This window comes from Oncorhynchus mykiss, chromosome 18 (genome assembly GCF_013265735.2).
Source record: "Oncorhynchus mykiss isolate Arlee chromosome 18, USDA_OmykA_1.1, whole genome shotgun sequence".
NCBI lineage: Eukaryota > Metazoa > Chordata > Actinopteri > Salmoniformes > Salmonidae > Oncorhynchus > Oncorhynchus mykiss.
This window is the reverse complement of record NC_048582.1, coordinates 69,519,020-69,663,198: the sequence shown is the minus strand read 5'-3', so window position 1 is coordinate 69,663,198 and position 144,179 is coordinate 69,519,020. Positions and strand designations below refer to the sequence as shown.

Genomic DNA, 144,179 nt, shown 5'->3' with positions numbered 1-144,179 from the left:
ACCATTAGTGCCATTAGAGGCATTAATACCATCAGAACAATTAGTAGCATTAGAACCATTAGAACCATTCTTACCATTAGAACCATATGAACCATTCGTACCGTTGGTACCATTAGAACCATTATAGCCATTAGAACCACTAGAACCATTAGAACCAGTAGTACCATTAGAAAAATTTGTACCATTAGATCTATTAGTGCCATTAGAGCCATTAGTACCATCAGCAACATTAGAACCGTCAGTACCATTAGTACAATTAGAACTATTAGTACCATTCGAACCATTCAAACCATTAGAACCATTAGTACCATTAGAACCAGAAATACCATTAGAACCACTAGAATCACTAGAACCATTCATACCATCAGTGCCATTAGAACCATTAATATCATTAGAACCATTCGTACCATTAGAACCATTACAACCATTATTACCATTAGAACCACTCGATCCAGTAATACAATTAGAACCATTAGTGCCATTAGAGCCATCAGCAACATTAGAATCATCAGTACCATTAGAACCATTAGATCCAGTAGAACCACGAGAACCATTAGAATCATTAGAGCTATTCGAACTCCTGGTACCATTAGAACCACTAGAACCATTAGAGCCATAAGAGCCATTAGAACCATTAAATCAAAATCAAATCAAATCAAAATCAAATCAAATTCATTAGAACCATTAGAGCCACTAGAACCATTAGAGCAATTAGAACCATTAGAGACATTAGAGCCACTAGAACCATTAGAGCAATTAGAACAATTAGAGCCATTAGAGCCACTAGAACCACCAGAACCATTAGAACCACTAAAACTATTAGAACCACTAATACTATTAGAACCACTAGAACCATTAGAATCACTGGTACCATCAGTACAATTAGAACCCTTAGAACCAGTAGTACCATTAGAACCATTAGTATCATTAGAACCATTAGAACCATTAGAACCATTAGTACCACTAGAACCCCTAGAACCGGTAGTACCATTAGAGCTATTAGTGCCATTAGTACCATCAGTACCAATAGAACTATCAGTACCATTAGAACAATTAGTAGCATTAGAACCATTAGAGCCATTAGAGCAATTAGAACAATCAATACCATTAGTACCATTCTTACCATTTGTACCATCAGTACCATTAGAACCATTCATACCATTCTTACCATTGGAACCATATGTACCATTAGAACCATTCATACCATTCGTACCACCTCCCATCAGAATAAACACCAGATACTGAGAATTAACCTCCCATGAGAATATACACCAGATACTGGGAATTAACCTCCCATCAGAATATACACCAGATACTGAGAATTAACCTCCCATCAGAATATACACCAGATACTGAGAATTAACCTCCTATCAGAATATACACCAGATACTGAGAATTAACCTCCCATCAGAATATACACCAGATACTGGGAATTAACCTCCCAGAATAAACACCAGATACTGAGAATTAACCTCCCATCAGAATATACACCAGATACTGGGAATTAACCTCCCATCAGAATATACACCAGATACTGGGAATTAACCTCCCAGAATAAACACCAGATACTGAGAATTAACCTCCCTTCAGAATATGCACCAGATACTGGGAATTAACCTCCCAGAATAAACACCAGATACTGAGAATTAACCTCCCATCAGAATATATACCAGATACTGGGAATTAACCTCCCATCAGAATATACACCAGATACTGAGAATTAACCTCCCAGAATAAACACCAGATACTGAGAATTAACCTCCCATCAGAATATACACCAGATACTGAGAATTAACCTCCCAGAATATACACCAGATACTGAGAATTAACCTCCCAGAGAAACAAAATATATAAGCCTTTATCTCCTTCCTCTGGCTAAGGAGAGCTTGTTAGATATTTTTTCTCTAACCTCCCACAGACTCATCCCAGCAGAGATCTAGAGCTTCTAACTAACCTCCCACAGACTCAGCCAAGCAGAGATCTAGAGCCTCTAACTAACCTCCCATCACAATATACACCAGATACTGAGAAATAACCTCCCAGAATAAACACCAGGTACTGAGAATTAACCTCCCATCAGAATATACACCAGATACTGGGAATTAACCTCCCATCAGAATATACACCAGATACTGAGAATTAACCTCCCATCAGAATATACACCAGATACTGATAATTAACCTCCCATCAGAATATACACCAGATACTGGGAATTAACCTCCTATCAGAATATACACCAGATACTGAGAATTAACCTCCCATCAGAATATACACCAGATACTGAGAATTAACCTCCCATCAGAATATACACCAGTTACTGATAATTAACCTCCCATCAGAATATACACTAGATACTGATAATTAACGTCCCATCAGAATATATACACCAGATACTGAGAATTAACCTCCCATCCGAATACACACTAGATACTGAGAAGTAACCTCCCAGAGACACACCAGATACTGAGAATTAACCTCCCAGAGAAACAAAAGATATAAGCCTTTATCTCCTTCCTCTGGCTAAGGAGAGCTTGCTAGATATTCTTTCTCTAACCTCCCACAGACTCATCCCAGCAAAGATCTAGAGCTTCTAACTAACCTCCCACAGACTCAGCCCAGCAGAGATCTAGAGCCGTTAACTAACCTCCCACAGACTCAGCCCAGCAGAGATCTAGAGCTTCTAACCTCCCACAGACTCAGCCCAGCAGAGATCAAGAGCTTCTAACCTCCCACAGACTCAGCCCAGCAGAGATCTAGAGCCGCTAACCTCCCACAGACTCAGCCCAGCAGAGATCTAGAGCCTCTAACCTCCCACAGACTCAGCCCAGCAGAGATCTAGAGCCTCTAACCTCCCACAGACTCAGCCCAGCAGAGATCCAGAGCTTCTTCAATAACTCTGGAAATGAAGATGACACATAGTATCTCTCATCCTGGTCCCTTGTTCTCTGAGCAGATGGCAAGAGGCCGTCAGATTCTACATTCACACACACACAGAGAGAGAGACAGCTGTCGATGGAGCTTGACTTAGCAGGGAGCTGGGTGGGCTGTCTGCCTACTGCTAGTTAGGTTAGTTAGATGCTTCCACCACATCAAAATTACATGACCAACATGTTCACATTGCTCACACTTTGATGAGTTCTGCCAAATATACACCCTTAGGGGCTATTTCCATCATGTGTCTGTTCAGGTCAAATTAAGAGACTAACATTTAGACAATGAACATCAGAGATATTGTAAATGCAGGCCGGGCTACTGTACATCTAACAAGCTCCCCTTAGCCAGAGTAATGAGATATATTCCGCATCCCAAATGGCTCCCTATTCCCTATGTTGTGCACTAACTTGGACCAGGGCCCTTTGGGACACATCCATACTTGACAATTAGAGAGTAGACTATGAGTAGTGTCTGAGTAATGGTTATTCAAGGGAGCAGTCTGACTGACAACTACAGTATCATGGAGCATGGGACTACAGCTGCTACAGCAACCGCTGGTCTACACCCAGACACTACATATGTGACCGACGGGGGTTCAAACCCAGGTCTCCTGAGCTCCACAAAACTGGGTTAGTCTACTGAGCTAAAGACTAGATATTCAGGTCTCAGGCAAGGTTACAATTAGAATGTGAGTGATTCAGCAAACCACCTCTGTCACACAGATACCACTCTGAAAGCAGCTCACTGAAGAAAAAACGATCTACCGTTCTGCCTTTGAGCAAGGCAGTTAACGCCCAACATCAACTGTTCCCCGGGGCGGAGATGACATGGATGTGGATTAAGGCAGTCCCCCGTACCTCTCTGATTCAGAGGGTTAAATGAGGCAGACACATTTCAGTTGAATGCATTCAGTTGTATAACTGACTAGGTTTCCCCCCTTTCCTTTCCCTGAATATTATTCAGTTTAGAGACAAAAACATATTTCAACCACAATGATTATTTACGGCGAGTGAGTTGCCACTCCTGCCTCACACTCCATCCACATTGAATATGAAAATTGACATTCACACGGTTATGAATCACTCGCTTTCAGAGAGTCATGCTTTAAACAAATAATTACTCACTCAGCCTGGTTGCATCCCAAGTGGAACACTGCTTTGGACCAAGGCCAATAAGAGGTTGAACATACAGTACCAGCCAAAAGTTTGGACACACATACTCATTCAAGGGTTTTTCTTTATTTTTACTACTTTCTACATTGTAGAATAATAGTGACAACATCAAAAATATTAAATAACACATATGGAATCATGTAGTAACCAAGAAAGTGTTAAGAAAATCTAAATATATTTTAGATTCTTCAAAGTAACCACCCTTTGCCATGATGACAGCTTTGCACAAACTTGGCATTCTCTCAACCAAGAACAGCTCAAATAAACAAAGAGAAACGACAGTCCATAATTACTTTATGACATGAAGGTCAGTCAATCCGGAAAATGTCAAGAACCTTGGAGGTTTCATCAAGGTCAGTCGCAAAAACTATCAAGTGCTATGATGAATCTGACTCTCATGAGGACCGCAACAGGAAAGGAAGACCCAGGAGCTCTGCTGCAGAGGATAAGTTAGAGTTAACTGCACCTCAGATTTCAGCACAAATATATGCTTCACAGAGTTCAAGTAACAGACGCATCTCAACATCAACTTTTCAGATGAGACTGCATGAATCAGGCCTTCATGGTCGAATTGCTGCAAAGAGCCCACTACTAAAGGACACCAATAATAAGAAGAGACTTGCTTGGGCCAAAAAAACATGAGCAATGGACATTAGACCGGTGGAAATCTGTCCTTTAGTCTGGAGTCCAATATTTTAGTTATTTGGTTACAACCGTGAGACGCAGAGTAGGTGAACGGATGATCTCTGCATTCAAGGCACACTTAACCAGCATGGCTACCACATCATTCTGCAGCAATACGCCATCCCATCTGGTTTCTGCTTAGTGGAACTATCATTTGTTTTTCAACAGGACAATGACCCAACACACCTCCAGGCTGTGTAAGGGCTATTTGACTAAGGAGAGTAATGGAGTGCTGCATCAGATAACTTGGCCTCCACAATCACCCGACCACAACCCAATTGAGATGGTTTGGGATGAGTTGGACCGCAGAGGGAAGGAAAAGCAGCCAACAAGTGCTCAGCATCTGTGGGAACTCCTTCAAGACTGTTAGAAAGCATTCCTCATGAAGCTGGTTGAGAGAATGTGAAGAGTGTGCAAAGCTGTCAAAGCAAAGGCTGGCTACTTTGACGAATCTAAAATCTAAAATAAATGTTGATTTGTTTAACACTTTTTTGGTTACTACAGTGCCTTGCAAGTGTATTCATCCCCTCTGCATTTTTCCTACTCTGTTCCATTACAACCTGTAATTTAAATTCATTTTTATTTGGATTTCATGTAATGGACATACACAAAATAGTCCAAATAAAAACAGAAAAGTGTTGTGTACATATGTATGTATATATGTATACTGTATGTTTTCACCCCCTTTACTATGAAGCCCCTAAATAAGATATGGTGTAACCAACTACCTTCAGAAGTCACACAATTAGTTAAATAAAGTCCACCTGTGTCACATTATCTGTCACATGATGTCAGTATATTTGCACCTGTTCTGAAAGGCCCCAGAGTCTGCAACACCACTAAGCAAGGGGTACCAACAAGCAAGCAGCACCATGAACACCAAGGAGCTCTCCAAACAGGTCAGGGACAAACTTGTGGAGAAGTACAGATCAGGGTTGGATTATAAAAAAATATCTGAAACTTTGAACATCCCACGGAGCACCATTAAATCCATTATTTAAAAAATGAAAGAATATGGCACCACAACAAACCTGCCAAGAGAGGGCCACACACCAAAACTCACAGACCAGGCAAGGATGTTATTAATCAGAGAGGCAACAAAGAGATCAAAGATAACCCTGAAGGAGCTGCAAAGCTCCACAGTGGAGATTGGAGTATCTGTCCATAGGACCACTTTAACCTGTACACTTCACAGAGCTGGGCTTTACGGAGGAGTGGCCAGAAAAAAAGCCATTGCGTAAAGAAAAAAATAAGCAAACATGTTTGGTGTTCACCAAAATGGCATGTGGGAGACTCCCCAAACATATGGAATTATTGTACTCTGGTCAGATGAGACTAAAATCGAGCTTTTTGGCCATCAAGGAAAACTCTATTTCTAGCACAAACCCAACACCTCCTATCACCCCAAGAACACCATATGCACAGTGAAGCATGGTTGTGGCAGCATCATGCTGTGGGGATGTTTTTCATCGGCAGGGACTGGGAAACTGGTCAGAATGGAAGGAATGATGGATGGCGCTAAATACATGGAAATTCTTGAGAGAAATTCTTGAGAGAAAGCTGTTTCAATCTTCCAGAGATTTGAGACTAGGACGGAGGTTCACCTTCCAGCAGGACAATGACCCTAAACATACTGCTAAAGCAACACTTGAGTGGTTTAAGGGGAAACATGTAAAGGTCTTGGAATGGCCTAGTCAAAGCCCAGACCTCAATCCAACTGAGAATCTCTGGTATGACTAAAGATAGCTGTACACCAGCGGAACCCATCCAACTTGAAGGAGCTGGAGCAGTTTTGCCTTGAAGAATGGACAAACATCCCAGTGGTTAGATGTGCCAAGCTTATAGAGACATACCCCACGAGACTTGCAGCTGTAATTTCTGCAAAAGGTGGCTCTACAAAGTATTGACTTTGGGGGGGATGAATAGTTCTGCACGCTCAAGTTTTCTGTTTTTTTTTGTCTCATATCTTGTTTGTTTCACAATAAAAAATATTTTGCATCTTCAAAGTGTTAGGCATGTTGTGTAAATCAAATGATACAACCCCCCAAAAAATCCATCCAGGCAACAAAATAGGAAAAATGTCAAGGGGGTAAATACTTTTGCAAGCCACTGTAGATTCAATAGTTGTAAAGATTGGGTCTGTACGCAATAAATTGCTATTTTGACACCACACTCCAAAAGCAAGTCCTGCAGGCTCTAGTTTGTCTAATCTTGATTATTGTCCAGTTGTGTGGTCAAGTGCTGCAAGGAAAGACCTAGTTAATCTGCAGCCGGCCCAGAACAACACGTCTTGCTCTTCATTTTAATTAAAGGGCTGATATAAATACTTTGCAGTATTGTTTCACAATAAAATATTTTGCATCTTCAAAGTGGTAGGCATGTTGTGTAAATCAAATTATACTATCTCCCCCAAAAATCTGTTTCTATTCCAGGTTGTAAGGCAACAAAATAAGAAAACTTCCAATGGGGTGAATACTTTCACAAGCCACTGTACAACATAATTCCATGTGTGTTATTTCATAGTTGTGATGTCTTCACTATTATTCTACATTGCAGAAAATAGTTTAAAAAACATATATATATATTTATACATTTTTTTATATACACTGCTAAAAAAAAAGGGAACACTAAAATAACACATCCTAGATCTGAATGAATGCAATATTCTTATTAAATACTTTTTTCTTTACATAGTTGAATGTGCTGACAACAAAATCACACAAAAATGATCAATGGAAATCAAATTTATCAACCCATGGAGGTCTGGATTTGGAGTCACACTCAAAATTAAAGTGGAAAACCACACTACAGGCTGATCCAACTTTGATGTAATGTCCTTAAAACGAGTCAAAATGAGGCTCAGTAGTGTGTGTGGCCTCCACGTGCCTGTATGACCTCCCTACAACGCCTGGGCATGCTCCTGATGAGGTGGTGGATGGTCTCCTGAGGGATCTCCTCCCAGACCTGGACTAAAGCATCCGCCAACTCCCGGACAGTCTGTGTGCAACATGGCGTTGGTGGATGAAGCGAGACATGATGTCCCAGATGTGCTCAATTGGATTCAGGTCTGGGGAACGGGCGGGCATCAATGCCTTCCTCTTGCAGGAACTGCTGACACACTCCAGCCACATGAGGTCTAGCATTGTCTTGCATTAGGAGGAACCCAGGGCCAACCGCACCAGCATATGGTCTCACAAGGGGTCTGAGGATCTCATCTCGGTACCTAATGGCAGTCTGGCTACCTCTGGCGAGCACATGGAGGGCTGTGCGGCCCCCACACCATGACTGACCCACCGCCAAACCGGTCATGCTGGAGGATGTTGCAGGCAACAGAACGTTCTCCACGGCGTCTCCAGACTGTCACATGTGCTCAGTGTGAACCTGCTTTCATCTGTGAATAGCACAGGGCGTCAGTGGCGAATTTGCCAATCTTGGTGTTCTCTGACAAATGCCAAACGTCCTGCACGGTGTTGGGCTGTAAGCACAACCCCCACCTGTGGACGTCGGGCCCTCATACCACCCTCATGGAGTCTGTTTCTGACCGTTTGAGCAGACACATGCACATTTGTGGCCTGCTGGAGGTCATTTTGCAGGGCTCTGGCAGTGCTCCTCCTGATCCTCCTTGCACAAAGGCGGAGGTAGTGGTCCTGCTGCTGGGTTGTTGCCCTCCTACGGCCTCCTCCATGTCTCCTGATGTACTGGCCTGTCTCCTGGTAGCACCTCCATGCTCTGGACACTACGCTGACAGACACAGCAAACCTTCTTGCCACAGCTCGCATTGATGTGCCATCCTGGATGAGCTGCACTACCTGAGCTAATTGTGTGGGTTGTAGACTCCGTCTCATGCTACCACTAGAGTGAAAGCACCGCCAGCATTCAAAAGTGACCAAAACATCAGCCAGGAAGCATAGGAAATGAGAAGTGGTCTGTGGTTATCACCTGCAGAACCACTCCTTTATTGGGGGTGTCTTGTTAATTGCCTATAATTTCCACCTGTTGTCTATTCCATTTGCACAACAGCATGTGAAATGTATTGTCAATCAGTGTTGCTTCCTAAGTGGACAGTTTGATTTCACAGAAGTGTGATTAACTTGGAGTTACATTGTGTTGTTTAAGTGTTCCCTTTATTTTTTTGAGCAGTGTATATATAAAATGTCTTACCGAGCATTTCAAAAAGTCCACTCAAGTTTCTCCAACTGTCTTCTGACTGTGATTAGAGCGATATTGATGTTGTGCCGGGATGCCAGCAGATTATAGATTGCCTTCGCTAACCAACCGCACATCATCTTCATGGGGCGGCAGGTAGCCTAGTGGTTAGAGTGTTGAGCCAGTAACCAGCAGGTAGCCTAGTGGTTAGGGTGTTGGGCCAGTAACCAGCAGGTAGCCTAGTGGTTAGAGTGTTGGGCCAGTAACCAGCAGGTAGCCTAGTGGTTAGAGCGTTGGGCCAGTAACCAGCAAGTAGCCTAGTGGTTAGGGTGTTTGGCCAGTAACCAGCAGGTAGCCTAGTGGTTAGAGCGTTGGGCCAGTAACCAGCAGGTAGCCTAGTGGTTAGGGTGTTTGGCCAGTAACCAGCAGGTAGCCTAGTGGTTAGAGTGTTGGGCCAGTAACCAGCAGGTAGCCTAGTGGTTAGAGCGTTGGGCCAGTAACCAGCAGGTGGCCTAGTGGTTAGAGCGTTGGGCCAGTAACCAGCAGGTGGCCTAGTGGTTAGAGTGTTGGGCCAGTAACCAGCAGGTAGCCTAGTGGTTAGAGCGTTGGGCCAGTAACCAGCAGGTAGCCTAGTGGTTAGGGTGTTGGGCCAGTAACCAGCAGGTAGCCTAGTGGTTAGAGCGTTGGGCCAGTAACCGAAAGGTTGCTAGATCGAATCCCTGAGCTGACAAGGTAAAAATATGTGGTTCTGCCCCTGAACAAGGCAGTTAACCCACTGTTCCTAGGCTGTCATTGAAAATATGAAAGTTCTTAGCTGACTTGCCTAGTTAAATAAAGGTAGCGTTTTTAAAAAGTCATCAATCAGTGAGTTGATGGATTGAATAGTCTGTAAATGGAATACAATGTAAAATTGTGCAACAGAGAGTAAAGACCAACAGTAGATTTATCTAAGCGTTATTTGTATCATTACTAGCCTATTGTACCCTACTGTACATGTTCAAAAGAAGCCATCCACTGGCTATCAACAGGACAATATACTCTTGATGGGCTATCAGCAGGACAATATACTCTTGATGGGCTATCAACAGGACAATATACTCTTGATGGGCTATCAGCAGGACAATAGACTATTGATGGGCTATCAGCAGGACAATATACTCTTGATTGGCTATCAGCAGCACAATAGACAATTGATGGGCTATCAGCAGGACAATAGACTATTGAGGGGATATCAGCAGGACAATAGACTCTTGAAAGGATATCAGCAGGACTCTTGATGGGATTTCAGCAGGACTCTTGATGGGATATCAGCAGGACAATAGACTCTTGATGGGCTATCAGCTGGACAATAGACTCTTGATGGGATATCAGCAGGACAATAGACTCTTGCCAGGTTTAGGGGCTTTAAATGTATTAATACATGTTTACGAGGCATGTCACTTCACCCATGTCTTTGCATAGCCCACTACATGCACTGGTTTCTAACCACATCTGGATGGATCCATATTGAATTACTATGGGAATAAATATCACTGAATGACAGAAATATTGGAATAAAGTAGGCTAATTACAATGGGAATAAATATCACTGAATGACAGAAATATTGGAATAAATATCACTGAATGACAGAAATATTGGAATAAAGTAGGCTAATTACTATGGGAATAAATATCACTGAATGACAGAAATATTGGAATAAATATCACTGAATGACAGAAATATTGGAATAAAGTAGGCTAATTACAATGGGAATAAATATCACTGAATGACAGAAATATTGGAATAAATATCACTGAATGACAGAAATAGTGGAATAAAGCAGGCTAATTACTACTGGAATAAATATCACTGAATGACAGAAATAGTGGAATAAATATCACTGAATGACAGAAATAGTGGAATAAAGCAGGCTAATGAAGGCAACACATTGTTGCGTACTGGAACATCCACAGTCATCCAATTGTTATAATAGGATTTGAAGCAATAGCCTACAACTATTTCAGCACCGTTTCACGCTGCTCTGAGACCAGCATGGGGACTGGTCTTGATAAATCAATCAGATTTTTATTTTCACTGAATCTCCGTTTGGGTATCGGTTAGACTAGAATTATGCTGTGGAAATGTTAGGATTACTTTGCTCTTCACTCAGTCACTTAGGTCTCCTCCCGACTGGTCACGTTGTACAGCGCCATATTGTCCTAACGGAAACCCTACATAGGCTACTGCAAAATGCATTTTCGTTTTTTCTTGGAATAGAAACACCGTAATATTACCAACCCATGGAGGTCTGGATTTGGAGTCACACATATCACTTACATTAAACTACATTTAGAACAGTATATGTTGTAAAGTCTAGTACAACCAATATTAAAAACAGTCAAATGCATTTGTGAATTATAACGCTTTACACTATTCCCTTTCACTTCCACCCAACACAGACACAGCACAGAAATGATCCAAAACATAAGCTACACTGTTCCCTTTCACCTCTACCCAACACAAACATTAGTTAACATTACATTAATGACTTGAAGTTGAGCGTTTTGATTCAAGTACGCAGCGGTTACATCAGAGTTCATGCTAAATTTACCTACCTAATCTTTGTCATGCAATATTTGCATAATTTTATACATGGCTTAACAGAATGAAGGAGACACTGCTGTGTCACCCTGGGGGAAAAACTACTAAAGACAGGGGACACTGTGACCAATGACAATGAGTTGGAAGGAGCGAAGGCACAGCTCAGGTAAAAGCAGAACATAAGAAAAGAAAAACAACAAATGCTTAAAGCAACTCTCCTCCCCCCTCTCTCTGTCCCTCAGTGTGTCAGCTGTAATCACTAGACTCTCCCTGTCTCTCTCTCTGTTCTCTCTCTCTCTGTCCCTCAGTGTGTCAGCTGTAATCACTAGACTCTCCCTGTCTCTCTCTCTGTTCTCTCTCTCTCTGTCCCTCAGTGTGTCAGCTGTAATCACTAGACTCTCCCTGTCTCTCTCTCTGTTCTCTCTCTCTCTGTCCCTCAGTGTGTCAGCTGTAATCACTAGACTCTCCCTGTCTCTCTCTCTGTTCTCTCTCTCTGTCCCTCAGTGTGTCACCTGTAATCACTAGACTCTCCCTGTCTCTCTCTCTGTTCTCTCTCTCTCTGTCCCTCAGTGTGTCAGCTGTAATCACTAGACTCTCCCTGTATCTCTCTCTGTTCTCTCTCTCTCTGTTCTCTCTCTATCTGTTCTCTCTCTCCGTTGATCTATTTCTCTCTCTCTATCTCTCTCTCTGTCTCTCTCTCTGTCTCTCTCTCTCTCTCTCTTTCTACCTCTTTCTACCTCTGTCTCTCTCGCTCTGTCTCTCTCTCTCTCTCTCTCTGCCTCTAAATTCAATTCAAGGGGCTTTATTGGCATGGGAAACATGTTAACATTTCCAAAGCAAGTGAAGTAGATAATAAATAGAAGTGAAAAAAACAATTATACTGTACAGTAAACATTACACTCACAGAAGTTCCAAAAGAATAAAGACATTTTAACGATGTGCAAATAGTTAAAGTACAAAAGGTAAAATAAATAAACATAAATATGGGTTGTATTTATAATGGTGTTTGTTCTTCACTGGTTGCCCTTTTCTTGTGGCAACAGGTCACATCTTGCTGCTGTGATGGCACACTGTGGTATTTCACCCAGTAGATAAATTCTTTGAGAATCTGTGTGAATCTCTCTCTCTCTGTCTGTCTCGCAGTGTCAGCTGTAATCATTTTGCCTCTCGCTATCTGTTCTCTCGCTCTGTCTCTCTACATCTCGCAGTGTGTCAGCTAAAATTACTGGCTTCTCTCCATCTCCCAGTGTGTCAGCTACAATTACTAGCTTCTCTCCATCTCCCAGTGTGTCAGAAGTAATTACTAGTTTCTGTCCATTTCTGTGTGTCAACTGTAATCAATGGCCTCTCTCTGTCTCCCAGTGTCAGATGTAATCAATAGCCTCTCTCTGTCTCCCAGTGTGTCAGATGTAATCAATAGCCAGTCTCTGTCTCCTAGTGTGTAAACTGTAATCACTAGTCTCTCCCCCTCTCTCTCTGTGTGTGTCAGATGTAATCAATAGCCTCTCTCTGTCTCTGCCTCTCAGTGTGTCAGATGTAATCAATAGCCTCTCTGTGTCTCTCAGTGTGTCAGATGTAATCAATAGCCTCTCTCTGTCTTTGTCTCTCAGTGTGTCAGATGTAATCAATAGTCTGTCTTTGTCTCTCAGTGTGTCAGATGTAATCAATAGCCTCTCTCTGTCTCTCAGTGTGTCAGATGTAATCACTAGTCTCTCCCCCTCTCTCTCTGTGTGTGTCAGATGTAATCAATAGCCTCTCTCTGTCTCTGCCTCTCAGTGTGTCAGATGTAATCACTAGTCTGTCTCTGGCTCCCAGTGTGTCAGATGTAATCACTAGTCTGTCTCTGTCTCTCAGTGTGTCAGATGTAATCAATAGCCTCTCTCTGTCTTTGTCTCTCAGTGTGTCAGATGTAATCACTAGTCTGTCTCTGTCTCTCAGTGTGTCAGATGTAATCAATAGTCTCTCTCTGTCTCTGTCTCTCAGTGTGTCAGATGTAATCAATAGCCTCTCTCTGTCTTTGTCTCTCAGTGTGTCAGATGTAATCAATAGCCTCTCTCTGTCTCTCAGTGTGTCAGATGTAATCACTAGTCTCTCCCCCTCTCTCTCTGTGTGTGTCAGATGTAATCAATAGCCTCTCTCTGTCTCTGCCTCTCAGTGTGTCAGATGTAATCACTAGTCTGTCTCTGGCTCCCAGTGTGTCAGATGTAATCACTAGTCTGTCTCTGTCTCTCAGTGTGTCAGATGTAATCAATAGCCTCTCTCTGTCTCTGCCTCTCAGTGTGTCAGATGTAATCACTAGTCTGTCTCTGGCTCCCAGTGTGTCAGATGTAATCACTAGTCTGTCTCTGTCTCTCAGTGTGTCAGATGTAATCAATAGCCTCTCTCTGTCTTTGTCTCTCAGTGTGTCAGATGTAATCACTAGTCTGTCTCTGGCTCCCAGTGTGTCAGATGTAATCATATAGTCTCTCTCCGTCTCTCAGTGTGTCAGATGTAATCACTAGTCTCTCCCCCTCTCTCTCTGTGTGTGTCAGATGTAATCAATAGCCTCTCTCTGTCTCTGCCTCTCAGTGTGTCAGACGTAATCACTAGTCTGTCTCTGGCTCCCAGTGTGTCAGATGTAATCACTAGTCTGTCTCTGTCTCTCAGTGTGTCAGATGTAATCAATAGCCTCTCTCTGTCTCTGCCTCTCAGTGTGTCAGATGTAATCACTAGTCTGTCTCTGGCTCCCAGTGTGTCAGATGTAATCACTAGTCTGTCTCTGTCTCTCAGTGTGTCAGATGTAATCAATAGCCTCTCTCTGTCTTTGTCTCTCAGTGTGTCAGATGTAATCACTAGTCTGTCTCTGTCTCTCAGTGTGTCAGATGTAATCAATAGTCTCTCTCTGTCTCTGTCTCTCAGTGTGTCAGATGTAATCAATAGCCTCTCTCTGTCTTTGTCTCTCAGTGTGTCAGATGTAATCAATAGCCTCTCTCTGTCTCTCAGTGTGTCAGATGTAATCACTAGTCTCTCCCCCTCTCTCTCTGTGTGTGTCAGATGTAATCAATAGCCTCTCTCTGTCTCTGCCTCTCAGTGTGTCAGATGTAATCACTAGTCTGTCTCTGGCTCCCAGTGTGTCAGATGTAATCACTAGTCTGTCTCTGTCTCTCAGTGTGTCAGATGTAATCAATAGCCTCTCTCTGTCTCTGCCTCTCAGTGTGTCAGATGTAATCACTAGTCTGTCTCTGGCTCCCAGTGTGTCAGATGTAATCACTAGTCTGTCTCTGTCTCTCAGTGTGTCAGATGTAATCAATAGCCTCTCTCTGTCTTTGTCTCTCAGTGTGTCAGATGTAATCACTAGTCTGTCTCTGGCTCCCAGTGTGTCAGATGTAATCATATAGTCTCTCTCCGTCTCTCAGTGTGTCAGATGTAATCACTGGTCTCTCTCTGTCTCTGTGTGTCAGATGTAATCAATTGTCTCTCTCTCTGTCTCCCAGTGTGTCAGATGTAATCACTAGTCTCTCTCTGCCTCTGTCTCTCAGTGTCAGATGTAATCACTGGTCTCTCTATGTTTCTCAGATGTAATCACTAGTCTCTCTCTGTCTGTCTCTCTCTCTCTCTGTCTCTCAGTGTGTCAGAAGTAATCACTATTCTCTCTCTCTCTGTCTCTCTGGCTCTCTGGCTCTCTCTCTCTCTCTGTGTCAGATGTAGTCACTAGTCTCTCAGTGTGTCAAATGTAATCACTACTCTCTCTCTCTAAGTGTGTCAGATGTAATCAATAGCCTCTCTCTGTCTCTGCCTCTCAGTGTGTCAGATGTAATCAATAGCCTCTCTGTGTCTCTCAGTGTGTCAGATGTAATCAATAGCCTCTCTCTGTCTTTGTCTCTCAGTGTGTCAGATGTAATCAATAGTCTGTCTCTGTCTCTGAGTGTGTCAGATGTAATCAATAGTCTCTCTCTGTCTCTGTCTCTCAGTGTGTCAGATGTAATCAATAGCCTCTCTCTGTCTTTGTCTCTCAGTGTGTCAGATGTAATCAATAGCCTCTCTCTGTCTCTCAGTGTGTCAGATGTAATCACTAGTCTCTCCCCCTCTCTCTCTGTGTGTGTCAGATGTAATCAATAGCCTCTCTCTGTCTCTGCCTCTCAGTGTGTCAGATGTAATCACTAGTCTGTCTCTGGCTCCCAGTGTGTCAGATGTAATCACTAGTCTGTCTCTGTCTCTCAGTGTGTCAGATGTAATCAATAGCCTCTCTCTGTCTCTGCCTCTCAGTGTGTCAGATGTAATCACTAATCTGTCTCTGGCTCCCAGTGTGTCAGATGTAATCACTAGTCTGTCTCTGTCTCTCAGTGTGTCAGATGTAATCAATAGCCTCTCTCTGTCTTTGTCTCTCAGTGTGTCAGATGTAATCACTAGTCTGTCTCTGGCTCCCAGTGTGTCAGATGTAATCACAAGTCTGTCTCTGTCTCTCAGTGTGTCAGATGTAATCATATAGTCTCTCTCCGTCTCTCAGTGTGTCAGATGTAATCACTGGTCTCTCTCTGTCTCTGTGTGTCAGATGTAATCAACTGTCTCTCTCTGTCTCCCAGTGTGTCAGATGTAATCACTAGTCTCTCTCTGCCTCTGTCTCTCAGTGTCAGATGTAATCACTGGTCTCTCTATGTCTCTCAGTGTCAGATGTAATCACTAGTCTCTCTCACTCTGTCTCTCTGTCTCTCTCTCTCTCTCTGTGTCAGATGTAGTCACTAGTCTCTCAGTGTGTCAAATGTAATCACTAGTCTCTCTCTCTAAGTGTGTCAGATGTAATCACTATTCTCTCTCTCTCTCTGTCTCTCAGTGTGTCAGATGTAATCACTATTCTCTCTCTCTCTCTGTCTCTGTCTCTCTCTGTGTCAGATGTAGTCACTAGTCTCTCTCTGTCTCTCAATGTGTCAGATGTAATCACTAATCTCTCTCTGTCTCTCAGTGTGTCAGATGTAATCACTAGACTCTGTCTATCCCTCTCTGTCTCTAAATTCAATTCAGTAGACTTTATTGACATGGCAAGTTAAATGTCTTACATTGTCAAAGTACACATAAAACAGCAATGGTGGGCCCAGCATCAGTAAGCCATCAATAATAGTAGTAGTGGAAATGGTTTCACTATTAACAGGAGCAACACCAACAACATTAATGAGAGTAATAACACATTACAGCAATATTAGTAGACCAGTCTCAACCTGACTGAGAAGACACATGACCTGGTATGAAAGACAAAACAAAACTAAATGGAAATATTATCGACATTACATTACACTTATCACTAGCTATCCCTCAGGTTGTTTCAGAAGGACACATATTTGGCCTCCAAAACTGCACATTGAGGCTTTCCACCCAATAAATATTAGATTTTTTATTAGTCTTTTATAGTTTCAGATTCTTTGTACTGAATGATAATTTTGGGGAAGGAAGATTCTCTTCAGTCTAAGTATTTGTCACAGTGTTAAAGGAAATGCAGCTCTGTCGCTACCTCTCCCCTGGAGCAGAGTGAGCACAGCCTGTCCTCTCTGGGCAGCCAAATTTGTTTGTGATGACCGGTCTCTATAGCCAGCCTGTCCTCTCTGGGCAGCCAGGTTTGTCTGTGATGACCCGTCTCAGACTGTGTTCACTGAGTCAAATCAAATATGATTTGTCACATGAGCCTAATACAAACAGGTATAGACCTTACAAGCCCTTAACCAACAATGCAGTTAAGAAAAATTAGTGTTAAGTAAAAAATAGATGAGTAAAAAATGTAATTAAAATAAATTGTTAAAGAGCAGCATCAAAATAACAATAGCGAGGCTATATCCAGGGGGTACAGGGAACAGAGTCAATGTGCGGGGCACCAGTTAGTCGAGGTTATTGAGGTAGTATACATGTAGGTAGAGTTAAAGTGACTATGCATAGATAATAACCAGAGAGTAGCAGCAGCGTAAAGGGGTGGGGGGGGGGGGACAATGTAAATGGTCTGGGGAGACATTTTATTAGCTGTTTAGGAGTCTTATGGCTTGGGGGTAGAAGCTGTTAAGAAGCCTTTTGGACCCAGACTTGGCGCTCCGGTTGCCCTGCGGTAGCAGAGAAAACAGTCTATGACGAGGGTGGCTGGGGTCTTTGACCATTTTTAGGGCCTTCCTCTGACTTCGCCTGGTACAGAGGTCCTGGATGGCAGGAAGCTTGGCCCCAGTGATGTACTGGACCATACGCACTACCCTCTGAAGAGACTTATGTTCAGATGCCCGGGCAGTTGCCATGCCAAGCGGTGATGCAACCCGTCAGGATGCTCTCGATGGTGCAGCTGTAAAACCTTTTGAGGATCTGAGGACCCATGCCAAATCTTTTCAGTCTCCTGAGGGGGAATAGGTTTTGTCGTGCCCTTTTTACTACTGTCTTGGTGTGTTTGGACTATGATAGACCATAATAGTTTGTTGGTGATGCAAGGAACTTGAAGCTCTCAACATGCTCCACTACAGCCCTGTCAATGAGAATGTGTGCGTGCTCGGTCCTGTAGTCCACAATCATCTCTTTTGTCTTGATCACGTTGAGAGAGAGGTGGCACCACACGGCCAGGTCTCTGACCTCCTGCCTAAAGGCTGTGTCATCATCGTCAGCAAAGTCAATGATGGTGTTGGAGTCTGTACCTCGTCAGTGTTTTCCTCAGTTTTCTATCAGTCACAGTGGTCAAATCAAATCAAAGTGTATTTGTCACATGTGCTGTGTCGTGTCTTTACTATAATTACATTGAAGACTTAGTTTTATCAAAGATTCTCTGTAATTAGTATTACACGATTAGACTGATTAATCATATAACCGTAATTAACTAGGAAGTCGGGCACCAAGGAAAATATTCAGATTACAAAGTTATCATTTCCTAAAATAACTTTTCAGAAATGTTATCTGATCAATTATTCTTCGAATTAATTAATTATTTACCTCACGTTAGTCTCATTCCAAACGTGGTAAATTGTTGGTTATCTGCACAAACCCAGTCTTCACTATGAGTCATCCATACATCAATTGTCTTAAATCATTTATTTATTACTAACTAAGTAATTCACAGAAATGCATAAACAAACAAGGTAAATGTGGTTACATGAAATGATAGGAGAATGTGCCCTAGTAGGCTAAACCGGCATGGCGGCTTGTTAGACAAAAGGGGAAGTGGGGGTCGACTAAGAAGTCACTACAGAGTTAATAATTATAACAATTGAAATGCTAATCCTTTACACATGAACGCTCACTCATTCGGGAACAATTGCAATCAATATATATATTTACGCTCAGTGTGTCGTCTTGATCGCTGGTGAAAAGTTTGTTTCTTTTGTAGAATTGTCCGTCTCTCTCCCTCTCTCTCTCTCCGTCTTGGTTAGAGGGGATAGTTCAGAGTGACATTCATTCATTTATTATAGAATGGGCGTTTCAGCGGTTGTCGTTCTTCGCGTTCAATGATACCGAATTCCTACCTGCAGACTAGTAATTAATATCAAAGACTTGTTCTCATTCTGTCGGTATCGATAGTCTAAGAGTTTAATCACGTGGTATGGTTAAAAGATTCAGCAGTCTGGTCTGCAACCTTTGTCCCCTCCTAATGGAGAAAAGCATGGTCTGGTGATAATTTCTCAAAGTTGGGTTTTATTCGGAATTGCAGAAAAGGGCTGTCCCAGGACACCTGACCCTAACTGGGCTCAGGGGCGGTCCTCTGATTTAGTTAACTCCAATTCCCTTTTTGAGTTTTCCTTCATTAAACAGTCCAAAATCACATTGTAAAATTGTGTAAACAGTATCATACTCACTCATTCATTTTATACAACAATTAGATGTAAACCTCATATTGGAGGCTATTATATAAACAGCGTTATGGTAATGTGGCAACACCCTCTCCCATGAGCTTCCCCAAGTTGTAACAAACGGACCCGTTCCAAAATCACAGTTCCTTGCATCACCAACAAACATTAGCTGGATTCTTCACCGATCTTCTATACTTTCTCAGGTTGGATGGGGACTTTCTACATGAAATTTGTTCGTACTTCAAGTTCTGTGAGGTGGAAGAAATTCCCCTGTTGTCTATGAAAATGTACTCTCTCTATATTGTGTGTCCATGAGGAGATCCTCAGGAATTTACGACCTCTGACCACAGCAGCCTAGTTGAAGGAGGCAATGGGGAGGCAGCGAGAAGGGGATGGGGCTTGCTATACCCAAAGAGGGCAACGTCATGACAGCTGACTACAACAGTAAAATTCTGAATACAACAGGTGTAGACCTCACAGGCTCTAACCAATAGTGCAAAAAAGGTGTCAGATAGTCTGACACCATTTACTGTCTGTTTAGAGACAAATAGCATTGAAGCTTACTTAGATTTTTTTGTGGTGTCTTTCCAATTGGTGATATATTTTTATTTTTGTTTTGTGATGATTTGGTTGGGCCAGATTTTCTGAGTGCTGTCCTGAGGCTCTATGGGGTTGGTTTGGGTTAGTGAACTGAGCCTCAGAACCAGCTGGCTGAGTCCTGTCCTGAGGCTCTATGGGGTTGGTTTGGGTTGGTGAACTGAACCTCAGAACCAGCTGGCTGTCCTGTCCTGAGGCTCTATGGGGTTGGTTTGGGTTAGTGAACTGAGCCTCAGAACCAGTTGGCTGACTGCTGTCCTGAGGCTCTATGGGGTTGGTTTGAGTTGGTGAACTGAGCCTCAGAACCAGCTGGCTGACTGCTGTCCTGAGGCTCTATGGGGTTGGTTTGAGTTGGTGAACTGAGCCTCAGAACCAGCTGGCTGAGTGCTGTCCTGAGGCTCTATGGGGTTGGTTTGGGTTAGTGAACTGAGCCTCAGAACCAGCTGGCTGTCCTGTCCTGAGGCTCTATGGGGTTGGTTTGGGTTGGTGAACTGAGCCTCAGAACCAGCTGGCTGAGTGCTGTCCTGAGGCTCTATGGGGTTGGTTTGGGTTGGTGAACTGAGCCTCAGAACCAGCTGGCTGAGTGCTGTCCTGAGGCTCTATGGGGTTGGTTTGGGTTAGTGAACTGAGCCTCAGAACCAGCTGGCTGAGTCCTGTCCTGAGGCTCTATGGGGTTGGTTTGGGTTGGTGAACTGAACCTCAGAACCAGCTGGCTGTCCTGTCCTGAGGCTCTATGGGGTTGGTTTGGGTTAGTGAACTGAGCCTCAGAACCAGTTGGCTGACTGCTGTCCTGAGGCTCTATGGGGTTGGTTTGAGTTGGTGAACTGAGCCTCAGAACCAGCTGGCTGACTGCTGTCCTGAGGCTCTATGGGGTTGGTTTGAGTTGGTGAACTGAGCCTCAGAACCAGCTGGCTGAGTGCTGTCCTGAGGCTCTATGGGGTTGGTTTGGGTTAGTGAACTGAGCCTCAGAACCAGCTGGCTGTCCTGTCCTGAGGCTCTATGGGGTTGGTTTGGGTTGGTGAACTGAGCCTCAGAACCAGCTGGCTGAGTGCTGTCCTGAGGCTCTATGGGGTTGGTTTGGGTTGGTGAACTGAGCCTCAGAACCAGCTGGCTGAGTGCTGTCCTGAGGCTCTATGGGGTTGGTTTGGGTTGGTGAACTGAGCCTCAGAACCAGCTGGCTGTCCTGTCCCGAGGCTCTTTGGGGTTGGTTTGGGTTAGTGAACTGAGCCTCAGAACCAGCTGGCTGACTGCTGTCCTGAGGCTCTATGGGGTTGGTTTGGGTTAGTGAACTGAGCCTCAGAACCAGCTGGCTGTCCTGTCCTGAGGCTCTATGGGGTTGGTTTGGGTTAGTGAACTGAGCCTCAGAACCAGCTGGCTGTCCTGTCCTGAGGCTCTATGGGGTTGGTTTGGGTTGGTGAACTGAGCCTCAGAACCAGCTGGCTGAGTGCTGTCCTGAGGCTCTATGGGGTTGGTTTGGGTTGGTGAACTGAGCCTCAGAACCAGCTGGCTGAGTGCTGTCCTGAGGCTCTATGGGGTTGGTTTGGGTTGGTGAATTGAGCCTCAGAACCAGTTGGCTGACTGCTGTCCTGAGGCTCTTTGGGGTTGGTTTGGGTTAGTGAATTGAGCCTCAGAACCAGTTGGCTGACTGCTGTCCTGAGGCTCTATGGGGTTGGTTTGGGTTAGTGAACTGAGCCTCAGAACCAGTTGGCTGACTGCTGTCCTGAGGCTCTATGGGGTTGGTTTGGGTTAGTGAATTGAGCCTCAGAACCAGTTGGCTGACTGCTGTCCTGAGGCTCTATGGGGTTGGTTTGGGTTAGTGAACTGAGCCTCAGAACCAGTTGGCTGACTGCTGTCCTGAGGCTCTATGGGGTTGGTTTGGGTTAGTGAACTGAGCCTCAGAACCAGCTAGCTGACTGCTGTCCTGAGGCTCTATAGGGTTGGTTTGGGTTAGTGAACTGAGCCTCAGAACCAGCTGGCTGAGGGGACTGGTCTCTTGTTTCATCTCTTGACATTGTAGAGCTGTGTGATGGAATGTTTTGAGGTCACTTGTTTTTATGGTTGTAAAATGTGATGGCTCTTTTTTCATTTGAATGAGGAGGGGGTTTTGGCCCCATTCTGCTCTACATGCCTTATTTGGAGTTTTTCTTTGGCACATGCATTTCAGTCTTGCAAAACTCTTTGAGCGAGATTGTAATTAAAATGTTGATTTAAATGTTCCTCTCTGCCCGCACCTGCCCGCCCATCTAGCATCACTACTCTGGACGGTTCTGACTTAGAATATGTGGACAACTACAAATACCTAGGTGTCTGGTTAGACTGTAAATTCTCCTTCCAGACCCATATCAAACATCTCCAATCCAAAATAAAATCGGCTTCCTATTTCGCAACAAATCCTCCATTACTCACGTCGCCAAACATACCCTCGTAAAACTGACTGTCCTACCGATCCTCGACTTCGGTGATGTCATTTACAAAATAGCCTCCAAAACTCAGCAAATACTCAGCAAATTGGATGCAGTCCGTTTTCAGTTCTTTCCACAGATTCTCGATTGGATTCATTTCTTAAAGTGACACAACTCTGGGGGCCCACAAGACGGGGGGCCCACGAGCTCTGGGGGCCCACGAGCTCTGGGGGCCCACGAGCCTGTCATTGCTTATCTCTGGTAAATCTTGTCATGCATCATTCAAGACTAAGTTTAAATTGTGTGCAGCAAAATGGACATAGGTCTCAGGAAAGACCCAGTTGGCAATACTCAGTATAAAAAAAACTGTCTGGCCAGCAACCTGGACCTGTAGGCCGTGGCGAGAACATTTACACAGAGAAAAGGAGGGATTCAGGACACCAGGGGAGTCTCTCCAGTTGGATATCATTTCATTTAAATGGAATATTGAAGCCCATTTGTAAAGGCTATTAGTTAGACAAACCCCACTGAGTTCAACAATAAATAGTGGCTGAATTTAAGCCTACTGCTGTTTTCCTCTAATTAGGCTATTTCATGTGTAATTTGTACAAGTTTATAAATAGCAGCTTATTACTGTATATAGATATAGATAGTACACCACATAATGATCCCTAGATAACTAGTGTTGAGGGTGGACTGATAGTACTCTGCATAATGATCCCTAGTTAACTAGTGTTGAGGGTGGTCTGATAGTACTCTGCATAATGATCCCTAGTTAACTAGTGTTGAGGGTGGACTGATAGTACTCTGCATAATGATCCCTAGTTAACTAGTGTTGAGGGTGGACTGATAGTACTCTGCATAATGATCCCTAGTTAACTAGTGTTGAGGGTGGACTGATAGTACACCACATAATGATCCCTAGTAAACTAGTGTTGAGGGTGGACTGATAGTACTCTGCATAATGATCCCTAGTTAACTAGTGTTGAGGGTGGACTGATAGTACTCTGCATAATGATCCCTAGTTAACTAGTGTTGAGGGTGGACTGATAGTACTCTGCATAATGATCCCTAGTTAACTAGTGTTGAGGGTGGACTGATAGTACTCTGCATAATGATCCCTAGTTAACTAGTGTTGAGGTTGGACTGATAGTACTCTGCATAATGATCCCTAGATAACTAGTGTTGAGGGTGGTCTGATAGTACACCACATAATGATCCCTAGTGAACTAGTGTTGAGGGTGGACTGATAGTACTCTGCATAATGATCCCTAGTTAACTAGTGTTGAGGGTGGACTGATAGTACTCTGCATAATGATCCCTAGTTAACTAGTGTTGAGGGTGGTCTGATAGTACACCACATAATGATCCCTAGTTAACTAGTGTTGAGGTTGGACTGATAGTACTCTGCATAATGATCCCTAGTTAACTAGTGTTGAGGGTGGACTGATAGTACTCTGCATAATGATCCCTAGTTAACTAGTGTTGAGGGTGGACTGATAGTACACCACATAATGATCCCTAGTTAACTAGTGTTGAGGGTGGTCTGATAGTACACCACATAATGATCCCTAGTTAACTAGTGTTGAGGGTGGACTGATAGTACTCTGCATAATGATCCCTAGTTAACTAGTGTTGAGGGTGGTCTGATAGTACTCTGCATAATGATCCCTAGTTAACTAGTGTTGAGGGTGGTCTGATAGTACTCTGCATAATGATCCCTAGTTAACTAGTGTTGAGGTTGGACTGATAGTACTCTGCATAATGATCCCTAGTTAACTAGTGTTGAGGGTGGACTGATAGTACTCTGCATAATGATCCCTAGTTAACTAGTGTTGAGGGTGGACTGATAGTACACCACATAATGATCCCTAGTTAACTAGTGTTGAGGGTGGTCTGATAGTACACCACATAATGATCCCTAGTTAACTAGTGTTGAGGGTGGACTGATAGTACTCTGCATAATGATCCCTAGTTAACTAGTGTTGAGGGTGGTCTGATAGTACTCTGCATAATGATCCCTAGTTAACTAGTGTTGAGGGTGGACTGATAGTACTCTGCATAATGATCCCTAGTTAACTAGTGTTGAGGGTGGACTGATAGTACACCACATAATGATCCCTAGTTAACTAGTGTTGAGGGTGGACTGATAGTACTCTGCATAATGATCCCTAGTTAACTAGTGTTGAGGGTGGTCTGATAGTACACCACATAATGATCCCTAGTTAACTAGTGTTGAGGGTGGACTGATAGTACTCTGCATAATGATCCCTAGATAACTAGTGTTGAGGGTGGACTGATAGTACACCACATAATGATCCCTAGTTAACTAGTGTTGAGGGTGGTCTGATAGTACTCTGCATAATGAGACAATCCCTAGTTAACTAGTGTTGAGGGTGGACTGATAGTACTCTGCATAATGAGACAATCCCTAGTTAACTAGTGTTGAGGGTGGACTGATAGTACTCTGCATAATGAGACAATCCCTAGTTAACTAGTGTTGAGGGTGGACTGATAGTACTCTGCATAATGATCCCTAGTTAACTAGTGTTGAGGGTGGACTGATAGTACTCTGCATAATGATCCCTAGTTAACTAGTGTTGAGGGTGGACTGATAGTACTCTGCATAATGATCCCTAGTTAACTAGTGTTGAGGGTGGACTGATAGTACTCTGCATAATGATCCCTAGTTAACTAGTGTTGAGGGTGGTCTGATAGTACACCACATAATGATCCCTAGTTAACTAGTGTTGAGGGTGGACTGATAGTACACCACATAATGATCCCTAGTTAACTAGTGTTGAGGGTGGACTGATAGTACTCTGCATAATGATCCCTAGTTAACTAGTGTTGAGGGTGGACTGATAGTACTCTGCATAATGATCCCTAGTTAACTAGTGTTGAGGGTGGTCTGATAGTACTCTGCATAATGATCCCTAGTTAACTAGTGTTGAGGGTGGACTGATAGTACTCTGCATAATGATCCCTAGTTAACTAGTGTTGAGGGTGGTCTGATAGTACACCACATAATGATCCCTAGTTAACTAGTGTTGAGGGTGGACTGATAGTACTCTGCATAATGATCCCTAGTTAACTAGTGTTGAGGGTGGTCTGATAGTACACCACATAATGATCCCTAGTTAACTAGTGTTGAGGGTGGACTGATAGTACTCTGCATAATGATCCCTAGTTAACTAGTGTTGAGGGTGGACTGATAGTACACCACATAATGATCCCTAGTTAACTAGTGTTGAGGGTGGACTGATAGTACTCTGCATAATGATCCCTAGTTAACTAGTGTTGAGGGTGGACTGATAGTACTCTGCATAATGATCCCTAGTTAACTAGTGTTGAGGGTGGTCTGATAGTACACCACATAATGATCCCTAGTTAACTAGTGTTGAGGGTGGACTGATAGTACTCTGCATAATGATCCCTAGATAACTAGTGTTGAGGGTGGACTGATAGTACACCACATAATGATCCCTAGTTAACTAGTGTTGAGGGTGGTCTGATAGTACTCTGCATAATGAGACAATCCCTAGTTAACTAGTGTTGAGGGTGGACTGATAGTACTCTGCATAATGATCCCTAGTTAACTAGTGTTGAGGGTGGACTGATAGTACTCTGCATAATGATCCCTAGTTAACTAGTGTTGAGGGTGGACTGATAGTACTCTGCATAATGATCCCTAGTTAACTAGTGTTGAGGGTGGACTGATAGTACTCTGCATAATGATCCCTAGTTAACTAGTGTTGAGGGTGGACTGATAGTACTCTGCATAATGATCCCTAGTTAACTAGTGTTGAGGGTGGTCTGATAGTACTCTGCATAATGATCCCTAGTTAACTAGTGTTGAGGGTGGTCTGATAGTACTCTGCATAATGATCCCTAGTTAACTAGTGTTGAGGTTGGACTGATAGTACTCTGCATAATGATCCCTAGTTAACTAGTGTTGAGGGTGGACTGATAGTACTCTGCATAATGATCCCTAGTTAACTAGTGTTGAGGGTGGACTGATAGTACACCACATAATGATCCCTAGTTAACTAGTGTTGAGGGTGGTCTGATAGTACACCACATAATGATCCCTAGTTAACTAGTGTTGAGGGTGGACTGATAGTACTCTGCATAATGATCCCTAGTTAACTAGTGTTGAGGGTGGTCTGATAGTACTCTGCATAATGATCCCTAGTTAACTAGTGTTGAGGGTGGACTGATAGTACTCTGCATAATGATCCCTAGTTAACTAGTGTTGAGGGTGGACTGATAGTACACCACATAATGATCCCTAGTTAACTAGTGTTGAGGGTGGACTGATAGTACTCTGCATAATGATCCCTAGTTAACTAGTGTTGAGGGTGGTCTGATAGTACACCACATAATGATCCCTAGTTAACTAGTGTTGAGGGTGGACTGATAGTACTCTGCATAATGATCCCTAGATAACTAGTGTTGAGGGTGGACTGATAGTACACCACATAATGATCCCTAGTTAACTAGTGTTGAGGGTGGTCTGATAGTACTCTGCATAATGAGACAATCCCTAGTTAACTAGTGTTGAGGGTGGACTGATAGTACTCTGCATAATGAGACAATCCCTAGTTAACTAGTGTTGAGGGTGGACTGATAGTACTCTGCATAATGAGACAATCCCTAGTTAACTAGTGTTGAGGGTGGACTGATAGTACTCTGCATAATGATCCCTAGTTAACTAGTGTTGAGGGTGGACTGATAGTACTCTGCATAATGATCCCTAGTTAACTAGTGTTGAGGGTGGACTGATAGTACTCTGCATAATGATCCCTAGTTAACTAGTGTTGAGGGTGGACTGATAGTACTCTGCATAATGATCCCTAGTTAACTAGTGTTGAGGGTGGTCTGATAGTACACCACATAATGATCCCTAGTTAACTAGTGTTGAGGGTGGACTGATAGTACACCACATAATGATCCCTAGTTAACTAGTGTTGAGGGTGGACTGATAGTACTCTGCATAATGATCCCTAGTTAACTAGTGTTGAGGGTGGACTGATAGTACTCTGCATAATGATCCCTAGTTAACTAGTGTTGAGGGTGGTCTGATAGTACTCTGCATAATGATCCCTAGTTAACTAGTGTTGAGGGTGGACTGATAGTACTCTGCATAATGATCCCTAGTTAACTAGTGTTGAGGGTGGTCTGATAGTACACCACATAATGATCCCTAGTTAACTAGTGTTGAGGGTGGACTGATAGTACTCTGCATAATGATCCCTAGTTAACTAGTGTTGAGGGTGGTCTGATAGTACTCTGCATAATGATCCCTAGTTAACTAGTGTTGAGGGTGGTCTGATAGTACACCACATAATGATCCCTAGTTAACTAGTGTTGAGGGTGGACTGATAGTACTCTGCATAATGATCCCTAGTTAACTAGTGTTGAGGGTGGACTGATAGTACACCACATAATGATCCCTAGTTAACTAGTGTTGAGGGTGGACTGATAGTACTCTGCATAATGATCCCTAGTTAACTAGTGTTGAGGGTGGACTGATAGTACTCTGCATAATGATCCCTAGTTAACTAGTGTTGAGGGTGGACTGATAGTACTCTGCATAATGATCCCTAGTTAACTAGTGTTGAGGGTGGACTGATAGTACTCTGCATAATGATCCCTAGTTAACTAGTGTTGAGGGTGGACTGATAGTACTCTGCATAATGATCCCTAGTTAACTAGTGTTGAGGGTGGTCTGATAGTACTCTGCATAATGATCCCTAGATAACTAGTGTTGAGGGTGGACTGATAGTACTCTGCATAATGATCCCTAGTTAACTAGTGTTGAGGGTGGACTGATAGTACTCTGCATAATGATCCCTAGTTAACTAGTGTTGAGGGTGGTCTGATAGTACTCTGCATAATGATCCCTAGTTAACTAGTGTTGAGGTTGGACTGATAGTACTCTGCATAATGATCCCTAGTCAACTAGTGTTGAGGTTGGACTGATAGTACTCTGCATAATGATCCCTAGTTAACTAGTGTTGAGGGTGGTCTGATAGTACTCTGCATAATGATCCCTAGTTAACTAGTGTTGAGGGTGGACTGATAGTACTCTGCATAATGATCCCTAGTTAACTAGTGTTGAGGGTGGACTGATAGTACTCTGCATAATGATCCCTAGTTAACTAGTGTTGAGGGTGGACTGACTATTATTTGACATTAATAGACAGGTTTTATTCAAATTTCTATCCAAGCTGGGAGAGAGTGTGAGGACATCTCATGTCATACAGGTTCGGGTAGCCTGTACTCAGGTAAACTGTACTTGGGTAGCCTGTACTCGGGTAAGCTGTACTCGGGTAGCCTGTACTCGGGTAGCCTGTACTCGGGTAAACTGTACTCGGGTAGCCTGTACTCGGGTAAGCTGTACTTGGGTAGCCTGTACTCGGGTAGCCTGTACTCGGGTAAACTGTACTTGGGTAGCCTGTACTCGGGTAGCCTGTACTCGGGTAAGCTGTACTCGGGTAGCCTTGACTCGGGTAAACTGTACTTGGGTAGCCTGTACTCGGGTAGCCTGTACTCGGGTAAGCTGTACTCGGGTAGCCTTGACTCGGGTAAACTGTACTCGGGTAGCCTGTACTCGGGTAGCCTGTACTCGGGTAAGCTGTACTCGGGTAGCCTTGACTCGGGTAGCCTGTAAGCTGTACAAGACAGTTGTATATATTTGTTTAAATGAATTGGTAGCTGATTAGTATGCTGTTGCATCAAACAAGTAATTACATTACTGCCAGCAGCATGCGTTGTAACTCTGACCTTGGGGAAGGGGAAACTGTGCTAAGTCAGTGTATAGCCCCTATGTTAGGCTACTGGAATTCACTTCTAAATCACCTGACTAATGAGGCAACCACAGAGAAAGCACAACTTGGCCAGATGCCAAAATTCAATAAATAGTTTTGTCTTTCAATTAACAATAGGGATGAAAGATGTGTTTCAGGTTAGGCATACTGAATCCTTTGCCGTTTTTGTATTGTTTTTATTACCTGGGCAACCTCGGAGCAGGCTCAACTATCCGACTGCTCAATTCACCTGCCCCAGGCAATAGGTCAACCCTTAAGGTCAATCCCTGAGATAGAGCGAAGGCTCCACAGTACAACACTGACTGACTGACATACTGACTGACTGGCTGACTGACTGACTGACTGACTGGCTGACTGTTTAGCAGCTGAAAGTAAACCCAATGATATAGACAAACAGAACCTTCATATAACACTGACTGACTGGCTGACTGACTGGCTGTTTAGCAGCTGAAAGTGAACCCAATGATATAGACAAACAGAACCTTCATATAACACTCACTGGCTGGCTGACTGACTGGCTGGCTGACTGGCTGACTGGCTGACTGACTGGCTGGCTGGCTGGCTGGCTGGCTGACTGACTGACTGGCTGACTGGCTGACTGTTTAGCAGCTGAAAGTAAACCCAATGATATAGACAAACAGAACCTTCATATAACACTGACTGGCTGGCTGACTGACTGACTGGCTGACTGGCTGACTGGCTGACTGACTGACTGGCTGGCTGGCTGACTGGCTGACTGACTGACTGGCTGACTGGCTAGCAGCTGAAAGTAAACCCAATGATATAGACAAACAGAACCTTCATATAACACTGACTGGCTGGCTGACTGGCTGACTGACTGGCTGGCTGACTGGCTGGCTGACTGGCTGACTGACTGGCTGACTGGCTGGCTGTCTGGCTGACTGGCTGGCTGACTGGCTGGCTGTCTGGCTGGCTGACTAAGTGCTCAGTGCACCAGCTGAAAATAAATACTAATTCCTGCTATTTGCTACACATAACATGCTCTCTCCCCCAACTACAGAAATCCTGAATAACCACCACAACACTCTCTCAACATTATCCACTCTACTAACATACCCACATCAGTGGTCACTAGAGAGACATCTGTGTCGAGTGAAGTTGCCTCTAGACGCTGATCTTGGATCAGTTTTGCTATTTCCCCCACTAATGATTAAGGTTAGGATTGGGTGAGGGGAAGCTGATCCTAGATCTGTACCTAAGGGAAACTTCACCCCGGAGCTGCTACTAACATACCCTGGTCACAAGAAAAGGACCAGGGCCGTCTTGGTATGAAGAACTCCCTATTTTACTTCCTTTACCACCTTCACCACCTTTAATGTGACATTGTATCTATAAAGAAGTGCCTTAATAGATAGGCTGACAAGTCTGACAGTCAACTATTCAGGTACACTGATAGATATATTTATTTCACCTTTATTTAACCAGATAGGCTAGTTGAGAACAAGTTCTCATTTACAACTGCGACCTGGCCAAGATAGAGCAAATCAGTTCGACACATACAACAACACAGAGTTACACATGGAGTAAAACAAACATACAGTCAATAATACAGTAGAAAAATAAGTCTATATACGATGTGAGCAAATGAGGTGAGATAAGGGAGGTAAAGGCAAAAAAAAGGCCATGGTGGCGAAGTAAATACAATATAACAAGTAAAACACTGGAATGGTAGATTTGCAGTGGAAGAATGTGCAAAGTAGAAATAGAAATAATGGGGTGCAAAGAAGCAAAATAAATAAATAAATACAGTAGGGAAAGAGGTAGTTGTTTGGGCTAAATTATAGATGGGCTATATATAGGTGCAGTAATCTGTGAGCTGCTCTGACAGCTGGTGCTTAAAGCTAGTGAGGGAGATAAGTGTTTCTAGTTTCAGAGATTTTTGTAGTTCGTTCCAGTCATTGGCAGCAGAGAACTGGAAGGAGAGACAGCCAAATGAAGAATTGGTTTTGGGGGTGACCAGAGAGATATACCTGCTGGAGCGCGTGCTACAGGTGGGTGCTGCTATGGTGACCAGCGAGCTGAGATAAGGGGGGACTTTACCTAGCAGGGTCTTGTAGATGACCTGGAGCCAGTGGGTTGGGCGACGAGTATGAAGCGAGGGCCAGCCAATGAGAGCGTACAAGTCGCAGTGGTGGGTAGTATATGCAGCTTTGGTGACAAAATGGATGGCACTGTGATATACTGCATCCAATGTATTGAGTAGGGTACCGGAGGCTATTTTGTAAATGATATCGCCGAAGTTGAGGATCGGTAGGATGGTCAGTTTTACGAGGGTATGTTTGGCAGCATGAGTGAAGGATGCTTTGTTTCGAAATAGGAAGCCAGTTCTAGATTTCTTTGGATTGGAGATGTTTGATGTAAGTCTGGAAGGAGAGTTTACCGTCTAACCAGACACCTAGGTATTTGTAGTTGTCCACATATTCTAAGTCAGAACCGTCCAGCGTAGTGATGCTGAACGGGCGGGCAGGTGCAGGCAGCGATCGGTTGAAGAGCATGCATTTAGTTTTACTTGTATTTAAGAGCAGTTGGAGGCCACGAATGGAGAGTTGTGTGGCATTGAAGCTCGCCTGGAGGGTTGTTAACACAGTGTCCAAAGAAGGGCCAGAAGTATACAGAATGGTGTCGTCTGCGTAGAGGTGGATCAGAGACTCACCAGCAGCAAGAGCGACATCATTGATGTATACAGAGAAGAGTCGGCCCAAGAATTGAACTCTGTGGCACCCCCATAGAGACTGCCAGAGGCCCAGACAACAGGCCCTCCGATTTGACACACTGAACTCTATCAGTGAAGTAGTTGGTGAACCAGGCGAGGCAATTATTTGAGAAACCAAGGCTAACGAGACTGCCGATGAGGATGTGGTGATTGACAGAGTTGAAAGCCTTGGCCAGGTCAATGAATATGGCTGCACAGTATTGTTTCTTATTGATGGCAGTTAAGATATCGTTTAGGACCTTGAGCGTGGCTGAGGTGCACCCATGACCAGCTCTGAAACCAGATTGCATAGCGGAGAAGGTGCGGTGGGATTCGAAATGGTCGGTAATCTGTTTGTTGACTTGGCTTTCGAAGACCTTAGAAAGGCAGGGTTGGATAGATATAGGTCTGTAGCAGTTTGGGTCAAGAGTGCCTCCCCCTTTGAAGAGGGGGATGACCGCAGCTGCTTTCCAATCTTTGGGAATCTCAGATGACACGAAAGAGAGGTTGAACAGGCTAGTAATAGGGGTTGCAACAATTTCGGCAGATAATTTTAGAAAGAAAGGGTCCAGATTGTCTAGCCCGGCTGATTTGTAGGGGTCCAGATTTTGCAGCTCTTTCAGAACATCAGCTGACTGGATTTGGGAGAAGGAGAAATGGGGAAGGCTTGGGCGAGTTTCTGTGGGGGGTGCAGTGCTAATGACCAGAGTAGGTGTAGCCAGGTGAAAAGCATGGTCAGCCGTAGGAAAATGCTTATTGAAATTCTCAATTATAGTAGATTTATCGGTGGTGACAGAGTTTCCTATCCTCAGTGCAGTGGGCAGCTGGGAGGAGGTGTTCTTATTCTCCATGGACTTTACAGTGTCCCAAACGTTTTAGAGTTTGTGTTGCAGAAAGCAAATTTCTGCTTGAAAAACCTAGCCTTGGCTTCTCTAACTGCCTGAGTATATTGGTTTCTAACTTCCCTGAAAAGTTGCATATCAAGGGGGCTGTTTGATGCTAATGCAGAACGCCATAGTATGTTTTTGTGTTGGTTAAGGTCAGCCAGGTCTGGAGAGAACCAAGGGTTATATATGTTCCTGGTTCTAAATTTCTTGAATGGGGCATGCTTATTTAAGATCCTCTACTGACGGGATGAGGTCAATATCCTTCCAGAATACCCGGGCCAGGTCGATTAGAAAGGCCTGCTCGCTGAAGTGTTTCAGGGAGCGTTTGACAGTGATAAGTGGAGGTAATTTGACCACTGACCCATTACGGATGCAGGCAATGAGGTAGTGATCGCTGAGATCTTGGATGAAAACAGCAGAGGTGTATTTAGAGGGCAAGTTGGTTAGGATGATATCTATGAGGGTGCACATGTTTACGGCTTTGGGGTGGTACCTGGTAGGTTCATTCATAATTTGTGTGAGTTTGAGGGCGTTAGATTAGATTGGCTGGGGTGTTGAGCATGTTCCAGTTTAGGTCACCTAGCAGCACGAGCTCTGAAGATAGATGGGGGGCAATCAGTTCACATATGGTGTCCAGAGCACAGCTGGGGGCAGAGGGTGGTCTATAGCAGGCGGCAACGGTGAAAGGCTTGTTTTTAGAGAGGTGGATTTTTAAGAGTAGAAGTTCAAATTGTTTGGGTACAGACCTGGATACTAGGACAGAACTCCGCAGGCTATCTCTACAGTAGATTGCAACACAGCCCCCTTTGGCCGTTCTATCTTGCCTGAAAATGTTGTAGTTAGGGATGGAGATTTCAGAGTTTTTGGTGGTCTTCCTAAGCCAGGATTCAGACACGGCTAGGACATCTGGGTTGGCAGAGTGTGCTAAAGCAGTGAATAAAACAAACTTAGGGAGGAGGATTCTAATTTTAACATGCATGAAACCAAGGCTATTACGGTTACAGAAGTCATCAAAAGAGAGCGCCTGGGGAATAGGAGTGGAGCTAGGCACTGCAGGGCCTGGATTCACCTCTACATCACCAGAGGAACAGAGGAGGAGTAGGATAAGGGTATGGCTAAAAGCTTTGAGAATTGGTTGTCTAGGACGTTCGGAACAGAGAGTAAAAGGAGGTTTCTGGTGGCGATAAAATAGCTTCAAGGTATAATTTACAGACAAAGGTATGGTAGGATGTGAATACAGTGGGGGTAAACCCTAGGCATTGACTGATGATGAGAGATATATTGTCTCAAGAAACATCATTGAAATCAGGTGATGTCACCGCATGTGTGGGTGGTGGAACTGAAAGGTTGGATAAGGTATAATGAGCAGGGCTAGAGGCTCTGCAGTGAAATAAGCCAAAAAACATTAACCAGAACAGCAATGGACAAGGCATATTGACATTAAGGAGAGGCATGCTTAGTCGAGTGATCATAAGGGTCCAGTGAGTAGTGAGGTTGGTTGGGGTCACGGCGATTCAGACAGCTAGCAGGGCCATCAGTAGCAAGCTGGTAGAGGATGGAGGTCTGTTTTTAGCCACCTCGTGCATTTCCGTCGGTAGATTAGTGGGGTTCCGTGTGGTAGAGGGGACCAATCCAATTGGCAAAATAGATATAGTGACCCAAGAAAATTGTCCGATAGACCTATTCAGATAGCAGCCGATAAGACAGCTAACGATTAGCGGGCAGCAGATGGGCGTTCAGGTAACGTCGCGACGGAGGGGCCTGTTGGATAACTCCATCGGGCAGATAACGTCGGTAGTCCAGTCGTGAAGGCCTGGTGGGGCTCCGCATCGGCAGTAAAACGGGTCCGGATAGGTGATTGTAGCCCAGGAGTGGCTGATGGAACTCTTCAGCTGGCTAGCTCCGGAATAATTGACGTTTGCTCCGGGATCGACGTAAGCCAATAGTCACATGGATAGCAGCTAGCTAGCTGCGAGATCCAGGTGTAAATGTCCAGAGCTTGCAGTAGAAATCCGGAGATATGGAGAGAAAATAGGTCCGGTATGCTCTGGTTCTACAGAACTGGCGATAGCTTTTCAAACTAAAGGATAGCTGATGACCACCAACCGTGGTTAGCTGAATATTACCGTTAGCCAGTGAACTGGCTAGCTTCTGTGGATTTCAGATTATTATTATTTTTTATTTGTGAGGCGGGTTGCAGGAGAGTGTTTTGAAGTTGAGTTTTTAGAAACAAAACATATAAAAAGATATGCGAAGAAAATATGTAAATAAATACACTGCTCAAAAAAATAAAGGGAACACTTAAACAACATAATGTAACTCCAAGTCAATCACACTTCTGTGAAATCAAACTGTCCACTTAGGAAGCAACACTGATTGACAATACATTTCACACATGCTGTTGTGCAAATGGAATAGACAACAGGTGGAAATTATAGGCAATTAGCAAGACACCCCCAATAAAGGAGTGGTTCTGCAGGTGGTGACCACAGACCACTTCTCAGTTCCTATGCTTCTTGGCTGATGTTTTGGTCACTTTTGAATGCTGGCGGTACTTTAACTCTAGTGGTAGCATGAGACGGAGTCTAGAACCCACACAAGTGGCTCAGGTAGTGCAGCTCATCCAGGATGGCACATCAATGCGAGCTGTGGCAAGAAGGTTTGCTGTGTCTGTCAGCGTAGTGTCCAGAGCATGGAGGCGCTACCAGGAGACATGCCAGTACATCAGGAGACGTGGAGGAGGCCGTAGGAGGGCAACAACCTAGCAGCAGGACCGCTACCTCCGCCTTTGTGCAAGGAGGAGCAGGAGGAGCACTGCCAGAGCCCTGCAAAATGACCTCCAGCAGGCCACAAATGTGCATGTGTCTGCTCAAACGGTCAGAAAACACACTCCATGAGGGTGGTATGAGGGCCCGAAGTCCACAGGTGGGGGTTGTGCTTACAGCCCAACACCGTGCAGGACGTTTGGCATTTGCCAGAGAACACCAAGATTGGCAAATTCACCACTGGCGCCCTGTGCTCTTCACAGATGAAAGCAGGTTCACACTGAGCACATGTGACAGACGTGACAGTCTGGAGACGCCGTGGAGAACGTTCTGCTGCCTGCAACATCCGCCAGCATGACCGGTTTGGCGGTGGGTCAGTCATGGTGTGGGGTGGCATTTCTTCGGGGGGCCGCACAGCCCTCCATGTGCTCGCCAGAGGTAGCCTGACTGCCATTAGGTACCGAGATGAGATCCTCAGACCCCTTGCGAGACCATATGCTGGTGCGGTTGGCCCTGGGTTCCTCCTAAATGCAAGACAATGACAATTGTCATTGTCAATGACATGATAGACCTCATGTCTATCATGTCAATCATCCATTGATGAGGCTGACTGACTTGTATCAGTCTATCATCTAATAAAAGCAGCATGGGGGTTGTGTTCAATACAATGGGACCAACATGTATAGAACGAGAGCAGGGTGTGTCCCAAAGGGAACGCTATTTCCTGTATTGTACACTTCTTTTGACCGGAGCACTATGGGGAAACAGGCTAGTACTCTGGTATGAGGCGAACTCCAGCAGGTAGAAACAGGCTAGTACTCTGATATGAGGCTGACTGTATGTAAAGCAGGTGGAAACAGGTTAGTACTCTGGTATGAGGCTGACTGTAAAGCAGGTAGAAACAGGCTAGTACTCTGATATGAGGCTGACTGTATGTAAAGCAGGTAGAAACAGGCTAGTACTCTGGTATGAGGCTGACTACAAGCAGGTAGAAACAGGCTGGTACTCTGGTATGAGGCTGACTGTAAACAGGTAGAAACAGGCTAGTACTCTGGTATGAGGCTGACTGTATGTAAAGCAGGTAGAAACAGGCTAGTACTCTGGTATGAGGCTGACTGTAAAGCATGTAGAAACAGGCTAGTACTCTGGTATGAGGCTGACTGTATGTAAAGCAGGTAGAAACAGGCTAGTACTCTGGTATGAGGCTGACTGTAAAGCAGGTAGAAACAGGCTAGTACTCTGGTATGAGGCTGACTATGTAAAGCAGGTAGAAACAGGCTAGTACTCTGGTATGAGGCTGACTGTAAAGCAGGTGGAAACAGGCTAGTACTCTGGTATGAGGCTGACTGTAAAGCATGTAGTAACAGGCTAGTACTCTGGTATGAGGCTGACTGTAAAGCAGGTGGAAACAGGCTAGTACTCTGGTATGAGGCTGACTGTATGTAAAGCAGTTGGAAACAGGCTAGTACTCTGGTATGAGGCTGACTGTAAACAGGTAGAAACAGGCTAGTACTCTGGTATGAGGCTGACTGTAAAACAGGTGGAAACAGGCTAGTACTCTGGTATGAGGCGGACTACAGCAGGTGGAAACAGGCTAGTACTCTGGTATGAGGCTGACTGTATGTAAAGCAGGTAGAAACAGGCTAGTACTCTGGTATGAGGCTGACTGTAAAGCATGTAGAAACAGGCTAGTACTCTGGTATGAGGCTGACTGTAAAGCAGGTGGAAACAGGCTAGTACTCTGGTATGAGGCTGACTGTAAAGCAGGTAGAAACAGGCTAGTACTCTGGTATGAGGCTGACTGTAAAGCATGTAGAAACAGGCTAGTACTCTGGTATGAGGCTGACTGTAAAGCAGGTAGAAACAGGCTAGTACTCTGGTATGAGGCTGACTGTAAAGCAGGTAGAAACAGGCTAGTACTCTGGTATGAGGCTGACTGTAAAGCAGGTGGAAACAGGCTAGTACTCTGGTATGAGGCTGACTGTATGTAAAGCAGGTAGAAACAGGCTAGTACTCTGGTATGAGGCTGACTGTAAAGCATGTAGTAACAGGCTAGTACTCTGGTATGAGGCTGACTGTAAAGCAGGTGGAAACAGGCTAGTACTCTGGTATGAGGCTGGCTGTATGTAAAGCAGTTGGAAACAGGCTAGTACTCTGGTATGAGGCTGACTGTAAAGCAGGTGGAAACAGGCTAGTACTCTGGTATGAGGCTGACTGTATGTAAAGCAGTTGGAAACAGGCTAGTACTCTGGTATGAGGCTGACTGTAAACAGGTAGATACAGGCTAGTACTCTGGTATGAGGCTGACTGTAAAACAGGTGGAAACAGGCTAGTACTCTGGTATGAGGCGGACTACAGCAGGTGGAAACAGGCTAGTACTCTGGTATGAGGCGGACTAAAGCAGGTGGAAACAGGAAGTAAATGATTAAAAGACTATGGTTGTGTTCCAAACGTCACCCTATCCCCTTCATAGTACACTACTTTGGAGGCCTGGGCAGAAGTAGTGCACTGCTTTGGAGCCCTGGGCAGAAGTAGTGCACTATAGGGAATAGGGGTCCACTTGGAAAGCATCCATTTTGGCCTAGAGAGAGTGTCTGAAGAAACACACCTGTAGACAGCCAGGAATAAAAGCCAGTTCGATTGCAAAGATGTAATGATAATTTACTTGACTCAGATGATTGGTACGGTACAATAAGCGAGATGATTGATCAACCTATGCTCTACAACATGTTTTCATCAGAATGAGATAACCTTACCCTATAGGTATGTTTGTATGATAGTTTCCTGTTAGAGACATGAAAACATGCAAAGTATATTATCATGTCAATCATTATGATTCATAAACAAATCATATTCTGCACCTTTGAGACAATTTTCTCCATCAATCAAAAAACAGAATGTGCCATTTGATTCTATTCATCAAAAACAGAATGTGCCATTTGATTATTTTCATCAAAAACAGAATGTGCCATTTGATTCTATTCATCAAAAACAGAATGTGCCATTTGATTCTATTCATCAAAAACAGAATGTGCCATTTGATTCTATTCATCAAAAACAGAATGTGCCATTTGATTCTATTCATCAAAAACAGAATGTGCCATTTGATTCAATTCATCAAAATCAGAATGTGCCATTTGATTCTATTCATCAAAAACAGAATGTGCCATTTGATTCAATTCATCAAAAACAGAATGTGCCATTTGATTCTATTCATCAAAAACAGAATGTGCCATTTGATTCTATTCATCAAAAACAGAATGTGCCATTTGATTCTATTCATCAAAAAACAGAATGTGCCATTTGATTCAATTCATCAACATGTATTATAAAATGTGTGTTTGGTACTCCACTTAGTGGTCTGTGATTAGATAGGAAAGGGACATCATCATCTTAAATCCATCAGATCACTGAGCAATCTGTGCAGTTATTGGATCACTGAGTGGATTCCTTTTGATCTCTTCCACACTGTTCAAATGATTGGCCAGCTCCTGGACCACTGATGTCCTTCCCACCTGGTCGTGTCTCCTCTTCTCCATGACCAAGTCCTCTAAACACTGGAACTCCAGCATGTGAGACTGTATTTCTGACATCAGGATCTTTAACCTGTATGGCTGTTTTCCTATCCGGATCTCCCCGCCCATTTTGAACTCCCGTTTGCCAAACCTGCACCAAGCGGCAAAGCACTCTGAATTTCTCCAGCTCAACTCTCCGTCTTTAGCTCCTACCTGTTCCATAGCGTTCTGAACCACCATCTCGGCGCTGAGGGCTTTGAATTTATACAGCTCGTTGACTATCCTACATCTCCTTCCCTGGCTGGCGTCTGTCAGGAAGCTGTTCTTTATCTCTGCTCTGTGCAGGTGCACCACCTGGAAGTCACCGACATACACCGCCCAGTGGGGGTACTGCCCCGTGGTTACAAACTCCACCAGGTCACCTGCCTTGCATTTGTGTAGTTGATTCTCGGGGGAGTATATTTCCATGCCCGCGGTCATGACGCTCCTCTCATAAATACATTCCTCCCGGTGGTAAACAGCGCAATCCACCTCGTTGCGCCTGTCGTAGTGTTTCTGTTCCGTACCAGTGTGGTGCTCCTTATCCGCTCCGTCTACGTTACTGTTTTCACCCTCCTGTTCCTCGTCATCTGTTGAGAAAATATATGACACTCCGATCCGAGGACCCTCCTCAGTGTCCAGCCCGTTGGGGTCCACTGTGGGAACTTCTGCGTAACTTAGATGTGACAGTTTCATTTTATCCACCTGGTTGCCCATGCCCCCTCCCTCGGTAGCTGATAGTGAGGATGTTGACGTTCCTGAAGGACGCTGCCGGGCTGTCCACCTCTTAAAAGCCGAGGATCATCGCCATCTGTAGCCGCCTCTGTAACACACAACCTGGGTAAACTAATGACAACCTCCCAATGGACTCAGATCCATCTGTAGCCGCAGGTCACCCCCCCCAAAAAACTAAGTAGTACTCCCAAGCAGCGGACGGCTGTGAGGAAGCCTATTCAAATCAACAAGTGCCTTGATGTGGATTGATGTTGCCTGGTCTATTCTACGTGCGTAAAGTTAGAACATTTATCTATCATGCACAATACGATTAGATCGATTAATAGGCTACAGACTCTTCGTGCCCGATGACTAAATGTATGTTATGTCCGTGCTCGCTGACAAAGTAGGCTGCATGAATACTTTCCGTCAACACCACAGAGGCGATAGCGAAGCCTGCGGAGTAACTGGATTCGATGGCAGGCAGATCTCGACTTGGCACAGCTACAGCAACAAACAATCTCATTTAAAGCTGTAGTGCGCATTTTCTTGTCATGATCTTTTCCCAACTCCCATAAAGCATGGGCTAAAAAGTTAGTGATGGCATGAAATATACAACCCATTCTGCTCATAGGCCTACATTACATTCTACTCCTTGGGAATGAATAAGATTGAATCAATGTGTAAGACTTGACATAACTTATTCAGCAACATTTATTTACTCTATAACATTGTACATAGCACACTGATATTACAAAGATATTACTAGCAAAGTTGAGCCTGTTTGTGGAAGAGGGATTGGTTTTGTTATAGCTTACACATATGACATTTTCCCCCTGCTGTTTTCTTCCTTCTAACCGTAACAGCATGGCCCTCACATCTTCTAGCCTACTAAACTGTTCCTTAGTGTCTCACATCGTCTAGCCTACTAAACTGTTCCTTACTGTCTCACATCGTCCAGCCTACTAAACTGTTCCTTACTGTCTCACATCATCTAGCCTACTAAACTGTTCCTTACTGTCTCACATTGTCTAGCCTACTAAACTGTTCCTTACTGTCTCACATCGTCCAGCCTACTAAACTGTTCCTTACTGTCTCACATTGTCTAGCCTACTAAACTGTTCCTTACTGTCTCACATCGTCTAGCCTACTAAACTGTTCCTTACTGTCTCACATCGTCTAGCCTACTAAACTGTTCCTTACTGTCTCACATCGTCTAGCCTACTAAACTGTTCCCTACTGTCTCACATAGTCTAGCCTACTAAACTGTTCCTTAGTGTCTCACATCGTCCAGCCTGCTAAACTGTTCCTTACTGTCTCACATAGTCTAGCCTACTAAACTGTTCCTTAGTGTCTCACATCTTCTAGTCTACTAAACTGTTCCTTACTGTCTCACTTCGTCTAGCCTACTAAACTGTTCCTTAGCGTCTCACATCATCTAGCCTACTAAACTGTTCCTTAGTGTCTCACATCGTCCAGCCTGCTAAACTGTTCCTTACTGTCTCACATAGTCTAGCCTACTAAACTGTTCCTTAGTGTCTCACATCGTCTAGCCTACTAAACTGTTCCTTAGTGTCTCACATCGTCTAGCCTACTAAACTGTTCCTTACAGTCTCACATCGTCCAGCCTACTAAACTGTTCCTTAGTGTCTCACTTCGTCTAGCCTACTAAACTGTTCCTTAGTGTCTCACATCGTCTAGTCTACTAAACTGTTCCTTACAGTCTCACATCATCTAGCCTACTAAACTGTTCCTTGCTGTCTCACATCATCTAGCCTACTAAACTGTTCCTTGCTGTCTCACATCATCTAGCCTACTAAACTGTTCCTTGCTGTCTCACATTGTCTAGCCTACACACACACACACACACACACACACACACACATATATATATATATATATATATAAATGCACTTATACATACAGTACTTATGTGATATTGGATCATGGCACTGGTGAGGAGGAGAGAGTCCTTGTTAAACTGACACAAAGTAGTCTGTGATAAATAGCACAACATGTTTCATCTGAGTATTTGTTATAGTCAAAATAATCCATACATTATGCTTTTTTTTAAACTCAAAAACGAGTTGTATGAGCTCAGGTCAATGAGACCTACAGGCCATGAATAGAAATTAAAGTTCAAAACTTGTAATGTTCACAAGAACTTAAATTGCTAAGAGTATCTAACACAACATTAGGTGATAATATATATATATTATAATGGATTTATAATCAGCTATAATGGGGCGGTCATTTTGGACGAGGACACAGAATTAATTAACATGAAATGAACACAACAGGAGGGTTAAGAGGGTGTGAACGAAAACATTCAAGGGCCATTTTCTCAAAAGTGAGTTTACAAGTTGATCAACTTTCAAAGCAGAATTACTTTCCCATTGTTCCTCAAATGCAGTGTATGAAATACCATTTTGTAGCTCTGAATCTCTACTTTTATCCAATGTGAAAAAAACCACCATTTTGAATTTTGCCGATTTGAGCTGGTCAGTCCCAAATTGACGGAAAGTGGTGGAAAAACATACAACATTCTACAATCCATGAACACAAACAACAAGTGTGTGGTTAAAATTGGCCCCCCCAAGTCTACTGTTTTTCTGTATTTGCTGATAATCTGGTACTTCTGTCCCCAACCAAGGAGGGCCTACAACAGCACCTAGATCTTTTGCACAGACTCTGTCAGACCTGGGCTCTGACAGTAAATCTCAGTATGACCAAAATAATGGTGTTCCAAAAAAGGTCCAGTCGCCAGGACCACAAATACAAATTCCATCTAGACACCGTTGCCCTAAAGCACACAAAAAAACGATACATACCTCGGCCTAAGTATCAGTGCCAGAGTTAACTTCCACAAAGCTGTGAACGAGCTGAGATACAAGGCAAGAAGGGCCTTCTATGCCATCAAAGGGAACATCAAATTCGACATACCAATTGGGATCTGGCTAAAAATACTTGAATCAGTTATAGGACCCATTGCCCTTTATGGCTGTGAGGTCTGGGGTCCGCTCACCAACCAAGAATTCACAAAATGGGACAAACATCAAATTGAGACTCTGCATGCATAATTCTGCAAAAATATCCTCAGTGTACAACGTGGAACACCAAATAATGCATGCAGAGCAGAATTAGACAAAAAACCGCTAATGATCAAAATCCAGAAAAGAGCTGTTAAATTGTACAAACACCTAAAAGGAAGTGATTCCCAAACCTTCCATAACAAACCCATCAACTACAGAGAGATGAACCAGGAGAAGAGTCCCCAAACACAAACACACCCCACAGAGCCCCAGGACAGCAACACAATTAGACCCAACCAAATCATGAGAAAACAAAAACATAATTACTTGACACATTGGAAAGAATTAACAAAAAAACAGAGCAACCTAGAATGCTATTTGGCCCTAAACAGAGAGTACACATTGGCAGAATACCTGACCACTGTGACTGACCCAAACTTATGGAAAGCTTTGACTACGTACAGACTCAGTGAGCTATTGAGTAAGGCCTCCGTAGACAGACCTGGCTCTCAAGAGAAGACAGGCTATGTCCCTCAGATTACATAGACCCCAAAATAATTAAAAAACAAATCCAATCTTGATAAACTCCCATATCTACTGGGTGAAATACCACAGTGTGCCATCACAGCAGCAAGATTTGTGACCTGTTGCCACAAGAAAAGGGCAACCAGTGAAGAACAAACACCATTGTAAATTCAACCCATATTTATGTTTATTTATTTTCCCTTTTGTACTTTAACTATTTGTACATTGTTACAACACTGTATATATACATAATATGACATTTGAAATGTTTACTGTTAATTTGTATCGTTTATTTCACTTTTGTTTTTTACCTATTTCACTTTGGCAATGTCAACATATGTTTCCCATGCCAATAAATCCCTTTGAATTGAAACGTGTACCACCATCAGGGCTACAGTACCATCAGGGCTACCAGCAAGGCTACAGTACCAGCAGGGCTACAGTACCAGCAGTGTGATGGAGGATACGCTGGCATGCCCCGGGGTGACAAGCTATTTCAGGATGATTGGTAGACGTGCCTGTCTCTCCTCCTCTGACGACACAGCCTGCCTGTCTAACGTCCTCATCCACAGCCTGTCTCCCCTCCTCTGATTACCCAGCCTGCCTGTTTATCGTTCTTAGGTGACATGACCCACTTCCTGCCCTCTCTGCCCCCTGGTGTATTGTGTTTCCTGGTAATTACTGTGGCTGGGAGAGCTAGTGGCCAATCAGACGGCCTAATGGAGGGAGGATAGGGCACAGGCTGGTGGAGGACTGAATGCATTCAACCAGACAGCACAGGTTACAATAAATTACACCAGAAACCATTTGTGGTAGCTGGGACAGGGGTGGTGAATCAGGCAGCCTGGTGGAGGGAGACAGCCTGGTGGAGGGAGACAGCCTGGTGGAGGGAGACAGTCTGGTGGAGGGAGACAGCCTGGTGGAGGGAGACAGCCTGGTGGAGGGAGACAGCCTGGTGGAGGGAGACAGCCTGGTGGAGGGAGACAGTCTGGTGGAGGGAGACAGTCTGGTGGAGGGAGACAGCCTGGGGTGAAAACCTATTTACCATAGACACCACACAAGCACTGGAACAGCAAATGACAACACACCAGAAACCATTTGTGGGATGGCAGGAGGCACCAAGCAGTGCAGGATACAATGACACAACACCACAGCAACTAGCACAGCTACAACTAAAGCGATTACCCATCTTACACATGGCAGATGAAGAATATATGAAGGCATACCAGAAAAAAGACAAAGGAGATGGACTGTATATGACAGAGTTTAGTTACAGTTGAAGTCAGAAGTTTACATACACTTAGGTTGGAGTCATTAAAACTTGTTTTTCAACCACTCAACACATTTCTTGTGAACTAACTATAGTTTTGGCAAGTCGGTTAGGACATCTACTTTGTGAATGACAAGTAATTTTTCCAACAATTGTTTACAGACAGATTATTTCATTGTATCACAATTCCAGTGGGTTTTACATAGACTAAGTCGACTGTGCCTTTAAACAGCTTGGAAAATACCAGAAAATGTCATGGCTTTAGGAGCTTCTGATAGCCTAATTGACATCATTTGAGTCAATTGGAGGTGTACCTGTGGATGTATTTCAAGGCCTACCTTAAAACTCTGTGCCTTTCTCATGTCAAGCCATCATGAGAAAATCAAAAGAAATCAGCCAAGACCTCAGAAAAAAAATGGTAGACCTCCACAAGTCTGGTTCATCATTTGGAGCAATTTCCAAATGCCATGTTCATCTGTACAAACAATATTACGCAAGTATAAACACCATGGGACCACGCAGCCGTCATACCGCTCAGGAAGGAGACACGTTCTGTCTCCTAGAGATGAACGCACTGTTGTGCGAAAATTGCAAATCAATGCCAGAACAACAGCAAAGGACCTTGTGAAGATGCTGGAGGAAACAGGTACAAAAGTATCTATATCCACAGTAAAACGAGTCCTATATCGACATAATCTGAAAGGCCGCTCAGCAAGGAAGAAGCCACTGCTCCAAAACCGCCATAAAAAAGCCAACTGCACATTGGGACAAAGATCGTACTTTTTGGAGAAATGTCCTCTGGTCTGATGAAACAAAAATATAATTGTTTGGCCATAATGACCATCGTTATGTTTGGAGGAAAAAGGGGGAGGCTTGCAAGCCGAAAAACACCATCCCAACCGTGAACCACGGGGGTTGCAGAATCATGTTGTGGGGGTGCTTTGCTGCAGGAGGGACAGGTGCACTTCACAAAATAGATGGCTTCATGAGGGAGGAAAAGTATGTGGATATATTGAAGTAACATCTCAAGACATCAGTCAGGAAGTTGAAGCTTGGTCGCAAATGGGTCTTCCAAATGGTCAATAACCCCAAGCATACTTCCAAATTTGTGACAAAATGGCTTAAGCACAACAATGTCAAGGTATTGGAGTGGCCATCACAAAGCCCTGACCTCAATCCCCTCGGAAATGTGTTGGCAGAACTGAAAAAGCATGTGCGAGCAAGAAAGCCTACAAACCTGACTCAGTTACACCAGCTTTGCCAGGAGGAATGGGCCAAAATTCACTGAACTTATTGTGGGAAGCTTGTGGAAGGCAACCTGAAACATTTGACCCAAGTTAAACAATTTAAAGGCAATGCTACCAAATACTAATTGAGTGTATGTAAACCTCTGACCCACTGGGAATATGATGAAAGAAATAAAAGCTGAAAGAAATCATTCTCTCTACTATTATTCTGACATTTCACATTCTTAAAATAAAGTGGGGATCCTTCCTGACCTAAAACAGGGAATGTTTACTAGGATTAAATGTCAGGAATTGTGAGAAACTGAGTTTAAATGTATTTGGCTAAGGTGTATGTAAACTTCTGACTTCAAGTGTTTATAGACAGATACACATACATACCACAAACACATTAGTTGGGGGGGTATTATTTTATTGTAACATACAGTATTGATATTTACATTGAATAATAACATCTCAGGCGGTGAACAAGATGTCAGGAGGAATGCCACATTTTGTTCCCACTTCATTACACACATTCTTTGTATATCGTTTAATTTTACATTTTTGTGACTGTCCCATCGAACAAGCTACAACAAAGATTCCTAAAATGCAAGGTTGGCATTATATAAAACAATTGGTAAATAATGGTAACTATTGGTAACTCTAACACTGTGGTGGAGGTTAGGAGGGTGGATGTTCTGGTAAGGGTCTACCCAGGGATGGCTCTAGCATTTTGAAGACCCTAAACAAGATTTGGTTGCAGGCAAAACATTTTGGTGCCTCCCCCCTCCTCCGCTCCCGACGGCGGAGAGAATTTTGTGTGTAGAATTTTCTTCAATTCTACACATTTTGCCATGACTTACAATTCCGGGTATTTCAAGGGTTTTTCTTTATTCTTACTATTTTCTACATTGTAGAATAACAATGAAAACATCAAAACCATGAAATAACACATTTGGAATCATTAGTAACCAAAAAAGTGTCAAACAAATCAAATAGTCACCTTTTGCCTTCATGACAGCTTTGCACATGCTTGGCATTCTTGGCATTTGTTTCCTTCTTAATGCATTTGAGCCAATCAGTGTGTTGTGACAAGGTAGGGGGAGTATACAGAAGATAGCCTTATTTGGTAAAAGACCAAGTCCATATTATGGCAAGAACAGCTCAAATAAGCAAAGAGAAATTACAGTCCATCATTACTTTAAGACATGAAGGTCAGTCAATCAGGAACATTTCAAGAACTTTGAATGTTTCTTCAAGTGCAGTCGCAAAAACCATCAAGCGCAATGATTACATTGGCGCTCATGAGAACCGCCACAGGAAAGGAAGACCCATAGTTACCTCTGCTGCAGAGGATAAGTTCATTAGAGTTACCAGCCTCAGAAACTGATTGAATCAGGCCTTCATGATCGAATTGCTGCAAAGAAACCACTACTAAAGGACACCAATAATAAGAAGAGACTTGCTTGGGCCAAGAAACATGAGAAATGGACATTAGACCATTGGAAATCTGTCCTTTGGTCTGATGAGTCCAAATTGGAGATTTTTGGTTCCAACCGCCGTGTCTTTGTGAGACGAGGTGTGGCTGAACGGATGATCTCCGCATGTGTATTTCCCACCGTGAAGCATGGAGGAGGTGGTGTTATGGTGTGGGGGTGCTTTGCTGGTGACACTGTCAGTGATTTATTTAGAATTCAAGGCACATAACCAGCATGGCTACCACAGCATTCTGCAGCAACACGCCATCCCATCTGGTTTGGGCTTAGTGAGACTATCATTTGTTTTTCAACAGGACAATGACCCAACACACCTCCAGGCTGTGTAATAGCTATTTGACCAAGAAGCGTGATCAAGTGCTGCATCAGATGACCTGACCTCCACAATCCCACGACCTCAACCAAATTGAGATGGTTTGGGATGAATCAGACTGCAGAGTGAAGGAAAAGCAGCCAACAAGTGCTCAACATATGTGGGAACTCCTATGTGGAAAAGCATTCCAGGTGAAGCTGGTTGTGAGAATGCCAAGAGTGTGCAAAGCTGTCATCAAGGCAAAGGGTGGATATTTGAAGAATCTCAAATATAAAATATATTTTGATTTGTTTAACACTTTTTTGGTTACTACATGATTCCATATGTGTTATTTCACAGTTTTGATGTCTTCACTATTATTCTACAATGTTGAAAATAGTACAAATAAAGACACTCTTGAATGAGTAGGTGTTCTAAAACTTTGGACCGGTAGTGTATGCCATGTTAATGATATCTGAGTGAGAGTGACTTACAAAATCAATGGGGCGGGGGCCCTGGAAGTCAGGGCCTCTGGACATGTGCCCTGCGTGCCTGGTTGATATTTGACCATGATTACTACAAGCTGGCTAGACTAACTTACCAATCTAACAGTTGTTAGCGGACAAAGCTAATTGAGTGACTGTCAGTGACTGACATAAGAGAAAAACTGCTGATGCACAACCACATGTCCAACTTGCACCTGGTGTTACTATTCTAACTCTCCGTGAGTTGAGACCCCGACTGAACTAATGTCACTTATGCCTGGAGCCGGCCCTGGGTCTACCAGACAGATAGGGGTCTGATAGATCAATCCATCGATAGGAGACTAGTTATGAAGGGTAGGGGTCAATAATAGATCAATCTATCGATAGGAGACTAGTTATGAAGGGTAGGGGTCAATAATAGATCAATCTATCGATAGGAGACTAGTTATGAAGGGTAGGGGTCTGATAGATCAATCCATCGATAGGAGATTAGTCATGAAGGGTAGGGGTCAATAACAGATCAATCCATCGATAGGAGACTAGTTATGAAGGGTAGGGGTCAATAATAGATCAATCTATCGATAGGAGACTAGTTATGAAGGGTAGGGGTCTGATAGATCAATCCATCGATAGGAGATTAGTTATGAAGGGTAGGGGTCAATAATAGATCAATCCATCGATAGGAGACTAGTTATGAAGGGTATAGGTTAGGTTAGGTTAGGTATTGGGTAGGTTGATGAGGTGATGGTGTAACCCACACAATGGTCTCTACACACTCATCATCGTCATCAACAACGATAAACAACCACTATGGGGTGGAAATGGGAGACTGAACTCTTCCATGCAAATAAAACAACCACTATGGGGTGGAAATGGGAGACTGAACTCTTCCATGCAAATAAAACAACCACTATGGGGTGGAAATGGGAGACTGAACTCTTCCATGCAAATAAAACAACCACTATGGGGTGGAAATGGGAGACTGAACTCTTCCATGCAAATAAAAAGGAAAAGAGAGCACGGATGGATCACTGAGTGTACTGCTGAGTGTACTACTGAGTGTACTGCTGAGTGTACTGCTGAGTGTACTGCTGAGTGTACTGCTGAGTGTACTACTACTGAGTGTACTGCTGAGTGTACTACTGAGTGTACAACTACTGAGTGTACTGCTGAGTGTACTGCTGAGTGTACTACTGAGTGTACTACTGAGTGTACAACTACTGAGTGTACAACTGCTGAGTGAACTACTACTGAGTGTACTGCTGAGTGTACTACTGAGTGTACTACTGAGTGTACAACTACTGAGTGTACTGCTGAGTGAACTACTACTGAGTGTACAACTACTGAGTGTACTGCTGAGTGAACTACTACTGAGTGTACTACTACTGAGTGTACTGCTGAGTGTACTGCTGAGTGTACAACTACTGAGTGTACAACTGCTGAGTGAACTACTACTGAGTGTACTGCTGAGTGTACTACTGAGTGTACAACTACTGAGTGTACTGCTGAGTGAACTACTACTGAGTGTACTGCTGAGTGAACTACTACTGAGTGCACTACTACTGAGTGTACTACTACTGAGTGTACTGCTGAGTGTACTGCTGAGTGTACTGCTGAGTGTACAACTACTGAGTGTACAACTGCTGAGTGAACTACTACTGAGTGTACTGCTGAGTGTACTACTGAGTGTACAACTACTGAGTGTACTGCTGAGTGAACTACTACTGAGTGTACAACTACTGAGTGTACTGCTGAGTGAACTACTACTGAGTGTACTACTACTGAGTGTACTACTACTGAGTGTACTGCTGAGTGTAATACTGAGTGTAATACTGTACTCCTATTCCCGAAGTGGCATTACAGATTCTGACAGGGAAAAACTCCCACTATGAATAAACAGAATCATAGATAGATTAGATTGTAATATGGTTCTTCTCTGTGAGGGATTAGGTCCAGGCTTTGGTGCTGTCTGGATAACCCAAGCAGACCTGGGTTCAAATAGTATTTGTTTTCTTTAAAAAAAAAGACAAGCTCAGGTCAAGCTTTCTTCTGATCCAAGGATGACCTAAAGCCAACTGCTCCTCCGGGAGTCATCACGAGCAACAACAATACCAGCATGGGTGAAAGTAAACTAGGATGAAAAGGGAACAGGGTTTTGAGTCAACATGCTGTATGATGGATCTATCTATAGGCTATAGAAGAGAAGAGCACCACACTAGTCTCACGGTGACATTTAAAGTCCCCACATTTTATCATGAAAGCAACAACACGTTAATGACAAAGAATTTTCTGAAATATTTAGTGCAGTGGTATCATGCAGGGTTTGATTGGTTCTGATCTTAGGACAACTACGAGGAGGAGGAGGGGTTGGATTGGGTTGGTTCTGATCATAGGACAATATGAGGAGGAGGAGGAGGGGTTGGGTTGGTTCTGATCATAGGACAATACAAGGAGGAGGAAGAGAGGATGGTTTGGTTCTGATCATAGGACAATAAAAGGAGGAGGAAGAGAGGATGGTTTGGTTCTGATCATAGGACAATACAAGGAGGAGGAAGAGGGGATGGTATGGTTCTGATCATAGGACAATACAAGGAGGAGGAAGAGGGGATGGTATGGTTCTGATCATAGGACAATATGAGGAGGAGGAAGAAAGGATGGTTTGGTTCTGATCATAGGACAATATGAGGAAGAGGAAATGGGTTGGTTCTGATCATAGGACAATATGAGGAAGAGGGGTTGGTTCTGATCATAGGACAATGAGGAAGAGGGGTTGGTTCTGATCCTAGGACAATATGAGGAAGAGGAGGGGTTGGTTGGTTCTGATCATAGGACAATATGAGGAAGAGGAGGGGTTGGTTCTGATCATAGGACAATATGAGGAAGAGGAGGGGTTGGTTCTGATCATAGGACAATACGAGGAAGAGGGGGAGTGGTTGGTTCTGATCATAGGACGATACGAGGAGGAGGAAGAAGGGATGGGTTGGTTCTGATCATAGGACAATACTAGGAGGAGGAAGAGGGGATGGTTTGGTTCTGATCAGAGGACAATATGAGGAAGAGTGGTTGGTTCTTATCATAGGACAATATGAGGAAGAGGAGGAGGGGTTGGTTCTGATCATAGGACAATATGAGGAAGAGGAGGAGGATTTGGGTTGGTTCTGATCATAGGACAATACGACGAGGAGGGGTTTCGGTTGGTTCTGATCATAGGACAATACGAGGAAGAGGAGGAGGGGTTGGTTCTGATCATTGGACAAAACGAGGAAGAGGAGGGGGGGTTGGGTTGGTTCTGATCATAGGACAATACGACGAGGAGGGTGAGGGGTTTCGGTTGGTTCTGATCATAGGACAATACAAGGAAGAGGAGGAGGGGTTGGTTCTGATCATTGGACAAAACGAGGAAGAGGAGGGAGGTTGGGTTGGTTCTGATCATAGGACAATATGAGGAGGAGGGAAAGTCCATCAGAAACACGTACTTAAGGTGGCAAAACACTTTGGTCTTTCTGCAGGGCTGAGATGTGGAGGGGTCTATAAGGTCTGGTCTTTCTGCAGGGCTGAGATGTGGAGGGGTCTATAAGGTCTGGTCTTTCTGCAGGGCTGAGATGTGGAGAGGTCTATAAGGTCTGGTCTTTCTGCAGGGCTGAGATGTGGAGGGGTCTATAAGGTCTGGTCTTTCTGCAGGGCTGAGATGTGGAGGGGTCTATAAGGTCTGGTCTTTCTGCAGGGCTGAGATGTGGAGGGGTCTATAAGGTCTGGTCTTTCTGCAGGGCTGAGATGTGGAGGGGTCTATAAGGTCTGGTCTTTCTGCAGGGCTGAGATGTGGAGGGGTCTATAAGGTCTGGTCTTTCTGCAGGGCTGAGATGTGGAGGGGTCTATAAGGTCTGGTCTTTCTGCAGGGCTGAGATGTGGAGGGGTCTATAAGGTCTGGTCTTTCTGCAGGGCTGAGATGTGGAGGGGTCTATAAGGTCTGGTCTTTCTGCAGGGCTGAGATGTGGAGGGGTCTATAAGGTCTGGTCTTTCTGCAGGGCTGATATGTGGAGGGGTCTATAAGGTCTGGTCTTTCTGCAGGGCTGAGATGTGGAGGGGTCTATAAGGTCTGGTCTTTCTGCAGGGCTGAGATGTGGAGGGGTCTATAAGGTCTGGTCTTTCTGCAGGGCTGAGATGTGGAGGGGTCTATAAGGTCTGGTCTTTCTGCAGGGCTGAGATGTGGAGGGGTCTATAAGGTCTGGTCTTTCTGCAGGGCTGATATGTGGAGGGGTCTATAAGGTCTGGTCTTTCTGCAGGGCTGAGATGTGGAGGGGTCTATAAGGTCTGGTCTTTCTGCAGGGCTGAGATGTGGAGGGGTCTATAAGGTCTGGTCTTTCTGCAGGGCTGAGATGTGGAGGGGTCTATAAGGTCTGGTCTTTCTGCAGGGCTGAGATGTGGAGGGGTGGAGGTGCTCGTCCACTCCACTCCCTCAGCTGTCCATCCTTGAAGATGAGGTTTAGAGCGGGCAGCGGAACACCAGACTCGGCCGGGGGCTGGCTGAGAGGACCGGACACTCCACTGTCAGGGTCGGGCTGACCCTGGCTGCCATCCTATAGGACACACAGGTCAGGGGTCAAAGGTCAGTTGTGTATAATACAGTACAGGGTCGTGTTCATTAGGCACCAAGCGGAAGAAAATGGATTGAAAGGGCAGGAATTGTCCAATAACAAATACCTGGAATTGTGCAATATGAAATTCAAATGTAAATGTACAGTTGGAAAACATTTAATAACATTTCCTGTTGTGTACCCAGGTCCTTTCATGTTTATTTTTGTATTGTTTTATTTAACTAGGCAAGTCAGTCAAGAACAAATTCTTCTTTACATTGACGGTCTACCAAACGGCAAAAGGCCTCAAAGCGGGGAAGGGATTAAAAATATTAGGACAACACACACATCACGACAAGAGAGACACCACAACACTACATAAAGAGAGACCTAAGACAACATAGCACTGCAGAAACACATGACAACACAGCATGGTAGCAACACAACATGACAACAACATGGTAGCAACACAACATAACAACAACATGGTAGCAACACAACATAACAACAACATGGTAGCAACACAACATGACAACAACATGGTAGCAACACAACATGACAACAACATGGTAGCAACACAACATGACAACATGGTAGCAATACAACATGACAACAACACAACATAACAACAACATGGTAGCAACACAACATGACAACATGGTAGCAATACAACATGACAACAACATGGTAGCAACACAACATAACAACAACATGGTAGCAACACAACATAACAACAACATGGCAGCAACACATGACAACACAGCATGGTAGCAACACAACATGACAACAACATGGTAGCAACACAACATAACAACAACATGGTAGCAACACAACATACCAACAACATGGTAGCAACACAACATAACAACATGGTAGCAACACAACATGACAACAACATGGTAGCAACACAACATGACAACACAGTAGCAACACAACATGACAACAACATGGTAGCAACACAACATGACAACAACATGGAAGCAACACAACATGACAACAACGTGGTAGCAACACAACATGGTAGCAACACAAAACATGGTACACAGACAACAGCACAAAGGGTAAGAAGGTAGAGACAACAATACATCACCCAAAGCAGCCACAACTGTCAGTAAGAGTGTCCACGACTGAGTCTTTGAATGAAGAGGTTGAAATAAAACTGTCCAGTTTGAGTGTTTTTTTCAGCCGCCAGTCGCTAGTTGCAGCGAACTGAAAAGAGGAACGACCCAGGGATGTTTCTGCTTTGGGGACCTTTAACAGAATGTGACTGGCAGAACAGGTGTTGTATGTGGAGGATGAGGGCTGCAGTAGGTTATCTCAGATAGAGGGGAGTGAACGGGTGTTGTATGTGGAGGATGAGGGCTGCAGTAGGTATCTCAGATAGGGGGGAGTGAGGCCTAAGAGGGTTTTATAAATAAGCATCAACCAGTGGCTCTTGCGACTGGTATACAGAGATGACCAGTTTACAGAGGAGTAGAGAGTACAGTGATGATGAAAATTACAGGCCTCTCATCTTTTTATTTGCGAGAACTTGAACAATTGGTGGCTGACTAAATACTTTTTTTGCCATTAAATGTAATATCAAGGTAGTATCCCTAATGGAACCCTATTCCTTAAATAGTGCACTACCCTAATGGCACCCTATTCCTTAAATAGTGCACTACCCTAATGGCACCCTATTCCTTAAATAGTGCACTACCTTGACCAGGCACCCTATTCCTTAAATAGTGCACTACCTTGACCAGGCACCCTATTCCCTATATAGTGCACTACCTTGACCAGGCACCCTGTTCGCTATATAGTGCTCTACCTTGACCAGGCACCCTATTCCCTATATAGTGCACTACCATTGAGCAGGGCCTATAGGGTGCCATTAGCACAGCAGCCTATCAGAGCCCATAGGGTGCCATTAGGACAGCAGCCTATCAGAGCCCATAGGGTGCCATTAGGACAGTAGCCTATCAGAGCCCATAGGGTGCCATTAGGACAGAAGCCTATCAGAGCCCATAGGGTGCCATTAGGACAGCAACCTATCAGAGCCCATAGGGTTCAATTAGGGCAGCAGCCTATCAGAGCCCATAGGGTGCCAATACAGACCAGTCATATCATTACAGATCACTCTGATGGCCAGGACCTAATACAGACCAGTCATATCATTACAGATCACTCTGATGACCAGGACCTAATACAGACCAGTCATATAATTACAGATCACTCTGATGGCCAGGACCTAATACAGACCAGTCATATCATTACAGATCACTCTGATGACCAGGACCTAATACAGACCAGTCATATCATTACAGATCACTCTGATGACCAGGACCTAATACAGACCAGTCATATCATTACAGATCACTCTGATGACCAGGACCTAATACAGACCAGTCATATCATTACAGATCACTCTGATGACCAGGACCTAATACAGACCAGTCATATAATTACAGATCACTCTGATGGCCAGGACCTAATACAGACCAGTCATATCATTACAGATCACTCTGATGACCAGGACCTAATACAGACCAGTCATATCATTACAGATCACTCTGATGGCCAGGACCTAATACAGACCAGTCATATCATTACATATCACTCTGATGGCCAGGACCTAATACAGACCAGTCATATCAGGGTTATTGGCTGGGTGAGGTACAGAACATGGAAGTAATGAAACTAGCAATACTTATTTTTATGTGGGGGATGTCTGTCTAGACTTGAGTGTTATTTCAAAGGGAAACAAAGTGTTCTGATTGTCATTATGCGACTGGCTGGTTTGATAGGAGCGCTCTTCAAGTGGCAATGAGGCAGAATAGAACAGAACACACAGAGAGACCTTTTACCTGGAACGACTGAACAAAACTCAGGACCTTCAATGATAGTGTTCGGCTGGAATGAAGTAAGTCTTGAAGGCTGAAACAACAAAGAATTACACCGTCAACTTACGCTCTTAAAAAATAACAATAGTAGTAAATAATAATAAAATATATGCCATTTAGCAGACGGTTTAATCCTGAGCGACTTACAGTCATGCATTTATTTTACATATGAGTGGTCCAGGGAAACAAACCCACTAGCCTGGAGTTAACATCGCCATACTATACCAACTGAGCTACAAAGGACCGCTTAGAAATGAACACTTCTCCCATTTCCCACCCAAGACAACAACGAAACCTCATTCTTTTCCTCCAGTACCTGTCTTTGCTACAGAGGCCGTGCGAGGCGATCTTTCGGCATATTTTGCGGTTGAGCTCGGAGCTGAAGAGAGGCATCCCAAAGCACAGCTCTAGAGGGACCCAGTCATCTTCTGTCAATGGCACTGCAGGGGGGTACAAAACATTACATCCTCAAACGGGCAAGGGGGAGCATGATGACGTCATCAAACGGAGACACAGAGGAGAGAGAAGTCATATAGAATGGAAAGCGAGAGTATAATAATACATTCAAATATAACTTTATGATCTATGCCAATGATGGACATTCCCATTTGACATAACCTCACAGTAACACAGACAAGTGTGCAGTCGTACTCGCCCCTATTTAAAAGAAATGGAATGGTGTCAGGAATAGGTTAGAAAGTCCCTCCAGCCATACTTGCATTAATCCAATGCTTTTGGAAAGCACGAGTGTACAATTCTGGAGAAGGGCAGAGAATCAGAACACTTCCAAAGAGACTAATATCCACACTACCGAACTACTCAGAATGGGGTATCCACACTATCGAACTACTCAGAATGGGGTATCCACACTATCATACTACTCAGAATGGGGTATCCACACTATCATACTACTCAGAATGGGGTATCCACACTATCATACTACTCAGAATGGGGTATCCACACTATCATACTACTCAGAATGGGGTATCCACACTATCATACTACTCAGAATGGGGTATCCACACTATCATACTACTCAGAATGGGGTATCCACACTATCGAACTACTCAGAATGGGGTATCCACACTATCATACTACTCAGAATGGGGTATCCACACTACCGAACTACTCAGAATGGGGTATCCACACTATCGAACTACTCAGAATGGGGTATCCACACTATCGAACTACTCAGAATGGGGTATCCACACTATCATACTACTCAGAATGGGGTATCCACACTATCATACTACTCAGAATGGGGTATCCACACTATCATACTACTCAGAATGGGGTATCCACACTATCATACTACTCAGAATGGGGTATCCACACTATCATACTACTCAGAATGGGGTATCCACACTATCGAACTACTCAGAATGGGGTATCCACACTATCGAACTACTCAGAATGGGGTATCCACACTATCGAACTACTCAGAATGGGGTATCCACACTATCATACTACTCAGAATGGGGTATCCACACTATCGAACTACTCAGAATGGGGTATCCACACTATCGAACTACTCAGAATGGGGTATCCACACTATCATACTACTCAGAATGGGGTATCCACACTATCATACTACTCAGAATGGGGTATCCACACTATCATACTACTCAGAATGGAGTATCCACACTATCGAACTACTCAGAATGGGGTATCCACACTATCGAACTACTCAGAATGGGGTATCCACACTATCATACTACTCAGAATGGGGTATCCACACTATCATACTACTCAGAATGGGGTATCCACACTATCATACTACTCAGAATGGGGTATCCACACTACCGAACTACTCAGAATGGGGTATCCACACTATCGAACTACTCAGAATGGGGTATCCACACTATCACACTACTCAGAATGGGGTATCCACACTACCGAACTACTCAGAATGGGGTACCCACACTATCATACTACTCAGAATGGGGTATCCACACTATCACTATCATACTACTCAGAATGGGGTATCCACACTATCATACTACTCAGAATGGGGTATCCACACTATCATACTACTCAGAATGGGGTATCCACACTACTGAACTACTCAGAATGGGGTATCCACACTATCGAACTACTCAGAATGGGGTATCCACACTATCACACTACTCAGAATGGGGTATCCACACTACCGAACTACTCAGAATGGGGTACCCACACTATCATACTACTCAGAATGGGGTATCCACACTATCACTATCATACTACTCAGAATGGGGTATCCACACTATCATACTACTCAGAATGGGGTATCCACACTATCATACTACTCAGAATGGGGTATCCACACTATCGAACTACTCAGAATGGGGTATCCACACTATCGAACTACTCAGAAAGGGGTATCCACACTATCACTATCATACTACTCAGAATGGGGTATCCACACTATCACACTACTCAGAATGGGGTATCCACACTATCGAACTACTCAGAATGGGGTATCCACACTATCGAACTACTCAGAATGGGGTATCCACACTATCGAACTACTCAGAATGGGGTATCCACACTATCGAACTACTCAGAATGGGGTATCCACACTATCAAACTACTCAGAATGGGGTATCCACACTATCTTACTACTCAGAATGGGGTATCCACACTATCGAACTACTCAGAATGGGGTATCCACACTATCGAACTACTCAGAATGGGGTATCCACACTATCATACTACTCAGAATGGGGTATCCACACTATCATACTACTCAGAATGGGGTATCCACACTATCGAACTACTCAGAATGGGGTATCCACACTATCGAACTACTCAGATTGGGGTATCAACACTATCAAACTACTCAGAATGGGGTATCCACACTATCATACTACTCAGAATGGGGTATCCACACTATCATACTACTCAGAATGGGGTATCCACACTATCATACTACTCAGAATGGGGTATCTACCTATCATACTACTCAGAATGGGGTATTCACACTATCATACTACTCAGAATGGGGTATCCACACTATCATACTACTCAGAATGGGGTATCCACACTATCATACTACTCAGAATGGGGTATCCACACTATCGAACTACTCAGAATGGGGTATCCACACTATCATACTACTCAGAATGGGGTATCCACACTATCATACTACTCAGAATGGGGTATCCACACTATCATACTACTCAGAATGGGGTATCCACACTATCATACTACTCAGAATGGGGTATCCACACTATCATACTACTCAGAATAGGGTATCCACAGTATCATACTACTCAGAATGGGGTATCTACCTATCACACTACTCAGAATAGGGTATCCACACTATCATACTACTCAGAATGGGGTATCCACACTATCATACTACTCAGAATAGGGTATCCACAGTATCATACTACTCAGAATGGGGTATCTACCTATCACACTACTCAGAATAGGGTATCCACACTATCACACTACTCAGAATGGGGTATCCACCTATCAAACTACTCAGAATGGGGTATCCACCTATCATACTACTCAGAATGGGGTATCCACCTACCATACTACTCAGAATGGGGTATCCAAACTATCATACTACTCAGAATAGGGTATCCACAATATCATACTACTCAGAATAGGGTATCCACAATATCATACTACTCAGAATGGGGTATCCACACTATCACTATCATATTACTCAGAATGGGGTATCCACACTATAATACTACTCAGAATGGGGTATCCACACTATCACTATCATACTACTCAGAATGGGGTATCCACACTACCACACTACTCAGAATGGGGTCTCCACACTATCACTATCATACTACTCAGAATGGGGTATCCACACTATCACACTACTCAGAATAGGGTATCCACACTATCACTATCATACTACTCAGAATAGGGTATCCACACTATCACTATCATACTACTCAGAATATGGTATCCACACTATCACTATCATACTACTCAGAATGGGGTATCCACACTATCATACTACTCAGAATGGGGTATCCACACTATCATACTACTCAGAATGGGGTATCCACACTATCACTATCATACTACTCAGAATGGGGTATCCACACTACCACACTACTCAGAATGGGGTATCCACACTATCACACTACTCAGAATAGGGTATCCACACTATCAGTATCATACTACTCAGAATAGGGTATCCACACTATCATACTACTCAGAATGGGGCAATGCCTGAGTCCCAGATGGAACCCTATACTGGTGTGAATAGGCCCCTAGGGGCCCTGGTCGAAGGTAGTGCCCTATGTAAGGGAATAGAGTGCCATTTGGTATACTGCCATGTATTAGACCTACATTTTAAGTGGTAAGCTAGTTGTATGAACGTTGGAACATAGTAAAGGGTTAGGACTCCCCCTACAGTATTACCTCACGCTGCACCTCCCCCTACTGTATTACCTCACGCTCAGCAGCACTCCCCCTACTGTATTACCTCACATTGCACCTCCCCCTACTGTATTCCCTCACGCTGCACCTCCCCCTACTGTATTACCTCACGCTGAGCAGCACTCCCCCTACTGTATTACCTCACGCTGAGCAGCACTCCCCCTACTGTATTACCTCACGCTGAGCAGCTCTCCCCCTACTGTATTACCTCACGCTGAGCAGCACTCCCCCTACTGTATTACCTCACGCTGAGCAGCACTCCCCCTACTGTATTACCTCACGCTGAGCAGCACTCCCCCTACTGTATTACCTCACGCTGAGCAGCACTCCCCCTACTGTATTACCTCACGCTGAGCAGCACTACCCCTACTGTATTACCTCACGCTGAGCAGCACTACCCCTACTGTATTACCTCACGCTGAGCAGCACTACCCCTACTGTATTACCTCACATTCTACCTCCCCCTACTGTATTACCTCACGCTGCACCTCCCCCTACTGTATTACCTCACGCTGAGCAGCACTCCCCCTACTGTATTACCTCACACTGAGCAGCACTACCCCTACTGTATTACCTCACGCTGAGCAGCACTCCCCCTACTGTATTACCTCACGCTGAGCAGCACTCCCCCTACTGTATTACCTCACGCCGAGCAGCACTCCCCCTACTGTATTACCTCCCGCTGAGAACTGCTCCACCTACTGTATTACCTCACGCTGAGCAGTATTCCCCCTACTGTATTACCTCTGTAGTGGCAAATCGGTTCAAATATGACACAACCAAGAACTTTGTGAAAATCAATATAGACTTTTAATACAACAGTATCATAAGCCGGAGCGGTCCGCGGAACACACACACTTTTTCAGAGCCCTCACTCTGAGTTATACACCTACCATATAAGTCCCTCCCATATGCAAATTAAGTTACATCCCAATCCGTGCTTCCTGCTTGTTCAGCCCAATAACGCCCCCATCTGCTTTCCATTAGATCCTAATGGTGACAAGACCCTTGCTTTGACCCTTCACTCAGCTTAATGCGTTCTCCTGTTTGTGTGTTATCTAGGGTCAGCAGACTATGTGTCTCTTCTGTTTTTAGCATGCTCAGCTATACTAAAAATACTATACATTCCCCTTTCCTGTGGCCTGTGTTCATACCCTGTAATTAACTCCATGTGTCCCTTTTGGTGTCTTTCATCTCCTTTAGCTTTAGGGTGCCTAGCTGTTCTGGTCGCCTTCTCTTCATATGGTTGTCTAAGATCAAACAGACTTGTCTCCTGTGATGTGATTGATGTCTGTAATCCATCAATTGGTCCTTTGGCTGACCCCCTCCTTAGACAACCTCTGACCTTTGTATGTCCAGCTGCCCTAGGCGTCTATGTGTTGCCCTCTCCCATGGCCCCACTCTGGCTTCCTGTCCTATACAATAGACAATGTACCTTACCAGAATGGCAAATGCATCCCTCTTTTATATAGGACAGTATATTTATCCATATATGTACCTAATTTCTCCCACACCTCACGCTGAGCAGCATTCCCCCTACTGTATTACCTCACGCTGAGCAGCACTCCCCCTACTGTATTACCTCACGCTGAGCAGCACTCCCTCTACTGTATTAACTCACGCTGAGCAGCACTCCCCCTACTGTATTACCTCACATTGTACCTCCCCCTACTGTATTACCTCACACTGAGAACTGCTCCCCCTACTGTATTACCTCACGCTGAGCAGCACTCCCCCTACTGTATTACCTCACGCTGAGCAGCATTCCCCCTACTGTATTACCTCACGCTGAGCAGCACTCCCCCTACTGTATTACCTCACGCTGAGCAGCATTCCCCCTACTGTATTACCTCACACTGAGTAGCACTCCCCCTACTGTATTACCTCACGCTGAGCAGCACTCCCTCTACTGTATTAACTCACGCTGAGCAGCACTCCCCCTACTGTATTACCTCACATTCTACCTCCCCCTACTGTATTACCTCACGCTGCACCTCCCCCTACTGTATTACCTCACGCTGAGCAGCATTCCCCCTACTGTATTACCTCACACTGAGTAGCACTCCCCCTACTGTATTACCTCACACTGAGCAGCACTCCCCCTACTGTATTATCTCACGCTGAGCAGCACTCCCCCTACTGTAATACCTCACATTGCACCTCCCCCTACTGTATTACCTCATGCTGAGCAGCACTCCCCCTACTGTATTACCTCACGCTGTGCAGCACTCCCCCTACTGTATTACCTCACGCTGAGCAGCACTCCCCCTACTGTATTACCTCACGCTGAGCAGCACTCCCTCTACTGTATTACCTCATGCTGAGCAGCACTCCCCCTACTGTATTACCTCACGCTGAGCAGCACTCCCTCTACTGTATTACCTCACGCTGAGCAGCACTCCCCCTACTGTATTACCTCACGCTGAGCAGCACTTCCCCTACTGTATTACCTCACGCTGAGCAGCACTCCCCCTACTGTATTACCTCACGCCGAGCAGCACTCCCCCTACTGTATTACCTCACGCTGAGCAGCTCTCCCCCTACTGTATTACCTCACACTGAGCAGCTCTCCCCCTACTGTATTACCTCCCACTCCCCCTACTGTATTACCTCACGCTGAGCAGCACTCCCCCTACTGTATTACCTCACGCTGAGCAGCACTCCCCCTACTGTATTACCTCACGCTGAGCAGCAGTCCCCCTACTGTATTACCTCACGCTGAGCAGCACTCCCCCTACTGTATTACCTCCCGCTGAGCAGCACTCCCCCTACTGTATTACCTCACGCTGAGCAGCACTCCCCCTACTGTATTACCTCACGCTGAGCAGCACTCCCCCTACTGTATTACCTCACGCTGAGCAGCACTCCCCCTACTGTATTACCTCACGCTGAGCAGCAGTCCCCCTACTGTATTACCTCACGCTGAGCAGCACTCCCCCTACTGTATTACCTCACGCTGAGCAGCACTCCCCCTACTGTATTACCTCACACTGAGCAGCACTCCCCCTACTGTATTACTTCACGCTGAGCAGCACTCCCCCTACTGTATTACCTCACGCTGAGCAGCACTCCGTCTACTGTATAACCTCACACTGGACCTCTCCATTCACTAAACCTACACAGCCTGTATTTATTAACGTATCATGTTACAATATTGAAGTCAGACAACATACGTGATGTGAAAGGGAAAAATCTCTGAAGTTGGAGTTGCTTCAGCCCAAATAATGGCGGACATTTTGATTTCAATACATTTTGCATCGTTTTTTTTACATGGTTGTGCCATATTTCTGTGCATACTTTCCGTTGAAGCTTTTCAATGATGCTTAAAAATATGTACAAACGGAGTACGCATCTGTGTAACACACTCCAACCCTCCGGTGCTCCACTTCGCATGCTCGGAGAACAGTAGCGCGCATTTTGAGAAACAGCCCTACTGTCATGTCCCTTCTGCTGCTTGCTTTCCTTCTCCTTCTCCAAAAAGTAGTGCACTACATAGGGAATAGGGTGCTATTTCAGATCGCCCCCTAGTTTGAGTAGACTGTACTATACCTTCTGCCGCTTGCTTTCCTCCATTGTTGTCCTCTGTGACCAGCTCAAAGGACTCCGTGCTGCTGTTGGCCTCCAACCCACCTCCCAGATGACTGTCTCCTGTATAGACAATATCAAATCATTATACACTGAGTGTACAAAACATTAGGAACACCTGCTCTTTCCATGACAGACTGACCAGGTGAAAGCTATGATCCCTTATTGATGTCTCCTGTTAAATCCACTTCAATCAGTGTAGATGAAGGGGAGGAGTCAGGTTAAAGGTTACTAAACCTTGACACATGGATTGTATCTGTGTCATTCAGAGGGTGAATGGGAAAGACACAATATTTAAGTGTCTTTGAATGATGGTAGTAGTGCTGCTGGGTTTTTCATGCTCAACAGTTTCCGGTGTGTATTAACAATGGTCCAACGCCCTGGTCAGTCCCTAGACATTGTCACTTCCTGGTTTGAGTGGCTATAGGAAGTGGGTCTAAGGAGGGGCATTTTGACAGGAGAGAGGTGGGAAAATAAAACATATGTTAGTTGGAAAGCCTAGTTTTCTTTGATGCTGGACAGGTGAGACTTGAGTTGGAGCATTACTAAAAAGAGGTTGTTCTCTCCTGTGTCTGACACCAGGAGAGAACAACGTTTTGGAAGGCTATTTCCACGGCCTGTTGATTATTTTTGCGGTCTTTGGCTTCATGGATTTCCTTTGGATAAGACCTATCCATATTTCCTTTGGATAAGACCTATCCATATTTCCTTTGGATAAGACCTATCCATATTTCCTTTGGATAAGACCTACCCATATTTCCTTTGGATAAGACCTACCCATATTTCCTTTGGATAAGACCTATCCATATTTCCTTTGGATAAGACCTATCCATATTTCCTTTGGATAAGACCTTCCATATTTCCTTTGGATAAGACCTACCCATATTTCCTTTGTTTAAGACCTTCCATATTTCCTTTGGATAAGACCTTCCATATTTCCTTTGGATAAGACCTTCCATATTTCCTTTGGATAAGACCTATCCATATTTCCTTTGTTTAAGACCTATCCACATTTCCTTTGTTTAAGACCTATCCACATTTCCTTTGGATAAGACCTATCCATATTTCCTTTGGATAAGACCTACCCATATTTCCTTTGTTTAAGACCTATCAATGTTTATATCCCAGGACAAATTAGCTAGCAACAGCAAGCTAGCTAAATAGGACAAATTAACGTTAGCTAGCAGGTGCAAGCTAATATTATGAGCTAATACATGTTTAAGGATTTTCGACCTGTCACCAAATTAATGTAATTGGTTCAGAGTTTGTTTTGATATTTTAACCTGCGTGTCATGATCGCGTTTGGTGTGGAGGGGTAAAATACATTTATGCACGATAGCGTAACACGGAACCCAAACCGTCTGCCCGCGTGCGCCATCGTGCATAAGACACCAGTCCACCGCTTTGTGCGCAGGTTGACAGCATGTTGCATCATCCACTGTTTGCTCAAATTCTGTTGGACGTACTACTCCTGCATGTCACTGCATCATAACAACTGATGAGGTCCTCATAAAGAAGAACACTTCCTGAGTATGTTTGCCAAAGTAGGAGCTCATAGACAGGTCAAAGACACGTTGAGTAACGGCAAGGTCAGACGATCTACATCCCCCTTGGATTTCTCAACTGTAGTGCTTGTGAAGAAAAAGGATGGAGGAACAAGGTTTGCATTGATTAGAGGCTTCAATGCAAAGACCCCTCTTGACGCCTACCCCATGCCTCAAATTGAGGAAATACTAGAGTCTTTACAACATTATTCAGCACAATCAACCTCAAGAGTGGATACTGCCAGCGTCCTGAAGACACCATGTATTACTCCAGAGGCCTTATCTGAGTTCCTCATTCTTCCCTTCGGTTTGAAAATGCTGGTTCCACCCCAAAGGCTCATGGGGAATAGCCCTTGAAGATGTGAAGGGGAAGTGTTGCTTTGTGTACATTGATGATATTGTGTTGTAGTCCCGCTCAGAGCAACAACACCTGGAAAACCTGACAGCTGTGTTCAGCATGTTGCACAAAGCCGAGCTTGAACCTGAAGAAGTGTAACCAGGTGTCCACTAAATACTTTTTTGCCCCACTGTATACACTCCCACCCATATACACTCCCACTCATATACACTCCCACCCATATACACTCCCACCCATATCAAAACTTTTGGCCACAACTGTAGTGCGCACATAATATTTTTCAAATTCATCCTCTTCTCAAAGCAGGGGGCTCTCCTCCTTCAAACTGGAAAGGCTTCCTACCTCATCTTCTTCTCAGAGCAGGGGACTCTCCTCCTTCAAACTGGAAAGGTTTCCTACCTCGTCTTCTTCTCAGAGCAGGGGACTCTCCTCCTTCAAACTGGAAAGGTTTCTTGTAGCTTGATTAGAGCTTCATCGACACTTCTGAATTCCATCCTACGCATTCCCTTCCATACCCACAGCACTGCCGGGAAGCGGAGTTGAGACTTAATTCCTTTTTCCTCCATTGAATGTTTGATTGGAATGTATTATTTGTGTCCCTCTCTCAGCTTAGCAGACAGGTCCTGGACAAATCGAATGGACCGGTCGTGGATTTTGATTTCCTTTCTCCCCTGTGCACTCATATTTTGGTCTGATAGTTCCACAGTTTGAAGATTACCACGAGTGGGAATTTAGCGTTCCTCTGTTTCACCCTGATCTGATGGCATCGTTTCAGATCTTCTGGTGATATACCCACGTCAAGTTCCTCTGACATTAGTTTGACAATGTAGCTGGAAAGGTCTCCTTCTTGCTCGTCTTCCGGTAAGGACACAATTCTCATGTTTCATCTCATTCTGTTTGCTTGCTGGTCCAATTCATCTTCTAAAATTTGCAGCTTTGTTTCCAAAAGGTACATTTTGTTGTCTTGTTCATTCATGCACATGCCTTGTCTTGTTCATTCATGCACACAATAGTTTCTACTTTCTTTTTAGTGAATCTACTTTTATAATAACAGAGTCTAACAGTTTGTTTGTTTTGGTGTGCATTGAGAGCATTTTTAGCTATGTTTTCCTTGATAGTATTTAACTGTTCATTACTCTCGCTTGCATCTCCAAGTTGTTCCTCGTCTTTTCCTCTGAGGGAAGTCATGCCTTGTTAGATTTGTGTCGCCGCAACACTTTACTAACTGATTGGTTCGCTGTTGTACATAACTGATCGCTCACACTCTCCCAGCTGCATGGGGATATGTTGGTCTGGTTTCTACATAGAACCACAGTTTGTCGGTACAAAACGGAGGTACTGACACCCCATGTATCCTATCGGTACGCACATGCGCCTCTTAATTAACTCTTAACTTTTATAATACATATTTAACGCAATATTTTGTAGGTAAGAGGAAGCAGGAGGCTGGGGTGACATCATGATGATGAGAGAAACAATTAGCAACAGGAACGCGGCAATTAAACCAGACTGATGGCTATCGTTACCTCACTGGTACCTTAACACCATTAAACCAGACTGATGGCTATCGTTACCTCACTGGTACCATTAAACCAGACTGATGGCTATCGTTACCTCACTGGTACCTTAACACCATTAAACCAGACTGATGGCTATCGTTACCACACTGGCACCATTAAACCAGACTGATGGCTATCGTTACCTCACTGGTACCTTAACACCATAAAACCAGACTGATGGCTATCGTTACCTCACTGGTACCATTAAACCAGACTGATGGCTATCGTTACCTCACTGGTACCTTAACACCATTAAACCAGACTGATGGCTATCGTTACCTCACTGGTACCATTAAACCAGACTGATGGCTATCGTTACCTCACTGGTACCTTATGTTAGGAATTTTATGAACAAATGACTAAACAATCTCCCCATTTCAAAATAGAACTGTAACTAAGTAAACTTATACTCTGTTTTATTATATCTGATAAACAATATGAATGCATAAGTGAGGGATTGTGGAGCCTGAAACAGTGGGTAATTACATTAAATGAATACCATTCCAGCCAGGTTGGATAAGATTGGAAGTGTTTTTTTTTAAGTAAGCAGAAAGGGTAATTAACCTATGGTTGAACAGACGCAACTTAGCTCTGGGATGTTTAGATAAGGCAGTGAGTGCTTTCCCAGGTTTTCCATTAACTGGAACTGTCCGCTAAGTGGTGATGGATAATGGTGAGGGGTCAAGAGTTAATTCAGTTATATTGTGTGTCGTGTGTGTGCGCTAGCAGGTCGGAATGAACTTTTGAACCTGCTTGTCTTGGTCGAGAGGAGGAGATTCATTCTAGAACCAATGACGTCATATTTTGTATATAAACTGTTGTTCGTGATTACATGGCAGCGCGCTCCGAGAATAAATACTACTATCTAATTTTGACTGGTCTCTGTCTATTTTATGCAAATAGGAATCTTATAAGAGTGATTTAATTAATATATAATTAATAGTAATTCCAGTGACACCTTAACACCATTAAACCAGACTGATGGCTATCGGTACATCGCTGGTGCCACTAAACCAGACGGATGGCTATCGTTACCTCGCGGGTGCCACTAAACCAGACGGATGGCTATCGTTACCTCGCGGGTGCCACTAAACCAGACGGATGGCTATCGTTACCTCGCGGGTACCACTAAACCAGCCTGATGGCTATCGTTACCTCGCCGGTGCCACTAAACCAGCCTGATGGCTATCGTTACCTCGCCGGTGCCACTAAACCAGACGGATGGCTATCGGTGCCTTGCCGGTGCCACTAAACCAGACGGATGGCTACTGGTACCATTAAACCAGACTGATGGCTATCGTTACCTCGCTGGTACCATTAAACCAGACTGATGGCTATCGTTACCTCACTGGTACCATTAAACCAGACTGATGGCTATCATTATCTGATGGCTGTTCTTTTGCATTGGATGCGCCGCATACGCCAATGTCGCACTTCTGGTGAAAGGTGGCAGAGCTGGAGCGGTGTTTGTCAGACCACGAGACATCCCAAAAATCGGTCTTCTCACGAAAATGTCTGTAGCGAACGAACGGTTTGGCCCCTCTATGGAAAGGTGAGACTCTCGCGAACACGACGGTGTTCTCTGTTTTGCTCTATGACCCCCACAAGTGTCCTGGGACTCGTCGGAAGTCGGCACAGCCGACCTGCCAACTTCTGTCTGCAGCGTCCCAACAGTGTGGGCAACACACTAAAATGGAAAGGTGAGACTCGAACGAACATGTTGAACGTTTTGCTGTAGGACGCCCACAAGAAACACAAGACTCATCTGAAGGTCCCCCGGTACCAGATTAAAAAATGAAGTGAATTATATATTAAGAGAGTTTAGTGCCAATAATATCTGTTGTTCTATGTAGTGAATCTGTTATTCAATGCATTTGTATGGGCAAATAGATACAATTCAATTTTTCATCAAATATATATATTTTTTAATACTTCAAGGGATCTTAAAATTCATAATCAAATGGCTAAATGGGTTTGACATTCTTAAAATAATTCCATATAGCTTAGTAGAACTCCTGGTCTAAAGTAGTACACTATATATGGAACAGGGAAGTGCACTATATAGGGAATAGAGTGCCATTTGAAACCTGCCAGTGAGCCAGAGGAAGGTTGTCCACTTGTAGCCTTGTTGTCATTCTGTCTCTGCTTTGGTCAAGAAGCTCCATGTTGGCTGGAGCAGAACCCAGGATACCAACCAGACTGCCCTCCTCATTAGTTATGGGTCTCCTGCTTAGGGAGCAGAACCCAGGATGCCAACCAGACTGCCCTCCTCATTAGTTCTGGGTCTCCAGCTTAGGGAGCAGAACCCAAGATACCAACCAGACTGCTCTCCTCATTAGTTATGGGTCTCCGGTTTAGGGAGCAGAACCCAGGATGCCAACCAGACTGCCCTCCTCATTAGTTCTGGGTCTCCAGCTTAGGGAGCAGAACCCAGGATGCCAACCAGACTGCCCTCCTCATTAGTTCTGGGTCTCCTGCTTAGGGAGCAGAACCCAGGATGCCAACCAGACTACCCTCCTCATTAGTTCTGGGTCTCCAGCTTAGGGAGCAGAACCCAGGATGCCAACCAGACTGCCCTCCTCATTAGTTCTGTGTCTCCAGCTTAGGGAGCAGAACCCAGGATGCCAACCAGACTGCCCTCCTCATTAGTTCTGTGTCTCCTGCTTCTTCAGGGCCAGGAGTCTTTCCCATCCACCTGAGTTTCTCCTGGCCAGGTGCTGCTTAGCAGATAGTTAGTGCATCAATGCCTTGGTAAATGTCACTGAAAAGACACAGTAACCTTCCTCCTGTCCACCCTACCCTGTTACTGTTACCCACCTGCCATCAGACCTACTCCCACCCAGCCCCGCTACCCACCCCTGCCGTCTGATCCTACCCCCAATCCCACCCCGGTCCTCCACTCCACTCACCCCTGCCGTCTGATCCTACCCCCAACCCCACCCCGGTCCTCCACTCCACTCACCCCTGGCGTCTGATCCTACCCCCAATCCCACCCCGGTCCTCCACTCCACTCACCCCTGCCGTCTGATCCTACCCCCAATCCCACCCCGGTCCTCCACTCCACTCACCCCTGCCGTCTGATCCTACCCCCAATCCCACCCCGGTCATCCACTCCACTCACCCCTGCCGTCTGATCCTACCCCCAATCCCACCCCGGTCCTCCACTCCACTCACCCCTGCCGTCTGATCCTACCCCCAATCCCACCCCGGTCCTCCACTCCACTCACCCCTGGCGTCTGATCCTACCCCCAATCCCACCCCGGTCCTCCACTCCACTCACCCCTGCCGTCTGATCCTACCCCCAATCCCACCCCGGTCCTCCACTCCACTCACCCCTGCCGTCTGATCCTACCCCCAATCCCACCCCGGTCATCCACTCCACTCACCCCTGCCGTCTGATCCTACCCCCAATCCCACCCCGGTCCTCCACTCCACTCACCCCTGCCGTCTGATCCTACCCCCAATCCCACCCCGGTCCTCCACTCCACTCACCCCTGGCGTCTGATCCTACCCCCAATCCCACCCCGGTCCTCCACTCCACTCACCCCTGCCGTCTGATCCTACCCCCAATCCCACCCCGGTCCTCCACTCCACTCACCCCTGCCGTCTGATCCTACCCCCAATCCCACCCCGGTCCTCCACTCCACTCACCCCTGGCGTCTGATCCTACCCCCAATCCCACCCCGGTCCTCCACTCCACTCACCCCTGCCGTCTGATCCTACCCCCAATCCCACCCCGGTCCTCCACTCCACTCACCCCTGCCGTCTGATCCTACCCCGGTCCTCCACTCCACTCACCCCTGCCGTCTGATCCTACCCCCAACCCCACCCCGGTCCTCCACTCCACTCACCCCTGCCGTCTGATCCTACCCCCAACCCCACCCCGGTCCTCCACTCCACTCACCCCTGCCGTCTGATCCTACCCCCAACCCCACCCCGGTCCTCCACTCCACTCACCCCTGCCGTCTGATCCTACCCCCAACCCCACCCCGGTCCTCCACTCCACTCACCCCTGCCGTCTGATCCTACCCCCAATCCCACCCCGGTCCTCCACTCCACTCACCCCTGCCGTCTGATCCTACCCCCAATCCCACCCCGGTCCTCCACTCCACTCACCCCTGCCGTCTGATCCTACCCCGGTCCTCCACTCCACTCACCCCTGCCGTCTGATCCTACCCCCAACCCCACCCCGGTCCTCCACTCCACTCACCCCTGCCGTCTGATCCTACCCCCAACCCCACCCCGGTCCTCCACTCCACTCACCCCTGCCGTCTGATCCTACCCCCAACCCCACCCCGGTCCTCCACTCCACTCACCCCTGCCGTCTGATCCTACCCCCAACCCCACCCCGGTCCTCCACTCCACTCACCCCTGCCGTCTGATCCTACCCCCAATCCCACCCCGGTCCTCCACTCCACTCACCCCTGCCGTCTGATCCTACCCCCAATCCCACCCCGGTCCTCCACTCCACTCACCCCTGCCGTCTGATCCTACCCCGGTCCTCCACTCCACTCACCCCTGCCGTCTGATCCTACCCCCAACCCCACCCCGGTCCTCCACTCCACTCACCCCTGCCGTCTGATCCTACCCCCAACCCCACCCCGGTCCTCCACTCCACTCACCCCTGCCGTCTGATCCTACCCCCAACCCCACCCCGGTCCTCCACTCCACTCACCCCTGCCGTCTGATCCTACCCCCAACCCCACCCCGGTCCTCCACTCCACTCACCCCTGCCGTCTGATCCTACCCCCAATCCCACCCCGGTCCTCCACTCCACTCACCCCTGCCGTCTGATCCTACCCCCAATCCCACCCCGGTCCTCCACTCCACTCACCCCTGCCGTCTGATCCTACCCCGGTCCTCCACTCCACTCACCCCTGCCGTCTGATCCTACCCCCAACCCCACCCCGGTCCTCCACTCCACTCACCCCTGCCGTCTGATCCTACCCCCAACCCCACCCCGGTCCTCCACTCCACTCACCCCTGCCGTCTGATCCTACCCCCAACCCCACCCCGGTCCTCCACTCCACTCACCCCTGCCGTCTGATCCTACCCCCAATCCCACCCCGGTCCTCCACTCCACTCACCCCTGCCGTCTGATCCTACCCCCAATCCCACCCCGGTCCTCCACTCCACTCACCCCTGCCGTCTGATCCTACCCCGGTCCTCCACTCCACTCACCCCTGCCATCTGATCCTACCCCCAACCCCACCCCGGTCCTCCACTCCACTCACCCCTGCCGTCTGATCCTACCCCCAACCCCACCCCGGTCCTCCACTCCACTCACCCCTGCCGTCTGATCCTACCCCCAACCCCACCCCGGTCCTCCACTCCACTCACCCCTGCCGTCTGATCCTACCCCCAACCCCACCCCGGTCCTCCACTCCACTCACCCCTGCCGTCTGATCCTACCCCCAACCCCACCCCGGTCCTCCACTCACCCCTGCCGTCGGAGCTCTCGCTGGCCCTCCTGCGGTGCCTGTTGTTGGGGTTGAGCATGGTGATGTAACCACACTGGTGCTCCAGATCCACCTTCTCCCTCAGCAGCAGCAGGGCCTTGTGGACACACATGTTGGAGGAGGAGAACTCTGGGTGGGGGAGGGGGGGGGGCAGAAAGGGTTAAACTAGGTTTACGCAGAAAGATTTGTATATCAACTCTTACATGTGATACCTCCAACGTGTCACTTCTAACGTGTCACTTCTTGTAGTCAACCAAATTCAAAAGAAGAGAGGGCTTGAGAAAGTAACAGGTCTCTGATTATCAGATACTATCGTCAGTTCTGCAGGCTCAGATAGATAGCAGTGCATCAACTACAGCAGCTTGAGAACCAGCTACCTCCTTTGAGATCCTCCCGGTCAAACGGGAAGGGGACATGAACTGTCTCTCCATGACCCTGCAGCCCATGGCCCTGTGGACCCAGAGAGACTTCCGTTAGAGTGTGTGTGTGTGGTTAAATTATATATTTTTTTATTTAACCTTTATTTAACTAGGCAAGTCAGTGAAGAACATATTTTTATTTACAATGACTGGAATCGAACCAGGCTGTCTGTAGTGACGCCTCTAGCACTGAGATGTAGTACCTTAGACCACTGAACCAGGGTCTTTAGTGACGCCTCTAGCACTGAGATGTAGTACCTTAGACCACTGAACCAGGGTCTGTAGTGACGCCTCTAGCACTGAGATGCAGAGCCTTAGACCACTGTGATACAGCCTGGAATCGAACCAGGGTCTGTAGTTATGCCTCTAGCACTGAGATGCAAAGCCTTAGACCACTGCGCCACTCGGGTGTGTATGTGTCTCTTACCTGTATGAGTACAGCGGAGTGTGTGAGGGCGTCATTGAGCATGGTCAGCACGTTAGACGAAGGTACCACACCAGGGTCGTGACCCCAGGAAGTGATCAGCAACCTGTCATAGACCTGAAACTCATACAACATATTAATCACCAGTGATCCTCACAACCAGAGAAACTGTATTTTGATGCAATAATTAGTTTACTGGAGTTTGTCTTTCTGATGACAGGTAGAAGGCTTAACAGCAAGGACCAGCGGTCTCCCAGACAGAGACAAAGCCAAGTCCTAGACTAAGACGGAAGTTTACCATTGAATTATATTTTTAGTCCAAGATAAAGATTAATGTATGTCTGTGAAACCAGTCCACAGAATATTGGACAGTTAAAACTGACCTGGAAGCAGTCTGGTAGTTTCTATAGACTGACCTGAAAGCAGTCGTCTTTTCTATAGACTGACCTGGAAGGCAGTCATAGTTTCTATAGACTGACCTGGAAGCAGTCTGGTAGTTTCTATAGACTGACCTGGAAGGCAGTCGTAGTTTCTATAGACTGACCTGGAAGCAGTCTGGTAGTTTCTATAGACTGACCTGGAAGCAGTCTGGTAGTTTATATAGACTGACCTGGAAGCAGTCTGGTAGTTTCTATAGACTGACCTGGAAGCAGTCGTAGTTTCTATAGACTGACCTGGAAGCAGTCTGGTAGTTTCTATAGACTGACCTGGAAGCAGTCGTAGTTTCTATAGACTGACCTGGAAGCAGTCTGGTAGTTTCTATAGACTGACCTGGAAGCAGTCTGGTAGTTTCTATAGACTGACCTGGAAGATATCTGGTAGTTTCCGGAGCCGGGAGCCCTTCGACAGCAGCAGGGAGGGAGGACCCTGGCCCGTCACATGGTACAGATAGAGCTTGAACCAGATGGAGCTCACCTCGGGGATGGCTGGCCCAATGTGCTGCAAGGGGAACAACAATACCATTAATGAATGTATGGTTGAATAGGGACAGGAAAAAGCACATGCCACTTTAAGTACCAATACCTCAGTCTGATTAGCTGTATCCCAGCCAAGGATGGGGTCAGCTCAGTGTTCAATTCAATCCATCAACTAACAAAGTTTATTGAATTTACAAGAATTTACAAGCCTGATCCACCCTCCTGACTGGTACTGATCCACCCTCCTGACTGGTACTGATCCACCCTCCTGACTGGTACTGATCCACCCTCCTGACTGGTACTGATCCACCCTCCTGACTGGTACTGATCCTCCCTCCTGACTGGTACTGATCCACCCTCCTGACTGGTACTGATCCACCCTCCTGACTGGTACTGATCCTCCCTCCTGACTGGTGCTGATCCACCCTCCTGACTGGTACTGATCCACCCTCCTGACTGGTACTGATCCACCCTCCTGACTGGTACTGATCCACCCTCCTGACTGGTACTGATCCACCCTCCTGACTGGTACTGATCCACCACGGCAACATGTCCTGTTAGTCAGAGAGACAGGATTGGCAACATGTCCTGTTAGTCAGAGAGACAGGATTGGCAACATGTCCTGTTAGTCAGAGAGACAGGATTGGCAACATGTCCTGTTAGTCAGAGAGACAGGCTCGGCAACACAACACTGATGAATGAACAGAAAACAAGTTAGCCTGTGTGTGTGTCTCTATGTGTGTGTCTCTATGTGTGTGTCCCTATGTGTGTGCACGCGGGCATGCACTGGGCAGCGTGCACTGAGATTGATCCAACCCAGACTACAGGGCTGGGGAGAGAGGCACACAACACAAGTTAGCCTGTAGTTGTATAGGACACACACACATAGATCCAGACACACACACACACACACACACACACACACACACACACACACACATTACATACACACACAACAGGCTCTAGTCAGAGACAGAGGAGCAGCCAGCATTGCCCGGGGTGGTGAGAGGAGGGGCTGTGAAGAGGGACCAGTGTGTACCTGAGGCGTGCAGCTGCTGATAGGTCGTATCTCGTTGCTGAGCGGTGCCATGGAGACCAGTAGTTTGTAGTTCTTGTTGAGGACACGGCTGCAGGTGGCCTGGTCTAGACCCAGCAGACTCTCACAGCGGAGCATATCCAGGGGGAGGCCTGGGGGGGTCAATCACACACGGACCAATTACACACGGACCAATCAGATGCAGCAGACTCTCACAGTGGAGCATGTCCAGGGGGAGGCCTGGGGGGGTCAATCACACACACGGACCAATCAGATGCAGCAGACTCTCACAGCGGAGCAAGGCCTGGGGGGGATCAATTACACACGGATCAATCACACACGGACAAATCAGTTCCAGCAGACTCTCACAGCAGAGCGAGGCCTGGGGGGGGTCAATGACACACGGACCAATCAGATGCAGCAGACTCTCACAGCGGAGCGAGGCCTGGGGGGGGTCAATCACACACGGACCAATCAGATGCAGCAGACTCTCACAGCGGAGCGAGGCCTGGGGGGGGGGTCAATCACACACGGACCAATCAGATGCAGCAGACTCTCACAGCAGAGCAAGGCCTGGGGGGGGTCAATCACACACAGATCAATCACACACGGATCAATCAGATGCAGCAGACTCTCACAGCAGAGCAAGGCCTGGGGGGGGTCAATCACACACAGATCAATCACACACGGATCAATCAGATGCAGCAGACTCTCACAGCAGAGCGAGGCCTGGGGGGGTCAATTACACACGGACCAATCAGATGCAGCAGACTCTCACAGCGGAGCGAGGCCTGGGGGGGGTCAATGACACACGGACCAATCAGTTCCAGCAAATCAAATCAAATTTATTTATATAGCCCTTCGTACATCAGCTGATATCTCAAAGTGCTGTACAGAAACCCAGCCTAAAACCCCAAACAGCAAGCAATGCAGGTGTAGAAGCACGGTGGCTAGGAAAAACTCCCTAGAAAGGCCAAAACCTAGGAAGAAACCTAGAGAGGAACCAGGCTATGTGGGGTGGCCAGTCCTCTTCTGGCTGTGCCGGGTGGAGATTATAACAGAACATGGCCAAGATGTTCAAATGTTCATAAATGACCAGCATGGTCGAATAATAATAAGGCAAACACACGGACCAATCAGATGCAGCAGACACTCACAGCGGAGCGAGGCCTGGGGTGGGGTCAATCACACACGGACCAATCAGATGCAGCAGACTTTCACAGCGGAGCGAGGCCTGGGGGGGGGGGGTCAATGACACACGGACCAATCAGATGCAGCAGACTCTCACAGCGGAGCGAGGCCTGGGGGGGATCAATGACACACGGACCAATCAGTTCCAGCAGACTCTCACAGCGGAGCAAGGCCTGGGGGGGATCAATTACACACAGATCAATCACACACGGACCAATCAGATCCAGCAGACTCTCACAGCAGAGCGAGGCCTGGGGGGGGTCAATTACACACGGATCAATCAGATGCAGCAGACTCTCACAGCAGAGCAAGGACTGGGGGGGGGGGTCAATCACACACAGATCAATCACACACGGATCAATCAGATGCAGCAGACTCTCACAGTGGAGAGAGGCCTGGGGGGTTCAATGACACACAGACCAATCAGATCCAGCAGACTCTCACAGCAGAGCGAGGCCTGGGGGGTGGTCAATCACACACGGACCAATCAGATGCAGCAGACTCTCACAGCAGAGCGAGGCCTGGGGACCGAGGATGGGGACCGAGGACAGGTTGGGTGGGGACCGAGGAGAGGTTGGGTGGGGACCGAGGAGAGGTTGGATGGGGACCGAGGAGAGGTTGGATGGGGACCGAGGAGAGGTTGGGTGGGGACCGAGGAGAGGTTGGGTGGGGACCGAGGAGAGGTTGGGTGGGGACCGAGGAGAGGTTGGGTGGGGACGGACCGAGGAGAAGTTGGGTGGGGACGGACCGAGGAGAGGTTGGGTGGGGACGGACCGAGGAGAGGTTGGATGGGGACGGACCGAGGAGAGGTTGGATGGGGACGGACCGAGGAGAGGTTGGATGGGGACGGACCGAGGAGAGGTTGGGTGGGGACGGACCGAGGAGAGGTTGGATGAGGACGGACCGAGGAGAGGTTGGATGAGGACGGACCGAGGAGAGGGTGGGTGGGGACAGAGGAGAGGGTGGGTGGAGATCGAGGGGAGATTGGGTGGGGACCGAGGAGAGATTGGATGGGGACTGAGGAGAGATTGGATGGGGACTGAGGAGAGGGGGAATGGGGACTGAGGAGAGGGGGAATGGGGACTGAGGAGAGGGGGAATGGGTTATCATTTCATTGATTGTTTTTGTAACCTTCCCCCTCTAAAGAATGATTTTTTTAAATGGAAAGTTGTTAAAAAAATAAAATAAAAGTCAGAGTGTGTGTCTCTACGTTCCTTCTGAATTCAGAGTGTGTGTCTACGTTCCTTCTGAATTCAGAGTGTGTGTCTCTACGTTCCTTCTGAATTCAGAGTGTGTCTCTACGTTCCTTCTGAATTCAGAGTGTGTGTCTCTACGTTCCTTCTGAATTCAGAGTGTGTGTGTCTTCGTTCCTTCTGAATTCAGAGTGTGTCTCTACGTTCCTTCTGAATTCAGAGTGTGTCTCTACGTTCCTTCTGAATTCAGAGTGTGTGTCTCTACGTTCCTTCTGAATTCAGAGTGTGTCTCTACGTTCCTTCTGAATTCAGAGTGTGTCTCTACGTTCCTTCTGAATTCAGAGTGTGTGTCTCTACGTTCCTTCTGAATTCAGAGTGTGTGTCTCTTCGTTCCTTCTGAATTCAGAGTGTGTGTCTCTACGTTCATTCTGAATTCAGAGTGTGTGTCTCTACGTTCCTTCTGAATTCAGAGTGTGTGTCTCTTCGTTCCTTCTGAATTCAGAGTGTCTCTACGTTCATTCTGAATTCAGAGTGTGTCTCTACGTTCCTTCTGAATTCAGAGTGTGTCTCTACGTTCATTCTGAATTCAGAGTGTGTGTCTCTACGTTCCTTCTGAATTCAGAGTGTGTGTCTCTTCGTTCCTTCTGAATTCAGAGTGTGTGTCTCTACGTTCCTTCTGAATTCAGAGTGTGTGTCTCTACGTTCCTTCTGAATTCAGAGTGTGTCTCTACGTTCCTTCTGAATTCAGAGTGTGTCTCTACGTTCCTTCTGAATTCAGAGTGTGTGTCTCTACGTTCCTTCTGAATTCAGAGTGTGTCTCTACGTTCCTTCTGAATTCAGAGTGTGTGTCTCTACGTTCCTTCTGAATTCAGAGTGTGTGTCTCTTCGTTCCTTCTGAATTCAGAGTGTGTGTCTCTACGTTCATTCTGAATTCAGAGTGTGTGTCTCTACGTTCCTTCTGAATTCAGAGTGTGTGTCTCTTCGTTCCTTCTGAATTCAGAGTGTCTCTACGTTCATTCTGAATTCAGAGTGTGTGTCTCTACGTTCCTTCTGAATTCAGAGTGTGTGTCTCTTCGTTCCTTCTGAATTCAGAGTGTGTGTCTCTACGTTCCTTCTGAATTCAGAGTGTGTGTCTCTACGTTCCTTCTGAATTCAGAGTGTGTGTCTACGTTCATTCTGAATTCAGTGTGTGTGTCTACGTTCATTCTGAATTCAGAGTGTCTCTACGTTCATTCTGAATTCAGAGTGTGTGTCTCTACGTTCCTTCTGAATTCAGAGTGTGTGTCTCTACGTTCCTTCTGAATTCAGAGTGTGTGTCTACGTTCATTCTGAATTCAGAGTGTGTGTCTCTACGTTCCTTCTGAATTCAGAGTGTGTGTCTCTACGTTCCTTCTGAATTCAGAGTGTGTGTCTCTACGTTCATTCTGAATTCAGAGTGTGTGTCTCTACGTTCCTTCTGAATTCAGAGTGTGTGTCTCTACGTTCCTTCTGAATTCAGAGTGTGTGTCTCTACGTTCATTCTGAATTCAGAGTGTGTGTCTCTACGTTCCTTCTGAATTCAGAGTGTGTGTCTCTACGTTCCTTCTGAATTCAGAGTGTGTGTCTCTACGTTCCTTCTGAATTCAGAGTGTGTGTCTCTACGTTCCTTCTGAATTCAGAGTGTGTCTCTACGTTCCTTCTGAATTCAGAGTGTGTGTCTACGTTCCTTCTGAATTCAGAGTGTGTGTCTCTACGTTCCTTCTGAATTCAGAGTGTGTGTCTCTACGTTCCTTCTGAATTCAGAGTGTGTGTCTCTACGTTCCTTCTGAATTCAGAGTGTGTGTCTCTACGTTCCTTCTGAATTCAGAGTGTGTCTCTACGTTCATTCTGAATTCAGAGTGTGTGTCTACGTTCCTTCTGAATTCAGAGTGTGTGTCTCTACGTTCCTTCTGAATTCAGAGTGTGTGTCTCTACGTTCCTTCTGAATTCAGAGTGTGTGTCTACGTTCCTTCTGAATTCAGAGTGTGTGTCTCTACGTTCCTTCTGAATTCAGAGTGTGTGTCTCTACGTTCCTTCTGAATTCAGAGTGTGTGTCTCTACGTTCCTTCTGAATTCAGAGTGTGTGTCTCTTCGTTCCTTCTGAATTCAGAGTGTGTGTCTCTACGTTCCTTCTGAATTCAGAGTGTGTGTCTCTACGTTCCTTCTGAATTCAGAGTGTGTGTCTACGTTCCTTCTGAATTCAGAGTGTGTGTCTCTACGTTCCTTCTGAATTCAGAGTGTGTGTCTCTACGTTCCTTCTGAATTCAGAGTGTGTCTCTACGTTCCTTCTGAATTCAGAGTGTGTCTCTACGTTCCTTCTGAATTCAGAGTGTGTGTCTCTACGTTCCTTCTGAATTCAGAGTGTGTGTCTCTACGTTCATTCTGAATTCAGAGTGTGTCTCTACGTTCCTTTTGAATTCAGAGTGTGTGTCTCTACGTTCCTTCTGAATTCAGAGTGTGTGTCTACATTCCTTCTGAATTCAGAGTGTGTGTCTACGTTCATTCTGAATTCAGAGTGTGTGTCTACGTTCATTCTGAATTCAGAGTGTGTGTCTACGTTCATTCTGAATTCAGAGTGTGTGTCTCTACGTTCCTTCTGAATTCAGAGTGTGTGCCTCTACGTTCCTTCTGAATTCAGAGTGTGTGTCTACGTTCCTTCTGAATTCAGAGTGTGTGTCTCTACGTTCCTTCTGAATTCAGAGTGTGTGTCTCTACGTTCCTTCTGAATTCAGAGTGTGTCTCTACGTTCCTTCTGAATTCAGAGTGTGTGTCTCTACGTTCCTTCTGAATTCAGAGTGTGTGTCTACGTTCCTTCTGAATTCAGAGTGTGTGTCTCTACGTTCCTTCTGAATTCAGAGTGTGTGTCTACGTTCCTTCTGAATTCAGAGTGTGTGTCTCTACGTTCCTTCTGAATTCAGAGTGTGTGTCTCTACGTTCCTTCTGAATTCAGAGTGTGTCTCTACGTTCCTTCTGAAGTCAGAGTGTGTGTCTCTACGTTCCTTCTGAATTCAGAGTGTGTGTCTCTACGTTCCTTCTGAATTCAGAGTGTGTGTCTCTACGTTCCTTCTGAATTCAGAGTGTGTGTCTCTACGTTCCTTCTGAATTCAGAGTGTGTGTCTCTACGTTCCTTCTGAATTCAGAGTGTGTGTCTCTACGTTCCTTCTGAAGTCAGAGTGTGTGTCTCTACGTTCCTTCTGAATTCAGAGTGTGTGTCTCTACATTCATTCTGAATTCAGAGTGTGTGTGTCTTCGTTCCTTCTGAATTCAGAGTGTGTGTCTACGTTCATTCTGAATTCAGAGTGTGTGTCTCTACATTCATTCTGAATTCAGAGTGTGTGTGTCTTCGTTCCTTCTGAATTCAGAGTGTGTGTCTACGTTCATTCTGAATTCAGAGTGTGTGTCTCTACGTTCCTTCTGAATTCAGAGTGTGTGTCTCTACGTTCCTTCTGAATTCAGAGTGTGTGTCTCTACGTTCCTTCTGAATTCAGAGTGTGTGTCTCTACGTTCCTTCTGAATTCAGAGTGTGTGTCTCTACGTTCCTTCTGAATTCAGAGTGTGTGTCTCTACGTTCCTTCTGAATTCAGAGTGTGTGTCTCTACGTTCATTCTGAATTCAGAGTGTGTGTCTACGTTCATTCTGAATTCAGAGTGTGTGTCTCTACGTTCATTCTGAATTCAGAGTGTGTGTCTCTACGTTCCTTCTGAATTCAGAGTGTGTGTCTCTACGTTCCTTCTGAATTCAGAGTGTGTGTCTCTACGTTCCTTCTGAATTCAGAGTGTGTGTCTCTACGTTCCTTCTGAATTCAGAGTGTGTGTCTACGTTCATTCTGAATTCAGAGTGTGTCTCTTCGTTCCTTCTGAATTCAGAGTGTGTGTCTCTACGTTCCTTCTGAATTCAGAGTGTGTGTCTCTACGTTCATTCTGAATTCAGAGTGTGTGTCTACGTTCATTCTGAATTCAGAGTGTGTGTCTCTTCGTTCCTTCTGAATTCAGAGTGTGTGTCTCTACATTCCTTCTGAATTCAGAGTGTGTGTCTCTACGTTCCTTCTGAATTCAGAGTGTGTGTCTCTACGTTCCTTCTGAATTCAGAGTGTGTGTCTACGTTCATTCTGAATTCAGAGTGTGTGTCTCTTCGTTCCTTCTGAATTCAGAGTGTGTGTCTCTACGTTCCTTCTGAATTCAGAGTGTGTGTCTCTACGTTCCTTCTGAATTCAGAGTGTGTCTCTACGTTCCTTCTGAATTCAGAGTGTGTGTCTACGTTCATTCTGAATTCAGAGTGTGTGTCTCAAAAAGCACCACCAAAAACACTAAAACCAAAACAACACTTAGACAGGATGTTAAAGCTACTAACTACTTACAGACAGGCTGTTAAATCTACTAACTACTTACAGACAGGATGTTAAAGCTACTAACTACTTACAGACAAGCTGTTAAAGCTACTAACTACTTACAGGCAGGATGTTAAAGCTACTAACTAATTACATGTTAAATCTACTAACAAGTTAAATCTACTAACTACTTACATGTTAACGCTACTAATTAATTGCACACTGAATATCAATATCTCACAACTTTTAACTACAACTTTCATTTTTAATTCCAACTACTTTTAATAATAAGAGTTATTTCTTCCTAACTAAAGGAAGAGACTGTAAGTTGTGTTGTTAGTTACCGTTGTTAGGCAGGTCTGGGCCCTGGTCGGTGGTTAGTTCCTTGTTGTAGCGGAGAAACAGGATGGTGTTCCTGAGGGTCAGAGCGTGGTCAAAATACCTCTGGGCCTCGCCCTCTGCTGTGCTCTCTACCTGAGGGAGGGAGGGGAGAGAGAGAGAGAGAAGGGTTAGTAACATGGTCAAAATACCTCTGGGCCTCGCCCTCCGGCGTGCTCTCTACCTGAGGGAGGGAGGCGGAGAGAGACAGAGGGAGGGAGGGGGAGAGAGACAGAGAGAGAGGGGTTAGTAACATGGTCAAAATACCTCTGGGCCTCGCCCTCTGCTGTGCTCTCTACCTGAGGGAGGGAGGGGGAGAGAGACAGAGTGAGAGGGGTTAGTAACATGGTCAAAATACCTCTGGGCCTCGCCCTCCGGCGTGCTCTCTACCTGAGGGAGGGAGGGGAGAGAGAGAGGGGTTAGTAACATGGTCAAAATACCTCTGGGCCTCGCCCTCCGCCGTGCTCTCTACCTGAGGGAGGGAGGGGGAGAGAGACAGAGAGAGAGGGGTTAGTAACATGGTCAAAATACTTCTGGGCCTCGCCCTCTGCTGTGCTCTCTACCTGAGGGAGGGAGGGGGAGAGAGACAGAGAGAGAGAGAGAGAGAGAGAGGTTAGTAACATGGTCAAAATACCTTTGGGCCTCGCCCTCCGGCGTGCTCTCTACCTGACGGAGGGAGGGGGAGAGAGAGAGGGGTTAGTAACATGGTCAAAATACTTCTGGGCCTCACCCTCTGCTGTGCTCTCTACCTGAGGGAGGGGGGGGAGAGAGAGAGAGAGAGAGACAGACAGAGATGTTAGTACCTGTGCTCTCTTCCTGATTGACAACAAGACAACTCTCAACAACAACCCTGTCAAAAGATTGGGCTGGTGTGTGTGCAGTTATGTCTTAAATACTGTCGTGTGTGTATGCATGCCTGTGTATGCGTTCCTGTGAGTGTGTTGTGTATGCATGCCTGTGTATGCATGCCTGTGTATGCGTTCCTGTGAGTGTGTTGTGTATGCATGCCTGTGTATGCGTTCCTGTGAGTGTGTTGTGTATGCATGCCTGTGTATGCGTTCCTGTGAGTGTGTTGTGTATGCATGCCTGTGTATGCGTTCCTGTGAGTGTGTTGTGTATGCATGCCTGTGTATGCATTCCTGTGAGTGTGTTGTGTATGCATGCCTGTGTATGCGTTCCTGTGAGTGTGTTGTGTATGCATGCCTGTGTATGTGTTCCTGTGAGTGTGTTGTGTATTTGAGGCGGCCATATTACGTTGTCTCCCGCTTTACAGCCCCTCTGTTAGTTCACATAAAGCCTATTAAGACACACACAGACACACAGCTTACTTTGTCCAGCTCCATCAGAAAGCTGTCCAGGGTCTCGTCTGACAGCTTCCCCACCTCAAACATGGTGACCGCATGGCTCTTCAGGTTCTGAGGGGGAGAGCAGAGACATGGTTTAGTACCCTCAAACTCAACTCTGGACCTTGAAGCCAGTCCCACTGCTATGTTTTCATCGTTCCCCTCTAATCAGGGCCTGATTTAGACCTGGGACACCAGGTGGGTGATTCCCCTCTAATCAGGGACTGATTTAAACCTGGGACACCAGGTGGGTGATTCCCCTCTAATCAGGGCCTGATTTAAACCTGGGACACCAGGTGGGTGATTCCCCTCTAATCAGGGACTGATTTAGACCTGGGACACCAGGTGGGTGATTACCCTCTAATCAGGGCCTGATTTAGACCTGGGACACCAGGTGGGTGATTCCCCTCTAATCAGGGACTGATTTAGACCTGGGACACCAGGTGGGTTATTCCCCTCTAATCAGGGACTGATTTAAACCTGGGACACCAGGTGGGTGATGGGGAATGGGGACTGATTTAGGGGATAGAGGGGCTCCAGTCCCCTGGTAGGGTATGAATACCCCTCTGTAGGGGATAGAGGGGCTCCAGTCCCCTGGTAGGGTAAGAGATGAATACCCCTCTGTAGGGGATAGAGGGGCTCCAGTCCCCTGGTAGGGTAAGAGATGAATACCCCTCTGTAGGGGATAGAGGGGCTCCAGTCCCCTGGTAGGGTAAGAGATGAATACCACTCTGTAGGGGATAGAGGGGCTCCAGTCCCCTGGTAGGGTATGAATACCCCTAACACTACTACATCTAACACTACTACATCTAACACTACATGAACGAGAGTAACACAGCTCTACGTATTTTACTGGTTTGTGACCCAATTACTCTGTTGTTAGGAAGGATCAGAATCAGCACTGTGGGGGGATATGTGCCTTTGTTAGACCGAACATTGCATACAACGTCAGATTGGATTTAATCGCTGATCTGGAGAATGTCTGGCTGGATATCTGCTTTCCCAAAACCAAAACCGATTTGTTGGGGGTGTGTTACAAGCCGCCCAATCAGAATGCATTCTATGAAGGTCTTGAAATTGTGTTGTCAAACTGTAATGATTCTCTGGTGAAGGAAATCATTTCGTTAGGAGATTTCAATACTGATGTTTGCAAAAGAGTTGAGTAATAGTCTATGGAATCAGGGATAATTTTAAAACATTTTGCAGAAATAAGATTTTGAAAGATATATTGAAGTCACAGAACTGTTAGAATCAGAGGACTCACTGGAGAATAATAATTTAAAAAATCATGAGAAAGGTGGTGAGGGTTAGGGGTTAGGGGTCAGGGTTCAGAGGTTAGGGGACGTACTGGAGAGAGGTTCCCCATCATGAGGAAGGCGGTGAGGGTGGAGTCAAACAGGAAGGCGATCCTCTTGGTGGGTGGGGCAGCAGGACCAGGGTTACTCAGGCTGCTCACACTGGTGTTGTCTAACACACAGAGAGAGAGAAGAACTCATAATCCCATGATGCTGTGGATTGGAATGTACTGTTTTGCAAGACAACAACCTTAATACAGCACAGGCTACAGCCGCCCTACGTAGGGGGGTACTACTCAGGGGGATACTACTCTGGGGGGGGATACTACTCTGGGGGGAGATACTACTCTGGGGGGGGATACTACTCTGGGGGGGATACTACTCTGGGGGGAGATACTACTCTGGGGGGGGGGATACTACTCTGGGGGGATACTACTCTGGGGGGGATACTACTCTGGGGGGGATACTACTCTGGGGGGGGATACTACTCTGGGGGGGGATACTACTCTGGGGGGGATACTACTCTGGGGGGATACTACTCTGGGGGGGGATACTACTCTGGGGGGGGGGACTACTCAGAGTAGTATCCCCCCCAGAGTAGTATCCCCCCCCCAGAGTAGTATCTCCCCCCAGAGTAGTACCCCCCCTCAGAGATGTACCCCCCCCCCTCAGAGATGTACCCCCCCCCCCCCCCCCCCCCCCCTACTCAAGGGGATACAACACAAAGGTTATTTTGGGCAGCCTGGGCCAAAGCCAGGGCTTGTGGTGAGCTTTGGGTGGTAACAGTGGAGACTCTCACCTTGGTCATCCAGGCTGGTGGTGTCTGTGTCTGTAGCCGAAGATCCAGCCTCCATCACAGGACTCCCCTGTTCCCACGACAGCAGCATCTGTTTGGGATCCACTGTGCCCCTGGGACAGGGGGTGGTAAACCCCACACATACATTACACTGGGGCTGTGTGTATGTGTGTGCATTAGGGGGCTGTGTCTTAGTAGTGTGTGTGTGTGTGTGTGTGTGTGTGTGTGCGCATTAGGGGGCTGGGTCTTAGTAATGTGTGTGTGTGTGTGTGTGTGTGTGTGTGTGTGCGCGTGCATTAGGGGGCTGTGTCTTAGTAGTGTGTGTGTGTGTGTGTGTGTGTGTGTGTGTGTGTTTGTGTGTGTGTGCGTGCATTAGGGGGCTGTGTCTTAGTAGTGTGTGTGTGTGTGTGTGTGTGTGTGTGTGTGTGTGTGTGTGTGCGTGCATTAGGGGGCTGTGTCTTAGTAGTGTGTGTGTGTGTGTGTGTGTGTGTGTGTGTGTGTGTGTGTGTGTGTGTGTGTGTGTGTGTGTGTATTAGGGGGCTGTGTCTTAGTAGTGTGGGTGTGATTTATTAAAGTGCTTCACATTACTGTAATCTGGTCTTGTATTGTGTCGTGCTTCATTTCCCCGTTGGTTTGGAGCTGCTTCCCTTTCACTCAGTCAACTTCAGTACAACATACAATGGGAAGAAGTGCTCTCGAGACTTCGGTTGAACGATCTACAATCACGCCCCGACAAGGCAAATTAAATCCACGCCTCGCTGGAAGCCCGCCTTCCACAGGTGATAACCCAGCTAGCACATAACGTTCTGAGAACCATATGTTTCTTAGAGCTTGGTGAGAGCGGGGCATGCAACCTTCCCACAACGTTCTGGGAATGGTTCAGGATACCCAGCTAGCACTTAACGTTCTGAGAACCATATGTTTCTTAGAGCTTGGTGAGAGCGTGGCATGCAACCTTCCCGCAACGTTCTGGGAATGGTTCAGGATACCCAGCTAGCACTTAATGTTCTGAGAACCATATGTTTCTTAGAGCTTGGTGAGAGCGTGGCATGCAACCTTCCCGCAACGTTCTGGGAATGGTTCAGGATACCCAGCTAGCACTTAATGTTCTGAGAACCATATGTTTCTTAGGTGGGAATGTCAGTACTTCAGCATGTTTTCTACAGGTCTCCTCATGGTTCTATTTAAAGTCATGTTCTCAGAACATTAAGAAAACGTTCCATAAAAAAACACAAAAAAATCATTACTAACTTTCAAAGAACGTTATAAGAATGTTATTTAAAAACATACGCTGAGTATACAACAACACTTGCTTTTTACATGACATAGAATGACCAGGTGAAAGCTAGGATCCCTTATTGGTGTCACCTGTTAAATCCACTTCAATCAGTGTAGATGAAGAAGAGGAGACAGGTTAAAGATGAAGGGGAGGAGACAGGTTAAAGAAGGATTTTTAAGTTTTGAGACATTGTTTGTGTTTGTGTGCCATTCAGAGGGTGAATGAGAAAGACAAAAGATTGAAGTGCCTTTGAACGGGGTAAGGTAGTAGGTGTCAGGCGCACCGGTTTGAGTGCATCAAGAACCAGTGGTGGAAATGACTTTAAACTAAAAATACTTTAAAGTACTACTTAAGTAGTCTTTGGGGGGTATCTGTACTTTACAATTTATATTTTTGTCAACCTCTACTTCACTACATTCCTAAAGAAACAAATGTACTTTTTCCCCGACACCCAAAAGTACTCGCTGCATTTTGACAGGAAAATTGTCCAATTCACACACTTATCAAGAGAACATCCCTGCTCATTCCTGAGAACATGCCTGCTCATTCCTGAGAACATGCCTGCTCATCCCTGCTCATTCCTGAGAACATGCCTGCTCATCCCTGAGAACATCCCTGCTCATCCCTGAGAACATCCCTGCTCATCCCTGAGAACATCCCTGCTCATCCCTGAGAACATCCCTGCTCATCCCTGAGAACATCCCTGCTCATCCCTGAGAACATCCCTGCTCATCCCTGAGAACATCCCTGCTCATCCCTGCTCATCCCTGAGAACATCCCTGCTCATCCCTGAGAACATCCCTGCTCATCCCTGAGAACATCCCTGCTCATCCCTGAGAACATCCCTGCTCATCCCTGCTCATCCCTGAGAACATCCCTGCTCATCCCTGAGAACATCCCTGCTCATCCCTGAGAACATCCCTGCTCATCCCTGAGAACATCCCTGCTCATCCCTGAGAACATCCCTGCTCATCCCTGAGAACATCCCTGCTCATCCCTGAGAACATCCCTGCTCATCCCTGAGAACATCCCTGCTCATCCCTGCTCATCCCTACTGCCTTTGACCTGGCGGAATCATTAAACACAAATGCTTTGTTTGTAAATGATGTCTGAGTGTTGGAGTGTGACCCATTTAGGTACATACAAGTGTCTTATATCGGTTGAAAGCTTAAATTCTTGTTAATCTAACTGCGCTGTCCGATTTACAGTGAAAACATGCCATGCGATTGTTTGAGGACGGCGCCACACATCAAAATATTTTTCCATCGGCACAGGTTTAAAAAAATTCACAAAAAGAGATTCACTTAATTTTTGAAAATCTTCCTCTGATTTGTCATCCAATGGGTCCCAGCTATAACATGCAGTGTTGTTTTGATAGATAAAATCCTTCTTTATATCCCGAAAAGTCAGTTTAGTTGGCGCCATCGATTTGAGTAACCCACTTGTTCAACTTGCAGAGAAAGGAATCCAAAAATCTACCGCTAAACTTTGTTAAAACAAGTCAAATTACGTTTCTATTGACTACTCAGATACCCAAAAATGTAACCAAACTATAATATTTATTACAGAAATAAGTATGTTCAATAGGAAACCGATATTAGCAGGTGCGTCTTGTCTTCATCGCACGCCCAAACACGAATTTCCAAGAGTGTGTCCTTCTACTAAAACTCATATTTCTTATTCGTTTTGGAAGGTACAAGCCTGAAACCATGACCATAGACTGCTGACACCCTGTGGAAGCCATAGGAATTGCATCCTGGCAGCTAGAATTCATTATGCCCCTATTCTTTCCATTGGAAGAGCATTGGCTCTCCAGAAGAAGAAAAAAAATTCTGGTTGGTTTTTGGATGTTTGGATGTTCTCCTACCATATCTATTGTGTTATATTCTCCTACATTATTTCTACAAACTTTAACGTGTTTTCTTTCCAATGGTACCAATTATACTGGGTGACTTTCACTTTGAAGTATGACAATTGAGAACTTTTCCCACCACTGTCAAGAACTGCAGCGCTGCTGGGTTTTTCATGCTCAACAGTTTCCTGTGTGTATCAACAATGGTCCCCCACCCTGAGGACATTAAGCCAACTTGACACAACTATTGGAAGCATTGGAGTCAACATGGGTCAGCATCCCTGTGGAATGCTTTTGACACCTTGTAGATGCACCAATGAACTGAGGCTTTGTTCCCAGAACCAATAGTAAACCAAAAACATTTCCGGTTACCGGAATGCATTTTACCACCTAAAGCGAGTGAGCCTCATTGTGACAACAGTACCCACAGCTGTCCAATTAGGGCACCTCATTGATCACCAGAGCCCTGGTACCCAGAGTGGGCCAGATTTTAGGCAAATCTTGGCACATAAACACTGTTTTTTCAACCCTGAGTTCCACAGTGTCCCATAATCAGTCTCTTTATAAGAAACCAGGGGCTGTCTGACTTCATCTCAGCACATTCCATTTCTGGGTCTCGAGCTAGACACCCTTGCGTAACGCACTTCTCTACCCCACGGAGGAGGGGTTCCGGGTCTGCTTAGCCAAATTTCGTCCTGGTCACAGTGTGTTTTCACCAGTGCCTACCCCTACTGGGGATGATGTCTTATGTGATGGAAGTTGTTCCCCTGGGGCTATTGTTGATACAGCACTTCCAGCGCAGAGTGCTAGCCACTCACCTGATATAGTGGTATAGTAGTATAGTGATATAGTAGTGTAGTGATATAGTAGTATAGTGATATAGTGTTGTAGTAGTATAGTGATATAGTAGTAGGGTGATATAGTAGTGTAGTGATATAGTAGTATAGTGATATAGTGTTGTACTAGTATAGTGATATAGTAGTGTAGTGATATCGTAGTATAGTGATATAGTGTTGTAGTAGTATAGTGATATAGTAGTCTAGTAGTACAGTGATAGTGATGTAGTAGTATAGTAGTGCAGTGATATAGTGTTGTAGTAGTATAGTGATATAGTAGTGTAGTGATATAGTAGTGTAGTGATATAGTAGTATAGTGATATAGTAGTATTGTGATATAGTAGTATTGTGATACAGTGTTGTAGTAGTATAGTGATATAGTGTTGTAGTGGTATAGTAGCACAGTGATACAGTAGTATAGTGATATAGTGTTGTAGTAGTATAGTAGTATAGTGATACAGTGTTGTAGTAGTATAGTAGTGCAGTGATATAGTGTTGTAGTAGTATAGTAGTATAGTGATATAGTGTTGTAGTAGTATAGTAGTGCAGTGATAGTGTTGTAGTATAGTAGTGCAGTGATATAGTGTTGTAGTAGTCTAGTAGTGCAGTGATAGTGTTGTAGTAGTATAGTAGTGCAGTGATATAGTGTTGTAGTAGTATAGTAGTGCAGTGATATAGTGTTGTAGTAGTATAGTAGTGCAGTGATATAGTGTTGTAGTAGTATAGTAGTGTAGTGATAGTGTTGTAGTATAGTAGTGCAGTGATAGTGTTGTAGTAGTCTAGTAGTGCAGTGATAGTGTTGTAGTAGTATAGTAGTGCAGTGATAGTGTTGTAGTAGTATAGTAGTGCAGTGATATAGTGTTGTAGTAGTATAGTAGTGCAGTGATAGTGTTGTAGTAGTCTAGTAGTGCAGTGATATAGTGTTGTAGTATAGTAGTGCAGTGATATAGTGTTGTAGTAGTCTAGTAGTGCAGTGATAGTGTTGTAGTAGTATAGTAGTGCAGTGATAGTGTTGTAGTAGTATAGTAGTGCAGTGATATAGTGTTGTAGTAGTCTAGTAGTGCAGTGATATAGTAGTATAGTGATATAGTGTTGTAGTAGTATAGTAGTGCAGTGATAGTGTTGTAGTGGTATAGTAGCACAGTGATACAGTAGTATAGTGATATAGTGTTGTAGTAGTATAGTAGTGCAGTGATATAGTGTTGTAGTAGTCTAGTAGTGCAGTGATAGTGTTGTAGTAGTATAGTAGTGCAGTGATATAGTGTTGTAGTAGTATAGTAGTGCAGTGATATAGTGTTGTAGTATAGTAGTGCAGTGATAGTGTTGTAGTATAGTAGTGCAGTGATAGTGTTGTAGTATAGTAGTGCAGTGATAGTGTTGTAATAGTATAGTAGTGCAGTGATATAGTGTTGTAGTGGTATAGTAGCACAGTGATACAGTAGTATAGTGATATAGTGTTGTAGTAGTATAGTAGTGCAGTGATATAGTGTTGTAGTAGTATAGTAGTGCAGTGATAGTGTTGTAGTAGTATAGTAGTGCAGTGATAGTGTTGTAGTATAGTAGTGCAGTGATAGTGTTGTAGTAGTCTAGTAGTGCAGTGATAGTGTTGTAGTAGTATAGTAGTGTAGTGATATAGTGTTGTAGTAGTATAGTAGTATAGTAGTGTGGTGATATAGTGTTGTAGTAGTATAGTAGTGCAGTGATATAGTGTTGTAGTAGTATAGTAGTGTGGTGATATAGTGTTGTAGTAGTATAGTAGTGCAGTGATAGTGTTGTAGTAGTATAGTAGCACAGTGATACAGTAGTATAGTGATATAGTGTTGTAGTAGTATAGTAGTGCAGTGATATAGTGTTGTAGTGGTATAGTAGCACAGTGATACAGTAGTATAGTGATATAGTGTTGTAGTAGTCTAGTAGTGCAGTGATATAGTAGTATAGTGATATAGTGTTGTAGTAGTATAGTAGTGCAGTGATAGTGTTGTAGTGGTATAGTAGCACAGTGATACAGTAGTATAGTGATATAGTGTTGTAGTAGTATAGTAGTGCAGTGATATAGTGTTGTAGTAGTCTAGTAGTGCAGTGATAGTGTTGTAGTATAGTAGTGCAGTTATAGTGTTGTAGTAGTATAGTAGTATAGTGATATAGTGTTGTAGTAGTATAGTAGTGCAGTGATATAGTGTTGTAGTAGTATAGTAGTGTGGTGATATAGTGTTGTAGTAGTATAGTAGTGCAGTGATATAGTGTTGTAGTAGTATAGTAGTGCAGTGATATAGTGTTGTAGTAGTATAGTAGTGCAGTGATATAGTGTTGTAGTAGTATAGTAGTCTAGTAGTGCAGTGGTATAGTGTTGTAGTAGTATAGTAGTATAGTGATATAGTGTTGTAGTAGTATAGTAGTGCAGTGATATAGTGTTGTAGTAGTATAGTAGTGTGGTGATATAGTGTTGTAGTAGTATAGTAGTGCAGTGATATGGTGTTGTAGTAGTATAGTAGTATAGTAGTGTGGTGATATAGTGTTGTAGTAGTATAGTAGTGCAGTGATATAGTGTTGTAGTAGTCTAGTAGTGTGGCGATATAGTGTTGTAGTAGTATAGTAGTGCAGTGATATAGTGTTGTAGTATAGTAGTGCAGTGATATAGTGTTGTAGTGGTATAGTAGTGCAGTGATAGTGTTGTAGTAGTCTAGTAGTGCAGTGATATAGTGTTGTAGTATAGTAGTGCAGTGATATAGTGTTGTAGTAGTATAGTAGTGCAGTGATAGTGTTGTAGTATAGTAGTGCAGTGATAGTGTTGTAGTAGTCTAGTAGTGCAGTGATATAGTGTTGTAGTAGTCTAGTAGTGCAGTGATATAGTGTTGTAGTAGTATAGTAGTGCAGTGATATAGTGTTGTAGTATAGTAGTGCAGTGATAGTGTTGTAGTAGTCTAGTAGTGCAGTGATATAGTGTTGTAGTGGTATAGTAGCACAGTGATACAGTAGTATAGTGATATAGTGTTGTTGTAGTATAGTAGTGCAGTGATATAGTGTTGTAGTGGTATAGTAGTGCAGTGATATAGTGTTGTAGTGGTATAGTAGCACAGTGATACAGTAGTATAGTGATATAGTGTTGTTGTAGTATAGTAGTGCAGTGATATAGTGTTGTAGTAGTCTAGTAGTGCAGTGATAGTGTTGTAGTAGTATAGTAGTGCAGTGATATAGTGTTGTAGTAGTCTAGTAGTGCAGTGATAGTGTTGTAGTAGTCTAGTAGTGCAGTGATAGTGTTGTAGTAGTATAGTAGTGCAGTGATAGTGTTGTAGTATAGTAGTGCAGTGATAGTGTTGTAGTAGTCTAGTAGTGCAGTGATAGTGTTGTAGTAGTATAGTAGTGCAGTGATATAGTGTTGTAGTAGTATAGTAGTGCAGTGATATAGTGTTGTAGTATAGTAGTGCAGTGATAGTGTTGTAGTAGTATAGTGATATAGTGTTGTAGTAGTATAGTAGTGCAGTGATATAGTGTTGTAGTAGTATAGTGATATAGTAGTGTAGTGATATAGTAGTGTAGTGATATAGTAGTATAGTGATATAGTAGTATAGTGATATAGTAGTATAGTGATATAGTAGTATGGTGATATAGTAGTATAGTGGTATAGTATTATAGTGATATAGTAGTATAGTGATATAGTAGTATTGTGATATAGTAGTATTGTGATACAGTGTTGTAGTAGTATAGTGATATAGTGTTGTAGTGGTATAGTAGCACAGTGATACAGTAGTATAGTGATATAGTGTTGTAGTAGTATAGTAGTGCAGTGATATAGTGTTGTAGTAGTATAGTAGTGCAGTGATAGTGTTGTAGTAGTATAGTAGTGCAGTGATATAGTGTTGTAGTAGTATAGTAGTGCAGTGATATAGTAGTGTGGTGATATAGTGTTGTAGTAGTATAGTGATATAGTGTTGTAGTGGTATAGTAGCACAGTGATACAGTAGTATAGTGATACCGTGTTGTAGTAGTATAGTAGTGCAGTGATATAGTGTTGTAGTAGTATAGTAGTGCAGTGATAGTGTTGTAGTAGTATAGTAGTGCAGTGATATAGTGTTGTAGTAGTATAGTAGTATAGTGATATAGTGTTGTAGTAGTATAGTAGTGCAGTGATAGTGTTGTAGTAGTATAGTAGTGCAGTGATATAGTGTTGTAGTAGTATAGTAGTGCAGTGATATAGTAGTGTGGTGATATAGTGGTATTGAAGACGTACTTCAGTCTGTTGACAGAGGGGGCAGTCTTCCATGTGGGGTGGAGCTGCTCTGAGCTGAACGAGCTTCCTTTCTTCAGGGCAAAACCCAGGCGACAGTACATAGACACAGCATTCTGAGAGAGGGAGGGGAGAGGGGAAAGAGAGTGTGGGTGAGAGAGGGGGAGAGGAAGAGGAGAAAGAGAGAGAGAAAGAGGGAGAGAGAGAACATAACATAGTGCACAGCCAGAAGCAGCCTTTTCCTAATCAATGGTATGCCATGAGGGTCAAACAGAACGTTGTCAGCCAAGTTAGAATCCATTGGCTGCTGATTTGTTCTGCTCCTCCGACTGACCTCTCAATGTAAAGACAATCTCCTGGTCGGTCAGACCACCTTCACACCAACAAATCATTATCAAGCACTGCAGCAATTTATTGTGAATCACCCTGCATCATTATGGTCACACAGAAAATAATAAAAGCTGTGGAAAAAGTTTCCTGCAGCTAACAACTAAAAGTTAATTGCTGTAGGAAATTCTCACTGACATCAAAATGTCTGTTTTTGAGAGAGAGAGAGCAAGAGCGAGAGACAGAGAGAGACAGAGAGAGAGATACTGAGGGAGAGAGAGAGAGATATTGAGGGAGAGAGAGAGAGATATTGAGGGAGAGATATAATGAGGGAGAGAGAGAGAGATATTGAGGGAGAGAGATAATGAGGGAGAGAGAGAGAAAATGGCAGCCCTAGGAAATTAGGCCAGACATGATGACGACTGAAGCACTAATTCAACTCCAGACAGTTTGCCGTCTGTCTGTGGCTGTGCCATGGGATGCAGTCAACTGATCTTACAGTGTGTGTGTGTGTGTGTGTGTGTGCGTGTGTGTGTTAATACCGTTGACCTGCATCCCGGGAATTCCCGACCAAGCTTCTTCCTCGATTCCCAAGAAAAATGATGATGTGTCCCGTGAACCAATAAAATAGAGATTTTATGTAGAACATGAACGTGTGAATAGCTGCATGAAACAGACATATCAACTCTCTGGCTTCATTCATACATTAGACCAGTCATATAACAACGCAAGCAGCCTACCATATTGAGCCTACTGCATCTCCACTACTACCCACGGTGCTGCATCTCCACCACTACCCACGGTGCTGCATCTCCACTACTACCCACGGTGCTGCATCTCCACCACCACTGACGGTGCTGCATCTCCACCACCACTGACGGTGCTGCATCTCCACCACTACCCACGGTGCTGCATCTCCACCACTACCCACGGTGCTGCATCTCCACCACTACCCACGGTGCTGCATCTCCACTACTACCGACGGAGCTACATCTCCACTACCACCCACGGTGCTGCATCTCCACCACCACTGACGGTGCTGCATCTCCACCACTACCCACGGTGCTGCATCTCCACCACTACCCACGGTGCTGTATCTCCACTACTACCCACGGTCCTGCATCTTCATTACTACCCACGGTCCTGCATCTCCACCACCACTGACGGTGCTGCATCTCCACCACCACTGACGGTGCTGCATCTCCACCACTACCCACGGTGCTGCATCTCCACCACTACCCACGGTCCTGCATCTCCACTACCAACCACGGTGATGCATCTCCACCACTACCAAAGGTGCTGCATCTCCACCACTACCCACAGTGCTGCATCTCCACCAATACCCACGGTGCTGCATCTCCACCACTACCCACGGTGCTGCATCTCCCCCACTACCCACGGTGCTGCATCTCCACCACTACCCACGGTGCTGCATCTCCCCCACTACCCACGGTGCTGCATCTCCACCACTACCCACGGTGCTGCATCTCCACCACTACCCACGGTGCTGCATCTCCACCACTACCCACGGTGCTGCATCTCCACAACTACCCACGGTGCTGCATCTCCACAACTACCCACGGTGCTGCATCTCCACAACTACCCACGGTGCTGCATCTCCACTACCACCGACGGTGCTGCATCTCCACCACCACCCATGGTGCTGCATCTCCACCACCACCCACGGTGATGCATCTCCACCACCACCGACGGTGCTGCATCTCCACCACTACCCACGGTGCTGCATCTCCACAACTACCCACGGTGCTGCATCTCCACTACTACCCACGGTGCTGCATCTCCACTACCACCGACGGTGCTGCATCTCCACTACCACCCACGGTGCTGCATCTCCACCACCACCCACGGTGCTGCATCTCCACCACCACCGACGGTGCTGCATCTCCACCACTACCCACGGTGCTGCATCTCCACCACTACCCACGGTGCTGCATCTCCACTACTACCCACGGTGCTGCATCTCCACTACTACCCACGGTGCTGCATCTCCACTACTACCCACGGTCCTGCATCTCCACTACTACCCACGGTCCTGCATCTCCACTACTACCGACGGTGCTACATCTCCACTACTACCCAGGATGCTGCATCTCCACTACTACCCAGGATGCTGCATCTCCACTACTACCCACGGTCCTGCATCTGCACTACTACCCAGGATGCTGCATCTCCACTACTACCCAGGATGCTGCATCTCCACTACTACCCAGGATGCTGCATCTCCACTACTACCCAGGATGCTGCATCTCCACTACTACCCACGGTCGTGCATCTCCACTACTACCCATGGCACTGCATCTCCACTACTAGCCACGGTGCTGCATCTCCATTACTACCCACGGTGCTGCATCTCCATTACTACCCACGGTGCTGTATCTCCACTACTACCAACAGTGCTGCATCTCCACTACTACCCACGGTGCTTAATCTCCACTACTACCCACGGTGCTTAATCTCCACTACTACCCACGGTGCTTAATCTCCACTACTACCCACGGTGCTGCATCTCCACCAGTACCCAGGGTGGAGCATCTCCACTGCTACCAAGGGTGGAGCATCTCCACTACTACCCACGGCGCTGCATCTCCACTACTACCCACGGTGCTGCATCTCCACCAGTACCCACGGTGCTGCATCTCCACCAGTACCCACGGTGCTGCATCTCCACTACTACCCGACCCATTCAATGGACCATCCATTAATTAACCTATTAAAACTACAGCACCAGGTGTTGACAGGACCCATTCAATGGACCATCCATTAATGAACCTATTAAAACTACAGCGCCAGGTGTTGACAGGACCCATTCAATGGACCATCCATTAATTAACCTATTAAAACTACAGCGCCAGGTGTTGACAGGACCCATTCAATGGACCATCCATTAATTAACCTATTAAAACTACAGCGCCAGGTGTTGACAGGACCCATTCAATGGACCATCCATTAATTAACCTATTAAAACTACAGCGCCAGGTGTTGACAGGACCCATTCAATGGACCATCCATTAATTAACCTATTAAAACTACAGCACCAGGTGTTGACAGGACCCATTCAATGGACCATCCATTAATTAACCTATTAAAACTACAGCACCAGGTGTTGACAGGACCCATTCAATGGACCATCCATTAATTAACCCACTTTAAACTACAGCGCCAGGTGTTGACAGGACCCATTCAATGGACCATCCATTAATTAACTTATTAAAACTACAGCACCAGGTGTTGACAGGACCCATTCAATGGACCATCCATTAATTAACCTATTAAAACTACAGCACCAGGTGTTCACAGGACCCATTCAATGGACCATCCATTAATTAACCCACTTTAAACTACAGCGCCAGGTGTTGACAGGACCCATTCAATGGACCATCCATTAATTAACCTATTAAAACTACAGCACCAGGTGTTGACAGGACCCATTCAATGGACCATCCATTAATTAACCTATTAAAACTACAGCACCAGGTGTTGACAGGACCCATTCAATGGACCATCCATTAATTAACCTATTAAAACTACAGCACCAGGTGTTGACAGGACCCATTCAATGGACCATCCATTAATTAACCTATTAAAACTACAGCACCAGGTGTTGACAGGACCCATTCAATGGACCCTCCATTAATTAACCCACTTTAAACTACAGCGCCAGGTGTTGACAGGACCCATTCAATGGACCATCCATTAATTAACTTATTAAAACTACAGCACCAGGTGTTGACAGGACCCATTCAATGGACCATCCATTAATTAACCTATTAAAACTACAGCACCAGGTGTTCACAGGACCCATTCAATGGACCATCCATTAATTAACCCACTTTAAACTACAGCGCCAGGTGTTGACAGGACCCATTCAATGGACCATCCATTAATTAACCTATTAAAACTACAGCGCCAGGTGTTGACAGGACCCATTCAATGGACCATCCATTAATTAACCTATTAAAACTACAGCGCCAGGTGTTGACAGGACCCATTCAATGGACCATCCATTAATTAACCTATTAAAACTACAGCGCCAGGTGTTGACAGGACCCATTCAATGGACCATCCATTAATTAACCTATTAAAACTACAGCACCAGGTGTTGACAGGACCCGTTCAATGGACCATCCATTAATTAACCTATTAAAACTACAGCGCCAGGTGTTGACAGGACCCATTCAATGGACCATCCATTAATTAACCTATTAAAACTACAGCACCAGGTGTTGACAGGACCCATTCAATGGACCATCCATTAATTAACCTATTAAAACTACAGCACCAGGTGTTGACAGGACCCATTCAATGGACCATCCATTAATTAACCCACTTTAAACTACAGCGCCAGGTGTTGACAGGACACATTCAATGGACCATCCATTAATTAACCTATTAAAACTACAGCACCAGGTGTTGACAGGACCCATTCAATGGACCATCCATTAATTAACCCACTTTAAACTACAGCGCCAGGTGTTGACAGGACCCATTCAATGGACCATCCATTAATTAACCCATCAAAACTACAGAGTTCTTATTTTTTTACTTAACATGTATATTTTTTAAACTGCGTTGTTGGTTAAGGGCTCGTCAGTCAGCATTTCACTGTGAGGTCTACTACACCTGTTGTATTCAGCATTTCACTGTGAGGTCTACTACACCTGTTGTATTCAGCATTTCACTGTGAGGTCTACTACACCTGTTGTATTCAGCATTTCACTGTGAGGTCTACTACACCTGTTGTATTCAGCATTTCACTGTGAGGTCTACTATACCTGTTGTATTCAGCATTTCACTGTGAGGTCTACTACACCTGTTGTATTCAGCATTTCACTGTAAGGTCTACTACACCTGTTGTATTCAGCATTTCACTGTAAGGTCTACTACACCTGTTGTATTCAGCATTTCACTGTAAGGTCTACTACACCTGTTGTATTCAGCATTTCACTGTAAGGTCTACTACACCTGTTGTATTCAGCATTTCACTGTGAGGTCTACTACACCTGTTGTATTCAGCATTTCACTAAGGTCTACTACACCTGTTGTATTCAGCATTTCACTGTAAGGTCTACTACACCTGTTGTATTCAGCATTTCTCTGCAAGGTATACTACACCTGTTGTATTCAGCATTTCACTGTAAGTTCTACTACACCTGTTGTATTCATCATTTCACTGTGAGGTCTACTACACCTGTTGTATTCAGCATTTCACTGTAAGGTCTACTACACCTGTTGTATTCAGTATTTCACTGTGAGGTCTACTACACCTGTTGTATTCAGCATTTCACTGTGAGGTCTACTACACCTGTTGTATTCAGTATTTCACTGTAAGGTCTACTACACCTGTTGTATTCAGCATTTCACTGTAAGGTCTACTACACCTGTTGTATTCAGTATTTCACTGTAAGGTCTACTACACCTGTTGTATTCAGCATTTCACTGTAAGGTCTACTACACCTGTTGTATTCATCATTTCACTGTGAGGTCTACTACACCTGTTGTATTCAGCATTTCACTGTGAGGTCTACTACACCTGTTGTATTCAGTATTTCACTGTGAGGTCTACTACACCTGTTGTATTCAGCATTTCACTGTGAGGTCTACTACACCTGTTGTATTCAGTATTTCACTGTAAGGTCTACTACACCTGTTGTATTCAGCATTTCACTGTAAGGTCTACTACACCTGTTGTATTCAGTATTTCACTGTAAGGTCTACTACACCTGTTGTATTCAGCATTTCACTGTAAGGTCTACTACACCTGTTGTATTCATCATTTCACTGTGAGGTCTACTACACCTGTTGTATTCAGCATTTCACTGTAAGGTCTACTACACCTGTTGTTTTCAGCATTTCACTGTAAGGTCTACTACACCTGTTGTATTCAGCATTTCACTGTAAGGTCTACTACACCTGTTGTATTCAGCATTTCACTGTAAGGTCTACTACACCTGTTGTATTCAGCATTTCACTGTAAGGTCTACTACACCTGTTGTTTTCAGCATTTCACTGTGAGGTCTACTACACCTGTTGTATTCAGCATTTCACTGTAAGGTCTACTACACCTGTTGTATTCAGCATTTCACTGTGAGGTCTACTACACCTGTTGTATTCAGCATTTCACTGTGAGGTCTACTACACCTGTTGTATTCAGCATTTCACTGTGAGGTCTACTACACCTGTTGTTTTCAGCATTTCACTGTGAGGTCTACTACACCTGTTGTTTTCAGCATTTCACTGTGAGGTCTACTACACCTGTTGTATTCAGCATTTCACTGTAAGGTCTACTACACCTGTTGTATTCGGCATTTCACTGTAAGGTCTACTACACCTGTTGTATTCAGCATTTCACTGTGAGGTCTACTACACCTGTTGTATTCAGCATTTCACTGTAAGGTCTACTACACCTGTTGTATTCAGCATTTCACTGTGAGGTCTACTACACCTGTTGTATTCAGCATTTCACTGTGAGGTCTACTACACCTGTTGTATTCAGCATTTCACTGTGAGGTCTACTACACCTGTTGTATTCAGCATTTCACTGTGAGGTCTACTACACCTGTTGTATTCAGCATTTCACTGTGAGGTCTACTATACCTGTTGTATTCAGCATTTCACTGTGAGGTCTACTACACCTGTTGTATTCAGCATTTCACTGTAAGGTCTACTACACCTGTTGTATTCAGCATTTCACTGTAAGGTCTACTACACCTGTTGTATTCAGCATTTCACTGTAAGGTCTACTACACCTGTTGTATTCAGCATTTCACTGTAAGGTCTACTACACCTGTTGTATTCAGCATTTCACTGTGAGGTCTACTACACCTGTTGTATTCAGCATTTCACTAAGGTCTACTACACCTGTTGTATTCAGCATTTCACTGTAAGGTCTACTACACCTGTTGTATTCAGCATTTCTCTGCAAGGTATACTACACCTGTTGTATTCAGCATTTCACTGTAAGTTCTACTACACCTGTTGTATTCATCATTTCACTGTGAGGTCTACTACACCTGTTGTATTCAGCATTTCACTGTAAGGTCTACTACACCTGTTGTTTTCAGCATTTCACTGTAAGGTCTACTACACCTGTTGTATTCAGCATTTCACTGTAAGGTCTACTACACCTGTTGTATTCAGCATTTCACTGTAAGGTCTACTACACCTGTTGTATTCAGCATTTCACTGTAAGGTCTACTACACCTGTTGTTTTCAGCATTTCACTGTGAGGTCTACTACACCTGTTGTATTCAGCATTTCACTGTAAGGTCTACTACACCTGTTGTATTCATCATTTCACTGTGAGGTCTACTACACCTGTTGTATTCAGCATTTCACTGTGAGGTCTACTACACCTGTTGTATTCAGCATTTCACTGTGAGGTCTACTACACCTGTTGTTTTCAGCATTTCACTGTGAGGTCTACTACACCTGTTGTATTCAGCATTTCACTGTAAGGTCTACTACACCTGTTGTATTCGGCATTTCACTGTAAGGTCTACTACACCTGTTGTATTCAGCATTTCACTGTGAGGTCTACTACACCTGTTGTATTCAGCATTTCACTGTAAGGTCTACTACACCTGTTGTATTCAGCATTTCACTGTGAGGTCTACTACACCTGTTGTATTCAGCATTTCACTGTAAGGTCTACTACACCTGTTGTATTCAGCATTTCACTGTGAGGTCTACTACACCTGTTGTATTCAGCATTTCACTGTGAGGTCTACTACACCTGTTGTATTCAGCATTTCACTGTGAGGTCTACTACACCTGTTGTATTCAGCATTTCACTGTGAGGTCTACTACACCTGTTGTTTTCAGCATTTCACTGTAAGGTCTACAGCATTTAACTGTATTTGGCTCATGTGACAAATAACATTCGACTTGACTTGAATGAGTAGTTAAGCACTCACGCTGCAAGGAATGAGTTTATCAACAGCCCTGTGTGTCTATTAATAGAAGTAGCTGGTCGTGTCTATTTGAATATCAGGCAGGTCTCTGGTCCGTCTCTGGTCATAGGAACAACATGAATTTGTGCATGAGAAGCGACTCGAGTTTTGCCATCAGGTGGAAGACTGTGTCCCCTCTCTCTGGTCAGACTCGGGCCTCTTTCCAGAACTCCGACTTTATGACCTGAAGATCACTGACGTCGCTTTGATTTCATGGCATATAGCCAATGTGCTGTGATAATGTATTAGACCAGGCATATAGCCAATGTGCTGTGATAATGTATTAGACCAGGCATATAGCCAATGTGCTGTGATAATGTATTAGACCAGGCATATAGCCAATGTGCTGTGATAATGTATTAGACCAGGCATATAGCCAATGTGCTGTGATAATGTATTAGACCAGGCATATAGCTAATGTGCTGTGATAATGTAGCCAATGTGCTGTGATAATGTATTAGACCAGGCATATAGCCAATGTGCTGTGATAATGTAGTTGGCCAGGCATATAGCCAATGTGCTGTGATAATGTAGCCAATGTGCTGTGATAATGTATTAGACCAGACATATAGCCAATGTGCTGTGATAATGTAGTTGGCCAGACATAAAGCCAATAGGATGTGATAATGTATTAGACCAGGCATGTAGCCAATGTGCTGTGATAATGTAGCCAATGTGCTGTGATAATGTATTAGACCAGGCATGTAGCCAATATGATGTGATAATGTATTAGACCAGGCATATTGCCAATATGATGTGATAATGTATTAGACCAGACATATAGTCAATAGGATGTGATAATGTATTAGGGCAGGCTTATAGCCAATTGGATGTGATAATGTATTAGGGCAAGCACATAGCCAATAGGATGTGATAATGTATTAGACCAGACATATAGCCAATAGGATGTGATAATATATTAGGGCAGGCATATAGCCATTAGGATGTGATAATATATTAGGGCAGGCATATAGTCAATATGCTGTGATAATGTATTAGGGCTACTACACAAACATCATTCTTACGAATGTTTTTATTAGGTTAATGTTATATATTTTTAAGTCATGTTTTAAAAAGATTCTGAGCGGTAGATCTCGGCTTGCTTCTTGACTGTGAAAGTGATCTTGACTCATAAAGGGTTGGTGACCGCCGCCATGGACAATATAACAGTGTGTGATCTATATCGCCGTAGATACATACCTTCACCAGGCCCAAGTCAATCTCCAGAACATTAGCCAGCTGGAACAGAACGACCAGAGGAGGAGGATCAAGACTAAATGGGACTGAAATCACTTTAATAAAGTCAATAAGAAAACACACCAATAAACAACATGGTTAAATATTTATCGTTATATTTTATTCGCTTCGTTTGAGCATCCTGAAAGCTCCTACGGTATGAAATGGAATATGATCAAGACCTGGACGGTCCAACGAGGCTGAGACGTAATATTATTTCACCTACCTCTGACACATTAGTCTGCTCGTCGATGGACACAAATATTTTGTACAGAAGGGTTTCAAAGTAGTCTCCCTGGACCCTGTTCATCACGAAGCCTTCCAGGGGGGGCACTGGGAAACACAGTCATGTATTCATTAATAGATCATATATATAATATAAAATAATAAAATAATGACAAAGCCTTCCGGGGGGGGGGGACTGGGAGAGAGATGGAGCGCAACAAAAATACATAAAGGGTTGTCAATGGCAACCGACCGGCAAGTGAACAACCAACACACAGCCCTCAGCCAGTTATAGATGGTAATGTTGTGGGCCCTCTACACAGCCCTCAGCCAGTTATAGATGGTAATGTTGTGGGCCCTCTACACAGCCCTCAGCCCACAGCCCTCAGCCCTCAGCCAGTTATAGATGGTAATGTTGTGGGCCCTCTACACAGCCCTCAGCCCACAGCCCTCAGCCAGTTATAGATGGTAATGTTGTGGGCCCTCTACACAGCCCTCAGCCCTCAGCCAGTTATAGATGGTAATGTTGTGGGCCCTCTACACAGCCCTCAGCCCACAGCACACAGCCAGTTATAGATGGTAATGTTGTGGGGCCTCTTCACAGCCCTCAGACAGTTACAGATGGTAATGTTGTGGGGCCTCTTCACAGCCCTCAGCCAGTTATAGATGGTAATGTTGTGGGCCCTCTACACAGCCCTCAGACAGTTATAGATGGTAATGTTGTGGGGCCTCTTCACAGCCCTCAGCCAGTTATAGATGGTAATGTTGTGGGGCCTCTTCACAGCCCTCAGCCAGTTATAGATGGTAATGTTGTGGGGCCTCTTCACAGCCCTCAGCCAGTTATAGACGGTAATGTCTTGGGCCCTCTGCACAGCCTTCAGTCAGTTATAGATGGTAATGTCGTGGGGCCTCTTCACAGCCTTCAGTCAGTTTTAGATGGTAATGTTGTGTGGCCTCTTCACAGACCCATTTTTTCTCCTTGCCCTCCATTATCTGATTTAGATCAAGGAGCTGCAGCCATTACCCATGATCCCCGCTGCCATTGCCCATGATCCCCGCTACCATTACCCATGATCCCCGCTGCCATTACCCATGATCCCCGCTGCCATTACCCATGATCCCCGCTGCCATTACCCATGAACCCCGCTGCCATTACCCATGATCCCTGCTACCATTACCGATGAACCCCGCTGCCATTACCCATGATCCCCGCTGCCATTACCCATGATCCCTGCTGCCATTACCCATGATCCCTGCTGCCATTACCCATGATCCCTTGATGAATACACCACTGACACACTATAAGATAAACAGGAAGAAAGAGGTGTGTGCGTGTAAACTCCTCTGGAAAACAGATCTGAAATGCACAATAGCAAATAGATTAACAATATAATGAAGCAGTAAGGCCCGAGGGGGTGTGCTATATGACCAATATACCACGGCTAAGGGCTGTGCTTATGCATTACGCAACGCGGAGTGCCTGGATACAGCCATTAGCCGTGGTATATTGGCCATGTACAACAAACCCCAGACATGCCTTATTGCTGTTAGAAACTGGTCACCAATGAAATGAGCAGTAAACAGCCATTTGTTTTGTCATACCCGTGATATACCCCGAAGCACCACAACGTGTAATATTTTACAGAGAACTTCTTCCACCGCTACTCTTTCATCCGCGTGAGGCTACAATACATTTGAGTTTCCCAGGGAAGCTGTGAAGCCAGGTGAAGCCTATTGCCTGTCTGTGTTTGTGAGTCTGTTATTAAATGTATGGAACAACAGGTCCCAGACGTGCTCTTTGCTGGCCATGGCAGAACACTGACATTCCTGTCCTGCAGGAAATCACGCACAGAACGAGCAGTACGGCTGGTGGCATTGTCATGCTGGAGGGTCATGTCAGGATGAGCCTGCAGGGAGGTTACCACATGAGGGAAGAGGATGTCTTGAGATTGCCTGCAATGACAACAAGCTCAGGCCGATGATGCTGTGACACACCGCCCCAGACCATGACGGACCCTCCACCTCCAAATCGATCCCGATCCAGAAGACAGACATCGGTGTAATGCTCATTCCTTCGACGATAAATGCGAATCCGACCAGCACCCCTGGTGAGACAAAACCGCGACTAGGCAGTGAAGAGCACTTTTTGACAGTCCTGTCTGGTCCAGCGATGGTGGGTTTGTGCCCATAGGCAACGTTGTTGCCGGTGATGTTTGGTGAGGACCTGCCTTACAACAAGCCTACAAGCCCTCAGTCCAGCCTCTCTCAGCCTATTGCGGACAGTCTGAGCACTGATGGAGGGATTGTGCTTTCCTGGTGTAAATCGGGCAGTTGTTGTTGCCATCCTGTACCTGTCCCGCAAGAGTGATGTTCAGATGTACCGATCCTGTGCAGGTGTTGTTACACGTGGTCTACCACTGCGAGGACATTCAGCTGTCCATCCTGTCTCTCTTTAGCGCTGTCTTAGGCGTCTCACAGTACGGACATTGCAATGTATTGCCCTGGCCACATCTGCAGTCCTCATGCATCCTTTCAGCATGCCTAAGGCACATTCACGCAGATGAGCAGGGACCCTGGGAATCTTTCTTTTGGTGTTTTTCAGAGTCAGTAGAAAGGCCTCTTTAGTGTCCTAAATTATCATAACTGTGACCTTAATTGCCTACCGTCTGTAAGCTGTTAGTGTCTTAATCGTTCCACCGGTGCAGGTTCATTGTTTATGGTTCATTGAACAAGCACTTTCTTTGTTGAGTTTACCTACGGGGGAAAAATGTTCTTTCTTCCAATGCCTCTGACCTTCTCCCCAACCCATGTTGCCTGAAAGTATGTCGGGAGCTCCTCCAGTTGATTTTCGAGGGCTGAAAGAACGACGTATCCAGGATAATTTGGAGAGTTATGCGACCTCGAAAGCATCATATTCAGTTCACTTCCTGACTTATTTGTGGTTCCCGTCTGTAGGTGAAACCTTCATGCACCAGGATATTATTTTGAGGCACAGAGAGTATAAATTCGGTTTCCATTGTTTGTCAGGGACGTCTCCGGGAACATGGATTAGTGAGCGTCGCCACTGGGAAGTTGGTGAACAACAATTTCCTCCTCATATTGTAGACAAACAATCTGTGTATACAGTTTTTTTTTTTAATTGGCCTGGTTGCATTTAACACAATGGGTGGTTCATTTTATTGATCTCAAGTATGTCAATGTCAGAGTCTTGTCATGTTGGTAATTCATGAGGTAGAAAATAAATATTATTGTAATGTCTCCAGTCATGTAAAAGGACAAAGAATTGCAGGATTTTTTCATTCATTGTTTTCTCAGACCAGCAAAATACGATGATTTTGCAGGTCCCTGTCACCCCCTGGTATTGGGGTCTGAGCCCCTGGTATTGGGGTAGGAGCCCCTGGTATTGGGGTCTGAGCCCCTGGTTCTGGCGCTCCGGTTAGGTCCCTGTCACCCCCTGGTATTGGGGTCTGAGCCCCTGGTATTGGGGTCTGAGGCCCTGGTTTAGGCCATATGAAGAGCAGCTATGCATGATGTCATGAAAAGCAGCATAGAGACACATTTTTTCACATTCTTTAATAAGACTCAAACAAAAACAGGCAATAGGATATACAGCAGGCTTCACAGTTCCCCCGACAAATAGGCCCTACAAGGAAACTCGACATATCTCGACGACGCTTAGTGGGCGAGGGGGTCTGTGCGGGGTGTGGTACCTTCCACAAAGACATGCAAGTGATATGCTGTACCACAGCTTTCAGCCAATCACCATTAAGGGCTAGAACCACTCAGTTTATAATGTAGAGTACCTGACATGCAGCTGTCATCAGAGATGGGCACGTCTAGATAGATGTATCCCCTGTTGTACAGACCTGAAGGAGAGAGAATTCATGATCAGATTAACATATTCATGTGAAAACGAGGAAAAAGCGCTAACAAAGTTTTACCGCTAAGGAAGCATTTACAACGTATCACACCAGAATAAGTTCTGTTATGGCACAGCAGAATATGCACCTCTACCCAACATCTTTCCCAATCTTCAATAAACATAGAACAGAGCATAGATGCCCCTACATCTGTCACTCTACCATCCTAGCTGTCACTCTACCATCCTGCTACTCTCTTCCCTCCTACCTGCTACTCTCTTCCCTCCTACCTGCTACTCTCTTCCCTCCTACCTGCTACTCTCTTCCCTCCTACCTGCTACTCTCTTCCCTCCTACCTGCTACTCTCTTCCCTCCTACCTGCTACTCTCTTCCCTCCTACCTGCTACTCTCTTCCCTCCTACCTGCTACTCTCTTCCCTCTTACCTGGTACTCTCTTCCCTCTTACCTGGTACTCTCTTCCCTCTTACCTGGTACTCTCTTCCCTCTTACCTGGTACTCTCTTCCCTCTTACCTGGTACTCTCTTCCCTCTTACCTGGTACTCTCTTCCCTCTTACCTGGTACTCTCTTCCCTCTTACCTGGTACTCTCTTCCCTCTTACCTGGTACTCTCTTCCCTCTTACCTGGTACTCTCTTCCCTCTTACCTGGTACTCTCTTCCCTCCTACCTGGTACTCTCTTCCCTCCTACCTGGTACTCTCTTCCCTCCTACCTGGTACTCTCTTCCCTCCTACCTGGTACTCTCTTCCCTCCTACCTGGTACTCTCTTCCCTCCTACCTGGTACTCTCTTCCCTCCTACCTGGTACTCTCTTCCCTCCTACCTGGTACTCTCTTCCCTCCTACCTGGTACTCTCTTCCCTCCTACCTGGTACTCTCTTCCCTCCTACCTGGTACTCTCTTCCCTCCTACCTGGTACTCTCTTCCCTCCTACCTGGTACTCTCTTCCCTCCTACCTGGTACTCTCTTCCCTCCTACCTGTTAACCTTCCCTCCTACCTGGAACTCTCTTCCATCCTACCGGTTAACCTACCCTCCTACCTGGTACTCTCTTCCCTCCTACCTGGTACTCTCTTCCCTCCTACCTGGTACTCTCTTCCCTCCTACCTGGTACTCTATACCATCCTACCTGTTAACATTCCATTCTACCTGGTACTCTCTTCGCTCCTACCTGGTACTCTCTACCCTCCTACCTGGTACTCTCTACCCTCCTACCTGGTACTCTCTACCCTCCTACCTGGTACTCTCTACCCTCCTACCTGGTACTCTCTACCCTCCTACCTGGTACTCTCTACCCTCCTACCTGGTACTCTCTTCCCTCCTACCTGGTACTCTATACCATCCTACCTGTTAACCTTCCATCCTACCTGGTACTCTCTACCCTCCTACCTGGTACTCTCTACCCTCCTACCTGGTACTCTCTACCCTCCTACCTGGTACTCTCTTCCCTCCTACCTGGTACTCTCTTCCCTCCTACCTGGTACTCTCTTCCCTCCTACCTGGTACTCTATACCATCCTACCTGTTAACCTTCCATCCTACCTGGTACTATCTTTCCTCCTACCTGGTACTCTCTTCCCTACCTGGTACTCTCTTCCCTACCTGGTACTCTCTTCCCTCCTACCTGGTACTCTCTTCCATCCTACCTGTTAACCTACCCTCCTACCTGATACTCTCTTCCCTCCTACCTGGTACTCTCTTCCCTCCTACCTGGTACTCTCTTCCCTCCTACCTGGTACTCTCTTCCCTCCTACCTGGTACTCTCTTCCCTCCTACCTGGTACTCTCTTCCCTCCTACCTGGTACTCTATACCATCCTACCTGTTAACCTTCCCTCCTACCTGGTACTCTATACCATCCTACCTGTTAACCTTCCCTCCTACCTGGTACTCTCTTCCATCTTACCTGGTACTCTCTTCCATCCTACCTGTTAACCTACCCTCCTACCTGGTACTCTCTTCCCTCCTACCTGTTAACCTACCCTCCTACCTGGTACTCTCTTCCCTACTACCTGTTAACCTACCCTCCTACCTGGTACTCTCTTCCCTACTACCTGTTAACCTTCCACCAGAGCCACAATAGGCCGTAATGACAGGGAAGGCATCTCATCACACTAAACTGTTTTCCAATTCCCCCCAGACAAACACCCTGATGGCGAGCGACTACCATTTATCCAGACCACTGGGCAATTTAGCAGTGAGCTGGGATGAACATACACACAGAGACAGACACAAGAATAAATTCCACTCACTCAGCACCACATTGTACTCCATTGATCCAGCCAGTTGGGGTCCTGAATCTATCATCTTATCAATCGCCTTCCTCTCTGCCACCGAACAGATCTAAAATCCGACAGGACAGAGGGAGGACACAGACAGACGTTAGCTGGGTGGAGGGAGAGAGAAAGAAGGAGAGGAGGAAAAAGGCAGTTGGAGAGGAGGAGGAGAGGAGGAAACAGGTGGAGAGGGTAGTGTCCTGGGTCAGATGTAGATAGGTAGTGTCCTGGGTCAGATGTAGATAGGTAGTGTCCTGGGTCAGATGTAGATAGGTAGTGTCCTGGGTCAGATGTAGATAGGTAGTGTCCTGGGTCAGATGTAGATAGGTAGTGTCCTGGGTCAGATGTAGATAGGTAGTGTCCTGGGTCAGATGTAGATAGGTAGTGTCCTGGGTCAGATGTAGATAGGTAGTGTCCTGGGTCAGATGTAGATAGGTAGTGTCCTGGGTCAGATGTAGATAGGTAGTGTCCTGGGTCAGATATAGATAGGTAGTTCTGGGTCAGATATAGATAGGTAGTGTCCTGGGTCAGATGTAGATAGGTAGTGTCCTGGGTCAGATGTAGATAGGTAGTGCCTAGTATCAGATATAGAGTGCATACAGGAAGTATTCAGACCACTTCCCTTTTCAACATGTTGTTACGTTACAGCCTAATTCTAAAATGGATTCTAATTGCCATCCTATGTAGAAGAATCGAGGCTGTAAAAAACTACAGTGCCTTGCGAAAGTATTCGCCCCCCTTGAACTTTACGACCTTTTGCCACATTTCAGGCTTCAAACATAAAGATATAAAACTGTATTTTTTTGTGAAGAATCAACAACAAGTGGGACACAATCATGATGTGGAACGACATTTATTGGATATTTCAAACTTTTTTAACAAATCAAAAACTGAAAAATTGGGCGTGCAAAATTATTCAGCCCCCTTAAGTTAATACTTTGTAGCGCCACCTTTTTCTGCGATTACAGCTGTAAGTCGCTTGGGGTATGTCTCTATCAGTTTTGCACATCGAGAGACTGAACTTTTTTCCCATTCCTCCTTGCAAAACAGCTCAAGCTCAGTGAGGTTGGATGGAGAGCATTTGTGAACAGCAGTTTTCAGTTCTTTCCACAGATTCTCGATTGGATTCAGGTCTGGACTTTGACTTGGCCATTCTAACACCTGGATATGTTTATTTTTGAACCATTCCATTGTAGATTTTGCTTCATGTTTTGGATCATTGTCTTGTTGGAAGACAAATCTCCGTCCCAGTCTCAGGTCTTTTGCAGACTCCATCAGGTTTTCTTCCAGAATGGTCCTGTATTTGGCTCCATCCATCTTCCCATCAATTTTAACCATCTTCCCTGTCCCTGCTGAAGAAAAGCAGGCCCAAACCATGATGCTGCCACCACCATGTTTGACAGTGGGGATGGTGTGTTCAGGGTGATGAGCTGTGTTGCTTTTACGCCAAACATAACGTTTTGCATTGTTGCCTAAAAATTCAATTTTGGTTTCATCTGACCAGAGCACCTTCTCCCACATGTTTGGTGTGTCTCCCAGGTGGCTTGTGGCAAACTTTAAACGACACTTTTTATGGATATCTTTAAGAAATGGCTTTCTTCTTGCTACTCTTCCATAAAGGCCATATTTGTGCAATATACGACTGATTGTTGTCCTATGGACAGAGTCTCCCACCTCAGCTGTAGATCTCTGCAGTTCATCCAGAGTGATCATGGGCCTCTTGGCTGCATCTCTGATCAGTCTTCTCCTTCTATGAGCTGAAAGTTTAGAGGGACGGCCAGGTCTTGGTAGATTTGCAGTGGTCTGATACTCCTTCCATTTCAATATTATCGCTTGCACAGTGCTCCTTGGGATGTTTAAAGCTTGGGAAATATTTTGTATCCAAATCCGGCTTTAAACTTCTTCACAACAGTATCTCGGACCTGCCTGGTGTGTTCCTTGTTCTTCATGATGCTCTCTGCGCTTTTAACGGACCTCTGAGACTATCACAGTGCAAGTGCATTTATACGGAGACTTGATTACACACAGGTGGATTGTATTTATCATCATTAGTCATTTAGGTCAACATTGGATCATTCAGAGATCCTCACTGAACTTAAATATGAACAAATATGAATCATTGTTAATGTTAATACCTTTTTTTTTCATATATCATGAATGGTTGACACGTCTCTACTATCACGTGGGGAACTTTCATTTGGAACATTTCATTCCGTGACCCAGAAGTACTCTTTAAACTGATGAGACATGTGATGAGTCCGCAAATCACATACCCACGTGTGCTGCCACTGAACAGCGAAAAACAAGTTAACCTTTATTTATTGTAATTTAAATGAGTTTGTAGTAGTTAAGTTTTGAGTTAGAATACTTACTGTAGCTACCTCAATTGTTATTTCAAATAATTTTTGGTAAATTCACAGCAATTGCTAGCTAGCCAAAATGTTGCTTGCTAGCAGGCTTCCTTAAATACAAATCCCCCTAGATACAGCCAAGTCTCAGAGTCACGTCATGAGATTTGTATATGAAAGAGGAATATAATAATACGAATTGAATTGGCCCAGCGTCGTCTGGGTTAGACGAGGGTTTGGCCGGGGTAGGCCGTCACTGTAAACAATATTTTTTTCTTAACTGACTTGACTAAATAAAGGTTAAATTAAAATAAAATACCCATCTTCCCATTTAGAGTTTCTGGCGCAGCACAAAACGGCCGTTGACCAAATGGTGGGACAAAGGCATTTCCTAACAAGACCTGGCAACCAGATGGTGGGACAAAGGCATTTCCTAACCAGACCTGGCAACCAGATGGTGGGACAAAGGCATTTCCTAACCAGACCTGGCAACCAGATGGTGGGACAAAGGCATTTCCTAACAGACCTGGCAACCAGATGGTGGGACAAAGGCATTTCCTAACAGACCTGGCAACCAGATGGTGGGACAAAGGCATTTCCTAACAGACCTGGCAACCAGATGGTGGGACAAAGGCATTTCCTAACAGACCTGGCAACCAGATGGTGGGACAAAGGCATTTCCTAACAGACCTGGCAACCAGATGGTGGGACAAAGGCATTTCCTAACAGACCTGGCAACCAGATGGTGGGACAAAGGCATTTCCTAACAGACCTGGTAACCAAATCAAATCAAATTTATTTGTCACATACACATGGTTAGCAGATGTTAATGCGAGTGTAGCGAAATGCTTGTGCTTCTAGTTCCGACAATGCAGTAATAACCAACAAGTAATCTAGCTACCAATTCCAAAACTACTACCTTATAGACACAAGTGTAAGGGGATAAAGAATATGTACATAAAGATATATGAATGAGTGATGGTACAGAGTGGCATAGGCAAGATACAGTAGATGGTATCGAGTACAGTATGTACAAATGAGATGAGTATGTAAACAAAGTGGCATAGTTAGTGGCTAGTGATACATGTATTACATAAAGATGCAGTAGATGATATAGAGTACAGTATATACGTATACATATGAGATGAATGATGTTGGGTATGTAAACATTATATTAGGTAGCATTGTTTAAAGTGGCTAGTGATATTTTACATCATTTCCCATCAATTCCCATTATTAAAGTGTCTGAAGTTGAGTCAGTGTGTTGGCAGCAGCCACTCAATGTTAGTGGTGGCTGTTTAACAGTCTGATGGCCTTGAGATAGAAGCTGTTTTTCAGTCTCTCGGTCCCAGCTTTGATGCACCTGTACTGACCTCGCCTTCTGGATGATAGCGGGGTGAACAGGCAGTGGCTCGGGTGGTTGTTGTCCTTGATGATCTTTATGGCCTTCCTGTGACATCGGGTGGTGTAGGTGTCCTGGAGGGCAGGTAGTTTGCCCCCGGTGATGCGTTGTGCAGACCTCACTACCCTCTGGAGAGCCTTACGGTTGTGGGCAGAGCAGTTGCTGTACCAGGCGGTGATACAGCCCGCCAGGATGCTCTCGATTGTGCACCTTTAGAAGTTTGTGAGTGCTTTTGGTGACAAGCCTAATTTTTTCAGCCTCCTGAGGTTGAAGAGGCGCTCCTGCGCCTTCTTCACGATGCTGTCTGTGTGGGTGGACCAATTCAGTTTGTCTGTGATGTGTACGCCGAGGAACTTAAAACTTACAACCCTCTCCACTACTGTTCCATCGATGTAGATAGGGGGGTGTTCCCTCTGCTGTTTCCAGATGGTGGAACAAAGGCATTTCCTAACAGACCTGGCAACTTTCTTTAAGGTTGGAACCAACATGCAGTACCTCCATCAGGCAGAGAGGTAAGAACCATTAATCCACTAGCTCAGGGACAAGCTACACTATTCACAGCCCTGTATAAACATCAAAACTATGAAATAACTCATATGGAATCATGTAGTAACCAAACAAGTGTTAAACAAATCAAAATATATTTTATATTTCAGATTCTTCAAAGCAGCCACCCGTTGCATTAACGACAGCTTTGCACACTATATGATTCCATATGTGTTATTTCATAGTTTTAATGTCTTCCCTATTATTCTACAATGTAGAAAATAGTAAAATTAAGAAAAACCCTTGAACAGTAGGTGTGTCCAAACGTTTGACTGGTATTGTATTTTAATTGTTTAAAACATGTACAAATAAAATGAAATTATTTAAACATGTCTTTAATGTTTATTTGTTTTAGCTGTTAGTGATAATTATCTAATACATGCGTTAATACATTATGTACACTATATATACAAAAGTATGTGGACACCCCTTCAAATTAGTCAGCCCCAAGCACACAGCCACGCAATCTCCATAGACAAACATTGGCAGTAGAATGGCCTTACTGAAGAGCTCAGTGACTTTCAACGTGGCACCGTCATAGGATGGCCTGACATCAACCCCATCAAACACCTTGGCCTAACTCTGCAGGGGACGGTTGGCATAGTGACAGGAAAACCAATCAGTTGGTGTTTAGCTGTGTGTTTATGGTATGTTGTCTCGTCTGAATAAAGAAACAAAACAATTGAATGGCCATAAGCATTCAAAGGTCACCATGCGGTTCTCACCCTGATGTCATCCTCTGTGATGTATCCGGTCTGAGCCACCCACCACGGCTCTACAGAGATCTCTACTGGCTTGGAGGGGAGCAGGTCTCGCGCCGTTTTCCTACGGAAGAATTTCTGACAAGAGACGACACAGGTAAGTAATTCAATCAATAAAATGTATTTTTCAAGTCATTTTTACATCAGCGGACATCTAGTCAGCAGTGTTGGCCGATGTTTAGTGAAAGTCTGTCTCCACAGCCAGACAAGTGTATTCAACTAAAAAGAGGAACTGAATCTTTTCAGGAAGCTCACTGCAATGTTTAGTCCCTAGAAAACATCTAGAATTAAAAACAATCTGTGTGTTGCGGGTGTAATAACCATAGTATTGTCTAAGTATTTCATCACTTAGAGTACATGTTGACAAACATAAATAAGGATATTATTTAATTATGTTTAAGTTGCTCTTACCTTGGAAGACCTGCACTGGTTCATCAAGTCAATATACTGGTTCCTCCCGATGCCCAGCAGTCTTAGACCTAAAAGATAACCAGGTGTAGCAGTGGTAAGGTGTTGGGACTCTGCTGATAACCAGGTGTAGCAGTGGTAAGGTGTTGGGACTCTGCTGATAACCAGGTGTAACAGTGGTAAGGTGTTGGGACTCTGCTGATAACCAGGTGTAGCAGTGGTAAGGTGTTGGGACTGCTGATAACCAGGTATAACAGTGATAAGGTGTTGGGACAGATTTCTGTAGGCCCTAACAGTTTGTCACAGTGTTAAGTGTTGTGGCTTTGCTGGCATGCATCTCACACATTTTTATTCTGCCCCACCAAGATTTACATGCTAAAATCGCCATATTAACTGGCTTAGCAGCAGTGTGACCGAATACAGCCCTGTCTAAACAGCAGACTATTCCCTTTACAGTGCACAACTTCTGACCTGGGCTCTACTACCATACAGGGAATAAACAGCTGGGGAATATTTGCCGTGCGTCCATAACACTCCTCTTTGATCTACAACATCTGAAATGCAAAGTGGTTTAATTGGTTTCCTGAAACTTCACCACCATCACAGAGCTGAGCTATTTCTGAGAAAGTGTGTGTGTCTGTGGGTGTGTGTCTGTGGGTGTGTGTGTGTTGAGAGTGACTCATCCAAAACTGTACAGCAATCTCTCCACTACCCAGCACCCCTCCCATTCCCGGTGTGTCACCAGCCTGTCCCTCTGCGTGCGTGCGTGCGTGCGTGCGTGCGTGCGTACACACACACACACACACACACACACACACACACACACACACACACACACACACACACACACAGAATATGGAGGGGGAGCAGGGTGCTGGTTTTCCCTGTAATCCATTATTAATGTCGTTCTGTAACGTGGTTCTGTAACGTGGTTCTGTAACGTGGTTCTGTAATGCCGTTCTGTAATGCCGTTCTGTAACGTGGTTCTGTAATGCCGTTCTGTAACGTGGTTCTGTAATGCCGTTCTGTAACGTGGTTCTGTAATGCCGTTCTGTAACGTGGTTCTGTAATGCTGTTCTGTAATGCCGTTCTGTAATGCCGTTCTGTAACGTGGTTCTGTAACGTGGTTCTGTAACGTGGTTCTGTAACGTGGTTCTGTAATGCCGTTCTGTAACGTGGTTCTGTAACGTGGTTCTGTAATGCCGTTCTGTAACGTGGTTCTGTAACGTGGTTCTGTAATGCCGTTCTGTAACGTGGTTCTGTAACGTGGTTCTGTAATGCCGTTCTGTAATGCCGTTCTGTAACGTGGTTCTGTAATGCCGTTCTGTAACGTGGTTCTGTAACGTGGTTCTCTAACGTGGTTCTGTAATGCCGTTCTGTAACGTGGTTCTGTAACGTGGTTCTGTAATGCCGTTCTGTAACGTGGTTCTGTAATGCCGTTCTGTAACGTGGTTCTGTAACGTGGTTCTGTAATGCCGTTCTGTAACGTGGTTCTGTAATGCCGTTCTGTAATGCCGTTCTGTAATGCCGTTCTGTAACGTGGTTCTGTAATGCCGTTCTGTAACGTGGTTCTGTAATGCCGTTCTGTAACGTGGTTCTGTAATGCCGTTCTGTAACGTGGTTCTGTAACGTGGTTCTGTAATGCCGTTCTGTAACGTGGTTCTGTAACGTGGTTCTGTAATGCCGTTCTGTAACGTGGTTCTGTAATGCCGTTCTGTAACGTGGTTCTGTAATGCCGTTCTGTAATGCCGTTCTGTAACGTGGTTCTGTAATGCCGTTCTGTAACGTGGTTCTGTAATGCCGTTCTGTAACGTGGTTCTGTAATGCCGTTATGTAACGTGATTCTGTAATGCCGTTCTGTAATACCGTTCTGTAACGTGGTTCTGTAATGCCGTTCTGTAATGCGGTTCTGTAACGTGGTTCTGTAATGCCGTTCTGTAATGCGGTTCTGTAACGTGGTTCTGTAATGCCGTTCTGTAATGCCGTTCTGTAACGTGGTTCTGTAACGTGGCTCTGTAACGTGGTTCTGTAATGCCGTTCTGTAACGTGGTTCTGTAACGTGGTTCTGTAACGCTGTTCTGTAACGTGGTTCTGTAAAGCCGTTCTGTAATGCCGTTCTGTAATGTCGTTCTGTAACGTGGTTCTGTAGTGCCATTCTGTAACGTGGTTCTGTAACGCTGTTCTGTAATGTCGTTCTGTATCGTGGTTCTGTAATGTGGTTCTGTAACGCCGTTCTGTAATGCCGTTCTGTAATGTCGTTCTGTAACGTGGTTCTGTAATGCCATTCTGTAACGTGGTTCTGTAATGCCGTTCTGTAATGCCGTTCTGTAACGTGGTTCTGTAACGTCATTCTGTAACGTGGTTCTGTAACGTGGTTCTGTAATGCCGTTCTGTAACGTGGTTCTGTAATGCCGTTCTTTAACGTGGTTCTGTAATGCCGTTCTGTAACGTGGTTCTGTAATGCCATTCTGTAACGTGGTTCTGTAACGCCATTCTGTAACGTGGTTCTGTAATGTCATTCTGTAACGTGGTTCTGTAATGCCATTCTGTAACGTGGTTCTGTAACGTGGTTCTGTAATGCCGTTCTGTAATGCCGTTCTGTAATTCCATTCTGTAACGTGGTTCTGTAACGTGGCTCTGTAACGTGGTTCTGTAACTCTGTTCTGTAATGCCGTTCTGTAACGTGATTCTGTAATGCCGTTCTGTAATGCCGTTCTGTAACGTGGTTCTGAAACGTGGTTCTGAAACGTGGTTCTGTAATGCCGTTCTGTAACGTGGTTCTGTAACGCTGTTCTGTAACGTGGTTCTGTAAAGCCGTTCTGTAATGCCGTTCTGTAATGTCGTTCTGTAACGTGGTTCTGTAACGCTGTTCTGTAATGTCGTTCTGTATCGTGGTTCTGTAATGTGGTTCTGTAACGCCGTTCTGTAATGCCGTTCTGTAATGTCGTTCTGTAACGTGGTTCTGTAATGCCATTCTGTAACGTGGTTCTGTAATGCCGTTCTGTAATGCCGTTCTGTAACGTGGTTCTGTAACGTCATTCTGTAACGTGGTTCTGTAACGTGGTTCTGTAATGCCGTTCTGTAACGTGGTTCTGTAATGCCGTTCTGTAACGTGGTTCTGTAATGCCGTTCTGTAACGTGGTTCTGTAATGCCATTCTGTAACGTGGTTCTGTAACGCCATTCTGTAACGTGGTTCTGTAATGTCATTCTGTAACGTGGTTCTGTAACGTGGTTCTGTAATGCCATTCTGTAACGTGGTTCTGTAACGTGGTTCTGTAACGCCATTCTGTAACGTGGTTCTGTAATGTCATTCTGTAACGTGGTTCTGTAATGCCGTTCTGTAACGTGGTTCTGTAATGCCGTTCTGTAACGTGGTTCTGTAATGCCATTCTGTAACGTGGTTCTGTAACGCCATTCTGTAACGTGGTTCTGTAATGTCATTCTGTAACGTGGTTCTGTAACGTGGTTCTGTAATGCCATTCTGTAACGTGGTTCTGTAACGCCATTCTGTAACGTGGTTCTGTAATGTCATTCTGTAACGTGGTTCTGTAATGCCATTCTGTAACGTGGTTCTGTAACGTGGTTCTGTAATGCCGTTCTGTAATGCCGTTCTGTAATTCCATTCTGTAACGTGGTTCTGTAACGTGGCTCTGTAACGTGGTTCTGTAACTCTGTTCTGTAATGCCGTTCTGTAACGTGATTCTGTAATGCCGTTCTGTAATGCCGTTCTGTAACGTGGTTCTGAAACGTGGTTCTGAAACGTGGTTCTGTAATGCCGTTCTGTAACGTGGTTCTGTAACGCTGTTCTGTAACGTGGTTCTGTAAAGCCGTTCTGTAATGCCGTTCTGTAATGTCGTTCTGTAACGTGGTTCTGTAACGCTGTTCTGTAATGTCGTTCTGTATCGTGGTTCTGTAATGCCGTTCTGTAATGCCGTTCTGTAATGTCGTTCTGTAACGTGGTTCTGTAATGCCATTCTGTAACGTGGTTCTGTAATGCCGTTCTGTAATGCCGTTCTGTAACGTGGTTCTGTAACGTCATTCTGTAACGTGGTTCTGTAACGTGGTTCTGTAATGCCGTTCTGTAACGTGGTTCTGTAATGCCGTTCTGTAACGTGGTTCTGTAATGCCGTTCTGTAACGTGGTTCTGTAATGCCATTCTGTAACGTGGTTCTGTAACGCCATTCTGTAACGTGGTTCTGTAATGTCATTCTGTAACGTGGTTCTGTAACGTGGTTCTGTAATGCCATTCTGTAACGTGGTTCTGTAACGTGGTTCTGTAATGCCGTTCTGTAATGCCGTTCTGTAATGCCGTTCTGTAACGTCGTTCAGTAACGTGGTTCTGTAACGTCGTTTTGTAATGTCGTTTTGCCTCTGATGGTCGTAGCTTATCTGTTTGAACACGTCAGTTCCCAGCGGTGGTTAAATCCCGTGGTTAAATCCCGTGGTTAAATGCAGTGGTTAAATCCCGTGGTCAAATGCGGTGGTCAAATGCGGTGGTTAAATCCTGTGGTTCAATCCCGTGGTTCAATCCCGTGGTTCAATCCCAAGGGTAAATCCCATGGTTAAATCCCAAGAGTAAATCCCAAGGGTAAATCCCATGGTTAAATCCCGCGGTTAAATCCCGCCGTCCCCGCCGTTCACGCTTTCAGTTTTATGCGAATGTTGCCATCTATCTACGGTTTTTGGTTTGGATATGCTGACTAGAATGCCAGCTCTCATACGGAGGAGTCTTCTTGCCAAGGGGGCCTCCTCTGACAAATCCTCTAAGTTTCACCCACTAATAAACCCACCTAGTCTGACAGCAGAAAGTCATGGAGCCATCCTGCTTCTGGCCAGTCTGACAGCAGAAAGTCATGGAGCCATCCTGCTTCTGGCCAGTCTGACAGCAGAAAGTCATGGAGCCATCCTGCTTCTGGCCAGTCTGACAGCAGAAAGTCATGGAGCCATCCTGCTTCTGGCCAGTCTGACAGCAGAAAGTCATGGAGCCATCCTGCTTCTGGCCAGTCTGACAGCAGAAAGTCATGGAGCCATCCTGCTTCTGGCCAGTCTGACAGCAGAAAGTCATGGAGCCATCCTGCTTCTGACCAGTCTGGCAGCAGAAAGTCATGGAGCCATCCTGCTTCTGGCCAGTCTGACAGCAGAAAGTCATGGAGCCATCCTGCTTCTGGCCAGTCTGACAGCAGAAAGTCATGGAGCCATCCTGCTTCTGGCAAGTCTGACAGCAGAAAGTCATGGAGCCATCCTGCTTCTGGCCAGTCTGACAGCAGAAAGTCATGGAGCCATCCTGCTTCTGGCCAGTCTGACAGCAGAAAGTCATGGAGCCATCCTGCTTCTGGCCAGTCTGACAGCAGAAAGTCATGGAGCCATCCTGCTTCTGGCCAGTCTGACAGCAGAAAGTCATGGAGCCATCCTGCTTCTGGCCAGTCTGACAGCAGAAAGTCATGGAGCCATCCTGCTTCTGGCCAGTCTGACAGCAGAAAGTCATGGAGCCATCCTGCTTCTGACCAGTCTGACAGCAGAAAGTCATGGAGCCATCCTGCTTCTGGCCAGTCTGACAGCAGAAAGTCATGGAGCCATCCTGCTTCTGGCCAGTCTGACAGCAGAAAGTCATGGATCCATCCTGCTTCTGGCCAGTCTGACAGCAGAAAGTCATGGATCCATCCTGCTTCTGGCCAGTCTGACAGCAGAAAGTCATGGAGCCATCCTGCTTCTGGCCAGTCTGACAGCAGAAAGTCATGGAGCCATCCTGCTTCTGGCCAGTGACAGCAGAAAGTCATGGAGCCATCCTGCTTCTGGCCAGTCTGACAGCAGAAAGTCATGGAGCCATCCTGCTTCTGGCCAGTCTGACAGCAGAAAGTCATGGAGCCATCCTGCTTCTGGCCAGTCTGACAGCAGAAAGTCATGGAGCCATCCTGCTTCTGGCCAGTCTGACAGCAGAAAGTCATGGAGCCATCCTGCTTCTGGCCAGTCTGACAGCAGAACGTCATGGAGCCATCCTGCTTCTGGCCAGTCTGACAGCAGAAAGTCATGGAGCCATCCTGCTTCTGGCCAGTCTGACAGCAGAAAGTCATGGATCCATCCTGCTTCTGGCCAGTCTGACAGCAGAAAGTCATGGATCCATCCTGCTTCTGGCCAGTCTGACAGCAGAAAGTCATGGAGCCATCCTGCTTCTGGCCAGTCTGACAGCAGAAAGTCATGGAGCCATCCTGCTTCTGGCCAGTCTGACAGCAGAAAGTCATGGAGCCATCCTGCTTCTGGCCAGTCTGACAGCAGAAAGTCATGGAGCCATCCTGCTTCTGGCCAGTCTGACAGCAGAAAGTCATGGAGCCATCCTGCTTCTGGCCAGTCTGACAGCAGAAAGTCATGGAGCCATCCTGCTTCATACATTTGATTTGACGTTTTTAACACGGTGGGGTTTCGCAATAATTGTTAAATCAGTGAGTTCACAAGTTGTTTTTGTAATTCCTATGTTATATTTATAATATTCCTAAGAGGAATAACAAACAGAACTGAGAAGAATTCAACATGAGGTCAAAGATCAAACAAGACCAAGTGAACAAAAGATACAAAAGGTTGCAAAAGACACCAAATGAACAAACCTGGACCTTCAAGACAAAGATGTTGCCATTACGTTCTTATTACGATGAGTAAAACGTACTGACAACATTTTCAAGTCAATCTGGTGTTTATGAGAAAAGCAGAGGTTTGTGGTAACTGGGGTTTTTACAATACAGATATGTTCCTGCCCATTTGTGTGGTTTTAATGACAGGTGCGGTGATTTGGTGTCAGCAGCAGCACAGCTGAGAGAGGATGTACAGTAAACAAAAATATAAACGCAACATGTAAAGTGTTGGTCCCATGTCCAATGACCTGAAATAAAAGATACCTGAAACTTTCCATACGCACAAAAAACGGTATTTTTTAAATATTTGTTTTATATCCCTCGGTGATCCTTTCTCCTTCGTCAAGATAATCCCTCGCACTGACATGTGTGGCATATCAAGAAGCTGATTAAACAGCCTGATCATTACACAGGTGCACCTTGTGCTAGGGACAATAAAGGGCCACGGGCAGTTTTGTAACACAACCCAATCCCACAAACATCTCAAGTTTTGAGTGTAAAATTAGCATTCTGACTGCAGGAATGTCCACCAGAGCTGTTGCCAGAGAATTGAATGTTAATTTCTCTACCATAAGCCACCTCCACTGTTGTTTTAGAGAATTTGGCAGTACGTCCAACCAGCCTCACAACTCCAGACCACGTGGAACCACGCCAGCCCAGGACCTCCACATCCGGCTTTTTTACCTGCGGGATCGTCCGAGGCCAGCCAGATACTGACTGGTTTTCTGATCACACCAGATACTGACTGGTTTTCTGATCCACTCCCCTAACTTTATTGTACCTGTGATCAACAGATGTATATCTGTATTCCCAGTCACGTGAAATCCATAGATTAGGGACTAATGAATTCATTTAAAGTGACCGATTTCCTTTTATTAATATATATGTAACTCAGTAAAATAATTTCAAACTGTTGCATGTTGCACTTATATTATATTATATGTGTGTGTATTGGGGGCGGCAAGTAGCCTAGTGGTTAGAGCATTGGGCCAGCAACTGGGTCCTGAACTTCCTGAGGGGTTGCCCACAGGTGGGGGGGGTAGGAAACAACACCTCCACTTCGCTGAACCTCAACACAACAACACAAGGGGCCCCACAACACTGGGGCCCCACAACACTGGGGCCCCACGTACTCAGCCATAAGACTGCTGAACAATTAATATAAATCGCCACTGGACAATTTACAACCCCCCCCCCCCCCCTTCCTTTTGTACACTGCTGCTACTCTGTTTATCATCTAACTATGCGTAGTCACTTCGCCCCCACCTACTTGTACAGATTACCTCAACTAACCTGTACCCCCCGCACACTGACTCTGCACCGTAATACCCTGTATATAGCCTCCACATTGACTCTGTACCGGTACCCCCTGTATATAGCCTCCACATTGACTCTGTACCGGTACTCCCTGTATATAGCCTCCACATTTAATCTGTACCGGTACCCCCTGTATATAGCCTCCACATTGACTCTGTACCGGTACCCCCTGTATATAGCCTCCACATTGACTCTGTACCGGTACCTCCTGTATATAGCCTCCACATTGACTCTGTACCGGTACCCCCTGTATATAGCCTCCACATTGACTCTGTACTGGTACCCCCTGTATATAGTCTCCACATTGACTCAGTACCGGTACCCCCTGTATATAGCCTCCACATTGACTCTGTACCGGTACCCCCTGTATATAGCCTCCACATTGACTCTGTACCGGTACCCCCTGTATATAGCCTCCACATTGACTCTGTACTGGTACCCCCTGTATATAGCCTCCACATTGACTCTGTACTGGTACCCCCTGTATATAGCCTCCACATTGACTCTGTACTGGTACCCCCTGTATATAGTCTCCACATTGACTCAGTACCGGTACCCCCTGTATATAGTCTCCACATTGACTCAGTACCGGTACCCCCTGTATATAGCCTCCACATTGACTCAGTACCGGTACCCCCTGTATATAGTCTCCACATTGACTCAGTACCGGTACCCCCTGTATATAGTCTCCACATTGACTCAGTACCGGTACCCCCTGTATATAGTCTCCACATTGACTCAGTACTGGTACCCCCTGTATATAGCCTCCACATTGACTCAGTACCGGTACCCCCTGTATATAGTCTCCACATTGACTCAGTACCGGTACCCCCTGTATATAGCCTCCACATTGACTCAGTACCGGTACCCCCTGTATATAGCCTCCACATTGACTCAGTACCGGTACCCCCTGTATATAACCTCCCCATTGACTCTGTACTACTCTGTGTTACTTTTTATTTTAGTCTACTTGGTAAATATGTTCTTCTTCTTGAACTGCACTGTTGTTTAAGGGCTTGTAAGTCAGCATTTCACTGTGAGGTCTACTACACCTGTTGTATTCAGCATTTCACTGTGAGGTCTACTACACCTGTTGTATTCAGCATTTCACTGTGAGGTCTACTACACCTGTTGTATTCAGCATTTCACTGTGAGGTCTACTACACCTGTTGTATTCAGCATTTCACTGTGAGGTCTACTACACCTGTTGTATTCAGCATTTCACTGTAAGGTCTACTACACCTGTTGTATTCAGCATTTCACTGTAAGGTCTACTACATCTGTTGTATTCAGCATTTCACTGTAAGGTCTACTACACCTGTTGTATTCAGCATTTCACTGTGAGGTCTACTACACCTGTTGTATTCAGCATTTCACTGTAAGGTCTACTACACCTGTTGTATTCAGCATTTCACTGTGAAGTCTACTACACCTGTTGTATTCAGCATTTCACTGTGAGGTCTACTACACCTGTTGTATTCAGCATTTCACTGTAAGGTCTACTACACCTGTTGTATTCAGCATTTCACGGTAAGGTCTACTACACCTGTTGTATTCAGCATTTCACTGTAAGGTCTACTACACCTGTTGTATTCAGCATTTCACTGTAAGGTCTACTACACCTGTTGTATTCAGCATTTCACTGTGAGGTCTACTACACCTGTTGTATTCAGCATTTCACTGTGAGGTCTACTACACCTGTTGTATTCAGCATTTCACTGTGAGGTCTACTACACCTGTTGTATTCAGCATTTCACTGTAAGGTCTACTACACCTGTTGTATTCAGCATTTCACTGTGAGGTCTACATCACCTGTTGTATTCATCATTTCACTGTAAGGTCTACTACACCTGTTGTATTCAGCATTTCACTGTAAGGTCTACTACACCTGTTGTATTCAGCATTTCACTGTAAGGTCTAGTACACCTGTTGTATTCAGCATTTCACTGTGAGGTCTACTACACCTGTTGTATTCAGCATTTCACTGTGAAGTCTACTACACCTGTTGTATTCAGCATTTCACTGTAAGGTCTACTACACCTGTTGTATTCAGCATTTCACTGTAAGGTCTACTACACCTGTTGTATTCAGCATTTCACTGTAAGGTCTACTACACCTGTTGTATTCAGCATTTCAATGTGAGGTCTACTACACCTGTTGTATTCAGCATTTCACTGTAAGGTCTACTACACCTGTTGTATTCAGCATTTCACTGTGAGGTCTACTACACCTGTTGTATTCAGCATTTCACTGTGAGGTCTACTACACCTGTTATATTCATCATTTCACTGTAAGGTCTACTACACCTGTTGTATTCAGCATTTCACTATAAGGTCTACTACACCTGTTGTATTCAGCATTTCACTGTAAGGTCTACTACACCTGTTGTATTCAGCATGTCACTGTAAGGTCTACTACACCTGTTGTATTCAGCATTTCACTGTAAGGTCTACTACACCTGTTGTATTCAGCATTTCACTGTAAGGTCTACTACACCTGTTGTATTCATCATTTCACTGTAAGGTCTACTACACCTGTTGTATTCAGCATGTCACTGTGAGGTCTACTACACCTGTTGTATTCAGCATTTCACTGTAAGGTCTACTACACCTGCTGTATTCAGCATTTCACTGTGAGGTCTACAGCTGTTGTATTCAGCATTTCACTGTCAGGTCTACTACACCTGTTGTATTCAGCATTTCACTGTGAGGTCTACTACACCTGTTGTAATCAGCATTTCACTGTAAGGTCTACCTACACCTGTTGTATTCAGCATTTCACTGTGAGGTCTACTACACCTGTTGTATTCAGCATTTCACTGTGAGGTCTACTACACCTGTTGTATTCAGCATTTCACTGTGAGGTGTACTACACCTGTTGTATTCAGCATTTCACTGTGAGGTCTACTACACCTGTTGTATTCAGCATTTCACTGTAAGGTCTACTACACCTGTTGTATTCAGCATTTCACTGTGAGGTCTACAGCTGTTGTATTCAGCATTTCACTGTAAGGTCTACTACACCTGTTGTATTCAGCATTTCACTGTAAGGTCTACTACACCTGTTGTATTCAGCATTTCACTGTAAGGTCTACCTACACCTGTTGTATTCAGCATTTCACTGTAAGGTCTACTACACCTGTTGTATTCAGCATTTCACTGTAAGGTCTACTACACCTGTTGTATTCAGCATTTCACTGTAAGGTCTACTGCACCTGTTGTATTCAGCATTTCACTGTAAGGTCTACTACACCTGTTGTATTCAGCATTTCACTGTAAGGTCTACTACACCTGTTGTATTCATCATTTCACTGTGAGGTCTACAGCTGTTGTATTCAGCATTTCACTGTCAGGTCTACTACACCTGTTGTATTCAGCATTTCACTGTGAGGTCTACAGCTGTTGTATTCAGCATTTCACTGTCAGGTCTACTACACCTGTTGTATTCAGCATTTCACTGTGAGGTCTACTACACCTGTTGTAATCAGCATTTCACTGTGAGGTCTACTACACCTGTTGTATTCAGCATTTCACTGTGAGGTGTACTACACCTGTTGTATTCAGCATTTCACTGTGAGGTCTACTACACCTGTTGTATTCAGCATTTCACTGTAAGGTCTACTACACCTGTTGTATTCAGCATTTCACTGTGAGGTCTACTACACCTGTTGTATTCAGCATTTCACGGTAAGGTCTACTACACCTGTTGTATTCAGCATTTCACTGTAAGGTCTACTACACCTGTTGTATTCAGCATTTCACTGTAAGGTCTACTACACCTGTTGTATTCAGCATTTCACTGTAAGGTCTACTACACCTGTTGTATTCAGCATTTCACTGTGAGGTCTACTACACCTGTTGTATTCAGCATTTCACTGTAAGGTCTACTACACCTGTTGTGTGCATGTGACAAATAAAGTTAGATTTTTACAATACAACTAAAAGCTAGCAGTTTATCCCGAGAGAGGGAGTACTACAATACTAGTAACAGTCAGCAGTTGTGGAGGAAACACACACACACACACACACACACACACACACACACACACACCCAGCTCAGGAAAAGTACAGCAACAGGCTACTTACAGTCAGCAGCAGTGAAGTTGGGCAGCGAGTCGTAACTCTTCTCTACGTTCATGATGTCCTGGAGGTGGAGAGAGGGAGGTGGAGAGAGGGAGGAGAGGAAAGAGAAGAGGGAAGAGGAGGGAGGGAGGTGGAGGGAGGGAGGGAGGGAGGGAGGGAGGGAGGGAGGGAGGGAGGGAGGGAGGGAGGGAGGGAGGGAGGGAGGGAGGAGATAAGGAAGAGAGGGGGGAAGAGAAGAGAGGGGGAAGATAAGGAAGAGAGGGGGGAAGAGAGGGTGAGGGGGGAAGAGAGGGTGAGGGGGGAAGAGAGGGAGAGGGGGGAAGAGAGGGAGGGAAGATAAGGAAGAGAGGGAGGGAAGATAAGGAAGAGAGGGAGGGAAGATAAGGAAGAGAGGGAGGGAAGATAAGGAAGAGAGGGAGGGAAGATAAGGAAGAGAGGGAGGGAAGATAAGGAAGAGAAGACAGGGAGGGAAGAGAAGGATGGAGAAATTATCGAGGGAAATGGGAGCAGCAAATTAAACCACTTTCTCTTCCTACACCATTTCCTCCTTCCCTGAGCCTTCATTAATCACCAAATATGTCCCGAATGGCACCCTATTCCCCATTTAGTGCACTACTTTTGACCATGGCTCTATGGCACCCTATTAGTACCTCCATGATGCTGATATAGTAGGAGAAGGGGTGACTACAGTAGATATAGTATATAGTATTATAGTACCTCCATGATGCTGATATAGTAGGAGAAGGGGGTGATGCGGAGGCCTTTGACCATGATGTCTGACAGGTGGTAGGGGTAGAGCATCAGGTGATCTCGGCTGTACTTCAGCAGCTCCTCATAGTACTTCCTCTCATCCTTCCTCACGTGTCTCACTGGACAGACATTGGGGGAGAGGACAGACACACTCAGATCAGACAGGGACTGATAAGGACAGAGACAGTCAGATGTGGTAGGACAGACACTCAGATCAGATAGGGACAGGGCAGGACAGACACTCATATCAGATAGGGACAGGGCAGGACAGAGACACTCAGATCAGATAGGGACAGGGCAGGACAGACACTCAGATCAGATAGGGACAGGGCAGGACAGACACTCATATCAGATAGGGAAAGGGCAGGACAGAGACACTCATATCAGATAGGGACAGGGCAGGACAGACACTCATATCAGATAGGGACAGGGCAGGACAGACACTCATATCAGATAGGGAAAGGGCAGGACAGAGACACTCATATCAGATAGGGACAGGGCAGGACAGACACTCAGATCAGATAGGGACAGGGCAGGACAGACACTCAGATCAGATAGGGACAGGGCAGGACAGACACTCAGATCAGATAGGGACAGGGCAGGACAGACACTCAGATCAGATAGGGACAGGGCAGGACAGACACTCATATCAGATAGGGAAAGGGCAGGACAGACACTCAGATCAGATAGGGACAGGGCAGGACAGACACTCAGATCAGATAGGGACAGGGCAGGACAGACACTCAGATCAGATAGGGACAGGGCAGGACAGAGACACTCAGATCAGATAGGGACAGGGCAGGACAGAGACACTCAGATCAGATAGGGACAGGGCAGGACAGACACTCATATCAGATAGGGACAGGGCAGGACAGACACTCAGATCAGATAGGGACAGGGCTGGACAGACACTCAGATCAGATAGGGACAGGGCAGGACAGACACTCATATCAGATAGGGAAAGGGCAGGAAAGAACACTCAGATCAGATAGGGACAGGGCAGGACAGACACTCATATCAGATAGGGAAAGGGCAGGACAGAGACACTCAGATCAGATAGGGACAGGGCAGGACAGACACTCAGATCAGATAGGGACAGGGCAGGACAGACACTCAGATCAGATAGGGACAGGGCAGGACAGACACTCAGATCAGATAGGGACAGGGCAGGACAGAGACACTCAGATCAGATAGGGACAGGGCAGGACAGACACTCATATCAGATAGGGACAGGGCAGGACAGACACTCAGATCAGATAGGGACAGGGCAGGACAGACACTCAGATCAGATAGGGACAGGGCAGGACAGACACTCAGATCAGATAGGGACAGGGCAGGACAGACACTCATATCAGATAGGGACAGGGCAGGACAGACACTCAGATCAGATAGGGACAGGGCAGGACAGACACTCAGATCAGATAGGGACAGGGCAGGACAGACACTCAGATCAGATAGGGACAGGGCAGGACAGACCCTTAGATCAGATAGGGACAGGGCAGGACAGACACTCAGATCAGATAGGGACAGGGCAGGACAGACACTCAGATCAGATAGGGACAGGGCAGGACAGACACTCAGATCAGATAGGGACAGGGCAGGACAGACACTCAGATCAGATAGGGACAGGGCAGGACAGACACTCAGATCAGATAGGGACAGGGCAGGACAGACACTCAGATCAGATAGGGACAGGGCAGGACAGACACTCAGATCAGATAGGGACAGGGCAGGACAGACACTCAGATCAGATAGGGACAGGGCAGGACAGACACTCAGATCAGATAGGGACAGGGCAGGACAGACACTCAGATCAGATAGGGACAGGGCAGGACAGACACTCATATCAGATAGGGACAGGGCAGGACAGACACTCAGATCAGATAGGGACAGGGCAGGACAGACACTCAGATCAGATAGGGACAGGGCAGGACAGACACTCAGATCAGATAGGGACAGGGCAGGACAGACACTCATATCAGATAGGGACAGGGCAGGACAGACACTCAGATCAGATAGGGACAGGGCAGGACAGACACTCATATCAGATAGGGAGTAGTGGTTCACCTGTTTCCCTGCAACTCCAAAAGATATGATTAAAATGGTTTAGAAAAACATTTTCGGGATGGTAAACTGTTACCAACAATCACCACAATGAAAACTAGACAGGCAGGAAGAAATGTCATGGAATGGGCCCCATTGATTTAGGTATAATGTTTTAGTTACTCAGGTAGCATAAGCCATGGCAAAATGTGTGGAATTGCACTGCTGCAATGGGCAGGGTAGGAAAGCTGTGATTCAGAAAGAACAGACCGTGTATCAAGCATCTCAGAGGAAGAGTGTTGATCTCATTGACTGTGATCCAAAAGGCACAACTGATCTTAAAATCAGCACTCTAACTCCACAGATGCAGGTGTGTCCCACTGTCAGTCCACCAGAACTACCCATGTTCCTTTAAAGGTGTGTCCCACTGTCAGTCTATCAGAACTACCCCTGTTCCTTTAAAGGTGTGTCCCACTGTCAGTCTATCAGAACTACCCATGTTCCTTTAAAGGTGTGTCCCACTGTCAGTCTATCAGAACTACCCCTGTTCCTTTAAAGGTGTGTCCCACTGTCAGTCTATCAGAACTACCCCTGTTCCTTTAAAGGTGTGTCCCACTGTCAGTCTATCAGAACTACCCCTGTTCCTTTAAAGGTGTGTCCCACTGTCAGTCCATCAGAACTACCCCTGTTCCTTTAAAGGTGTGTCCCACTGTCAGTCCACCAGAACTACCCCTGTTCCTTTAAAGGTGTGTCCCACTGTCAGTCCACCAGAACTACCCCTGTTCCTTTAAAGGTGTGTCCCACTGTCAGTCTATCAGAACTACCCCTGTTCCTTTAAAGGTGTGTCCCACTGTCAGTCTATCAGAACTACCCCTGTTCCTTTAAAGGTGTGTCCCACTGTCAGTCCATCAGAACTACCCCTGTTCCTTTAAAGGTGTGTCCCACTGTCAGTCTATCAGAACTACCCCTGTTCCTTTAAAGGTGTGTCCCACTGTCAGTCTATCAGAACTACCCCTGTTCCTTTAAAGGTGTGTCCCACTGTCAGAACTACCCCTGTTCCTTTAAAGGTGTTTAAAGTATTGTTTTACTCACTTCATATGTATATACTGTATTCTAGTCAGGGTTCATCCTATATAACTACTGCTGTCCACACCTGTTCTATCTATGTACTGTATTCTAGTCAGGGTTCATCCTATATAACTACTGCTGTCCACACCTGTTCTATCTATGTACTGTATTCTAGTCAGGGTTCATCCTGCTGTCCACTTCATATGTATATACTGTATTCTAGTCATGGTTCATCCTATATAACTACTGCTGTCCACTTCATATGTATATACTGTATTCTAGTCATGGTTCATCCTGCTGTCCACTTCATATGTATATACTGTATTCTAGTCATGGTTCATCCTATATAACTACTGCTGTCCACTTCATATGTATATACTGTATTCTAGTCATGGTTCATCCTGCTGTCCACTTCATATGTAAATACTGTATTCTAGTCAGGGTTCATCCTGCTGTCCACTTCATATGTATATACTGTATTCTAGTCATGGTTCATCCTATATAACTACTGCTGTCCACTTCATATGTATATACTGTATTCTAGTCATGGTTCATCCTATATAACTACTGCTGTCCACTTCATATGTATATACTGTATTCTAGTCATGGTTCATCCTGCTGTCCACTTCATATGTAAATACTGTATTCTAGTCAGGGTTCATCCTGCTGTCCACTTCATATGTAAATACTGTATTCTAGTCAGGGTTCATCCTGCTGTCCACTTCATATGTAAATACTGTATTCTAGTCATGGTTCATCCCATATAACTACTGCTGTCCACTTCATATGTATATACTGTATTCTAGTCATGGTTCATCCTATATAACTACTGTTGTCCACTTCATATGTATATACTGTATTCTAGTCATGGTTCATCCTATATAACTACTGTTGTCCACTTCATATGTATATACTGTATTCTAGTCATGGTTCATCCTATATAACTACTGCTGTCCACTTCATATGTATATACTGTATTCTAGTCATGGTTCATCCTATATAACTACTGCTGTCCACTTCATATGTATATACTGTATTCTAGTCATGGTTCATCCTGCTGTCCACTTCATATGTATATACTGTATTCTAGTCAGGGTTCATCCTATATAACTACTGCTGTCCACTTCATATGTATATACTGTATTCTAGTCATGGTTCATCCTGCTGTCCACTTCATATGTATATACTGTATTCTAGTCATGGTTCATCCTATATAACTACTGCTGTCCACACCTGTTCTATCTATGTACTGTATTCTAGTCATGGTTCATCCTGCTGTCCACTTCATATGTATATACTGTATTCTAGTCATGGTTCATCCTATATAACTACTGCTGTCCACTTCATATGTATATACTGTATTCTAGTCATGGTTCATCCTGCTGTCCACTTCATATGTATATACTGTATTCTAGTCATGGTTCATCCTATATAACTACTGCTGTCCACTTCATATGTATATACTGTATTCTAGTCATGGTTCATCCTATATAACTACTGCTGTCCACTTCATATGTATATACTGTATTCTAGTCATGGTTCATCCTATATAACTACTGCTGTCCACACCTGTTCTATCTATGTACTGTATTCTAGTCATGGTTCATCCTGCTGTCCACTTCATATGTATATACTGTATTCTAGTCAGGGTTCATCCTATATAACTACTGCTGTCCACACCTGTTCTATCTATGTACTGTATTCTAGTCATGGTTCATCCTATATAACTACTGCTGTCCACTTCATATGTACAGTGCCTTGCGAAAGTATTCGGCCCCCTTGAACTTTGCGACCTTTTGCCACATTTCAGGCTTCAAACATAAAGATATAAAACTGTATTTTTTTGTGAAGAATCAACAACAAGTGGGACACAATCATGAAGTGGAACGACATTTATTGGATATTTCAAACTTTTTTAACAAATCAGAAACTGAAAAATTGGGCGTGCAAAATTATTCAGCCCCTTCACTTTCAGTGCAGCAAACTCTCTCCAGAAGTTCAGTGAGGATCTCTGAATGATCCAATGTTGACCTAAATGACTAATGATGATAAATACAATCCACCTGTGTGTAATCAAGTCTCCGTATAAATGCACCTGCACTGTGATAGTCTCAGAGGTCCGTCAAAAGCGCAGAGAGCATCATGAAGAACAAGGAACACACCAGGCAGGTCCGAGATACTGTTGTGAAGAAGTTTAAAGCCGGATTTGGATACAAAAAGATTTCCCAAGCCTTAAACATCCCAAGGAGCACTGTGCAAGCGATAATATTGAAATGGAAGGAGTATCAGACCACTGCAAATCTACCAAGACCTGGCCGTCCCTCTAAACTTTCAGCTCATACAAGGAGAAGACTGATCAGAGATGCAGCCAAGAGGCCCATGATCACTCTGGATGAACTGCAGAGATCTACAGCTGAGGTGGGAGACTCTGTCCATAGGACAACAATCAGTCGTATATTGCACAAATCTGGCCTTTATGGAAGAGTGGCAAGAAAGCCATTTCTTAAAGATATCCATAAAAAGTGTTGTTTAAAGTTTGCCACAAGCCACCTGGGAGACACACCAAACATGTGGAAGAAGGTGCTCTGGTCAGATGAAACCAAAATTGAACTTTTTGGCAACAATGTAAAACGTTATGTTTGGCGTAAAAGCAACACAGCTGAACACACCATCCCCACTGTCAAACATGGTGGTGGCAGCATCATGGTTTGGGCCTGCTTTTCTTCAGCAGGGACAGGGAAGATGGTTAAAATTGATGGGAAGATGGATGGAGCCAAATACAGGACCATTGGAAGAAAACCTGATGGAGTCTGCAAAAGACCTGAGACTGGGACGGAGATTTGTCTTCCAACAAGACAATGATCCAAAACATAAAGCAAAATCTACAATGGAATGGTTCAAAAATAAACATATCCAGGTGTTAGAATTGCCAAGTCAAAGTCCAGACCTGAATCCAATCGAGAATCTGTGGAAAGAACTGAAAACTGCTGTTCACAAATGCTCTCCATCCAACCTCACTGAGCTCGAGCTGTTTTGCAAGGAGGAATGGGAAAACATTTCAGTCTCTCGATGTGCAAAACTGATAGAGACATACCCCAAGCGACTTACAGCTGTAATCGTAGCAAAAGGTGGCGCTACAAAGTATTAACTTAAGGGGGCTGAATAATTTTGCACGCCCAATTTTTCAGATTTTGATTTGTTAAAAAAGTTTGAAATATCCAATAAATGTCGTTCCACTTCATGATTGTGTCCCACTTGTTGTTGATTCTTCACAAAAAAATACAGTTTTATATCTTTATGTTTGAAGCCTGAAATGTGGCAAAAGGTCGCAAAGTTCAAGGGGGCCGAATACTTTCGCAAGGCACTGTATATACTGTATTCTAGTCATGGTTCATCCTATATAACTACTGCTGTCCACTTCATATGTATATACTGTATTCTAGTCATGGTTCATCCTATATAACTACTGCTGTCCACTTCATATGTATATACTGTATTCTAGTCATGGTTCATCCTATATAACTACTGCTGTCCACTTCATATGTATATACTGTATTCTAGTCAGGGTTCATCCTATATAACTACTGCTGTCCACACCTGTTCTATCTATATACTGTATTCTAGTCAGGGTTCATCCTATATAACTACTGCTGTCCACTTCATATGTATATACTGTATTCTAGTCATGGTTCATCCTATATAACTACTGTTGTCCACTTCATATGTATATACTGTATTCTAGTCATGGTTCATCCTATATAACTACTGCTGTCCACTTCATATGTATATACTGTATTCTAGTCATGGTTCATCCTATATAACTACTGCTGTCCACTTCATATGTATATACTGTATTCTAGTCATGGTTCATCCTGCTGTCCACTTCATATGTATATACTGTATTCTAGTCATGGTTCATCCTATATAACTACTGCTGTCCACTTCATATGTATATACTGTATTCTAGTCATGGTTCATCCTGCTGTCCACTTCATATGTATATACTGTATTCTAGTCATGGTTCATCCTATATAACTACTGCTGTCCACTTCATATGTATATACTGTATTCTAGTCATGGTTCATCCTATATAACTACTGCTGTCCACTTCATATGTATATACTGTATTCTAGTCATGGTTCATCCTATATAACTACTGTTGTCCACTTCATATGTATATACTGTATTCTAGTCATGGTTCATCCTATATAACTACTGCTGTCCACTTCATATGTATATACTGTATTCTAGTCATGGTTCATCCTGCTGTCCACTTCATATGTATATACTGTATTCTAGTCATGGTTCATCCTGCTGTCCACTTCATATGTATATACTGTATTCTAGTCATGGTTCATCCTATATAACTACTGCTGTCCACTTCATATGTATATACTGTATTCTAGTCATGGTTCATCCTATATAACTACTGCTGTCCACTTCATATGTATATACTGTATTCTAGTCATGGTTCATCCTGCTGTCCACTTCATATGTATATACTGTATTCTAGTCATGGTTCATCCTATATAACTACTGCTGTCCACTTCATATGTATATACTGTATTCTAGTCATGGTTCATCCTATATAACTACTGCTGTCCACTTCATATGTATATACTGTATTCTAGTCATGGTTCATCCTGCTGTCCACTTCATATGTATATACTGTATTCTAGTCATGGTTCATCCTATATAACTACTGCTGTCCACTTCATATGTATATACTGTATTCTAGTCATGGTTCATCCTGCTGTCCACTTCATATGTATATACTGTATTCTAGTCATGGTTCATCCTATATAACTACTGCTGTCCACTTCATATGTATATACTGTATTCTAGTCATGGTTCATCCTATATAACTACTGCTGTCCACTTCATATGTATATACTGTATTCTAGTCATGGTTCATCCTATATAACTACTGTTGTCCACTTCATATGTATATACTGTATTCTAGTCATGGTTCATCCTATATAACTACTGCTGTCCACTTCATATGTATATACTGTATTCTAGTCATGGTTCATCCTGCTGTCCACTTCATATGTATATACTGTATTCTAGTCATGGTTCATCCTGCTGTCCACTTCATATGTATATACTGTATTCTAGTCATGGTTCATCCTATATAACTACTGCTGTCCACTTCATATGTATATACTGTATTCTAGTCATGGTTCATCCTATATAACTACTGCTGTCCACTTCATATGTATATACTGTATTCTAGTCATGGTTCATCCTGCTGTCCACTTCATATGTATATACTGTATTCTAGTCATGGTTCATCCTGCTGTCCACTTCATATGTATATACTGTATTCTAGTCATGGTTCATCCTATATAACTACTGCTGTCCACTTCATATGTATATACTGTATTCTAGTCATGGTTCATCCTATATAACTACTGCTGTCCACTTCATATGTATATACTGTATTCTAGTCATGGTTCATCCTATATAACTACTGCTGTCCACTTCATATGTAAATACTGTATTCTAGTCATGGTTCATCCTATATAACTACTGCTGTCCACTTCATATGTATATACTGTATTCTAGTCATGGTTCATCCTATATAACTACTGCTGTCCACTTCATATGTAAATACTGTATTCTAGTCAGGGTTCATCCTGCTGTCCACTTCATATGTAAATACTGTATTCTAGTCAGGGTTCATCCTATATAACTACTGCTGTCCACTTCATATGTATATACTGTATTCTAGTCATGGTTCATCCTATATAACTACTGTTGTCCACTTCATATGTATATACTGTATTCTAGTCATGGTTCATCCTATATAACTACTGTTGTCCACTTCATATGTATATACTGTATTCTAGTCATGGTTCATCCTATATAACTACTGCTGTCCACTTCATATGTATATACTGTATTCTAGTCATGGTTCATCCCATATAACTACTGCTGTCCACTTCATATGTATATACTGTATTCTAGTCATGGTTCATCCTATATAACTACTGCTGTCCACTTCATATGTATATACTGTATTCTAGTCATGGTTCATCCTATATAACTACTGCTGTCCACACCTGTTCTATCTATGTACTGTATTCTAGTCATGGTTCATCCTGCTGTCCACTTCATATGTAAATACTGTATTCTAGTCAGGGTTCATCCTGCTGTCCACTTCATATGTAAATACTGTATTCTAGTCATGGTTCATCCCATATAACTACTGCTGTCCACTTCATATGTATATACTGTATTCTAGTCATGGTTCATCCTATATAACTACTGTTGTCCACTTCATATGTATATACTGTATTCTAGTCATGGTTCATCCTATATAACTACTGTTGTCCACTTCATATGTATATACTGTATTCTAGTCATGGTTCATCCTATATAACTACTGCTGTCCACTTCATATGTATATACTGTATTCTAGTCATGGTTCATCCTATATAACTACTGCTGTCCACTTCATATGTATATACTGTATTCTAGTCATGGTTCATCCTGCTGTCCACTTCATATGTATATACTGTATTCTAGTCAGGGTTCATCCTGCTGTCCACTTCATATGTATATACTGTATTCTAGTCATGGTTCATCCTATATAACTACTGCTGTCCACTTCATATGTATATACTGTATTCTAGTCATGGTTCATCCTATATAACTACTGTTGTCCACTTCATATGTATATACTGTATTCTAGTCATGGTTCATCCTATATAACTACTGCTGTCCACTTCATATGTATATACTGTATTCTAGTCATGGTTCATCCTATATAACTACTGCTGTCCACTTCATATGTATATACTGTATTCTAGTCATGGTTCATCCTATATAACTACTGTTGTCCACTTCATATGTATATACTGTATTCTAGTCATGGTTCATCCCATATAACTACTGCTGTCCACTTCATATGTATATACTGTATTCTAGTCATGGTTCATCCTATATAACTACTGTTGTCCACTTCATATGTATATACTGTATTCTAGTCATGGTTCATCCTATATAACTACTGCTGTCCACTTCATATGTATATACTGTATTCTAGTCATGGTTCATCCTGCTGTCCACTTCATATGTATATACTGTATTCTAGTCATGGTTCATCCTATATAACTACTGCTGTCCACTTCATATGTATATACTGTATTCTAGTCATGGTTCATCCTATATAACTACTGCTGTCCACTTCATATGTATATACTGTATTCTAGTCATGGTTCATCCTGCTGTCCACTTCATATGTATATACTGTATTCTAGTCATGGTTCATCCTATATAACTACTGTTGTCCACTTCATATGTATATACTGTATTCTAGTCATGGTTCATCCCATATAACTACTGCTGTCCACTTCATATGTATATACTGTATTCTAGTCATGGTTCATCCTATATAACTACTGTTGTCCACTTCATATGTATATACTGTATTCTAGTCATGGTTCATCCTATATAACTACTGCTGTCCACTTCATATGTATATACTGTATTCTAGTCATGGTTCATCCTGCTGTCCACTTCATATGTATATACTGTATTCTAGTCATGGTTCATCCTATATAACTACTGCTGTCCACTTCATATGTAAATACTGTATTCTAGTCATGGTTCATCCTATATAACTACTGCTGTCCACTTCATATGTATATACTGTATTCTAGTCATGGTTCATCCTATATAACTACTGCTGTCCACTTCATATGTATATACTGTATTCTAGTCATGGTTCATCCCATATAACTACTGCTGTCCACTTCATATGTATATACTGTATTCTAGTCATGGTTCATCCCATATAACTACTGCTGTCCACTTCATATGTATATACTGTATTCTAGTCATGGTTCATCCTATATAACTACTGTTGTCCACTTCATATGTATATACTGTATTCTAGTCATGGTTCATCCTATATAACTACTGCTGTCCACTTCATATGTATATACTGTATTCTAGTCATGGTTCATCCTATATAACTACTGCTGTCCACTTCATATGTATATACTGTATTCTAGTCATGGTTCATCCTATATAACTACTGTTGTCCACTTCATATGTATATACTGTATTCTAGTCATGGTTCATCCCATATAACTACTGCTGTCCACTTCATATGTATATACTGTATTCTAGTCATGGTTCATCCTATATAACTACTGTTGTCCACTTCATATGTATATACTGTATTCTAGTCATGGTTCATCCTATATAACTACTGCTGTCCACTTCATATGTATATACTGTATTCTAGTCATGGTTCATCCTGCTGTCCACTTCATATGTATATACTGTATTCTAGTCATGGTTCATCCTATATAACTACTGCTGTCCACTTCATATGTATATACTGTATTCTAGTCATGGTTCATCCTATATAACTACTGCTGTCCACTTCATATGTATATACTGTATTCTAGTCATGGTTCATCCTGCTGTCCACTTCATATGTATATACTGTATTCTAGTCATGGTTCATCCTATATAACTACTGTTGTCCACTTCATATGTATATACTGTATTCTAGTCATGGTTCATCCCATATAACTACTGCTGTCCACTTCATATGTATATACTGTATTCTAGTCATGGTTCATCCTATATAACTACTGTTGTCCACTTCATATGTATATACTGTATTCTAGTCATGGTTCATCCTATATAACTACTGCTGTCCACTTCATATGTATATACTGTATTCTAGTCATGGTTCATCCTGCTGTCCACTTCATATGTATATACTGTATTCTAGTCATGGTTCATCCTATATAACTACTGCTGTCCACTTCATATGTATATACTGTATTCTAGTCATGGTTCATCCTATATAACTACTGCTGTCCACTTCATATGTATATACTGTATTCTAGTCATGGTTCATCCCATATAACTACTGCTGTCCACTTCATATGTATATACTGTATTCTAGTCATGGTTCATCCCATATAACTACTGCTGTCCACTTCATATGTATATACTGTATTCTAGTCATGGTTCATCCTATATAACTACTGCTGTCCACACCTGTTCTATCTATGTACTGTATTCTAGTCAGGGTTCATCCTATATAACTACTGCTGTCCACACCTGTTCTATCTATGTACTGTATTCTAGTCAGGGTTCATCCTATATAACTACTGCTGTCCACACCTGTTCTATCTATGTACTGTATTCTAGTCAGGGTTCATCCTATATAACTACTGCTGTCCACACCTGTTCTATCTATGTACTGTATTCTAGTCAGGGTTCATCCTATATAACTACTGCTGTCCACACCTGTTCTATCTATGTACTGTATTCTAGTCAGGGTTCATCCTATATAACTACTGCTGTCCACACCTGTTCTATCTATATACTGTATTCTAGTCAGGGTTCATCCTATATAACTACTGCTGTCCACACCTGTTCTATCTATGTACTGTCCATAGTGTCTATGGGCAGCATGATATGTATTATTATTTATATACAGTGGATTCGGAAAGTATTCAGACCCCTTGACTTTTTCCACATTTTGTTAGGTTACGGCCTTATTCTAAAATTGATATATATATATATATATATATATCAATCTACACACAATTATGCATAATGACAAAGCAAAAACAGGTTTCTAGAACTCTTTGCTAAGTTATTAAAATAAAAAAATGGAAAGAACACATTTACATAAGTATTAAGTTCCTTTACACAGTACTGTGTTGAAGCACCTTTGGCAGTGATTACAGCCTTGAGTTTTCGTAGGTATGACGCAACAAGCTTGGCACAGTCTCTAAATGTCGTTGAGTGGCCCAGCCAGACCACGGACTTGAACCCGATCGAACATCTCTGGAGAGACCTAATTAGCTGTGCAGCGACGCTCCCCTTCTAACCTGACAGAGCGTGAGAGGACCTGCAGAGAAGAATGAGAGAAACTCCCCAAATACAGGTGTGCCAAGCTTGTAGCGTCATACCCAAGAAGACTCGAGGCTGTAATCGCTGCCAAAGGTGCTTCAACAAAGTACTGAGTAAAGGGTCTGAATACTTATGTAAATGTCAGTTCAGTTTTTTTTATATACAGAAGCAGAAATGTCTAAAAAAAACTGTTTTTGCTTTGTCATTATGGAGTATTGTGTGTAGATTGAGGAGGGGAAAAAATTATGTAATCAATTTTAGAATATGGCTGTAACGTAACAAAATGTGGAAAAAGTCAAGGGGTCTGAATACTTTCCTAATGCACTGAATATATTTATATTCCCGTCTCTGACAATGCTCGCTATATTTCTTAATATTTTTTTGTATATATTTTGGATTATGTGTGTATTGTTTTATTGTTATTGCTAGGTATTACTGTTGCAGCTAGAAACACAAGAATGTTGATGCTCCTGCGATAACAATTGCAAAACTGTGTACGCGACCAATAAACTTTGATTTGAGGCCTGGGTCTATGGACCGTTAGTATTGGCCTACCAGACAATAACAGATGATTTCAGATACATGTCAATGTAATAATGCATTTATACCGAGCAATAAATGATTTATGATTGGTTATAATTGAATGGATATAAGTGTATGGGATATGAGCCTCTGCTCGCACTGAAAAATGGTGTGGATATTATAGTCTACGGCATTGTTATTCTGACAAGCCTGACTCCTCCCATGCTGACTCCTCCCATGCTGACTCACCTAGGTTATTGCGGAACCTTAGCTGGTTGCGGATACTGTACAACTGCACATGTTTCTCATATTCACGCTGCGAGTTCCCAACACTCTGTAAATGAAAACAGGACATTGAGATCAATTAATATACGGAAACATATACAGTAACTCAGTAGAAACATATACAGTAACTCAGTAGGCATGATTGCATACAGTAAGTATTATACCACATATGTCTCAAGTTATGAGGGAGCGTGCTGTTGGCGTGCTGAGTGCAGGAATGTCCACCAGAGCTGTTGCCAGAGAAGATAAATGTTCATTTCTCTACCATAAGCCACCTGTCGTTTTACAGAATTTGGCATTACCAACTGGCCTCACAACCGCAGACCACGTGTAACCACGGCAGCCCAGGACCTCATCATGTTAAATGTATATTTTTGTTTAGTAGTTACTCCACTTCATGGGATTAATGTTCCCACACGGACCTATTTCCATGTTACAGCGCGTGTTTAACAGAAAATAACTGACGGAAGACAGAGTGGACTACCTGTGCTAATTAACAACAACAAAAAAGGTAACTGTAATCCATTACCAGCAAAAATATTGTTATCAGATTACATATACTTTTAAAAAACGAGATGATTACTTTGAGGATTCACTTATTTTGTATAATTTTTTTTAACCAGTGGACAAACAGTGAAAAATGCGCTCTTGCAACACCTGCATGGTGTGGACACCAGCCTATGGAATACAAGTGGGGCTTTTATTGCTCAATCTAATTCATGCTGACAAAGAAATTCATCCATAGGCCTAACGTAGACATGCTCAAACCCACCCACTTTTGATAGATTTAAAAGGGCCAATCTGTAGTTGCTACATCCATTTTTGGACTTGTAAATTATACATATTAATGTAAAGATATAGTTTAATCACATTATTATATGTCGTAGAAAGTGATGGGTTAGAATAAACCTACAGAACCAACCCATAAAGTAAAATTTAAACATCCATGTATGGCCAGCTATGTAAACTTTAACATTAATCTATCCTGCAATAGATGTGGTTCAATTGGTAACATACATTTATGTATTCTTCTAATGCCTCTTAAGGGGAAAGTAATCTAAAAGTAACTGAATGTAATCAAATTACGTTACCGAGTTTGGGTAATCCAAAAGTGACGTTACTGATTACAATTTTGGACAGGTAACTAGAAACTAACGGATTACATTTAGCAAGTAACCTACCCAACCCTATTAGTTCAATCAATCAAATGTATTTATAAAGCCCTTTTTACATCAGCTGATGTCCTAAAGTGCTGTACAGAAACCCAGTCTAAAACCCTAAACAGAAAGCAATGCACATGTAGAAACATCTCCAAACGCTCGTGTGTAAACGGAAAACCTAGGCTACAAACATGTTGTCAATAAAACAATAATGTCTGCTGCAATGGAGTTAAAACAGTGTCCAGTAAGTGTATTATTTTACATTTGTGAAATGATTTTGATGTTATATGAAAGTAGAGGGATTTATGTTTTAAGAACCATACCGCAATTGTTTCACTGTTAGATGGACTATTTGGCTGTTTTGGTTTCCAGAATCACTTAGTCCTTCAAACAGAACATGTCAGGTCCTTGGACTAAGAAGTAAGGTTACTGGGCTAGACAGCTACCTAGCTAACGGAGCTGTGTGCTTTAGTGATGCTTTCAGGTTATTGACCAAATCACTGTTGTTGCAGATGCGCCGGAGACTCATCAGCTATTTATAAACCCACGGAGAACGTTAACGGACAGATGTAGCTGGCCAGCTGTGGCAAAACGTGTCAGCAAGATCACATACCTGTTTGACATTTGCTGGTAGCTTGTTCCACGGATAATTCTGCCTAATGTGGAATTCAACGTCTGTGTTCATTGCTTGAGTGAATATGGATCCACGATACGACGAACTATAGTCCAAGATAACTATATCTCTCGAAACATCAAAAATCGACAAAAATGTACTTGATAATTCAAAACGTTTCCTATCTGAAGATAACTAATTTTCCTTTTTAATAAATATCCACTTCCTTGTTGTATTATCGTCACGTTTTTGGGCTACATTCGTCACTTCCGTCCAAGACGTGACCAACGGATGATGATTGGTCGATGAGGGACTGCAGTTGAAGTGTACACTGATAAAAATGAGTGTTGCATCAAACTCAATGGAAATGTTTTTGTGTCAATTAAGAAAATCATACGGTTGGCTCCCTTCCAGCAATGTGTACTGACCTTGTAAAGTAAATGTCCATAATTATTCTTAAAGTCGAGCATAATGCTCATATAAAC

At 44.5% G+C, this 144,179-nt stretch overlaps 2 protein-coding genes across 4 annotated transcripts; both read right to left on the bottom strand.

Annotated features, from left to right (window-relative positions):
• Positions 1–37,809: 37,809 nt before the first annotated feature.
• On the bottom strand, positions 37,810–40,237 carry LOC110496767 (protein LRATD2-like). The gene has a single exon (XM_021572800.2). It carries the CDS (start codon positions 39,761–39,763, stop codon positions 38,900–38,902), a length of 864 nt encoding a protein of 287 aa, XP_021428475.2. The 5' UTR covers positions 39,764–40,237; the 3' UTR covers positions 37,810–38,899.
• A 9,419-nt stretch (positions 40,238–49,656) lies between these two features.
• LOC110496907 (protein FAM91A1) lies at positions 49,657–143,972 on the bottom strand. Of its 3 annotated transcripts, XM_036953636.1 has the most exons (25): positions 143,695–143,972; positions 141,886–141,970; positions 128,080–128,231; positions 127,366–127,423; positions 115,343–115,410; positions 114,896–115,009; positions 109,851–109,941; positions 107,530–107,592; positions 103,728–103,834; positions 103,466–103,504; positions 93,972–94,084; positions 85,780–85,889; positions 85,034–85,152; positions 83,671–83,757; positions 82,309–82,438; positions 75,239–75,387; positions 74,087–74,221; positions 73,286–73,399; positions 72,817–72,889; positions 72,422–72,568; positions 63,484–63,582; positions 55,859–55,982; positions 55,507–55,576; positions 52,508–52,663; positions 49,657–52,464 (listed from the first exon to the last, which is right to left on the bottom strand). In XM_036953636.1, the coding sequence occupies exons 1-25, from the start codon at positions 143,764–143,766 to the stop codon at positions 52,432–52,434; spliced, it is 2,508 nt and encodes an 835-aa protein (XP_036809531.1). In that variant the 5' UTR covers positions 143,767–143,972; the 3' UTR covers positions 49,657–52,431. The 3 variants fall into 3 exon arrangements, with proteins under 3 accessions (XP_036809531.1, XP_036809530.1, XP_036809532.1); XM_036953635.1 differs by having other exon boundaries at positions 49,657–52,663; XM_036953637.1 differs by lacking the exons at positions 128,080–128,231; positions 141,886–141,970; positions 143,695–143,972 and adding an exon at positions 128,013–128,037 and having other exon boundaries at positions 49,657–52,663.
• Positions 143,973–144,179: the final 207 nt, after the last annotated feature.

Excerpts from the sequence above, each read along its gene's own strand:
- LOC110496767 (XM_021572800.2), bottom strand. The coding sequence starts at position 39,763 with ATGGGCAACCAGGTGGATAAAATGAAACTGTCACATCTAAGTTACGCA.
- LOC110496907 (XM_036953635.1), bottom strand. The coding sequence starts at position 143,766 with ATGAACACAGACGTTGAATTCCACATTAGGCAGAATTATCCGTGGAAC. Across the intron at positions 107,593-109,850 it reads GGAGTACAATGTGGTGCTGA|GTCTGTACAACAGGGGATAC; the intron begins GTGAGTGGAATT and ends TCTCTCCTTCAG. Across the intron at positions 72,569-72,816 it reads CCGGGAGGATCTCAAAGGAG|AGTTCTCCTCCTCCAACATG; the intron begins GTAGCTGGTTCT and ends TCCCCCACCCAG.